A 144,179-nucleotide genomic window follows, 5' to 3' on the forward strand; every position below is an offset into this window, starting at 1 on the left:
GAAAGACAAACTGGACCTTATAGCTCCATTTCAATGTCAGCACTTCATTTTATAGAAATTGTTTACACACTGATGACTTGGTTGTTACCATAAATAATCAATGTAAAAATTAAACAAACTGCCACAGTATTATCAGTGTGAATCATGGATGGTAACACACACAGCATTCATAGAAATAAAATAAAAACATTATGCTCTATGTATTTTTAACAATAAGCATTACACATTATATATACACAACATGATTGTCAGGTTTAGTGAAGACTCAGGCAGGGGAGTAAGATCAACAATGATTTATTGAGAACAGAAGCACAGAACCAGCTGATGTTAAGGTAGGTAATGCAGTACTGAGATGATAAATGAACTGAGCTGAATGAGTAATATGAATGTCTTTGCAGGTAGAGATTAAAACCAGAGCGGAGAACGGACGATGATGTTGATCAGCAGAGATGGCAGATGGTAGACGGGAATAGGAGACTGAAGAGGATGATCACAGGTAGGTAGCTCGGGTAAGTCTTTAGAGTGAGTCTTGTGCATCTATTGGCGCTTTTCCATTACCAGTACCAGCTCGACTCGACTCGACTCAACTCACTTTTCGCTCCGTTTTCCATTGCAGATAGCAGAGATGGGGGACTCGAGTCACATGACTTGACTCGAGTCAGACTCGAGTCGCAAATTTAAGGACTTGAGACTTGCTTGACTAAATTAATAAAATGACTCGACTTGACTTTGACTTGAGATCCAATGACTCGAGACTTGACTTGAAATGTATGACTCGAGAATGACTTAATATACATTTTTATATAAATCATCGCAACATCAATTGCTGAACAAAATGAAAGCAACGGAACCATTGACGCCAGTCATCAGATTCTGCGCGATTGCGTGACGCTGCACAAGCCCAGAAAAAACATAGGCTGAGTCCCAATTCGCCTACTTATACTACAACCTAAAAGTATGTACTTTTTTTGTGAGGAAAAAGTACATACTTTTGAGTGTGTAGCAAAAGAGTATGCATGTTCTGGGACATACTTCGATGACGTCATGCAACGTGAACGAGAACGTGGTTGCCTAGTTACACACACCGCGACTGTTAACAAAACATTTTACGTTTCATTCATTATTATATGTCCAATATAATTGTATTTACTATTCCCATCTTTTTTTTCCACAATACATTTACAATGTGTCCTACCAAATTGAGGAGTGAAGCAGGACGTCGCCGTCGTAGATCAACCAAACGCAGGTCGTTTGTGAGGCGGCTGGTTCTGACGTTCATGTGCAATGTGTGTAACTTAATGAAAGCTACTTATTTTCTGAGTTAAAATATTTAAAATTTATAGTATGACTATTGTTTAACGTATTTTATACTTCTGTATAATACTCAAAAATACCCAGATGAAAATGAACCATGCTTTTACTATAGTAAAAGTGTAGTAACCATGTTTCTTTGGTTGGACTGATAAAGTTAACATTTGTACAGCCACAGTATTACTACAAATAAGTCAGTGTGGTTAAACTATGGTTAGTGTAGTAAAAGGTGTTTATTTTCATAAGAGTTTATAGTAGGCTAAGGTATACATCTAAGACAGAAACAATAAAATAAATACATAAAAAAAGACACTTGCATGACACTGTACTAGAGCCTTTTTATTTACCCTACAAGATAAACACGGTACTTTTTTGGCACAACATAAACCCATTAATATTACGAGACAATAAAATATAACTTTATTTAGGGTTAAACATTTGAATTCTTACACTTAAAAACTGTGGCGCATCTCCGCTCATGCATCCGGTGTGTAAAAAATAGTCATATTTTTAAATTTCGCGGTCTTTCTCCTCTGCTATTGACGCAGCTCGGATTCATCTCTTCAATCGGACACGATTGTTCACCACACCGGCTGCCATGTTTACATCACCACCATCACCACAAAGCTCCTCTCTCCCGCACGCAATGGGTTGTGGGCAATATTAGCCGTTAGAGTGTGCATTGATCTGCACTTTGAATTCTAACCGGAAATAGTAGACCATCCGGGTATCTTGGGAATATTCATTTCAACATTCTACGATTTGGGACGTACTAATTCTAGTTTCGCATACTATTTAGGACGGATAGTATGCAAATTGGGACTCAGCCATACATCGCGGTGAGCGCGCTAAATACAAAAACATCTCCCAGCATCGTTTCTTTTTGGATATAAACACTAGAAATTGACCATATTCATACAAGAAGATTTGCTGTACGCATAATAACTGGCAAGGGATATCGGACGACCATCACAACCTCGAACAGTCGAACTTCATTCACCACGTCTAAAAGTGAGATATGGCTTGTTTAACCTGTTTGTTATAGTTAATTTGACTGGTCATCATGCCTCTTTATACACAATTATGTTTTCAAATGTAGCTTAATGTTGTCAATATCCAAATGATAATTAATGATGGCATATGTTTTGTATAACATTTGCCACATTTCTTTCAAATCATGCTTTAAAGCCAAATATGTCGTTCTTTCCAATGACGAAAAACAACATAGAAAACTGTTAATGTTTTGTCGTGTTTTATGTTTCTCTTAATGCAGGGTCAGATGTTATCAGGGGGTTGGGGACAAAATGCCAGCAGAATTAATATTAAAAATGCCTTAGTATGAGTTATTTTTATAATTATAGCATGTGATATTAACAAAATATTTCCAGAATATTGGCGCGATTGCAAATGTGATAAGGATTTTATAAAACAGTTCAGTAAACAAAGAGTGAATATTTTGATGTGACATTTTAGACATAATATTCCAAATATTCTCTGTTTTTGCTCTATTTCTCCAATGACAATAGTTCCAAACAAGCCACAGAAAGAGTTATGAGCATCTGAACAAATTCGTTTGCTTAGTTCCAGAACGAATCTGCCATTTTAAACAAATCAGTTGTTATGACATTTACTATGAAACCATTAATGCATCACACTTGTGAATTTACCTTCAAATGTTTTATCTTCAAAACATTTTGTATCATTGTTATTATAATAATAATAATTATTCCAAATTTTGATAATCATAAATGCATGCTAATAAATTCTATGAATATTATGATATAAATGTATAAGAAAGGTAATCATTTTTGAGGGAAAAATGAATAAGTTTGAGGCCAATATAAACTACTTTTTTTTGTTTGGTATAGTAACTTGACTTCGACTTGACTTGACCCTTAGCAAGACTCGACTTGACTTGCTTGAAGTGAACCACTGACTTGACTTGACTTGGTTTGTGTGTACTGCGACTTAGACTTGCTTGAGACTTGATGTATAGGGACTTGAGACTTGCTTGTGACTTGAACATGTGTGACTTACTCCCACCTCTGGCAGATAGTACCTCCACAATAGTACCTGGTCATCATAGCGACGCCGCAGGAAACTGCCGTGACTTAATCTTTTACGCGAGACGCGCGAGACACACCCGCTACCCACACACACAGGACAATGGAGGAAATCGAGTGTATGCTGTTTTTGGATGTTTTTGTTTTTGCTGTTTTTTATTCAGGATACTCCGTCTGGCGCGTGCAATGATGACGCAGTGAATAGTGACGATTCTCTCTGACCAATCAGCAGTCTGCCGTGTTTTCACGTCACATTTTAGCCTCGCCTCAGCTCGCCTCAGCTCGCTTAGAACCTCCCCGGAGGTGGTACGAAAAAAAGTACCTGGAAGCAGGTACAGGTACAACTTTTACACAGTGGAAAACCAAACAGAGCCGAGCCGAGGCGAGTCGAGGTGAGCCGAGGCGAGCTGGTACTGTGTAGTGGAAAAGCGCCATATATATGTTGAGACAAGACCAGATAGTGAACTTCTTCTTCTTCTTCTTTTTTTATTGGCGGTTAGCAACTATTTCTTGTGCATTACCGCCACCACTGGACTGGAGTAAGGAACGGGAGTTACTGGCTATTCTGTACTGTTTTAAACAAACAAATAAACAAACAAACAAATAAACAAACAAACAAAAACAAACAGATAGACAGTGAACTGACGGTGCAGTGGGTTTATAAAGGGAGTGGGTGATGAGGTGATGATGAGGTGCAGGTGTGGTGAATCGGTATTCCGGGAGAGAGAACGAGTGGGTGGAGTGTGCAGAGCTGGTGGAACACTGACAATGATATGATTCTATTGCAGTTTCGTTTTATTTCCAGTCTATTAGTAGTATATTCTGGCCCTTACGTGGCCTCACACACTGCAGTACTGTAACCTGTAATGACAACTTTTGGGTAAGTTACTACGTTGTGCAGAAGCGCAATAGAGTTCTGATGTTCCAGCAAACAGTTGTGACAATCGAACTTACACTTCAGAGAATAAGAAGAAAAATGTGCCAAAGCAACTGAGAAAAACGTCTCGGGTCACGACTGTGTAGAATAATGTGACTGACACAGAGCTTCGGTACCGAGCCATACTCACTGTTCTTTTTACTGAGAACTGACGTGCACATACAAAGTAGGAGTCATAACAACAAATACGGAGGCTGAGGCACCCCTTAAAGAAACATTGCCATAATGACAATACATTACAGACTGTAACAGGGAACGAGACGCCGCGTTGAGAGTCGACACATTGGGGAACGCCTTCAGCGTGACGCGTCTGAAGCCTTTATGGAACTAGTCCAATCTCGACTGGTGTTGCGTCATTACGTCACTCGTGACGTCGCATGTGAAGGTGATGCAGAAGCTACAAAGGGATGCTGGAACACAACAGCGTCAGCTTCTGATTGGTCGAAGCAAGTCGTTCTCAGGAGCGCAGGAAGTGTGGCCGAGGGATGCAGCGTCTCGTTCCCTTCTCAGGGAAGAGGCGAAGGCAAGTTGCACGCCTCGTAAGCTGAGGAAATAGCCTCTACTATCCACCTGCTGATAGTTTGCTTGGAAGCAGGGGAACCCTTCTTAGGTGACCCAAAACACACGAGCAGCTGGTCCGACTTCCTCCAGCCCAAAGACCTGTGCACGTAGGCCTCCAGAGCTCTGACCGGGCATAACAGATGTAATCTAGCTTGATCATCCGACACATGCGGTGGAGGATGAAATACCTGTAGAATTATGACTTATTATGATTATGAATTATTTTGACTTTTTGTTCTAGGAACAATCTTCAAGCAAATTCTTAAAAGTTTAAAGAATAAAACTTGATTAATTTACTAACAATATAGAAATACCTTATAGAGTAAATAACATTCACAATGCAACGCTCAAAATATTTCTTTTTTTAAATAATGTTTCAACACAAAGTTCAAAACATTACAACACAGCAAACATTGCCTGAGACAAAGGGGAAAAATTTAATAATAACAAAATCAAGTATGACAACACAATACAAGTAGATATGATGGATGATGATGATAATAATAATAATAATAATAATAATAATACATTTTAGTTATGATGCGCTTTTCTAAAACCCAAAGCGCTACAGACCATGAAAGCAAATAAAATACAGAAGTACAAGAGTAATACAAAAATAATTATTACAGTACAACACAGTAAAATACTAATCATGACAGTCTATATACCGTATTTTCCGGACTATAAGTCGGGTGCTTGGTGAACTTGTTTACTGGTAACTTGCTTGTTGGACTCACTGGCTTATGTTAATTTAGCCTATTCAGCCTCCCAGGTATACGTTCTTTATGCTATTGTGTAGCTGAATAACTGTTAATGTGTTGTGTTAACACACCGGACACCTACTCAGCCTGTTGTTCTGTGTGCTACTGTGTAGTTGAATAACTTGCCTTTCCAGATTAAATGTCTGTTCTTGGTCTTGGATTTTGTGAAATAAATTTCTAAATAAATGCGACTTATAGTCCAGTGCGACTTATATATGTTTTTTTCCCCTTCATGACGCATTTTTTGACTGATGCGACTTATACTCCGGAGCGACTTATAGTCCGGAAAATACGGTAAGCAATTTTATAAAGATGAGTTTTTAACAACTTCCTGAAACTGGCTAATGTGGGAGGATCTCTAACAATAAGAGGAAGTGCATTCATAACCTGTGTTCAGCAACAGATAAAGAGTTGTATTGTGTATACAGATAAACTCCCCCATAGAGTTTAATCTGCAGGGAGGCTGAAGAGCAAGTGAATCAGTAGACCGAAGGGAACGGGAAGGCGCGTGACTAAGTCACAGATATAAGAAAGGGCTTAGCTTTGTATGTTAGTGTGAGAGTTTTAAAAGCAATACACATCTGAACAGAAAGCCAATGCAAGCTATAAAGCATGCCTGTAATGTGCTGACGTGGTGAAGTGTGTGTAAGCACACGTGCTGCTGAATTCTGGATGTACTGCAGCCGTTTTTTATAGATTTAGCAGGTAAACCAAAGAGTGCATTACAGTAATCAATCCTGAAAGTAACAAATGCATGAATAAGCCTTTCAGCGTCAGGCAGAGTAAGATAGGGCCTAATTCTTGCAATGTTTCTGAGATGATGGAATGCAGATTTTGTAATACTCTTAATATGTGAGTCTAGTGTTAGGTGAGCGTCAAAGATCACACCAAGGTTACGAGCATAAGAAGATGGAAACAAAACACTATCATCCATAATCAAATTAAAATGTCTCACTTTGTGAGTAGCCGCAGGTGTGCCAATGAGTAGAATATCTGTCTTGGAAGAATTCAATTTAAAAAAATTATGGTGCATCCACGTTTTTATTTCCTGCACACACTCCGAGGGAGTTTTAGAGGTGACAGTAGGATCAGATTTGAACTGATGTAAATTTGAGTATCGTCAGTATAAAAGTGATGCCCCAAACCATATTTCCTAATTATTTGCCCCAAAGAAAGCATATAAACACTAAACAATATGGGACCCAGGACAGATCCCCGAGGAACACCATGGCGGACTTATCCAATTTCAGATTTGTTGTTTCCTAAGACAACAAACTTGAAACGATCAGTGAGGTAAGATTTGAACCAGTTAAGCACAGTACCAGTGATACCAAGCCAGCTCTCCAGCCTATTTAGCAGGACAGAATGGCACACTGTGTCAAAAGCTGCACTGAGATCTAACAAGACTAAGATGGTAGAGCCTCCAGAGTCAGCTGAGACAAGCAGGTCATTCATAACACGAACCAAGGCTGTCTCTGCACTGTCCCTTTCTAAACCCAGACTGAAAAGGTTTGAAAAGCTTGTTGGATGACAAGTGTGAGTGGAGTTGTGCCACAACAACACACTCCAAAACCTTAGCAAGAAAGTGTCATGAATGCGAGAGGAAGCAAGATGCAGGTAAAAGATGTTTATTAGAAATAAACAGTGATGGTCAGATCCACACAAACACGACACACAGGGCAGGAGAGTGACGCAGGGACCTCGATGGGCAACCGGGCTGATGGTGGACGGCAGATGAATGAGGAGTCTGTGAATCCAGAAGTGCGATGATGACGTCAGGAACCGAAGACACAAAGAGACAAATCCAACTGGAACGAAGACCACAAGAGAGAGCGCCAAACAGGACAGGAACCAACACCGGTAAACACCACAACGATCTGACAACACAAGACACCAGTCACTGAGAATATATAGGAGAGTAGAGTGGAATCAGCTGGTGCTGATGATCAGCGGTAATCTGAGGACACACCCACACTATCCACACACACTACACACAATCACACGAGACGAGGAAGAGACAGCGAATTCATGAACCGTGACAGAAAGGGCATATTTGATGCTGCAACCTTTAGGGCTTTTAGAACAATACCAGTTGTAAGAGAGGTGTTCACAATGCTACAAATGAGGGGACTAATTGAAGAGAGACACCTCTTAAGAACAGATGTTGGGATTGGGTCGAGGGTACTTGTAGTTGTATTCCTTGCCATCACTAATTTTGAAATACAATCAGTAGTGACTATGTTAAAACTGGAGAATGCAGTTTCAGGAAAACTAACTGGATAGGTCTCAAGAATAGCAGAGCAAGGTACCAAACTGATAGACTTATGGATGCTTAAAATTTGATCCATAAAAAAAACTAAGAAAATTGTTACACCCCTGCACATTACAAGTAACATGCATTACCTAATCAGATTACTTTTTGATCTAACAAGTAATCAATTACAAGTAATGTGCATTACTTTTTGATGTTACGAGTGAAGAAACGCATTACAAGTAACATGCATTACGTAATCAGATTTTATGTTACGAGTAAAGTAATGTATTACAAGTAACATGCATTATGTAATCAGATTACTTTTTGATCTAACAAAGTAATGCATTACAAGTCACATACATTTTTGATGTCAATGAAAATTCCATTCTAATAATACAAATATATTTATTTACAGTTCAAAATCACTGCAGATTAAGTATTTTCAAAAACAATATTCACAGTATAAGTATGAACTGTAGCTGAAATATAGCCATTGATGCATGAGGTCCACTATAGTGGACAGATGATTAATCAGATTTTTCTCCCAATCTAAAATCAAAACTTGGAAAATGTAACTGTGATAGGACTCATTAGATATTGCTTGATGCTGCAATATTTTTTTTACCTACAAGAGGATAGTAGGAATGGGTGGATATTCCGGAGCAACTTGGCATTTCTGACTGACCATTGGCCATCTTGGTTTGGAGAAAAAAAAAAAAAAAAAATATCGAAACACAACGGCTTGCCACTTGGTTGCAATGTATAGGATGATGCACCAGGGTCCACTGTAGAGGTTGATGTGCAACTATGCCATCAAAACCCGTGCAAATTCAAGAAAATGCTTTTTTAAGAGCTGTCCACTGTAGTGACCTCTATGCATGAAAGGGTTAAGTTAATTCATGGGAAAGACCCCATTATTTAGATATGTCTAAGTCAAAGTATCATGTAAAATTTAAGACCTCTCATTAGTAAAAATAAGACTTTTTATGACCTTAAATTGAAAACACAAAACTAATTTAATCCTTTTTAAGGATCCGCAGTAATCCTGTGATACCCGTACAATCATTACTGAGGGATTTCTTCATGACAATGTGAAAATAAACTTTAGCCTTGGACTTGGACAGCTTTGCATCTTGCCTGACTTGATCAATTATATTTATATTAGAAGACTTTACATACCCATTGTTACATGATATTTAGGGTTATTAAATTAAAAGATATTTTGCATAAGAAGAAATGCAGTTGAATGAAACAGTGCAGCAAGACCTCAAGTTCAACTCACTGACTCACTATTTCATTATTTCATTAAATCAACAGCAGTATTTGATGTTCTTTAGTGATTATGAGTCATGAATGATCACTTCGAATTGATAGAAGTATACAATTATCTTCTATAATGTAATAAAAGACACTTTACCCAGTTTGAGAATCATGTCTGCATGACTTCAGGTGTATGATCATAATTGTTTTGGCCAGACTGATTTAGATGTGAAAACGTTTGGTACTGCGGTCAAACAAAACATATCTTTTTTTTTGAGATATCAACCTAAAATTTTGAACACAACTTGTTCAGATTTATGGCTTTGATTTTCTCACAGTTTTAGAGTAAAACATGTTTTTGAAAATATATATTCTATACATAAAATTTAAAATAGTATTTTTGCACATTTTTCATGACAATAAACTTAAATTTCTGTAACTTTTTTTAAGTTCACTTTTTAAAAACTTTGTTTCATTTCAGCAATAATTTGAAGTGTCGTCTTTGAAAAGAGATCAAACTTCAGTCTGTGCTCCACAGTGTTCAAGATTTGCCACAGTTTAAGTTGGAAATGTAATTTTCAGGTAAATAAATGGATTATAAATACAGTGTAAACCTAATTTAGTACCATAAAATCCACTAAAAATACAAAAGATTAAATAAAAAACATTAGCAAACTAAAATATAGTATAGTTCATTTCATTGATATAAAAAACATTATTTCAGTCATTTTTGACTGACATGCGAAGAGAAGAGCACCAGAGGTAAAAATCCTTTAAAAACTATTTATTTTATTTACTTTATAGTTTTTTTTTATTATTATTGTGGTTGTTTTAACCAATTGTTTTGCACTGAATTACTGAGTGGAGGATGTTTAAGACACAATTTTGTTTTTATATGGAGCATAAAAATGACAAATAAAGGAATCTATAAGTATTCCTCCTTCTTCATCTTCTGATTCATGATCATGACAAACAAACCTTTAAGAGTCAACCAGAACTCAATTGCGACTAAATTACTCTTTAAAATCATATTCATCTTGAAAATAGCCTCAAATAACCTTCCAGAGATCAGTTCTTAAAATAACTATTTTTTTCTTAGTGTGAAGAAAATTTTAATAATCTAAAGGACCTTTTTCAACCATAAAGAAACGTGCAGTGGGAATGTTGAAGGTTCCTCATGGAAACATTGGTCAACAAAGCAGCTTTATGTTTAGGAGTGTATTATGATTAACCGTTCTGAAGTGAGAGGGAGAAATGATCGAAATTAATGTTTGTGACATCATTTGCGTAATGTTGTCTCCCTCTGCTGGAAACACACACACACACTTGTTCATCCACAGCCTCTTCACTTTCTCTGAAACATCTGTCGCCTTTTCCTACACTTATACTGAGGTTAATAAAATATGTACAAATATTTTGATTAAAGAATGATTTTACTGAACAACTTTATACAACAGCCAAATGCATAACATAATAACATTAATCAACTAATCAATTAATCAAAACTAAAACATCCCCTGCTAATATAATAGTAAATGATCAACAACTCTCTCTTTATCACTTACATAAACAGACACTTAAGACATAAATGTATTCATATTTGCATAGATCATATGATATTTACATCACAATAATATATGATATTTACATCGTACAATTTAACTAATTTTAGTTTCACAAATTCACATCTAATCCTTGAAAGCTGATAATGTTAACAGTATTCAGATCGATAAAGCCCAAAACATTTGGCTTTTTGTAAAAGTGCGAACTGAAGATTAATCTTTCATTTATATTTTGCTGTGCCATAAACCGCAGAATAAAAACCACTACACTATTATTATATATAGGGTTCAACAGGGCTAAAGCCACACCTTAAGAAAATTGTGCTTTTCACTACTAACATAGTGTATGATTGCATAAAAAAAATGTGTTTGTGCTGAACATTGATGGAGTAAATTATTTCTTGTGAAAATAAATCACAAAAGTGTTTTGTTTTGTTTAAAGATCTTATATGTGGCCAGGAGGGCCTTTTACCCCACAGACACACGGGGCAAAACCAGCACGAAGCAAAACACACACATTATTGATATAAATACTTTAGCTTAACCCCCATCCTTCCCTCGCGTCCTTTACTAATCCTTCCCTCGCAGGCCAGAATGACCAGAAGCCCTAAAATTATGCTGCTTTTTTTTTTGGTCCAGAAAGCTTTATTTCATTTTGATATTTTTTTTCTATTTTTTTAGCGCAATTTTTTGGAGATTGTTTTGTTATCTTTTATTTTATTTACCTTTAAATGACTAGATTTAATAAATAAATAGTAATTTACTAATTTAAGCACATTCCTCACATTCTTTCAACTTAAATTCAAAATAACTCACTATTTCATGCATAACCCTTTTAAAGGTAGGGTAGGTAATCCTGTTCAGAAACACTTTTTTTTTATACTGGGTGAAATGGTCCTTCCATCCTGAGAGTAGTCAATACATTATGTGTTCAGAAAAAGGAATGAAAAAAATCTGTAGCAGCTGCAGGACAGTAAAAACTCTGACCAATCACTGCCATTCGGTGCGAATGTAAAGAACCAATCAGATGCCTTCATGTCTCGTGCCCGAGCCCTGCGCGCGCTGCCCTGCGTGCACTCATCACATGTCACCGTTCCCGGAAATATTCAGCTCAAAGCACCAGCATATGCAGTCAGCGAAGGCAAACAAGGCAAAAACTACTTCCTCGGACCCTGCCCGCACTCTTGAACGACCTCCTCTGCTTCGCCCTCAACCCCGGACCTGTCCTCGAACCGACGATGCGGTACTTGTCTCCGGACTCGGAGTGTACGTTAGTCTTCATTAGAGTCAACAATGTTTTCATCATGGAAACTCTTACATGCCAAACACCGTATATGTTATGAATCTTACACGAACTTCACCTTCATCACAGTGTAACTGATGGTAATGGGAAAACGTGTATCAATGCAACCTGCTTTTAGTTTTGCCTTATAAATATAGCTCGTTACCGAATGAAACTTTACCATTATCGATATGCTAGCTTGATAGTGAGTACTAAAAGAAATCTTATTTGTTTATATTCATAGTGATAAAGTTAGGTATTTTATTACATGTGATTCTGACATGATGTCACTGTATGTAAGTAAGTAAGTAAGTAAGTAAATTTTATTTATAGAGCACATTTCAACATAGCAAAGCTATCCAAAGTGCTGAACATAGTGAGAAAAATAGACTAAATAAAAGCACAGTAACATAAAACCAGATAAAACAAATAGAAAAACAAGAATATTAAGTATCAGAATGCCAGAGAGTAGAGGTATGTTTTCAATTTTGATTTAAAAATGTAAATGGAAGGTGCAAGGCGGATGTCCAGAGGCAATTGATTCCATAAACGGGGGGCGGCAACTGAGAAAGCTCTATCTCCTTTAGTTTTTAAACGGGAGCGGGGAACATACAATAGAGCCTTGTCTGCAGATCTTAATCTGGAAGGTGGCAAAGGAGTAAGAAGATCTTTAAGATAAGATGGAGCTTGGTTATTAAGAGCTTTAAAAACAAACAATAAGATTTTAAAATGAATTCTAAAATGAATTGGGAGCCAATGAAGGGATGCTAAAATTGGGGTGACATGATCATATTTCTTAGTCCCATATTTCTATGTACTGCGCTCCTTCCTCTCCACTCGTCTCAGGTAATAAATGCGTCTTCCAGCTGAGCCTGAGCGTTTGGCGTCGCGCGTTCATGTGTTTTGGGGGCGTCGCTTTGGAAGGAGCTCAGAAGGGAGGGGGTGGGTGTGAATGGAAATAATGAGCTGTGTTTATTGCAGATTAAAAGGTCTACAGTCACTCGATTTTTATATTTTCTTTTTCAGAGTACTTACATTTTAATTATGTATTGGTATATAAAGACAGTTTAAACAAATTTGGAATGTTTTTTTTTTTTTTTTTAGAAAAATCCTACCTACCCTGCCTTTAATTCAGCTCAAAATATCTTACATTGGGTGTCTTTGCCGACCTCTTGTGGAAATAAATAATATAACATGACATTTCATGACTTTTTCTCGTAATAACGAGATGTTATGTTGTTAAAACAACATATTTCCTAGGCCTTATAGGGACATGTGTCATCATGTACAAAATATGTCTTTATCCACATAAAAAATGTATAGCCTATCATGCCTTTATTGTACTTCTACATTCAAAAAGCTGGAAAAAAAACAACCAAAAAACTCCTCGAATTCACACACACACACACACACACACACACACACACACACACACACACACACACACACACACACACACACAGAAACACACACACACACTGTACAGGTCAAATAGACTATATTCAGTCTGTCCAATGGTTGATACAACACACACACACACACACACACACACACACACACACACACACACACACACAAACAAACACACACATACACACACGCACGGTGGGATGGACATATACAGTATAAGCTATAAATAGCCGGATCGTTTTATCACTGATCATATCGTCAGTGAGTTGACTCTCAGGTTGTGATGTAATGATTTCGTTAAAAAAAAACGGATATTAGGATGTTGGTAATTTGCCACACACTGCGATACACACTGACACTCAGCAACAGTCTAATGTGGCTCATAATGAATCAAGGTGATTGTTTCAATAAAGTATGCATATTCTTTAGAGACTTAATTCACCATTGCTAAAATAGGACACATGAAAATGAACAAGTGACATTCAGACATTTTTAAGTGTGATTTAAAGTATAGTTCACAAAAACAAAAGACTAAAGTTCAGTTTTTGTAAAAAAACAAACAAACAAACAAACAAACAAAAAAAACACATTAGACCATATTGACTTTCATTGTATGGGCCAAACAAGAAGTTAGCATGTCTGTTATTTGATTTCCTCTTGCCATATCATGATAAACTTTAATCCTTGTTTTTCCTTCTTGACTCAAACAGTGGCCATATCTGATGGAGAAAGAGAGGTGAGTAAATGAAGACTGTAGAATTGCTTTCCTCCAGGTGCAAATAACTGTGCAAATGTGACCAGCCTAATTGCAGGCGCTCATCTAACATATGCACAATGCAATATTCACCCGTGTGTGGATCCAATGGAATAACATACGGCAATGAATGCATGCTGTGTGCTGCCATCAAGTGAGTTTAAAAATGCATGCATTTTAAAATAAAGTACTGTAGGTTTAAAACAGTTTAGAGTCGGTCACTTTCAAACTTTAATCTTCAATTTAATCTCTCTCTCTTTTTAGGGCATCAAACACTAAAATCTTAATCCAGAAGGAAGGCCGATGTAAAATGAACATCTGGAGGAGTAACACAGGATGGCACCATGATTCAGCTTGACAGACCTTTAGTCAGCTACTCATGTCTCATTCATTATGACCTGAATGTGTAATGGTTTAATCCATTAATAAATGTTGCCTATTAAAGCTGTTCTGTTTTCTCCCTCAAATCTTGGAAAGACACAATAAAACAGGTGAATATTGGAAGGAGAGACCCAAACCATATCAAGAGCAGAATATCATAAATGATCTGGGCTTTTTTTTTTTTTTTTTTTGATTATTTGTCAGGTGGACTATCTGCAGCCTCGAAGCTTTCAGTTGGAAACCGAGACCGTGTAATACCATAACAATCAATTTTATTAAAGAAGGGTCATATTTATACACAAGATAAAGCAGATTCATCCACGATGGCCAGGCCATCCAGTCATAGTAAAATCAACCTTTACCTTATATGGCATAATAAGAAATATAACAAGAGTTGTCAGATGTTCAAATGTATGTGTGTTAAGTGTATAAGTGTGTCCAAGGCCTTGTTCTTGTTTTGTTTGAGTCTATGATGTGCAGATAACATAACGGAAAAAAGTTACACAAGAATAGTCAAAAGTGGAGTCTGAGAAATAAGAAAATATTAACACACCCTGTGCAGAAAACACCACGTACTTCAAATACATGTAATTAAAATACTGCAAATCCATCTAAAGTGATGTTTCAATCTGAAGGGAGTGATCAAGACCCGTGTGAAGGCCCTGCAAACAGCTCAGGGAATACGGGAACATCGATAACATCGGCTGTAACATAAATGACAAAACAATACTTCTTAGTTACCCATTTTTCTTTGCTTTGTCTCTGGTTTATTTTCATAGCAATATTCTTTCGATTTTAACAAAACAAATTATTGAAAAAAAAAAAAAAAAAAAAGAAAACTACAAAATATTTCGCAGCAAAATTTTCAGGGGTGAGCTAACGCCAAAACAATAAATCAACAGAAACTAACTTCCCTACAAACCAAATACAAGAAACAACATACAATGACATATCTCCTTTTTTAACCAATAAACAGGAGAAAAAGTGATGGACTTTTGGCCTACAAAAGCTTCTCCCCCCTCGGCTTCTCAAATAATTAAGAAGGAATACAGATATGATCAACGGGACACTGATGTTTTCACATAATGGGCAAACTGTGTCAAAAGTGTGTAACAGCACTCAGTTAAACACAAAGAAGAGCACAGAAATCCCCATCTATCACACAGCACAGCAACAGTCAGTCAAGAGCAATGACAGAGGCAGAGAGCTTCATCCAGAGGAATTTACAGTCCGGGTCTCTTCTCTAGTCCAACAACCAACAGCCTTGCATTACGTCCAGGACCAATCCTAAAGGAGGAAGAGGAGACCGCAGAAACAACAACAGAACCAACACAGCTGCATTCTGTCACGGACGTTACAGAGAAATACTGATTTATGGGAGAAACCATTCAAACTTTAAAGATAAGTTCATCATCAAGTTGAAGATGAGATAAGATGGTATGGGCAGTATTTTAATGACATGTATTTGAAATATGCATTTAATTACTTTTGAGTAATTTGTATTTTCATTAAATAATATATTAATACTATAATTTGTACACTTCACAGGGCACTTATGGTCGAATGAAACGCACTTGAGGATTTCAGTGGAGTTTTCTGCACAGGGAGTGTTATTAACTTTTTTCTGTTATCTGCACATCATAGACTCAAACAAGAACAAAGCCTTATTATACACTTAACACACATTTGAACATCTGACAACTCTTGTTATATTTCTTAATATGCCCTATAAGGCAGAGGTTGATCTTGAGTATATGACTGGATGGCCTGGCCATCGTGGATGAATCTGCTTTATCTTGTGTATAAATATGACCCTTCTTTAATAAAATTGATTGTTATGGTATTACACGGTCTCAGTTTCCAACTGAAAGCTTCGAGGCTGCAGATAGTCTACCTGACAAATAATCTAACAGGAGTAAAAAATAAAAAACAACCATTTATGATATTCTGCTCTTGATATGGTTTGGGGACCTCCTTCCAATATTCACCTGTTTTATCTTGTCTTTACAAGATTTGAGGAAGAAAACAGAACAGCTTTAATATGCAACATTTATTTATGGATTAAACCATTACACATTCAGGTCATAATGAATGAGACATGAGTAGCTGACTAAAGGTCTGTCAAGCTGAATCATTCTTTTTTTTGCCATCCCACACATGGGCCTTGCTTCTGGATTAAGATTTGAGTGCCTGATGCCCTAAAAAGAAAAGAGAGATTAAGTTGAAGATTAAAGTTTGAAAGTGACCGACTCTAAACTGTTTTTAAACCTACAGTACTTTATTTTAAAATGCATGCATTTTTAAACTCACCTGATGGCAACACACAGTTCACATTCATTGCTGTATGTTATTCCATTGGATCCACACACAGGTTCAGATATCTTTGGGCATCCGTCAGACGGGTACTTGCAGCAATCAGGCTTGTTACATTTAATAAAAAAAATAAATAAATAAAGTGTTATTTGCACCTGGAGAAAAGCAATTCTACAGTCTTTATTTACTCACCTCTCTTGCTCCATCAGTTTGTGCATTCTCACACGGGCCTTCATTCTGGATTATGATTTGAGTGCATGAGTGCCTTTAAAAAAAAAAAAAAAAAGATTAAGTTGAAGATTAAAGTTTGAAAGTGACCGACTCTAAACTGTTTTTACACCTACAGTACTTTATTTTAAAATGCATGCATTTTTAAACTCACTTGATGGCAGCACACAGTGCGCATTCATTGTCATATGTTATTCCATTGGATCCACACACGGGTGAAAGTATCTTTGGGCATCCCTCAGACGGGTACTTGCAGCAATCAGGCTTGTCACATTTAAAAAATAAAAATAAAATATAAAATAAGTGTTATTTGCACCTGGAGAAAAGCAATTCTACAGTCTTTATTTACTCACCTCTCTTGCTCCAGCAGATATGGCCACTGTTTTTGCATTCTCACACGGGCCTTCATTCTGGATTAAGATTTGAGTGCATGAGCGCCTTTAAAAAAAAAATAAATAGAAAAATTAAAGTTTGAAAGTGACCCACTCTAAACTCTTTTACACCTACAGTACTTTATTTTAAAATGCATGCATTTATAAACTCACTTGATGGCAACACACAGCATGCATTCATTGCTGTATGTTATTCCATTGGTTCCACACACGGGTTTATACTCCGTTGTGCATACGTCAGGATCGCCCTTGCAATCAGGCTTGTCACATAAAAAGAAAAAAACATTATTATTGTCATTTGCATCTGGAGGAAAGTAATTCTACAGCCTGCATTTACTCACCGCTCTTGCTCCATCAGATATGGTCACTGTTTGTGTCAAGAAGGAAAAACAAGGATTAAAGTTTATCATGATATGGCAAGAGGAAATCAAATAACATACAAGCTAACTTCTTGTTTGGCCCATACAATGAAAGTCAATATGGTCTTTTTTTTTTTTTTTTTTTTTGACAAAAACTGAACTTTAGTCTTGTTTTTGTGAACTATACTTAAATTGAAAAAAAAAAAGTGACATTCAGACATTAAGTGTGATTGTCTTACTTCAGCAATGGTGAATTAAGTCTCTAAAGAATGTGCATACTTTATTAAAACAACCACATTGATTCATTATGAGCCACATTAGACTGTTGCTGAGTGTCAGTGTGTATCGCAGGTCCTCATGTGGCAAATTACCAACATCCTAACATCAGTTGTTTTGTAAATGAAATCATTACATTACTCACCTAGGACGCAGAGAAGGACGATGATTCCTCGTGCAAACATTATTCAAAACCTGAGAGTAAACTCACTGACGATATGATCAGTGATAAAATGATCCGCCTATTTATAGCAATACAATAAGCCTTTGTAGGATTTCCTAATTGCGCAGCCAGGTGTTCCCGATCACCACTCCTGGCGCCAAGCACCGGTGCGAGAGGACAGCTGCCATCCTGATTAGGGCTGGGTATCGTTCAAAATCTTTCGATCCGGTGCCATTTTCGATACCTCAGTTTCGATACCGGTTCCTAACGATACTTTTTTCGATACCAATTTTATAAAATCCATTTTAACAAGATTACATAACACATTACCTCAGGAAATTTTGGTTTTATTTTTTTAGTTTGACTCATGCTCCTTAGCCAGTGCACAAAGGAACAAAAAATGTTTTATAAAGAGCTCATGCTCACCAAAGCTGATTTTTTTTTTTTTTTTTTATAAAAAATACAGTAAAACTTGTAATATTGTTAAATAGTAGCCTATTACAATTTAAAATCTTATTTGAATATATTTCAAAATGTAGTTTATTCCTGTGATGTCAAAGCTGAATTTTCAAAATCATTACTTCAGTGTCACATGATCCTTCAGAAATATGAAAACAGTTTGCTGCTTAATATATTGGAAACTATGATAACATTTTTTCATGATTCTTTGATGAATAAAAATGTCAAAAAAACAGCATTTATTTAAAAACGAAATATTTTGTAACATTACACGTTTTAATGTCACTTTTGATAACTTTAATGCATCCTTACTGAAAAAAAATTCTGACTAACCAACACATTTTTTGAACGGCTGTGTACACTCAGTAGGTCATTATTGCAATATAAACACTGTCAGAGTGATCAACAAGGTATCTCTTCATTCACCAGTCGAAGACGGAGCCACTTTCTGCTCTTATGTTTACTCCGTGGCCGTGCACTGTCAAGGTCTTCATCATATCTGTCGCGGTACCGGTCTTTGCAGCAATTATTTTACCGCAAATACTGCATCGCGCGCTGTTGAGCCTGGAGAAATGTAGCCACACTTTTGATCGACTTTTCCACATCTTTAAGGTATTGTATTGTGTGTGTGTGTGTGTGTGTGTGTGTGTGTGTGTGCTCGCGTCTCATGAATATGTACGCGGAGAGTTTGTGTGTGCTCGCGTCTCATTGAGTATGTGCGCGAGTTTTGTGTGTGTGTAAATTATACGTGTTGTAAGTAATTCATAAGTAAGTAATATATATATATATATATATATATATATATTGTCACGGGTGAGAAATCACACAACAAGGTCGCTCGGTGAAAAGTAGCCCCGGAGGGTGGATTTATTGAAAATACTTCAACAATGGGTGAAAGCGGTGAAATGAGATGAATGCTGCCTTCGTGGCTGGTGCTCCTGTGAAGTCCTCGTGGTCGTGAAGGTGGGTGTCCAGGCGTGCTCGGTCGGGCTGTCGGTCACTCGCTGCCTTCTGTTTAGACGAGAAACAAAGGATTAGTATCAGCATGAGACGGGTTGTCTGTCGAAGTGAGAGAAGTGGCGGCTTTTACACAGTGGCGCAAAAAGTGGGTATGCGCTATATGCGGCGCATAGGGGCGCGCAGCACCAGGGGGGCGCCAAAGCGATGGTAATTTTTTTTTTTTTTTAAATTCATACGTAGCTGCTGTTGTGCGTTTCTAAATAAGTTCTGCATCTCCCCAATGCTATATAATTTTTTAGAGGACTAACAGGATAGAGTAGAATATTCATAAGATTCCATCATATAGCCTAATTTTGACATAGAGGGGGGGGGGGGGGGGGGGGGGTAATATCGCGAGCAGGCGGGGGCGCCGTGAGCGCTGAGCGAGCAGGTTCGAGTCGAAAAAGATGGATAGGCAAGGCAAGGCAAGTTTAAGTTTTATCTTTTTGGATAAAGCAAGCAAAAAAGCTGCTTTTTTTTTACATTTTTCATTACACACGTAGATCAGCGGCCCATTGGTTGTTTTCTTGATTGTCACTGGGCTGGCCTAATCACATCTTTAATGTGAAGTATATAAATTAGCAAAAAACTAATTATGAAACTTTCCTTTAGTTTTCAGTGCATTTGTTTTACAACAATATATGGCTATTACTATCATGGGATTAATAGTTAACTATTATTATGTAGTGTAATGTAGACAGACAGTGTTACTAAAAAAGGTTTGAATTTTTTTTTTTTTTTTTTTTGCACACTGAATATGGGTTGGAGCTTTTAATTTTGAACTCTCAAAGTGCATCAGATTGATGAATTCAACATTAAAAAGCACAAAATTTTCTGACGGGGGAGCATGCCCTCCAACCCCCCTAGAAGGACAGAGGTCATCACTGAGAAGTATACAGTATTTCAATTTTATTAATAAATGACAATTTTATACTTATTTCATCTGTTAGCTATCACTCGTTCCTCACTAGGCTACATGGGCAGTTATTTATTTCTTTGTTGTTGTTTTTTCAAGCCATACAATTGCTGGCCACTTCTTGTCAGCCACAATCCAAAGATCGTCATGTATTGCGTAGGGATCTGGCAAGATCTCATCATTGCTGAGAGTAAGTTTTTTAATATAATCGCCACGGTCGGAGGTACTAATGGCTTCCCACATAATCCATCGTTAAATCTTTGATTTACAGTAAATTAACGTTGTCAACGTGTCATGAAATGTTGCAGGTCGTAAAGCATCACATACATGCATCACAGTACATGCATCACATACATGCATCGCAGTATGTCCGGATTTTGATTCGTAAACAGTTGGACGTTTTACATAATGTTATATTTATATGAAACACAAACAAACAGATCCAACTCTGATTGGATTGCAAATTGCAGTTTATTATTGAGTCAACAAGATATTACAAACAATGTTCTTTTACAGAACTCGGCATAACAGATAGCGGTTTTCTGCCTCCTGGATGCACGCGCATCCGGTATTGTTTGTATACAAGAAACCCGTGTATATAAAACCCAATTGAATATAAAAAAGTCCAGTATTTATCGCGCTTGTCATCGGCAGCTGTCAGTCACAGTTGCCAGGCGACAAGAATGATTCCTCCGTAGGCTAGACCGGTCCGAGCGCTTCAGATGAGCCCTTTGATATGGGACGCAGCTGTAGTTAGCAACAATTTGTTAATATTGTGACAATAGGCCTACATTTTGTTACTTTAATTTTTGGAACTGCATATTTCGTTAAGTATTCACATACAAATGTGAAGTAACCTACTGAAGTACTTTTTTCCCCTCACATATGATTTTACATTAAACTACGCAAAAGTATAAAATGTAACAACCTTGAAAATATTTAGAAGTAAAATGCAGTAGACTTATATAAATACAAAACGATCATAAAAACCCTGAGAAGGAGTTTTTCCCCCCCTGAATACATACCTCTAGTTTTACTCTTGATACTTTAAGTACATTAGAGTATGCAAGATAATTTTACTTAAGGTTTTAGTAGTTCTCTTACGAGAGGTCTCTCGTACTGTGTAAGTATCTTACGCTAGGGGAAAATCTCTTTTCTGGAGATATTGAAGCCAAAAAATTATCCTTTCATTTTGTATTAATGTAAAACACGTTGCAGCAGTATGCAGGCATAGGCGAGACAGCTCGCGCGCCTATTGGCTGCTCTGCGGCAACTGCATCAGCCTATCGAGCGAGGCCTATCGTGACGTCAGATCCAATGAGGGCGCTTCGTGCCCACTGCGCTGAAACGGGCGTGGCTTAGGCCTATAAATAAGGCTCGAAAACAGCTGATATCTGATTTTTCATCTCTTCAGTGAAGCTCACGCATCGCTGGATCCGGAGAGAGAAGCCGCGCCGTCTGAAGAAGCCTTTCAGTGGGACGAGCCATCACTTGAAGCCGCTGGCCACGCCGCCTTCTACTGCCGCTCCTGCTGCGCTATCCGGCGCCTATATCCTTTTTACTCTCTGTTCTGTGCGTGTGTTCGCCGGCGCGACACACACTCTAAAAGAGCTAGCGTCTTTTTTAAGATGCCTTCATGTGGCTCGTGCAGAGCCCCACTCAGCGACGGGGACCGTCATGTCATCTGCGTTTCCTGCCTGGGTGAAGATCACGCAGCGCTTGCGCTCGCTGATGGCGGCTGCCCTCACTGCGAGCTACTGCCTATGGCGACTCTGAGGACTTGTCTGGCAGCTTTCTCCGAGCCTGCACTTCCGCCCGCTGCGTTGCCGCGCCGTAAAAAGCGCCGTGCTCAGCGGGTCCCAGAACCTTCTCCAGCCCGCCATGAGGCACTTCCTACCGAAGCGCTCCAGTTCTGCAGCGGGCCGTGCGAAACCACCTGCTCGGAGCTCACAGCCACAGCCTCCGCCCCCCGCCGCCTCGTCGCAGCACCGACAAGCCCGAAGCTCGAGGCCGCGCTCTCGCTCGACTAGCCACCGCCCCGCTCCGCTTGGGCCACGGCCTAGGATTGCGTTGAAGCCCGAGGCCCCAAAGTCGTCCTAGCACGCCTAGGAAAGCGTTGGTGTTCGAGACCCGCCGTGGCTGGACTTCCACCGAAGCTCATCGCTCGTTCAGTTCCAAGAGATGTGACTGTTTCAGTGTATTCTGCAGTGTACAAGCCGGAAAAGCTGCCCGCTTGCTTGCACACAAATGCCGTTTTTTACGGCTACCCAGATAAATCCCATAAAGAGTGTATTTTCTGGTGTCCCGGCTACGGCCGATGGGGCTATGAGTGTAGAAGGCATGCCCACTGCCCAGTGCCCATCCCTACACACAAGCACAGCCCTTCACACAGGGCCCACGCTCATAAAGTCGATTGCGCATCCACCATAGTAAACTTGCCCACTGCCCAGTGCCCACAAACACTATGTTCTGCATGTTTCACGGTTTCTGTAAAAACGAAACCAGTGCGCATTCACTCTGCTCAGGCAGACAATGCGCTCGACGCAGTAAATGTGCCCGCTCTCCCGCGCCCGCATTCACTCACAGACATGACAAGTCCCACGGGACTCGCCCAGCACTCCCTCACTCGGTTAAACACCGCAGCGGGGTCGAGCGCGGGCAATCTGCCCGCTGTGATCAGCGCGCTCCTCTCCTCAAATGTCACGAACATAACGCTTATGTTACAGCGCACCAAAGCGTCTCTGTCGCCGAGCGACCAGAGCGCTCTTCGCATTCAACCCCTAGCCACCCATGCAGATGCATGGGCAGCGCTTCCCGGGGTTTCGGAATGGGTGCTAGTCATTATAAAAAGAGGCTATTAGTTACAGTTCTGTCGACGCCCTCGCCGTGCGGCGGCGCGGGTCAAAACCACGGTGAATACAGAAGTAGCACACCTACTTCGAGCCGAAATATCGAAACTGTTGAGCAAAGGGGCAATAGAGCCTTTATCTCAAGCTCAAAGTGAAAGGGGGCTGTACAGCAGATACTTCCTGGTACCGAAGAAAGACGGGGGTCTCAGACCCATACTAGATCTAAGACAACTGAACAAAGCATTGGCGAGACGCCGGTTCAAAATGCTCACGACCAGAAAAATCCTCGCACAGGTTCGCCGAGGAGACTGGTTTATGTCAATAGATCTGAAAGATGCGTATTTTCAAATACAGATAGCGTCACGTCACAGGCGATACTTGAGATTCGCCTTCGAGGGCCAGGCATATCAGTACAGAGTCCTACCCTTCGGCTTGTCCCTAGCACCCCGTACACCTACGATGTGCATGGTCACGCCCCTCAGACTCCGGGGCATGCGAGTATTGAACTACTTTGTTACGAACCTCCAGTGGAAAGTCTAGAGGAGGAGGAGGTTGGTGACAATAATTAAACCATTTCGGGTTGAGGGAACAAAGGAGACCAATTCATCAATGAGTCTGGTGTTTATTTACAACATTAAATAAACCAAAAAATACAACAGATACAAGAAAAAAGGTAAATCTCAAAAAAAAAAACAACAACTACAACACAACTACGAAAAGGAAACAAACACATTAGTAGTTACCACCCTCTCTCCACTGAGAGAGTAGCACAAGGGTCAGACTTGATACACTCTACGGCAGAAACTCCACGAAGCCATTTCAGCATCACCCAGCTCCGGTAAGCAGTAGGTACATAGACGTCAGCTCTCCACACACCTCAACAACAGTCTGTCTGTTCTCTTCCCTTTTTACCAAATCCCCGCTCTCCTGCTTATTGCCAACAGGTGTGCATACTAATTGATTGCCAACTGGAGACAGGTGTGCACACAGGACCTGCAAAGGATAGACAAGCAGCAGTACACCTGGCATACATACACACACACACGGCCTAAGGGCCGTAACACTCCCCCCCATAAAATCCAACTAAAGACAAGACAAAACAAAAACATTACCACCTAAACTCACCCCCCCACACACCCCGGATGAATAGTAAATAGGGAAAATCTCTCACCCGCGAGACAATGTGTCCGCTATCACATTGTCAGCTCCCTTCTTATGACGGATCTCCAAGTTGTAACCCTGCACCAACAGAGCCCACCTCATCAGACGTTGGTTGTGATTATACATTTGGGACAAGAAAACCAGAGGGTTATGATCTGTAAATACAACAACTGGAGAAGGGTTACAACCAAAATAAACTTCAAAATGCTGCAAAGCAAGCAGCAATGCGAGGGTCTCTTTCTCTATTGTAGAGTAATTTAGCTGATGTTTCTTAAACTTGACAGAGAAGTAGCTAACCGGATGACACACATCTCCTTCTCCATCTTGCAACAGCACAGCACCAGCGCCGGTGGCACTCGCGTCAACCTCAAGCTTAAAGGGGAGAGAAAAGTTTGGCGCAGCCAGGACAGGGGCACAACAGAGGAGAGATTTCACTGCTTCAAAAACATGTTGACACTCGTCCGTCCACACAAACGGCACAGTGGGACTACACAAACTAGTCAGGGGCGCGACGACTACAGAGAAGTTTTTGCAAAAACACCTGTAATACCCAGCCATACCAAGAAAACGACGGAGCTCACGTCTGGTCGTGGGGGCTGGGTAGGCTAGCACAGCAGTAACCTTGGCGTCAACAGGGCAGACCTGGCCATGGCCCACCTGCTTACCCAAGTACGTCACGATGGCCTTTCCAAACTCGCACTTCGCTAAGTTCAGTGTCAGTGATGCTGCCGCCAACCTCTGGAACACCTCGGTCAAAATTGACATGTGACTAGTCCAGTCGTCTGTGTACACTACCACGTCATCTAGGTAGACATTGCAATTTGGTACAGTCCCTAATACTATCTGCATCAGGCGCTGGAACGTTGCCGGTGCATTTCTGAGCCCGAAGGCCATAACCGTATACTGCATGAAGTGGTCAGGAGTTACAAACGCAGAGATATCAGAGGCCCGAGGGGTTAATGGCACCTGCCAGTACCCCTTCAGCAAATCTAACTTAGTGATATACTCCGCGGGACCAATACTATCAATGCAGTCCTCCATCCTGGGTAAAGGGAACGAGTCTGGGACTGTCACTGCATTTACCTTACGAAAATCTGTACAAAAACGCAGTGTACCGTCAGACTTAGGAGTAAGTAAACATGGAGAACTCCACGGACTACAGCTGGGCCTGGCTAACCCATTTCGTATTAGGTAGTCAACTTCCTTTTTCATCATCTCTCTCTTAGCCAGCGGACAACGATAGGCATGCTGCTTTATTGGGGCCGCTGTACCAATGTTGATATCGTGACACATTACAGTGGTCTGGGATGGCACATCGCTAAACAGAGAGAGATGAGAAGTTATTAACAACATTACATCATCACGCCGATCTGGGGAGAGATATGACAAATGTGTCTCTAGGTCAGACAAGAGCTCCGAATTGGGCAACCTACCACCCTGATGACCTTCACCGAGCCCTGATAACCCATCGTCAGGTTCTGCCCCGTCACAAACCATGGAAGCAATGGTGTCGCCGAAAACAGCAGTCTCCGGAGTTTCTTCGTGCTTCCCCTGAGCCCCTTCTCTGGAATGATAAGACTTTAACATATTAACGTGACACAGGCGTTTCTTTCTTTTTCGGTCAGGTGTGTGAACGATGTAATCAGTTTCCGACACTTTGTTTTCCACCACATAGGGTCCTGAAAAACGAGCAGTAAGGGCAGCGCCGAGCACAGGCAGTAAAACCAACACTTGTTCACCTGGTTTAAATTGCCGTTCAACCGTTTGTCTGTCGAACCGCTGCTTCATGCCTTCTTGTGACAAAGCCAGAGCCTTCTTTGCCAAGGAGGTGGCACAGTGCAACCGCTCCCTGTTCCGGGATACAAAATCCAATACATTAACATTCGGCAAGGATTCAGACACCAACTGCTCCTTCAATACCTTAAGTGGTCCTCGCACACTATGACCAAACACAAGTTCAGTCGGACTGAACCCCAAAGACTCTTGCTTAGCATTGCGAACTGCAAAAAGCACATACGGCACACCTTCATCCCAGTCTCTTTCTGTATCATAACAGAATTTCTTTAACGTGGACTTAAGCGTCTGGTGCCAACGCTCAAGCGCACCTTGTGATTCCGGGTGATAGGCACTAGACACGGAATGTGAAATTCCCAGCTCTTGCAACGTCTGACGGAAAATCTTGGACAGGAAATTAGTACCTTGGTCGGTCTGTACAACCTTTGGCAATCCAAAAGTAGTAAAGAATTTGATTAGAGATTTCGTGATAGTTGGAGCGGTGATGTTCCTTAATGGCACAGCCTCCGGAAAACGGGTGGACACGCACATTACCGTTAACATAAACTGGTTCCCTGACTTAGTCCTAGGCAAGGGACCAATACAATCCACAATAACATGCTCGAAGGGTTCTCCAACAGCAGGAATTGGATGCAGCGGGGCAGGAGGCACGACCTGATTAGGTTTACCAACAATTTGGTATGTACTGCAAGTTTTACAATAATGCGTTACATCTGCCTTAATGCCTGGCCAGAAGAAATGCTCGAGTACACGATGGTAAGTTTTGGTGACACCTAGATGGCCCGACCACAGATGTTCATGCGCTAACCCTAGCACGTACTGACGCCATCCCGCCGGAACTACAACCTGATAAACAGTGTCACAACCCTCAGTCAGATCATCTGCCGTCCCACCCCGAGGAACCCACTTACGCATCAACACCCCATCCTCAATAAAAAAACGCTGCTGACTTGAACACCCATTATCATCACACTCAGCAGTAGCAAAACATTTAGCCAGGGTGAGATCACTCTTTTGAGCCTCGACAAGGACTTCACGGGTTAATGGCAATGTTTTCTTGAAGACAGTGACAGAGGGGGTAACACTTACAGGACCCTTCTCGAGACCGTTCTCTGCCCCTCCACTAGAGGGCAGCTGGTCCTCCCTTAACGCAGAGGAAAATAGTGAATCCGCGAGATCCACCCCTTGGGCCTGCTTACGAACTTGCGCCCTAGTCAACACACTGGCTGAAAACACTTCAGGATGCTTCTGAACCAACTCATCAGGTTCAGTTTCAGAGATAGGAGTATCTACCACCTCTAGGTCTGGATAAACTTTTCCGCCAGCAATGTCATTTCCCATAATAAAATCTACACCATCCACAGGAAAACGAGACCGAACAGCCACGGGAAAGAAACCAGATGCTAGCTTGGACTGCATATGAATGGAATGTAAAGGAGCTGGCACAAAGCTCATTCCGATACCCTGAACTACAGTGCTCACGTCACAAGCAGATTGAGAAGTCAATGGTAGTACGCTAGCCAGAATAAATGAGCGTGAACCACCGGTGTCCCTCAGCACTGTGACTGGACGCTGATCCTCAGGTTTGCCTGTAAGGGATACCAGTCCCTTGGAAATAAATGGCCTGAAGCATTCATCAGGTTCTTTCAAAACCAGCTGCCCACCACAGGGAGATACCATCTTAATCAACCCAACTCCTTCTGGTTTAGCCACTGGAGACTGGGACTTTCGTTTATACAGAGCACAATCTGCAATAAGATGATCAGGTTTTTGACAAAAAAAACAACGTTTGTCCCCCTGTGCCCCTGAGCTAACACGAATGCTCTGAGTGTTACTAGGCTTCTTTACAGTATCATCATAAGAGAACGAGTAATGTCTGACAGACGTGTTCTTGTGTGTCAAAGCAAACTCATCAGCAAGCGTGGCAGCCTGCTGCAGCGTGGTTACTTTCTGTTCATTGAGATAAATGACAATCTTTTCAGACACACAGTTCTTAAATGCTTCCAACAGCATCAACTCGCGAACTGAGGAGAAATCATCGGCTTTACACGCAGCACACCACCTATCAAACAAAATCCCTTGTTCTCTAGCAAAATTAATGAAAGTCTGGCCTACCCCTTTTCTGAGAGCCCTGAAATGTTGCCTGTACGCCTCTGGCACTAGTTCATACACCTGCAAGATGGCGCTCTTAACTTTTTCATAAGAGAGGCTGTCTTGCACGGACAATGATGAGCACGCCTCCTGAGCCTTCCCCGACAGTTTACACTGTAACAGGATGACCCACACATCTTTTGGCCAATTCAGGGCAACAGCAATGCGTTCAAATGCAGTAAAATAGCTCTCAATGTCAGTTTCACGGAAAACAGGGACCAGAGAAATATGTTTACTTACATCAAAATTACCAGTAGCGTTAGATCCTGATGACGCTGTACCGGCAACATTGGCTGGGAACTGTGCTGACCGTAACTCCAACTCACGCATTCTTATGGCTGTTTCCGCCTCTAACTTCTTTAGCTCCAACACCCTGGTCGACTCAGCTTCTATCTTTTTAAGCTCTAACTCCCTCCTGAACTGGTACTCGCGTTCGCGCTCCTCCCTTTCCAAATGGAGCCGAGCCAAACGAACCTTCAACCGCGCGTCCCCTCCAGAAGTAGAAGAGGTCAATGGATTATACCTCGGCAGAGTGAACTGCCTACCCTCGCCCTGCTTTACACCGGGTGTATCGGCCACATCATGTGGCGTGGCCACTTCTTCTACCACCGGACCAGATTGTTTCGCTGCTACCCCAGTGGGCAAATCTAATGAAATTAAAACACCACTCTGCACTAACCCGTCAGTCACAACTGCCCGCAACTCTGCTTTAACCAAGGAACTGGACGCAGAAAAACCATAATGTTTAGCAATAGCAAACAGGTCAGTTTTCTTACATCCACCCAGCTGCTCTAGCGTAGGGTTTGCTACAAACTCTTCTAAACTAAACGCAGCCATCCTCACCACAATAGCTACCTGGCTAACACAAATGGAAACACTAACCAACAATGCAACAAACAATTGTACGCAGACACGCCACAGCAAGATCGCGTAGGTTACACAAAAAAAAACAGTCACACACCAGCTTCCTCAAAGAATAACCACTTCCCCCAGGACCTGCCTACCCAAACCTTAGCCTAAACTGTCTTCTGGGGCTTGCCGGGCTCGAGGCAACTTTAAAGGCAAACTTCGGTGGCCGGAGCCCCGAAAACCTACCCCCGACAGGGATCTCGTCCCCACCCAGGATTTGCCCCGAAAATAATAAAGGAAAAATAACAACCAAGTGCCCGATGGAAAGACTGCAGAACAGCCTAGCTAGACACTTCTAACTAGCTGGGGAAAAGGTCTTCTCTGGAAAGACTGGATAGTGAAAACCCACACAAAACAATTTCAACACCACTAGAAACGATAACTACCTACAACTTTGTTCCATACAACCCAAAGTGTTTGGGAAAACATTAAATCCTGGACGAGCCCCCAAATTGTTACGAACCTCCAGTGGAAAGTCTAGAGGAGGAGGAGGTTGGTGACAATAATTAAACCATTTCGGGTTGAGGGAACAAAGGAGACCAATTCATCAATGAGTCTGGTGTTTATTTACAACATTAAATAAACCAAAAAATACAACAGATACAAGAAAAAAGGTAAATCTCAAAAAAACCAACAACAACTACAACACAACTACGAAAAGGAAACAAACACATTAGTAGTTACCACCCTCTCTCCACTGAGAGAGTAGCACAAGGGTCAGACTTGATACACTCTACGGCAGAAACTCCACGAAGCCATTTCAGCATCACCCAGCTCCGGTAAGCAGTAGGTACATAGACGTCTGCTCTCCGCACACCTCAACAACAGTCTGTCTGTTCTCTTCCCTTTTTACCAAATCCCCGCTCTCCTGCTTATTGCCAACAGGTGTGCATACTAATTGATTGCCAACTGGAGACCTGCAAAGGACAGACAAGCAGCAGTACACCTGGCATACATACACACACACACGGCCTAAGGGCCGTAACGATTGGCTGATTCTAGCTCAATCACACTCAGAGCTTATAGAGCACAGGACCGTTTTACTCGAACACCTCGAGAATCTAGGTGTAAGAGTCAATTGGGTGAAGAGTTCTCTGATCCCCAGTCAGATAATATGCTTTCTGGGCACAGAACTGGACTCGCAGTCTATGATAGCGCGGCTGTCATCACAGCACACGCTGGACATTCAGCGCGCAGCGAGCTCTTTCCGCTGTGGCGCGACCGTCCCGCTCAAGAAATTTCAGAAGATGCTGGGTTTCATGGCCTCAGCATCATCAGTTCTCCGGCTGGGCTTGCTCCGCATGCGCCCTCTGCAGTTCTGGTTAAAAGCGCGAGTACCGCACCGAGAATGGGCGTCCGGTCTGCTTCATCTCAAGGTCGATCAGACATGCATCTAAGCTCTGTAACCTTGGAAAGCGAACGACTGGTACCAATCAGGTGTAAGCCTGGGGACTTCCTCGAGGATGAAAGTGGTGTCAACAGACGCCTCCACCTCGGGATGTGGATCGCTGCTCGAGGGCAGACCGTTCTTCGGCCGATGGTCAGAACGGGAAAAGCTTCAACATATAAACTGCCTGGAAATGCTGGCAGTGGACAACGCGCTGACGCTGTCCAGGAACACCGTTCCGACGGGCGAATGGTCTCTACACCCACATACAGTCGAACTGTGGAAAGTGTCGAAAGTGGACCTGTTCGCGTCTCACGAAAACGCTCACGCTGCCCGCTCTATGCTTTTCCCCCCGTCTCTCTCCTCAGGTGATAGAACGGATCAGGGAAAAGGGATGCTCAGTGCTGCTCGTAGCGCCGCTCTGGAAGAACCAACCGTGGTTCCCAGTTCTGATGCAGCTAGCGAACACTGCCCTGTGGCCAGTGCCAGTGAGAAGGGACCTCCTCTCTCAGGCCAGGGGTTCGATTTGGCATCCTCACCCGGAGCTGTGGTCCCTTCATGTATGGAATATCAACGGGTACCCGCTGACCTCCCAGAGGGAGTGTTAAACACTATCACTCAGGCTAGAGCTCCGTCTACTCGACGGCTCTATTCCTCAAAGTGGTCGATGTTTTCCGGCTGGTGTACAGCTCGGGGCATTTCACCCCTAGACTGTGGGGTGACGGAGGTTCTCTCCTTCCTACAAGAGCTACTGGATAAGGGCAGGACCCCTTCCACGCTCAAAAAAATAATAATTCTCTCTCTCTCTCTCTCTCACACACACACGCACACACAACAAATAACAAACAAAATGTATATGTGTGACTGTGCACCCCAACTCCAGCATTTACTCTCAGGTTGAAGGTGTCTTTGCAAATAATCATGACGGTTTCCATGTCCTGGATGTTTTCAAAAATGAACGTGAAAGGCTCCATGGCATCGCACTTCATCGACTCCATCAGCACCCTCCACACTTTCATTTGGTCATCATGATCCATCAACATGTATGATGGTTTTTGCACCTGGCCAGTGAAAAGCCTAAGACTGTTCCTCACAATGTATTCTGCCTGGTACATATGTTTCAATGTGAGGGGCAGCTCCTCCACTTCTACCTGTTCCTCCTATGATAAAGTAAAATACCATAAATTAAGACTACACTACAACATATGGGGCCCTGTCTTGCACCCAGCGCAATTGACTTTGTACACCGACGCATGTATCATTCCTATTTTGCACCCGCGCAAAGCTGACTTTTTCCTCCACAGACGCACGTCGGTTACAGTTTTTCTCATTTGCTAAGACACACTAAATGAAACTGGGATCCGCTTTATCTTCATCATCACATTATTAGCACAGCAGAAGTCTTCTCTTGCAAATGTTTTAACACTTTTTCATTTGTTTCACACATTTTTCACACCCTTTGTCAAAACAGTTACCACAGATCTCATTGAAAGACCCCAAACTCTATTGGATTCACTGTGTTGAACAAAAGGAAAACATCTATTCACAGCTGATAGAAAGTACTTGCATAATTATAAAACTCTATGCACCTGTGTGAAACTCATTTGCACAACTCTTCAATCAGCAATCAGTCCTCATCCATCTATAAAAGATGCCACGTCTGTGTTGCTATTTGCAAGCATGGATCAAAGAGGCCATAGAGTAAGAGCCCAGAGGAAGAGGAGCCCAGAGGGAGAGGAGCTGCAGCAGCAAGAGGACAAAATCGAGCTCAAGTTTCAAATGAAATTCGGGCAACAATTATGGACCATGTCATCAATCATGGCTTGTCCTTTAGAGAGGCTGGACAAAGGGAGCCTCTGAGTCGGAGCACTGTGGCATCTATTGTCAGGCTTTTTCGGAATGAGAACCGGTAATTCACAGTGTTACTGTAATGTAAACCACTGTGTATTTCAGCTTTACTGTATTGCCCTGTTAGCAGAACAAACTGTGTCTACAGTAATGCAGATGTTTTATCAATCCCATTTATGTGACTGTCATACAGTAATGTCAATTTTGACATGCTTTTTGCTTTTACTTTATAGGATCCACACATTACCACACACTGGTGGCAGAGGAAAGATATTTAGTATTGAACAGGAGTCTGCCATTGAAGATATGGTAGTGGCAAACAATGCAATCAGACTGCGTGAAATCCAGGCAGCAGTAATTGCAGATCAGGGAGCATTTAGAAATATAAACAGTGTGAGTTTGGCAAATATAGATCGAGTCCTTAAACGAAACCATGTCAGAATGAAGCTGCTGTACAGAGTTCCATTTCAAAGAAACTCTGACATCGTAAAGGAGGCACGATTCCAGTATGTGCAGGTACAGATTTTTTTATTGTAATGCCTTGTTTACCATAGTTACATGCGGCTGGAATACTGTAATTTGCTTTATGAATTTTCTCTTTTTCTTAAAGAATAATGGAGCTTGAAGCTGAAGGGGCACATCACAAATTCATTTTTGTGGAGGAAGCCGGCTTCAACCTCTGTAAAGTGAGGAGACGCGGGAGGAACATCATTGGGCAGAGGGCCACTGTCACAGTGCCAGGTCAGAGGGGTGCCAATATCACCATGTGTGCTGCCATCTCCAATGATGGGGTCCTTTGCCACATACCAACCATTGGCCCATACAATACAGAACAATCACATTTCTTGATGCATTGAAAGAAATACTGATTCCACCTGAAGAGAGAGGGCTGTTGAGGCCTGGCATGACTCTGTATGTCATAATTTGGGACAATGTGGTTTTCCATCACTCTCGCCTTGTGAACGAATGGTTTGCAGCACAGCCTCATATTATGATGCAATTCCTTCCTGCATACTCCCCTTTTCTGAACCTAATCAAGGAGTTCTTCTCTGCTTGGAGGTGGAAGGTGTATGATCACCGGACATATGAGCAGATGCCCCTCCTGGAGGCAATGAATGCTGGTTGCCCGGCAATAGGTGCAGAGGACTGCCAGGGATGGATACGCCATGCAAGGAGGTATTTCCCTCGGTGCATTGCAAGGGAAAACATTCAATGCGATGTTGATGAGACCCTGTGGCATAATCGTCAAGAACGAATGGACTAAATGTGAAAGATAAAATATATTTTAAAGGTATTTTCTCACATAAGTTTCCTTTGGTAGTTTTTTTTTTTTTTTTCAGTATCCATTTGAGTTTGTAAAGTATTTCATATTGATGGCTGTATTTTGTTTTTTGTTGTCCATTGTGTAATTATTGATTGAAAGAATAGAATAAATTCATTTGACCACAAGTTGTGGTGTTTGATGGAAATATTTGCTTATGTTGCATTCGCTCAAAACACTTCTGTTTAGCTATGCATTTACTGAATGAGCACTGTGCCACTGTTCATCCGAATGTTTGTACTGTATTTTATTATATTTTTCTAAACTGTTTTAATTATTCTTATTTCTTTTATTATTTTAATTTTTTCTATGTAAAGCACTTTGAATTGCCATTGTGTAAATGTGCTATATAAATAAACTTGCCTTGCCTTGCCTTGCCTTTTACAGTTTTTCTCGATTGTTTACACACATTTTCTGGTACTTGAGACACAATGACCACAACATGTAACTCATTCACCAACCCCCTGAACCAATTCTGCTAAACTACAAGCACAATTCCTGCTTTACACTCAAATTGCAGTTCTAAATCACACTTTTTTCAAAACACTACACACAATTCTCTGCTTTTGGCACAATTTTCATGCAGAAAATCTCTTGTTTTCACAAGGAACACACTGCCATTCAGATATGCACACTGACTCATCACATGGGCAAACACAGTTTTACAATTAGCAATCAGAGCTTTAGCATAAAAGGGCAACAGGTGAGCTCTTCAATGGAGCAATGGATGCCAACATTGGATTTTTTTTTTTTTTACTGTAACTGTATACAGTAAATTCTTCTGTTGTTTTGTATGTAGACCACTGTATGAACAACTTTGTGTTGGTTGGGATGTACACTGTGTACATTGTTTTTGTGGGAAAAATAAAATATATTTGTTACCATGTATTTGTGTGTTCTGACTATAAAAACAATATTCTCAAATATTTTACAACACACTTATGTATGTACTGTCTGTAGTAAGTGTAACACTGAACAAAAAAAGGCCTAAGTCATTATGATGAATGGAGAAGAAGTGTTTTCCATTCATCATAGTGTTTTACATTGAGCACATCAGTGTTCAACTGGTTCTTATAAATGTCTATTCATATGATGGTTTGTGTGTGTCATTTGAAAACAAAATACCATTTTGAGAAGAAATAACATTGTTTTGAATGTAAAGTTTCCTTTTGCAGGAGAATTGAGGGGTTTTGCCCATTGTGTGTGTTTTTTTGGATTTGTGTGTAGAGTTCTGAGAATATGAGGCATGCTTTCAGAAAATGTGTGTAAACAATCGAGAAAAACTGTAATGTTTTGTGAGTGTTAGAGCATTTTGCAAAAATGAGTCATTTTGGCCATTGAGCTTCAGTTTTATCCTGTGTGTTAACTGTTTTGAAAATGTGATGTCAGAGTGGGCAAATGTGTCTAAGCAATTGAGAAAAACTGTAAAGGAAAACTCCGGTCAATTTTAACATTGTTTTGTAAATTTGGAGTGCTGTCAGTACAGAGAACAACGATTGTCGAGTTCACGCGCGCGATCATAGGTAACTAAGCAACAGTGGAGAACTCGACAATCGACTACTGTGGACTTCGACCGAAAACAGGAAATAAATACAGGTATGTGCGCTGGCCGAATTAACTTCATTTTTATTCATACACTGTAACAAATTGCTGTAGATTCTACAGCAAAATTCTACAGAAATTTTGTAGTTTTGTATTTTTCAGAAATGTTTTATCATTTTACAAGTTATTACTGTAATTCGCAATGCATTATGGGTCAAAAAGAGTATTACAGTTGTTATCAGTATATTTCCCTGTAAACTGTAAATTAATTTACAGGTAGAGGTGTTTTCACTGTAGTTCATACGGTTTTACAACCATTTACTGTGATGTGGCATTATGGGATTGCGCCGGCTGAATACAGATTTGAATGAAAACTGGTGGACTGGAGCAGGGCAAGAAGAGCTGAAGATAAAAGGCACTATTTACTCAATTTTTGGTAAGTTAACTTAAATTTATGTCCATAAATATTACAATCTCATTGTTACGTCCAAGGACGTATTCATTGCGTGTTTGTAACATATCAAGAGTGTTACGTGCATATGTGTTTTCTCTCTCTTTCTCTCTCTGTGTCTTTCCTTAATAGGATTAAGTGCTACCACCTGTGCTCATTTACTCGTCAGCGCTGTCCGCACACTGATTGGGGCATGTCTGCAGAAATACAAAATAAAGCAGCAGAGAAAGAGAAAGGCGTTTTCTTTTCAGAAGCTGAGCTGGGCTGGGCTGGGCTGAGCTGAGCTGGGCTGGGCTGGGCTGGGCTGGGTTGGGCTGGGTTGGGCTGGGTTGGGCTGGGTTGGGCTGGGCTGGGATTGTGACTGGAGCGCTGATGGAAGGAAGTAGCGTAGATTCCGAAAGTGATCCGAAAATGGAGGATGTGGATAGTGGAGGCGGCGAGAATGAAAGTAGTAAGTGGAGTGTAGTAGAAAATCGGAAAAGAAAGAAACAATCTTCAGAATCGGGCAGTGAGAAAGGAAATCTCCAGACTAGAAGAAGGAAAGAGGAGTATAAGGTATTGTTGAAGTTTGTTGATTCGGTAAATGCGATCCATTGAAGCTGACGAAAACATTGAAAGAAATGATAAGGACAGTTGAAAGCATTACGACTTTGAGGGATGGCAATCTGATGTTGTTTTGTAAAGACAGTAGGCAGCAAAAATCAGCTCTGGGTGTAAAATCGATGATTGGACATAAGGTGATATGCTCGATACAAGAAGAAAAGAATTGGGTTAGAGGTGTTGTAACAGGGATTCCGACAGATGTCACGGAGGAGAAGATTAAAAGAAATATCACGGGAGCAGCAGTAAAGTTTGTCAAACGGCTCAAGTGTGTTAGAAATAACGAGAAGACGGACAGCCTCTCAGTAATGATAAACTTTGATGAAAATAAAATGCCAGAGAAAGTTTATTTAGGATTTGTAAGATATGCAGTAAGACCATACATTCCTCCGCCGTGGCAGTATGCAGAGGTAAGCAGAGATGTGCGCGGTGTGGAGGTGAACATGAGTACGGCAAATGTGGGCAAGATGTAAATCCTAAATGCTGCAACTGTGGTGGGGATCATAGTGCAGGATACGGTGGTTGTCAGGTACGGAAAAAGGCAGTCAAGGTTCAAAATGTTAGAACGACAGAAGGGACAACCCGTTCTCATCTCAGGGCGTCATATAAGGCCGTTTTGTCACGTCCTTCGGCGTTTTCTGCCCACGCATATAGCACCCTTTTGCGTATAGATGACACGCACATGGCTTTCAACCAACTTCAATGTAAAACCATCCGCGATGTAATTACACGCTCAGGGCTTCGCCAGTCGTCAATTCACCTCAACATTGACCGACTGCACAGACTAAAGACGTTTTCAGCAACGACTAATGTTTGCTCTATGATTAGGATTGCCTACACCTAATATAGGAGGTCATTGTTTTCCATTATTTATCTTTCAAGAGGAGTCTATTTGCCATTTTCAACACCCTTATCGTCTGGGAGAGACGCTCGCAGCTTAACCTCCAATGCAACCCACCCGCGTTTTACAGGACGCAGTTGGACTAGCCAATCCAAGTGCGTGATATCAGACGCTTTCAGCAACAGTAGCATGCGTAGGCTACAATTTCGTTTAGTTTTAAATTAGCCTGTGGTAGCCTACTCAATTTAAACGTGAATGTGTGCTAGGTATCCTAACCAAAAACACGACAATATAGGTTCCATCATTCCTTAATTGCCCGCTGGAGTATATTGGCCGAATTCAACACACACCCTTTATCGTGTGTGAGAGACGCTCATGGCTTTCAACCATCAATGCAACCCACGGGCGTTTTACAGGACGCAGTTGGACTCGTCACATATGGACGCTTGGCTAGGACCCCTTGGCGTCACTTTTTAACGCACTGGGTATACCTTTGGCGTCATTTTTCAACGTGCAGAGTAGTCCGATTGACTTCTATAGAAATCTGAACCGGAGCCTGCAGCGTTGAAATTTGACGTCTTGGGTAACACCGCAACCCGTCTGCTGTGTATGGGTCGAGGCTACAATAAATAAAAATAAAAAGGAATAGACTACAATAAATGATCTATGCCAGGGCTAGTCAAATGGCAGCCCCCAGATAATATTTATCTGGCCCTCCAACTGTTTTTTTATGTTTAAAAACCCTCGCAATCTGATTCAAAGTGCAAAATCAAAGTGCCCTCTCTGCGCAAATGTTTAGCGCGTTCATAGGCAACCGCATTCAGCGGTGAGTTTAACAACGCTCAACTGCAGGTAAAACGGCATTCAGAGGTGAGTTTAACAACACTCCACGGCGTGCAAGTAAGCAGTTTAACCGTTTTCTTGTCATGGGTACTGGTACACTGCTTTAACTAGAGCATGCTGGGTTACGTATTTTTATCGGAGGTTTGTTGATGTTAATACATATATATAATATGGTAAGATGTTCAATTAATCTTTTTTTTTATTATTATTATTATTATTTTTTTTATTGATTAAATCCTCTAAATTAATGATGACGTCATTAATGTATGGGGCGATCCCAAGGTCCATTGCGATTAATTAATAGTTGATTAATAGAGATGGATACTATTCTTAAATTTACACATCTAAAAACTGTTGAATCAGGACAAGAAGTTGTTTAGAACCTTTAGATGTGTAAGGCAATTTCGTATGGCAATTTCGTGGCAATTTCTTATGACGGTAAATAATAGAAGGCATTATAAAAATATAGCTTGCTGCACCAAATGTGCAGGCTAGCAAAGTTAGCTAATTGAATTCAAGTTCATTTTTGTCGCATATAATCATGTATCATAGGGGAATGTAATATTTTCAGTATTACATTAGCCCACAACTATTATCCAATATTAGAAATGTTCAGATGAAGAACAGTTGCCAGATTGTTTTGTTTTACAGCCTAATTGTTTAAAATCCACGCAAAATCATATAATTAACACCCAAATAAATCTATAATAAATAATACAAATGAATTCATAACTACAACATTATTGTGGCTCATCACAATATGAAATGATAAATAATTTGTGTGTTCTTTCAGAGGCTATTTAAGGCTACAGTGAACAGTGCAACTGTACAATTATTTTCCATTTCTGTCCTTTGCCTTAAAATAAAAAAATTCCACTTGCCCAAGCCTTTTTTATCACGCATAGATCAACCCAAAACCAACCAAATGGCTGGGAAACTATCCAATCTGGCAACATGAAGAATACTGGTGTAAAATAGGTGTTCGATTCTGAATTGCTTTTTTCTCCCTCATCAGGTCCTTCAATTTTGCCTGCTCTTTATTCTAATCCCCCACCACACATACACATACACACACAGAAACACACACAATAAAGGCACTTTTAAGAGCCATGTCTGTCTTGTGTTTTTCTGTCAAGTATTACTGTAAGTCAGTCATGATGGCAATGGCAGAAACTGCAGAGTACCTCTGGCCTTATCTGAAACTGGCCATTGATTGCATACAGTTCAAGAGGAATGTCCAACTCCATTAAATGTCCTTAAAATAAAATTGCTTTATATATTACTGATGTTTCTAATAATTCAGTGGATTTAACTAATGTCTGATAACTGCTTTTGTTCATTTCAGGTGAGTAAACTTGAAGCTGCAGGATACAAGCCAATTTTATTTATTGGCAAGCCAGATAAAAGGGCTTCGAATAAATGGGTTGCAGATATAATAACCCATCTGCACCCCACTCCTGTCACTAAAATTCTTTTGGAGAAGATGCGGAGGGCCTATGAATTTATCTTGACAAAATGTAAGTAATGTTTTGATTTAGAAATTATGAATGTTTAAAATGTATATTTCTTTGTTAATATGTACAGATTTTAAATGAAAGTAAACTTGTATTATAGCAACCTCCACAGCACAGCAACCGGAGAGTCAAATGGTGCAGCAGGCGGAGAGTCAAACCAAGGAGTCTGAGACTGTATTTGTTCTTAACCTTGTTCCTCTGTCTTCTCCACTCTCTCCAACCTCTCTCTCTCCTACTTCTTCTTCTACTTGTACAACTATTCTTCCTTTACTTTCTTCCAAACTTCCACTGCCATGCTCTAAGTCTTTGCAACAAATGAAAAGGACAAACATCTCTGCCTCGTCACACTATTCTCCCTCTGTCTCTCTTCCATCTCCGTCTGCCTTTTACATTTCCACGTCTTTGTGTCAGGAAGGGCCACGTGTGAAGAACAGAAGAAAAGGTAACTTTTTGCATGGTACATCTTACTCCACACTGTTAATAAATTTGCTCCCAGTCAGAGTTGACTTCATGTAAATTTGATTCGTTTGGCTAACCGGGTCATTGGTAGCCAGTTCACAGTATTTAGTTATTTAGCTGTGGCCAATGTCCAAGGCCTGTGGTTAATGTCAGTCCCTGACTTAAGGTCCTTCCACACTGAGTCTGAAATTTTTGTATGCGTTTTTCCGTATTCATTGTCAAAACACCATTCAAAATTCTTGCTACTGATCCGAAAAATGCAGAAAATCGAACCCGATCCGATTTTTTTTTTATGACGGCAGTGTGTAAACGTGATTGACAAAACATATTTATTCGTCGTATTTCAGAGTCGGTGTGCAAGGACCATTAAGCTAAGAGGACTTTGGGAAAGCCAATCCTGTACATTTTGCTTTCAAAAACAGGGACAAATTTACTTTGACATGAATGGAAAGGACTGCATATCACCTCATGTGAAATGATAAATTTGGACTGATTCAGCTACAAAGCATGGCATCAAGGCTTAATAAACTTTCCGTGTCTTTTCATCATTTCAGGTTGCCGAAAATGTAGTAGGCAGAAGGTTTTCCTCTTTGATCGAATAACTGGGGAACGGATAAATGAGGTAAAATGTGTTCTGTTAGGCTGCTTTCTTGTCTAAATGACTGATTCTGACCTTTCAAAGATAATAAAACAATATGTTATGCCCTAATCAGTGATTGCTAAAACAGTTAAAATAATTATTATTCGTGTTTGTGTGTGTAGGGGAAAGCCGAATTGAAAGTCCACTGGTTGCCATGCACTTGTGTGGTTATTTAATTCTCAGTACTCAGAAGCAAATAGCGATGAGGTGGAGGCATTTGGAAGAGCTAGATCCGGCAGGTAGGCCCTTGTAACCTTTAGGACTAGGCCTGTCACGATAACAAATTTTGCTGGACGATAAAATGTCCAAGAAATTATCGCGATAAACGATAATATTGTCGTTCTGAGACCATTTTCATTTAATATAATTATAATGGCATAATAATGCAGGTACACCTTTTCAACGATCTATAAACTTTTATTTCTAAAGAATATTAAACATTGAAAACGGAAAACATTTTAAATATCCAAAAAAATGAACAAAACAACCAAAAACAATAAAAGCAATGGACTCTTAGTGTCTGTTAACAAAATAAATGTCTGTTAATAAATAAAATGGATGTAAACAAAATTGCACTTCAAAAAAAATTAAACATTAGGCTTTAGACATTAGGCATAAATAGTGATACATTCCATAACAGGCAAAACTGACAGTTAGGACCTTTGTAAACAAATAAAAAAAAAGCCTCAACAAGCCATATCGCACAATTTTGCACTGTTACTCCTGTTACTTTGTCCTCCTGTTACTTTGTCAAGTGATTGTGTACTGTCGGGAAGACGGAGACGCACTTTATTACGCGTGTATGCTACGCACTGAAAATACTTGGTTAGGATTAGGGGTGAGGATTGCGTGCGTATTACACGCCATAAAGAGCGTATCATATGCACGCAAAAACTGTTTTTGGCGTATAAATGGCACGAGAAATAACATTCGTGGTACAGATACGCATTTTCATGTGATCGGGCTCGCTGTCGCAACTCACAACTAGCGTCTTCTCTCTCTCCCGGCAGTCGCCGCAAACAGTCCCGCCAGGGACAAGCGCCGCGGCGCCGCCTCCCCACACAAAGACCATGCAACGCACAAGAGAGTTCACTCCTCCTATACGCTAAAGAACCGAGAGTGGTCATCCAGTCTCTTTGGTAGAGAGAGAGAGACGAGGAAAACAAACAAGCATGCAAATGGAATTATCGCGGCCGGAAAAATTATCGAGCTCATTTTTTTTTATCGTGCAATTAATTGACTTATCGACTATCGCGACAGGCCTATTTAGGACATGCATTCCGATGATGAAAAATTATGGAATAGTCTTCCGAGCATTCCAAAATCGGACACACTCTCTCAGTCCAGACTAAAGACAAATATCTGGACTGTCTTTAGTCTGGACTGAGAGAGTGTGTCTGCATTTTGAATGCTCGGAAGACTATTCCATAATTTTAAAGACAAATGGGCGAATGATCTACCTCCTTGTCTTTATTTAGAATATTCTATTTGTAAGATCCTGGAATTTTGTGATTAACACAATGGATTGTAGGTAATGAGGAGCTGGACCATTCAGTGCTTGCCGAGTAATTAATAGAACTCTAAAATTAGCTGACAGACAGCCAATGTATGGACAATAAAATGGTCCTGATGTGATCAGGTTTTACTGTTTCTAGTAAGTTCTCTAGTGGCTAGCTCTAGCTCTGAACTATCATCCCTCAGTTTATCAGAAACATTTTGAAATCAGTCAATTTTGAGATACATAAAGAAAAGAAAAACTAGTTTGGCATATCAGTACATTTTGGGAAATTAGTACAAAGTGTGAGTGCAATCATCTTTAAATGTTACAGACGCATTTTATTTGATTAAGAGATTAACTTACATCTGTTTAAAACAAATACTGCATGCTAGAATAACTATCAAGAGTAATTTTCTTTTTGTAAGATTAGGGTTACATAGCATAGGTTACATAGCCTATCTTCAGTCAGAACTCGGAGGAGTCTGTTTTTTATTTTTTTATTTTTATTGCAGAACTTATACATACATGATCATGGAAATTAAGCGTTGTTGTATATCTTTCAATGAAAAATAACAACAAAATAAATAAATATCCTGGATTTGCGTACATCAAAAGTCGGAAGAGCCTGTAAATACCATATATGGACAAGTGTGACGTGGCTTTGACGTTTCCATGGCCCCAGAAGGACAAGCTGTGGTTGGACTAAAGTTTAGGTCAGAATAAAAAGTGCTCCATATCGCAAACTATGTTTTGCTGGCGTTATGTTGTCAGTAATACTGTCAGTTAACAATGAGGTATTGTTATATTTAAAGAAATTACACGTTTACCAAGATCCTAACCCTAACCCTATAGTGTAACTACACACTTCAATGAACTACAATTTACAGCGCCTGTCACATGGACACAATGATAGAGGCTTATGGGTAATGTAGTTTAAAAACGTTTAGTAATGAAATAAAATAAATACAATCTTTAATGAACAAAGGGACATCTAAATATGTTCATTATACAAACCTCTTTGACATATTTGAGAGCCAGACTGAAATTTGTTATTTTACTGTGAGCACTTTTTAAAATGCTTTTTTAACACCTTTCCATGTATGCCAGACATCTCTGCCCAACAATATATATTAAAGGCAGGGTAGGTAGGAATGGTCTAAAAAACTTCTTTTTCAAATTTGTTTAAAATTTATGTACATATCAATACATAATTAAAATGTAAGTACTCTGAAAAAGAAAGTATAAAAATCGAGTGTCTGTAGACCTCTCAGGACTGTTTTAAAGACAGTTCATTATTTCCATTCACTCCCACCCCCTCCCTTCTGGGCTCCTTCCAAAGCCACGCCCCCAAAACACATGAACGCGCGACTCCAACCGCTGAGCTGAAGACGCATTATTTACCTGAGACAAGCAGAGAGGAAGGAGCACAGTGCATGTAGTGACATCATGTCAGAATCACATGTAATAAAAAAATCTAACGCTAATTGCTTATGAATATAAACAAATAAGATGTATTTTAGTACTCACTATCAAGCTAGCATATTGATATTGGTAAATTTAAAATATATATTTTTTGATTCGCTAACGAGCTAGTTATATAAGCTAAAAACAGGTTGCATTGATACACTTTTTTACATTACCATCAGTTATATTGTGATGAAGATGAATTTCGTGTAAGATTCATAACATATATGGTGTTCTGCATGTAGGGGTGGGAGATATTGACAAAAATGAATATCTCGATATTTTTTTCCAATATCTAGATATAGATATTCAGGCGATATTTTTGCCATCCTTCAAAGAAATGTGAGCAAACTGGCAAAGAAGGTCCAGTTGGTCTTTTGACTTGCTGCATTTGACCTATATTATTCTAGGCTATAGAAAAAACAATAAAGGAGCTAACTAAACAGAATCTGTGGCACCCCCTACTTTTTCCACTTACAAAAAAAAAAAAAAAAAAAAAAAACTTAACTAGGCACTTCTTGCAACAGTGATTATTAAATCAAACAACAATATTGTTGATGATCAATTCAAAGTAAAAAAAAATTAACATTTTCAAAACGGTATAAATCCATTCATTTTTCCCCCAAAACGCTATAAATCCATCTTTTTTTTTTTTTTTTCTAAATTTATGGTTTGTCTTTTAAAAAAAGTTTTTGTCTTTTATTTTTCGTGTTTGCATTTATGAGGAAAAAACAATATTACTTGACAGTTCTCCATTATGGACGCGAGCGCTCTGAAAGCTGCACTGAGACTTTCAAACTTTAACAGAGACCTCAAAACAGAAAGCACAAAGCCTTTCTTTAAAACGAATTTCGTTTTGTATTAATTGTATCTTAATTTTAATATATTTTTTTTTCATTAATTCATTAATATTTTCATTCCTGCATTAAATACATAAAGTAAATATAGGCTATCAATCACAACATAAGGTGCTTGAACTGGAGATTATATCATCGTGAACCGAACCGTAGCCTCGCCTCACAGGCCTAAAAAATGTGGAATATATTTACAGAAATCTGGTTCTAAACAAAACCATCCAAAACAAAATAAAACTATGTAGCCTAAATGTGCATTTCTCCGGTGCATGCGTTCACTAGCCTACTGCGAAGATCGCGAGTCAAATATCGTCAACTTCATCTTTGCAGCCGACACAGAAATTAATAAACAATTAAAATGTCTTATTGCAATATTTTACACATTCATAATCATTACTTTTGCTGGTTCTTTGAGGCAGCTTTTTAGGTTTATGGCGTTTTGGAAAAGAGCTCTTCACGTACAAACACCGTTTCACCAAGGCACAGCAGCCCTTCAGCACATAAGAACAAAAAGAGAAAAAGCACGGACTTACTAATTACGAAACTTTGATGTGGTTGAACAGCTGAAACAGTCACAAATTCCTCTGCAACTCAAACATTCGAAGGAAGAGAACAGCATTACAGTTTTCAGCGCGTCCTCCTTTGATTGCTGTGTTGTGACTGGAAAAGTGCATGCAGGAGCACATGCGCAAAATGTAGGTTTGTAAAATGTCCTTTTGTAAAATAAAAATAATTTTAGGGCGAAGCAGAGGAGGTCGTGCAAGAGGCCGTGGCGTGCAACTAGGGTCCGAGGAAGTAGAGGCTGAGGACGGGGTGGTCGCTGGAAAGCTACGCCGATATTGACACGCGTTTTATTTCTTTGTTTATCCAAAGACTTTTTGTTCATTACCTTTTCTTGTACTGTCTTCTTTTTTTTGCCTTGTTTGCCTTCACTAACTGCATGCCGGTAATGTGAATTTTGATTGCTCTTTCTCTGCCATTGTTTTGCTATTCCTAGGTTCAGTGCCTCTCGAATTCCTCAAATCAAACGTGCGCGCGTCCGCGCGCAAGTGGGCAGATCCCGTGGCAAAAGGGTTGTTGCCATGGTTGCGAGAGAGAGTGACAGTCGCCTAAGCCAATCCTTTGATTCGTCCCGAATCGAAATAATGAGCTGTGTTTAATACAGATTAAACGGTCTAGAGTCACTTGATTTTTATACTCTTTTTTTCAGAGTACTTACATTTTAATTATGTATTGATATATATAGAAAGTTTTAACAAATTTGGATCTTTTTTTTTTTTTATAGTCCTACCTACCCTGCCTTTAAACATAGCATAAATAATTGTCCTACCAGTTTTCACTTTTATACACTTATCAGACTTTGCATTTGCAGACTTTGCAGAAAGTGCATTTTTTTGCTCTTCCAGGGGTTGCTATGGGACCCCTGGGGGAGGAAGGGCAGTAAAACCTACACACAGGGGCGTAGTTTGTGGGGGGGATGGGGGGAGATAACCCCCCCCAATATTTAAATCTATGCATTACAACCCCCCCCCCCCCCCCCCCCCCCCCCAATATTTATACCATGATCACAATATCAGGAGGCATACCCAAACTTCAACCCCTCCAATGTTCAAACCATGTACTCTCTTCATCATGGACAACAAACTGTACTGAGTCACATTTATATCTGAACATTCTTTTTCTTTCCCGCCTTTTCTATATTTACATCATGCTTGTGTTAGGTTTTGATTATATTGCAAGACTCTGAACTCGGAATACAAAAATACAGTAATACAGGTTCTCTGAATGTGGTTTGAAAATTTGGTTTTGTGTTTAAGGTTTTGAGAATGTGAGTGATGGTTTCAAGAAATGTGTTTTAGCAATCCAGAAAACTGTAACATTATACTGTTAATCAGGTCACAGCTGATAAATCATTAAAATAAAACACAATAAACATTGAGTGGTGAAATGTTTTGAGTACAACAGAATCACATCAGTTGACTATGAAACCTGTACTAGATTACACAGAAAGCACATTGAATATTATGTTGGGAAAAAAATGATGGTGTTCTTCCTTATAATCTGCTTCTTCCATGTCTCTTAACAGGTTTCAATTGGTATACAGCACCCTACAGTTCAACTAATGAAAGTTACTGTACCACACAGTACAGTACTTTAATTAATCATTAAAGATTCAACCTTCAAAGAATCTCTGAAATAGTATGGGGTTACAGAATGACATTTGAAGCATTGTGGGTTATGTGTCATTATGTATCAGAATTGTCAGAAGCAGTCAACAAAAAGTGACAATTACAATTATTTGTGACTAAATGTATTACAAGTAATCATTTCCTCACCGTCAGCCCAATCCTTTACATCATTCATCCAGTCTTACAATTGGCTCGCTGTCACTGTCAATTGCGCTTTCATGGACTCTAGGTTTTGTAACTGGCTTTGCAGAGCTTTTGTGGTCTACAATAACAAACAGTGGTAAGAAACAAAAAACAAATGCTCAATGCACAGCTTCATACACTGCTAACATGCAATACTGAACATCTAAAATTAATTCTACTGATGTCATTACCTTTTGATATCGGCGGGTCAGTGAGATAGCCAAATTGTTGAACTTTTGCTGATTCCAGCGCATGGCCATGAGAGTCACCATGTCTGTGCATCCTGAAAAACAAAGAAAATATGATGTTACCATATTCCTCCTACATATTATGTAAGGATGTAACTAATGCAGTATGTGGTAATCTTACCTGCTTTTGACATATGCTTTCTGGTTACTGCAACCCTAGATAGGAAGGCATTGCACTGTTCCACCTCCTCCCCTAGAGTTAAACCAGCACCGTCCTGATATGCCCCACTCCATTTTACCTGGTTAAGAATAAATAAATAAAAACCATAAAAAAAAACAGATGTTTGCAGATGTTAACAGTTCAGATAATAAGATTCTATCGCATAGCAACACTTCCTTACCTCGCATTTAAAATCATGGGCTTTGGCATGAAATACCGAAAGGAATGGCTTCATGTAGGACTCCGTGCCGACACACCGCAAGCTCCAATCCCTCCTCGTCTACCTTGCTGGCAGATCTTTATGAGGTATCCCTGGCTGCTGACCACTCCCCTCCACAAACACTTCTTCCACTGACCTACAATATGGAAAATTGTTGATGAAAATAAGACTATCCTAAACAAACTCTTCAGAAAGAGGTTATTATAGTGCTGTAGTCTAATTATAATCTAGAATTTTACATGTTTGGTTGTGTTGTGAATGTGGTCTACAAATCGTTTCACGTCTTCGTCCTTGGCTATGAAGACGCCTTCAAAGATGGCCTGTTGCTCAGATCTAAAAAAAAAACAAAAAAACAACAATTGGTGATGGACAACAATTTATGATAACTTAAAATCTGAGATTTCTTAGTTCACATTAAAGAGCTATGTTTTCTTATTAATACAAACACTGTGATACACAGTTTGGAGTAGCTAGCAGCATTCTTGAAACGGTAATGCTTGCGGTTTCCATCAACTGAAACTGCAAGCATATCTAGGGTGCATGCAGGACAGTTGAAGGGCTCTTCCTTGCATATGTTGTCCACCTCAAATCGCACAGCCTCCCACTCAGACAAACTTTTCAGAAAACTGTCTGCTGAGATCTTGCTTATCAACCAACAACTCAAAGATATCAACAACACTGCAGGATAGATAAACTCAATACTCACACGACCAAAGCGGACAGTTGGCTGATTCTGTATTCTTAAAAATGCTTGGCAGGACGGTCCTGGTGCCGCCATCTTCATTTCTTCAAATGAAAAAAAGACATCTGTGGCATAAAGTGTGGCAAATTGAAGGGTTGCAGGCCAGTAGTCACTTCTGTTTAGGTCATTGACAGTCCAAGTGGCTTGGCATGCCTCACAAATTAACTCGGGCATGGTTAGATCATGTCGTCCTGGAAATATCAAAAACACATCCACTGTAATGTAAACCAGGGTTTGGGTTCTTTGTACTATTTATATATTACTTTGTATACTTCATGTATTTTTAGTTTTATATCTATGTCAAATTTGTAGGGAGTCGCGTATGGATAGATATTTATTTTAAAGATGCTTCTCAAACAGGACAAAATAAAGTTCTTCACATTCTTACCATTCATTGTGACCACAGCAACAATCTTTCCTGGACTAACCCTCAATAACTCTGGTGAACAACCACAGATTTTGTCAGGCATCTCCACAGGTACAAGCCGGACTGAAAAAGATCATACAGTACACTTGAATTATGTTAATTTGTATTGACTGAGAAATATAAGATTGTAATAGATCAATGGCAATGAAGCATATTGCAGAAAAAGTACTCAAGATGTGCTCAAAAATCTGACTGACACAGAGTATCCACATACATTCAAGATAAAACAATAAAAGACAAAAAGTCATCATTTAAATAGTAAAGCTTATGAGCTTAACTATTCTGAGATATATGTTGTACACACACAAACCAGAACTTACCACAATGGGAAAGAGCCGTTGACCACAAAAGTTGTTGGAGGCAATGGCTGGAAGAATCCAGCAGTCATGGCATCTCAGTTGTGAAGTACATGTCTGGTGTGCATGCTGACGTCACAATCAGCACAGAGGAAGGGATGTGGTTGGCAGTCACAACACCAGTCACTCACAGCCGCTGGATTTCTCCCACACTGTTGGCAGATGTGTGTTGCCACATTTTCTTGTGCCGCAGCCGTGTTCACCAGACGGGGTCTCTCTGCCCTCCACCTCTCCGAAAAGAGACTTTTTGTCGTTTGCTCCAGTTCGAGGAAGCCAGAAGAGGATCTCTTGGGGTTTCAAGAGGTGATGTGTACTCCATTTGTGTACAGTGTACTCCAAGTGTACTCCATTTGTCTGTGAAAGGAAATTTTAAATTTTAAAATAGAAACATTTATTTACATTCTAACCCACTGTCATACAAGGGCTAATGGAAACACAATGAAGTACACACCAACAGTCTCTGGAATAAATGTTTTCTGTGTTGACAAATCTTGCGCGATATCCTAAATTGCCGAATGCATTGTTTTTTTTTCTGTTTACATTTCATGGTGTGACACTTCTCTTCTCCCATGATCGAACACAGAATGCTGCTACGTCAGAGCGGCCAAAGCGTCAACAAGCTTCCTCTCGCATTCGAGACGGATTTGAATCCGATCGCTCAAACCACTTCAGGAGGAGGTCTGAGACGCACTCCAGACGAAACTGGACAAGTGTAAATGCATCTGGTTGTTGAAACCACATATGTTAATTGTACTCCTCCCAAAAATGGTAAAAAAAATAAACGTGTGAGAGCGTGTAATAGGCTATATGTAATGTTATAGCCAGATATGACGACGCTACTGCAACACGCATCACCGTGACCGCAGATGAGAAGCTGAGCATCTATTCATTAAGCCAACGTGCAAACTATAATCAAAGTGAAAGTGAGAAGCTTAACACACAATCTTTATCATTAAAAGTAAAGCAACGAAATGATCTTACCAGGGCTGTTGCTGCTCTCTCTTATTGCGGTCTTTGATTTTCAAATTTTAGCTGATGATCAATAAAATGCAGCTCCTGTTGCTTTCGGTGACGTGCACTCCATTAAATCTGCATATAGCGCGGGAATTGAAGATCGGATTTAAATCCGTATCGCAAAAACACATTTATGTGACCAGGTGTAAATGGAATCGTTTTGATAAAGCAGATATCAGATCTGAGAAAACGCATGAAGTGGCCAGGTGTAAACAACCCCTATAACATGTAGCCTATAAGATGTGAAAGTGTGTGTCTTTGTGTGCATGCACCTGCATTTATTTACTCCCTCTATGAGTTTTGTTGGTTTACAAACAGGAAAAATGTCCACATCCAGGATACAAAATGTTATCTTTATTGTTTTGAGTTACTATGAGTATGCAATGGAACAGATTGTTGTCATGTAGGCTATTTAATATATTGATTAATTAATTTATTCATCTATCCATCCATTCATTCATGTTTGCTTCCAAGATTAATGCGTTTGGATGTGAAACATTTTGCCTCACTTTCACCAGCAGAGGTCCTCGTCAAGCTCTGGTTTGAAAAGCTTTGTGTAATGAACTTTTTTCTGATACAATTGTGTTGAAAGCTTCGCTGGTTCATAATGCTTCACTTCACCTTCACTACAGAAAACACAGGCAAAAAGGGAATCCAGAAAACAGGCAGAGAATAATAAAAAAAAACAAGACACATGAAACCAGGATAACACTTAGAAATGCAGAGTAACAGAAAAACTTTTGCAAGGAATGACAGCACATACAGGGGTTATATAGGCAATATTAACAAGGTTGCGAGACAGCAGAATGTAAGCAAGCATAATGGGTCCAGGCAGTGGGTTATGGGAAATGTAGTCCATGATAAGATGGCGAGAGTCGGGAGGTGTTTCCCCCTAGTGGAGATCATGGGCACTCCAGCTGGTGGATGTGACAGTCTTATATGACCCACTAGAAGGGACAATCAATCTTATTTTTTTTGGAATCAAATTTTTATATAACTGACTTTAAAAAATGATGAATCGTTTTAAAGAAAAAAAAAAAAAAAAAGACTAACTTACTAGTTTCAGTGATTTATGCAACCAGTCCCAGAAGCTCCAAAAGGTCGTCAGAAACTCCACCCTCTTACAAAACCTTCCAGGAAGTGACTAGTCATTATTTCTGCCTTTCACTTTTACTGAAAGCTAAAACGAGTCGTGAAGAACAGAGGACACATTATATTAGGGCTTTTGTGTATTTCTAAATGAACCTAGATTAGATTTTGATTGTAATAGTTGTTTACTCTTTAAACCAAAGTTCAGAAAGTGAAAGTAAATTGTAGATTATTGGATCTTTTACAAGACGAGGAAATGGATTCAAAATCTGTGGAAGAGCTTTCTTGTCCTGTTTGCTATGAAATCTTCAAGACTCCTGTTCTTCTGTCCTGTAGTCACAGTATTTGTAAAGAGTGTCTACAACAGTTCTGGAAAACTAAGGAAACTCAGGAGTGTCCTGTCTGCAGGAGAAGATCATCTAGAGATGAACCTCCATGTAATCTAGCGTTAAAAAACTTGTGTGATTCATTGATAAAGGAGGGAAAGGAGAAGCGTTCATCAGGATCTGAGGAGATCTGCAGTTTACACAGTGAGAAACTCAAACTCTTCTGTCTGGAGGACAAACAGCCTGTGTGTTTAGTGTGCAGAGACTCAGAGAAACACACCAATCACACATTCAGACCCATCAGTGAAGTGCTTTCATCTTACAAGGTAAGACAAATGTCTCTCATTTCAAATGTTAAATACAGTGATATACATAGAAACATTATTATCCCCTTATAGGGCTGTAGTACTCGAGTCCGGTCTTGGACTCGAGTCCGGACTCGAGACCGCTTTTCTATGGTCTCGGACTTGTCTCGGACTCGCTGGTATTCGGACTCGGACTTGTCTCGGTCTCGGCCACTGGTCTTGCCAAATATGGCTTTTGGTCTCGACCGAGTCCAGGTTTCTTTATGATGTTCCCAGTAATCACACATACGTCGCCGCGATATTAAAACAATATATTATTGGAGGGAAAGTGAAACACTGGCCACCTAATAACTATGGGCATTTCGGCTCTTTTTCGTGAGCCGGCTCGTTTCACTCAGCTCACTGAAAGAGCCGGCTCTTTTGACTCACAAACGGCTCTTTAAAAAATAAATGTTTAAATAAACTCGCTGAAAGTCCACCGCTAGTGCAACGTGAATTCATATTTTTAATTGTCCATAACACCCCGAAAACTAGCCTGCTTGCCTTGCACATCTAATTAATGGGCAAAGTTTTCCGACTTTATTTCTTACCTTTCTTTCTTTGCCTCCACGAGTGGTAGGCTCCAATGATTGGCTGTTTTAAAATATAGCTATATCGAAACAAAATAACCCAGCTCATAACTTGCAGGTTTGCTTATTGGCTAACTTTTTTCATTTGATTGCTTCAGCCGCCACCCGCCCGAATTTAATTAAAATATTATTTTTCGTCACGTCATCCGCCCGATCCGCCGTTTATCCGCATCTCTTCCCAGCAAACATTTGGACGTTTAATGTCCGTTGAAAAGGCGTCCGTCCGAGACGTCCCGTCATGGTTGAAAAATAGTTCCAAAATGAAAGTTGAACCGACGTCTTTGACGTCGTCTGGCCGTGAATTCCACGTCTTTTCTGGCCGTGAATTCCACGTCTTTTCTGGCCGTGATTTCCACGTCTTTTCTGCGCGTCCCTGGAAGTCTAAATAGGTTTATTTATTTTTTTAGTTCTTCTGGATGTTTATAAGATGTGTTGCTGCCAAATGTATGTGTATATATAATCCTGCATATAAAATAATCACACCCATATTGTGTAACATCGTGAAAGGCAGTCATTTAGGCTATTTTTACACATCTTAACTTGACAAAGGTTCTAAAAAGGTCCAAAATCGGTCCGGTCAGACCTGGACGTCTATAAAACCGTTTAATCACGTGTACATCAACACATTATTTGTGGACAAAAGCAAAAAATAGTGCTATAATTTAGCATAACATTTTATTGTGAATATTACATTTGAAATGTCTTCCAGTTGTTAAACAGCTATTATTCAAAAAAGATAATAGAAATAGTACAATGTGGTAAATTCTGTGGTAATGGCATTTTCTCTAACAGTTTCACATTAAGGTTAAGCAGACATTAATCAAACCAGAATATAACAAAAGTACAGGAACAGTCAACGCATTCTATTTTTAGAGTCTTATAATATGCCATCATTGATGAATAGAAGTCAGAGCTGTGGCAGTACTAAGTTTCAGTTACTAACAGTCTTGCATTACTGTTAAACAGCCATAAATAAAAGTTTTTAGAGTCTATTAAGTTTGTTTATGGCTTTATGTTTTTTGTTTTGTTTATGGCTCATTTTTTAAATCCACCACCCTCAGCTGTTCCTGGAGCGTTCTTCAGGTGTTCCTCCACTGCTGCATCTATGTCTGAGTCTGTAGCATTTGGGCTCTACCTCATCACAGCATCTGAGGAAAGAGAATATGGTTTAAAAAAAAAAAAAAAGGCTAATTTCTAGGTAAATTACGTACTTTTTTTTTGAAAATGTCGGAAAATAACCATGTTATTTTACTGAATAAACGGTCCGTGGAGCACAAACGAGTTGCGCAGTTTCGTTCCGCTTTCATTTTTAATTTTTTATTTTTTGCGATGTTTTAACAATGTTTTAACAATGTTGCGGTCGCGCCAGCGCGACCTATAACAAAATTTGGTCTCGTCCGGCAGAAAAAATTAGCCTGGTTCTACCAGACTCTCGTACATAAATGTAAAATTAAATTAAATAAAATTTGTACAGAGAGTCTGGCCCATGCAAGCGTTAACTTCATTGAAGGCGGGTACTCTGTTGAAACAGAGAATGTCTAATGTTACATTTATAATACAAAATGTACTTACCCAACAGCAGATTTTTAGTAATTCGGCAACACACCAATGCACCCTCAAATCCTGCTCGCCTCGTGGTTGTAGAAAAACGGGAAAATGGCTACTTTATCGCTTTATCGCGAGATAATATATCATATCGCGGGATTTTGCAATATCGCGAGATTTGCTACAACATCCCGGTGGCACAGTTTTGACGTGTAAAGCAGTGTACGTCTTTTCAAAACCTCTTAAAACTACTTGGGGCACTTAAATTAATTATTGCAGTGTCAACCAAGGTATAAGCATAATACTTTTGCATATTTCATAAGGATTTCATAGAGGGTCATGATGGACTATTCATGCACGTGTAAAGGACGTCACCTACTGGACGTCCACTTAAAACGACTTTAAATGCAGTGGCTTTGCAATCAATTAACCACACTGGGCACTTTGTGATTATAATTTATTTTAAACAAGATAAAGTAAATATATTTACTTTGTATACAAATCGTGTATTTCATAAAGATAATTCCTGTTTTTTTTTTTTTTCTGTCTTGCTTGACAACCTCTTAAAAACTACTTGGGCAATTAAATTAATTATTGCAGTATTAACCATGCAAGGATTAAGCACAGCTTTTGCATATTTCACAAGGATTTCATAGAGGGTCATGAATGCACGTGTAAAAGACGTCACCAGGTGACGTCCTCTCACCCGATACACTATATATTGAACTACACGTAGCTAAAAGTCAAAATAACAATTATACATGCAACCCCAGAGAACTGTAGACATGTACAAATGTATCTGAATGCATTTTTAGGAAATGTTCTGTGTTACATATTTTTACCGATTTATGCCGTCCTACCGCGACTATTTTTGGCCAGGGACACGACGTTGCCGTCGGACCAATGTTTGCTGGGTTGTGTGTGTGTGTGTGTCTGTGAGTTGTCTCGGTCCTCCCTCATGCAGTTTAATTGGTTGACATCGCGTGTATGATTGACAGGAACAGAATGTAAGGCTGATCAGACAGTCGAAACGAATGTGTAGTGCTCCTTTAGGCCTGTATAATTATAATTTTTTTTGTTGTTCTTTGAATTAGTCAATTATTTTAAGTAAAATTAAAATTATTCATTATTACATAATGATTTAATTTCTATAGGCTAGCCTATATTTTTTAGCAGACTTTTTTTCCCTGTCCTGGACTCGGTCTTGACTCGGACTCTAACCTTTTTGGACTCGGTCTTGACTCGGACTCGACTTGTCTTGGACTCGACAAAGGTGGTCTTGACTACAGCCCTATCCCCTTAACGCCCACTGTCGCGAATTCGCAACAAACCCCTTCCATTCAGACTGCAGGCGAGATAGCGTGTGTTTTCCCAATGCCTGTTTGTGCACATTTGATACATACCTAGAAACCTTTTGCACGCACTGGTTTCTCGTAGGAGCGGTCGGAGTGGGAACTACATCCGGTTCACGGAAGCTAATGTTTTGGTTTGCAAAATCCGCATATCAAGGGCGCAAATGTGGAGAAATTGCCCAAAATGAGTTAAGTTGTGCTAAGATAAAAATATGTACCAGCTTATTGATTGCTTCTATAGGTATGTTATTCATATAGACTTAATGTGACGAATATTTTTTACGTACTTTGTAGATTTCTGTTTGTAGCAAATTCGTGACATTGGTAGCCTGGGAAAACCCAGACTACTTCCGGCGAATTTTAATTCTCTCTCCAGGATAGTCTGGAGAAGAGCCCATTCAAACTCATTACTGTGCCGCTGAAATCGCGGCACCAATCAGAAATGTTGGGGGAGGGATTTACATGATGACGATAGCGCAGCGACGCTGAAGGAGATTTCATTACAAAGATGGATGCCGCCGTGGAACATCTCTTGTTCGAATCTATTATCGCGTCTGTTTTGAGTGATTTAAACTTACCGTTTTTGTTAAAACCGGAGCAAAGAACAACAGATGTTTCTCCGTCGCTCTGCATATGTCATCTCCTTCATCGATCTGATTGGTTTTAAGACTATCCAATTGCGCCCAGAGGAATTTGAGCTACGTCGTTTGGTGACGCCCCTTTGGAAATGATTTGTCTACATAACTTCCCCAGACCCTACACTCAGTTTCAACTGAGAAGGGTCTGGTTTTAACCAGGCTATGACATTGGTCCATAACGGCTGGATTGTGCTATAATCAGGGGCGGCTGGCCAATAGAGGGCGCTAGGGCGCCGCCCGCACTCATTAATGAGCCACACTCATTAAATAACAGGGCTGCCAACTTTTGAGTTTAGCTTGGAGTGGAGTTTTTTTTAAAAAACAAATATTGCATCACAATAAGTGTATTTGTGATTGTCAAAACATTTGGTAAACTAAATAGAATTTTATGAAGTTTAGTGACAACATGTTACAATGTTTACATTGTACAATGACTGTAGGATACAGTTTTTATTATTGCTTGACAAAAATTTCAAGATTTCAATTCCATTCTTGTGATTTGATTCCGATTTTGATTCAATATTGACTAATTTGGATACATGTTTATTTTAAATTTGATAAAAATAAAAAAATCTCACCTAATGCTGTAAACATAGAGGGCCCAATCTGCTGGTATTATTAAAGGTTAAAAATAACAAATTAAATTAAATATAATGCAGTTTTTGTTATAATAACAATTATTTAATGTAATAATCAAAATATAATAAATGTGTAATATAGTGCTCAGCAAAATCTCCTCTCTAGCTATTTTTTCTATTCAATTAACATGCTATGGTCATTAAATGGCTTTCCTGAGGTAAATGTAACGTTATGTGACATAATTGTTCTCCTGCTGTTATACTGACCTCTTTCTGTGGTTGAAAAACACTAATTGGTCGATATTATGTATACTTTCGGTAAGTTGTACTGCATCTTTAAATAAAAAAGTAACAGATGATCGGTTCACGCGATCTGTCACGTCACATTTACAAGCGCCAAATCAGTATTTTTGTCTGAATTTCGTAATAAAATTGACGGAATCTAAGAGCTGAGAATTAGTTTAATATTAAAAGTACCTCTTTGCTCCACAATTTTTCTGTGCGTGAGAAAATGGATGTGTGGCGTGAGAGCGTGTGAAAAGTGTCAATTGCGTGAGTCTCACGCTCAATGCGTGAGAGTTGGCAGCCCTGAAATAAATAAGTAAATACATACATAAATCATACATACAAATTGTCAGTATTTGTGTGTTTAAGATATTAAATGCACCCAGTATATGTGAAAAATATGACAGAAATTAAAAATGTCTGCTTTTTCAACACATCTCCTCCACCTGCGTGCACGTCTCATCAGCTCTGGGGCGCTGGAGAAATCGCCCCAGAGAGGCGGGTCTGTGGAGCAGCTTAGCCAATTGCTGATTTAAGATATACATGTTTGACATAAACTCTAGCCAATCAGCGAGCTCAAATCTAGTCAGCTATGAGTGCTTCTGTTAGCGCCCCAAGCTGCGCGCGCCCGAGCCGAGGCGCGCCCATCTCCATCAGACAGCGGCCTATCGGCTTGGGGTGCGTTTCCCGAAAGCATCGTTGGCCAACTATGGTCGCAAGTTCATCGCAATGTCCATTGAACTCTATTGGTAACGACGGAACTTGCGACCATAGTTGGCTAACGATGCTTTCGGGAAATGCACCCCTGGCTACTAGCTGGATGCGGTCATGCTAATGCCTTGTTTTGCTTTCCATGATTACTTTTTAAAACAACAGGGACAGATCCAGCATGGACAGTTACCGGAGTGAGGGACCTGTCTGAGAAAGTAACTAAACTTTTTGAGATAAATTTCAAATGCAAATAGAAGGTTTGTGCAATTTGTTTGTTTTTGTGTAAGAATGCTTCAGTCTTGTAATATTGCATTAAATAATTACTGACTTTTTTTACAGAGCACTGGTATCATGCAGTTTGTGTTAAATTGTGTTTGGGTGGTTAATACTAATAATTATTTGTAATATTATTATTTTTCGCTTTACAACGATATGTAAAGGCAGTGATTCTCAAACTGGGTTTGTGGTGGTTCTCAAACCGTGAGGTGACAGAAGGGGGTGCGGGAACAAAATGCTGAATTTTGCCGTTCCTTAATACTACCTCACCCTAAAATAAGATTTAAACTGAGCATGCATTTCTCTCAGGTTAAATGCTGTAAATACACGACATCCGATCAAATTACCTCATCAGTTTTTACCAAAACTGTCTGCATTTAGTAGTAGGCTATATATGACAGGTCTCGTGCAGATTTCTGCCTCGGCAAATCGCGCTATACTGCCGCTCTCGACAATGTACGTTACCTTTGTAAAAGTAGGGATTTAGCACTTACTAGCATGAAGAACAAATATAGACACAGGCTGAGCATGGAGATCGATATAAGAATCAAACTCTCTTCGATACAAACACATACCCTGTGTGAGTTCCTGTGTTTAATGTTGATCACATTATATGAAGATCCACACGATTACAAATGTGACATTGATTTTATACAACAGTTCAACAAACGAAATATTAATATTAAGTGATGTTCATTTTCAACACAGTTGTCAGTATTTTTACAGTAAATTAATAGCTCCAATAAAAGCCACAGCAGAACTGCAGCACACAGCAATGATTGTGAACGAATCTTTAGAGTAAATGATTCAATGATCAATTCATAAATACAGCCACTTGCTTTATTACTGAATGAATGACTCGATGACTCTCCACCTACTGGCGGTTTTAATTTAATATTTAAACATCACTTCGTTTTTACCATCATTGCATATTTATCTATTTAACTTTTTTTTTTAATTCAAAGAATTATTTATTTTATAAAGGTATTTGTAAAGGTAAAAATGCACTTGAAAAAATCGATTTAAGGGGGCAAATATTGTCCCTTACTGAAAAAGGTGTGACTGAAGAGTGGGGGTGCGCAGAAGGATATTAAGCCCCTTGGGGTACAACTCTAAAAAGTTTGAGAACCACTGGGACTGGGTTAAGAAATAGAACAAAATAAACATCAAAGCACAATACACATACCAAGGGCAGAAAGTAGGCCTAATACTCCCATAATGCTGTATTTAGATGGTTTCAGGCAAAAAAAAAAAAAAAAAACAATTCACAAAAAATAGCATGTTATGATATAACACTATAAGAATATATAATGTATGCACTGGAGAAACAAGGAAAGAGTTAAACAGAGTGTAACATGGAATGTATAAAAACTACTGTCAATGTTAGGGAGTAGGAGAGTGTTTTGTTTCTTGCTGTTGTCAAGATTCATTAATTTGTCAATTAAAGTTTATAAGTTCTAACAACTTTGTGCCATGAATAAAATCTACATACCTGAGATGGGAAAATGTGTTATATTAATTTTACCATTTTGTAAAAAAAATTACCCTAAATGCCTGTTGTCGCTAATTTGCAACATACCTAAATTTATATCTATTCTATATGGTATAGACAAATTAACAATCTCAACTTAATCTAGCATCAGTTTGGAGCCAGAAACACACATAATACATTTTTTTTTTTAATTGTAAATAAATTCAGGCGTTTATTTGTGTATACAATAGACCAGTATTTATTTTTACTCAAACTAAATCTCATAATATTCAGACACAAATGCTTCCATGAGAATGACCCATTCAACATATAAATAATATAACAATAAAAACATTCAAACATACAATGTTTAAACCTCTTAGAGCTGCACAAGTTTCACAGATTTTCATCTTAACCTGTAGGAGGAATTTAATACAGCACTGACGTCCTTACAAGACAAGCTCAAACATGGAGAAGAAATGAAGAAAAAGTGTGATGAAACAATTCAACACATCAAGGTGAGGATATAAAGAGTTAAATAATCAACATTCACACACAGAGTTTATCATTGACATTAGTGGAGTGTGTGTTCATACAGCGCTGACTGAAGTGAATGTGATTTGATTTCAGTCTCAAGCTGAGCACACAGAGCGTCAGATTAAAGAAGAGTTTGAGAAGCTTCATCAGTTTCTCAGAGACGAAGAAGAAGCTACAATCACTGCACTGAGAGAGGAAGAGGAGCAGAAGAAGCAGAGGATGAAGGAGAAGCTGGAGGAGATGAACACACACATCTCAGCTCTTTCACACACAATCAGAGACATGGAGGAGATGATGAAAGACAATGACGTCTCGTTTCTAAAGGTGACAAATCAATCTGGCTTCATTCTTTGTGTATGAAACAACTTGTATAGAGAGACTCATTGACAGTGAGAGTGTTTGATAAGATATTAAAATGTTTTCAAACTCTATATTTTCCAGAACTTTAAGGCCTCAATGGAAAGGTGAGTGAGCTGCTCGTATCTCTTCTCTCAGTGGATCTGAACTCAAATTCACTGCAGTTCTGACTCCTGAATGTTCCTCAGAGTCCAGATCTCACAGCCGGATCCACGGATGAGTTCTGGAGCTTTGATTCATGTGTCGCGTTATCTGGGTAACCTGCCGTTCAGAGTCTGGAAGAAGATGCTGGAAACTGTCCAACACAGTGAGTCTCAGCAGATTTGACACCAGTGCAGAAGATAGTTCACATATAAACACACACAACATCAACATTTGATAGAAATATATTTAATAATCACTACAAAGTGAATCTGAACTGTATTTCAGAAAATCATCAGATCATACAGCGAACTCATAATGAAAAGTCTGTTCCTCATGGTTTATGTTTATGTATTAGGAGACAATAGTGTTTATTGAATACTGATATTAAACCTGAAGCCTCAATCCATTCTGACAGTAACTGAGAGACCATTGTTATGATTTATGATCTCTTTCAACAAAAGAAAAATGTTTAACCTTTACATTTCTAATACATCATATCTCATCCTGTAATCTGATGTTATTCTCTTTGCAGCTCCGTTGACTCTGGATCCAAACACAGCACATCCTCGTCTCACACTCTCTGCTGATCTGACCAGTGTGTCGTACAGTGGTGTATATAAAACACTTCCTGATAATCCAGAGAGGTTTGACAGTTATCCATGTGTCCTGGGATCTGAGGGCTTTAACTCAGGAACACACTGCTGGGATGTGGAGGTTGGAGACAATACAGACTGGGTTCTTGGAATAACCACAGCATCAAACCAAAGGAAGGGAGAGGATTTCTTTGAGTCTAATGTCTGGTATGTGTGGTACACAGACAGCGAATACATCTCAAGATCCCCAGAGCAACCTGACACTGTCTTCACTGTTAAACAGAAGCTTCAGCGTGTGAGAGTTCAGCTGGACTATGACAGAGGAACAGTGTCATTCTCTGATCCTGTAACTAAAGACTGTCTGCGCAGATTCAGGACATCCTTCACAGAGACTGTCTTTCCATTCTTATTTAATCTCTGCACAACTTCTCCTCTGAGGATCTTACCAGTTAAACTGTTTATTACAGCAGAAAATCACAGTTAAATCTGATTCTGCTTCTAGATTAATACAGTTTTGCAAATTATGTTTCAATAATAACTCTGTAATCAAAGGGTCTCATTGATCAATCACAATTAAATGCTAAATTTAAAGTCAACCTTTAACCCTTGTGTTTCCTTAAGGACATGTTTGTCTCTTTCAGGTTTCAATTTTTTTTTAATCATTCATTGTTAATGCCAACTGCATCAAATTTGGTACAAGTGTGTATTTTTATTGGATTTTTCTTATTTCACCTTCATTTCCTTTCATAAATCACTGGGTACACAAAATATTTACACTCAGGACCTTAAGGACAAAAATGTCCCCATTGAAACCCATTAAAACTGTCCATTTCTTTTTATCTCAGGGCCATTTAACTATAAAATGATGCAGTCTTTGTTAATAGACTTTTGTTCTGCTGGCAAGGCTTACATGTACTTTTTTTTACTAATTTTTTATTTATTTTTTACAAGATAGCGTTTTTTTTTTTTTTTTTACAGGTTTGGTCTATAAAGCTAATACTCGCTTTTTTCGTGTTTTCTGCTTGTGCATATTAGAGACGATATTAAAAAAAAAACTAAAAATAATAGTAAAAAAACTAGTAATGCAGATGTGCAGTTGCTCACTGGTTATGATGATACGCTTCTCATATCAAGAGTCAACTGTAAATCAACAGCCCTGAGTCAAAGGAAAACTGATAAGGAACTTGATATGAGCACATTTAAGTGTTAAAAGTGATTTTGTCAAACCCATGATTCAACACACAGTCTAATAATAATCAGGGTTGTTCAACTCCTGAAGAACTAACTTTCTGCAGAGTTCAGCTCAAACACACTGTAAGGGGTTTTACAGTCAAAGAACAGAACCAGATATGATGAATAAAGACCCCGAGTCAGAATTATAATAAATTAAAGAAAAGTTTTACTGAAGATGGTTTGTAGTTTCATCAGGCAGAAGTCAGCTTCAAGACTCAAGTTCGTAGGCCAATCCGCTTACAGTTACAAAGATCATACCACACACACACACACACAAAACACACACACACTGCAGTTTTACCCTTCACCAAGGTCTAAGTTATGTCCTTGCTTCAGGTTGAATGATTCTCATTGGCTAAGAAAAAGATAAACATAGTAATTTTAGGCACGTCATGACCATCCAGGGGGCTGTTCCATAAACCAAGATTAGAGTATAAGCCAGGCTTATTTCGGTTAGTCAGGCTTATTTTTGGTAGATTCGGTTTCATAAATCAAACTTAAAAAAGTTCAAACTCAGTTACCCTGGCAACTTATGCTGGGAAACTAGCCTGGTCCAGGGCAGGCTAACTGTCAGGCTAAGCCTCAGTTGTTACACAGATCCTCTAACACTGACTGACAAGAACACAATGATATTACCACTGACACTCTCTCATACCATTATTGGACTTTATTAACCATTATTAGTCCAAACATAAATACACAGTATACAGAAACTTAAATAACTTAAATATCAACTTAAATAAGGCTACAATGATACATTAGACAATATAGACTTATGAATACATTTCTCTCTGGTTTGTTTGACAGCTGTAGTACATGTTTATGATTATTAGAAGAACATTAGAACACAATCTAAAAAAAAAGAATCACAAAAATCACAAAATTAAAAATAAATAATTACAAAAGCACAGTATGAATTTGAACTGGTAAGATGAATCTGAGCTTAGTAATTGACAGTATATTAGCCTACATTTGAATATATCATAAAAATACACTTGTAGGTTTAAAACTCTAAATAAGGCACATCTAATGTCCAAATAACAAATATTTTAGCACACACACACACACACACATACATATATATATATATATATATATTATGTACTTTATTATGTCTTTCAATTCAAACACATTTAACACAATTATACAAATTGACAGTTCCTTTAAAGACATATTTCCCCCAATAAATATTCCTTATTTTTCCTTCTACTTTTTTCTTTTGTGATAATACCCACCAACACACATGATTAGAACAATAACCAAGAAGAACATAGTTAGACACTTTTACATATGATTTAAGAGGGAAAAGACAAAAAACAATAAATAAATATTAATAAAAATTTAACATTCACATATTTATATCAAACTCTTATAATGACACATAATTCCTAATAGTTATTCAAGTAATATTATTTGAATATCAAATATTCAATATAAAATAAGCAAATAAATAAAATAACAAATAACTAGCCTAGAAATAAAAGGGAGGGTTATATAAAAATGTAGTTAATGTAGACTAATAATATATATTCCTTTCTTTTATGGAATATTCTTTGATTTTAGAGTTGCACATATCTTTTCAAAATGTATACATTTGCTCTTAATTTCATGTTATCCTCTCCATAATGTAAAGTACATTAAGAATATATTATATTATATGTATAATATATAAAAAATAATTCTAGAAACTAAATCTAACCACTCATTTAAAACTGGGGATTCTTGCTTTATCCAAAAAATTATTGCATTAAAAGCTGTAATTCTCAGCATTCTAAATAAGTATATGTCATCTTTATAAAGTAGCATAGGTCCTATACCCAAAACTATATTTTGTATCTTTATATATTTAGTTTCTTAAAAAAAAAATCTTCCCTGAATTAGGCTACTTCTGTTCACTGAAGTACTTCTGTTCACTAGAAGTTCACTGCAACTTATCCAACATCCTAAAGATAAATTATTATAATTAGAAGATATTTCTAGTGTTATAAAGTATCGCATATTAATTTTCCAAGCAAAATGTATATTTTAGTCAGAATTATTGCGCTGCTATTTGGCGCGCATGCGCGCAGCAGCGCTCGTTCAATGTGAAGATTAGCAGTAAAATGGATACATTTGCTCAACTTTCTAACATTTACAGATGGAGAATATAACTGTTAAATGTAAGTTTTGCACTGGGGGGGGGGGGGGGGAGACATGTCACAAACGCATAAAACAGCACAAAATATACGCTGTTTGATGGTGGATCGATTTGATCCACGATCGACCTCTAGAGCTGCTTCAGAAACGCGTGCACACGCAATTATCTAGACTAGATCAACCTGGATCAAATTAGTGAGATTGCGTGAACTTCAATTACCTTTTATGGAACCACTTTAGCCCCAACTTATTTGTTAGGCTCATTCAAGTCCGGTTTTGGAGTTTAATCCCCGCTTTTCTAAGCGGCTATTATGGAACAGCCCCCAGGTCGCAGATTTGGGTTTCTGTGCGTCAACATGTCCCGAACAACAACTCAGTCAATCTCCAATAATGCCAGTGGTTTCTTAACCTGTAACCAAAAGACTAACACACACACCGACACACAGCTTTTCCAAGGTTGGATTTGGCCAGGCTCTAACTATAAACAGGAGAGTCATCTCAAGACATCAAGATAATGCGTTCTTTCTCTCAAGGAGAGCTACACTTTAATATAACGCAGTTTAGTAAAGCTTTAACAAAGAAATGGTCCCTTAAACCCTAGACTTCAATGACCCTGTGACTTATAGTCGTCAGGGTACCCTAGAAAAGCAGATGGATGTATTGACACATGTTAAAGAAGTCCATACTTCTTTTTGGGAAGCTGGGCTAAATGAGCAAGCACTGTTCCTGCATTCCTGACATCAGCTTCAGTCACCACTCAGATATTTAAAGGTGCTCTAGGTAACTTTTTAACCTTAACTGAACAGCTTCGGAGTCAGTGGAATGGTTATATTACTTATTTCGAGTTGAATGGTGGTGGTTTCGCACCCCCCTGGTGCCCGAGAGCGGAAAAAACTCACTTGCAACTTTGGGCCGGCGGGTCGGCGTCAGGAAGTATCGCGTTATATCAGATCTCGCGATGTAACGAATTGCTTGACGGCACTGCACACGTACACGCCCCCATTCAAGCACCGGCTAGCTATAAGCAAAGGGCAACGATAGATTGAGTTATGGCTGAGGCTGTAAAAAAGATGCAGAAAGCTAGGAAATCTTTGTCGGAGGACCAATGAATGAGGAAACGGGAGACTGACCGAGCAAGTCAGACTCGAGTAAATATCGGACCGGCTTTTTCAGAATGGGGAGAACTGAGAGAAACAGAAGCCTGCAAAACAGATGCTGATCCTGCTGTTGCACTTGTAAGTATCTTTGGAATAAACTGTGTTTAATATTTAAATTTCAAGTAATTGCGACCTCAGGATGTTTGCTATTGTCTGTAAAGGTTTTTATTATGATCGCTGTCTGTTACGGGCTTACTAGTACGCTAGATACTATAACTTTGATGTTAGCATTGTCATTAGCAAACACGTTTGATTTCTGTAGTTGTTTGGCCGTTCCTCTGTCGGTTTTATTTGTGTAACTTACACTTTTATTTTATGTCACTAAGTCAACGCGTCTGATAATAGGCAATAAACATGTTGCACATATCATGATCGAGCTAGAAAAAACGTTCTGATGTTTTCTTAGACAAGCAAAGGTAAACCGTCATTCTACAGTACCAGATTAACTTATAGACCTTACTAATATAACTTTAGACAAATATTAGCCTCCGAGATATATATATATATTTATGCTCATGCCCATTCTCCCAAAAACAAACAAACACCAAAGCAGTAGTTCGCCTCGTTCATATCGTTCGTTCCCGGTAAAAATAATAGTATGCATGACAACACAATAAAAAAATACAAATAAAAATCGCCATCAGTTGGAAAGAAAATATTGCTTTACTTGCGTCGGTAGACATAACTGGTTTTGAAATAGCCGGTTCCTCTGCTCAGCTGGGTTGCTCGTGGCGAGGGACAACAGTTCGTTTTTATGACAGAGTGTTTGAAAGCATTTACTACCAGACACTAGGGGGAGCTTCGTAGAGAAAAAACACTCAGACTTGCCTGGTGTCCCTTTAATACAGACTTTAGAGAATACATGAAAAGATCATTTCAGTAATCACACTGGTAACTTCTATAACAAAGTACAATCTCATAAGCTTAGAGAAGTCATTCAACTCATGTGATATTTAGAAGGAAAAATATTGATTAATACCTTGATTATAATCACTCATTACATAAGAAGCAGTTTATTTCAAAATCCACACATTCATTCCTGTAGTTTACAAGTAACCCTGAACATCTCGGTTAGGTGTGTTTGATTAGCATGAGGAGCAAAACTCTTCACTACAACACAAAAAAGGATAACAAAATAAACAAATCTGCTGTATACTCTTACAGATGGGCCACAAATCAACTTAATTAAATAATTAATTTAAGTTAAAAATGTATTCATCTGTAATATTATTGTAATGGCGATCTAAGACGTTTTTCGTTCTTCACCATTTCCACAAGGGTGTAGCACAAAGGATTTGACGCGTGAATCCATCATTTGTCTTGTAAACTTTACTTTTTCTTTGTCAGGTTACATTTTAAGAGAAATAAAACACACACACACACAAAAAAAAAACGATTATAAACTTTTTCACGTCCAATAACATGAATTCGATCCTTTTCACGGTCAAAAGACTGTCTAGCACCAACCCTTCCTTCTTCCTTATTCGGTAACACTTTATAATAACGTTCAGTTGTAAGTCATTTATAAGTGGTAATGATGAACTAATCATTTACAAAACATTCATAAATGATTAGCAAGTGATATACTAACATTTTATGTGTTTTGTAAATTCTGTTACAAGTCATTTACAATTGATTAGTAAATGATTAACTAATCATTTACAAAACATGAATATGCGTTTCATAAATGTTTAATAAATGTTTTTTTTTGTTGTTGTATGTATGTAGCAATTAGAGGGTGCAAAAAGTGTTGTAAATGCCTTAAATACATGTACAGATCATTTACAGGTAAGTGTAACACATTTACAAGTGATGAATAGTTTACACTTTAGATTAGGGGATGCAGAAAGTGTTGTAAATGATTTATTCATGCGTTTACTCATCTATAACAGGTGTTGAACACCGTAGTGTGTACTGCAGTGTAAGTGCTGACTGGTGAGGGTATAGACAGCTGTCTTCTCTGAAACACATGGAGTCTTTAACCACTGTGCACCTGATGTGAGCAAAACAATTTATTAAAGGGGTCATATAATGGTACATGCACTTTTACAAGTTGATTATACTGAAATGTGTGTTGGCAGTGCCTGTACACAACCATCATAAAATGATAAAAATCCTTCCCGTGTTTTTTTATAATCTTCTTATATGTTTTCCCATCTCCTAAATCAAGCCGTTGGTTGGACGCCCCTCCCACGATTGTTGATTGACAGCAGCATTTCAACACAGACCCGCCCTCGCTCCTGAGCGAGCTGTCAATCAAAGTCAGCACGGACCGGCGCGGTCATTGTTGATATGCTGGAGCACTGTCTGATGGTGTCTAAGCGATTGTGGTGATCTGTTCTTGGGTGTAATGAGGAACACAGCATCATTTTGATGTTCCTAAATCCGAACCGCTGAAGACGCAGTGGCTGAGTTTGTTTTCGAAGGGAATATTCCCCACGATCAACAGCAATGCTTTCATGTTTGCGCGAATCATTTCACCAGACTGCTTTACAAACGAGGGTCAGTAACGTTATAAAGCTGGTTTTGCTAAGAAGCTGCTCCTGAAAAAAGGATCGGTACCAACTATTCGTGTTCCTGCTGCACCTCCAGAAGAAGAAGTGAGTGTAACGTTTTATTAACCTTTATATTAATCTTTGCAAATCACTAGCACGCTTCACGATGAATGCGGCTGTTTACACTCAGGGTACATTACGGCATGTTTTCTATGTACAACGTTCTCAATATAATTCATAATCCCACGTTAATAATGAACACCGCGTTATGGTTATTGTGTTATGGTTATAACAAACGGTGTACGCACAGAACAGAGGGGCGGGGTGAGCAAAGCTCATTATCATTTAAAGACACATGCATTTAAACGGCATGCTGAAAACAGAGCTGTTTTTGACCAGGTAAAATAAGTGTTTTGGACAGCGTATTTACGACTACTTACCAACATATGGCACACGTGAACTGATGCCAAATATCGTGATGTGTTCAATATGAGACTTCTTCAGCGCAATTTCCTACTGATAAAATTTGTGTCTGTTGTTAACGCCACAGGTTTCCCATTGAATGGGAAATGGAGTTCCCAATGGAGTTCCCAAATCGTCCATAGAGTGATGCAGAGGGGCAAACAGACGCAGAGGGTCTTCACTGTGACTCTGGGGGCGCTTGACCATGCTTCAGTTTTTGACGCCTTGGGAGCGAGAATTGGTTGCAACGTGATAAGAAGCTTTGACGTTAGTTGGGCTGATTTTTTTATTTTGACGCAGATAGAGTCCCATATGATAAGACTTTAATTGGCGTTTTTGTTAAACAAACTTTTCCCATTATAAGTAATGAAATGCTCTTATCAATCTAAACAATAATATTATTAATATTTACAATAAAAAATTTTTACAAGAAAATCCAAAGCATTGGTTCTCAAACTTTCGAGACAATAAATGTCCCACATCTGATCATCACCATCTTAAGAGGACCAATAGGTTTGACTTGGAAAATGGATTTCAAATTTTTCACTTTATTTTAAAGGGTAACTCAACCCCTGGTCAGAGCCTGACTCCACCCACTGGCAATATTTGAAAAATGCTGGAAAAGTGGGCAGAGCCCAGTGGAGATAAGAGGGGACGAACCGAGGGGGGCGAGCACCTGACACCCGCGTTTCAATAGCGCATGCTCTCTGTAGGCGTATTCACATTAGCAGATAATGAGTTGCCATGAGAACGACTGACATCTCTATCTTTTCATACAGATTACATAAACAGAGAATATTTGTTTTCGTTTTGAATGAGATAATTTAATAGCAGAGACTTAAATGTTTAGACAGATATATTGCTTATGCCTGTGTGACTAGTATTCGCTGAGTTTTGTTTAAGTTTAGAGACGTGCTTCAGAAAAAAAGTTCACTGAGACGGAGAGGCAGAAAGCACACCCTGTTTATTTTCTTTATTATACAAAAGCACAATGTTTTGTTTCGATTGTAAGTGGACACATACAAAAGTAGACATTTTACAGTTTCTTTTTTCATATTTCTTAAAGGAACACGCCGACTTTTTGGGACTTTAGCTTATTCACCGTATCCCCCAGAGTTAGATAAGTCCATACATACCCTTTTCATCTCCGTGCGTGCCGTAACTCTGTCTGACGCACCCAGAAATTGAAAATGCACCCATGTACAAAATTCAACTGCAGTAGCCACCGTTCAACCTGAAGAGGGCAGCACTCAGACGTTTTTACACCATATATTCTAGAATTAAAACACTTTATACCCAAATGTCAAAAAATTTACTTAAATCAATGAACAGCACTAAAGAAGCCCCAGTCTTACAGATCATTAACTAAAAAAGTTGTTTTAGGGTTTAGTTACCCTTTAAAAAGCAGCTTTTTTCTTTTACTATTTTTGACAATTTGGGATAGAGAAATATTTATGTTCAGTTATTTCAGCAATATTTTTAGTAAAGTGAAGTGAATTGGTGTTGTTCATAAACTGACACAGACACTGGAGGGTTTGGATATTGAGTTTAATATTGATGAATGAAACAGTTTTCAATAGTTCCTCTGTACAGTATGGCAGCTCATTGTGTGTCTGTTGTTAGATCAGACAGACTATATTCTGCATGCTGTTACTTTTTAAATTCAAAAGGGATCAGAGGATCACTGGCGGTTTTAGGGCACTGGACTCCAGACACACTCTTTGGCATATCTATGTAGATAATTACAGATAAAATTGCATGAACGCACTTATTTACTCCGACGTACACCTGAGAGAGAGAGAGAGAGAGAGAGAGAGAGAGAGATGAATTTATATGATCTCTTCCATGTAAACTCTGTTCACATTGATAGCGACCTGAACACATTTATTTTCCATGACAGCAAGCACATCTCTGCGGGTTCTGCGACAGTGACAGAGATCTCTTGCAGAGGTTTGAGTGTCCATCAACGCTACAACGGTGAGAGAAGTTTTCTCTTATAGGCTCCAAATGCAGTGAAACTTTATACAGTGACTTGATGCATTTTGACTTTCAGAGAGGACGGAAAAATTACTGGACACTTCGCACCCGTTTAGGACACACTGCCACAGTTGGCGTGATGATAATAGAAACATACAAATTGTGCCTTGGAGTTTCAGTGATGAAATCATAAGCTCAAAATCCATAAAAAATAAAACACAGACTTACCTTGACCAGAGTGTGTGTTCCTCCCATCAGACTCAGACGCCTACAGGTTAAAGGAGTGAAAAAATCTAAGTTGGCTCCAACCTCCTTCTCTATTTCTGGCTTCATCTGAATAAAAATTTTAAAAATCACATTTTATATTCATCTATATTATTATCATTTTTTCAAAAAGATTAATTTAATTAGTCTCTATGGAGTTATGTGACGCCTATCCTTCGGATACCAGAAAAATCATGTAAAAAATCATGTGACTTTGAGTGAAAAGTAAAACAGTTCTTTTAAATATGACAACAAATAAGTTTCCCCACACATTTTATAGCACCAAAATAGATCATTTTACTAGACTGTGTTTTAACAAAAACTGCATGAGTGATTTTCTGTGTCCTACCTCAAAGCAGAACTTCTTCACGTCTTCAGTGACGAGCTCCTCTGTGCTCCATTCTCCATGTTCTGGCATTGCTGTAGTCATTGTGCTGGGGATCAAAGCCCGGATGAAATAAACTGTATTATCAGGCAGTTTGTCTCACAGATTGATTCTGGTCCACTATTTATGCTGCCAAAATCACGTGACATCAGTCGTCATTGTAATTCCATGTAATCACATCAAAGGGAGTTTTACTAGGGAGATGTTGTAATATTTAGTTCCTGTGAAAAAACTGATTTATTACAGATAAATAAGGACACAACAGAGCAGACAATGAGTGAATAACATATGCCAGTGTAAGAATTGATTTTCCTGCTAAGACAAAAGCTGAGATAAAACTCACCCTGGAATAAAGCAATAAAACGCACCCTGGACAGAAGATCGCAGAGAAAGAGCACAGGACATTTTCTTGTCCAAACTTTTCTCCTTCCTTATCTCTGCATCGCCCTCTCCCTCCTCCCTTCCTCTCCCCCTGATTCAAGTCACTAAAAGTTCACTGAGTATGTCTATATATCACATATGATGTATCTTGTGAATCTATTTGTTTTTCCTTTTCATGTTTGGTATCATTTTAAATGTCTCAGTGCGATTGGTAAAATGGTCTTAATTTCATTGCAGTCATTGGTATTATGAGAAAGATTGAAAACTTCTGTTCTCCTCTTTGAGTGATGTCTCTTCAAGATATCTGTTGATTCTCTCCTCTCCCCCGAAACCAGGTGTCACCCCCTGGGGTGCATGAATTGACCCAAAACAACTCTAAAAAATATTGTACAAGCCTTTTGTTCTGGTCTGGGTATATAATGGCAAGTGGCAGAGCAGTCTGTGTGAACCTGTACTGTGTCAGTGTTTTCCCGAGTCTTACACACTCACACACCACTGTAAGAAGATTAATGTGTAGTCTGGTGTTTCCACAAATCTCTTCCAGGATAGATCAAACCGAAGGCACTAATGAATGGAGCATGGAGCACATCATTAAGGAGACCTTCCGATTTCTGACTATCACTGACTTAGCACGCTGCATTTTGCGACTATTAAAAAAATGACACCTTTTGTTATGAGTCAGCAGAGAGCGGCCGCTTAAGGGTAAAATAGTTCGCACTGCATCCTCTGACTATTTCAGAACTGGCTAAGTTTGTGATCGTGAGCGCACATTCACGACGTGACGTCTCAAAGCAATACCGGGTCCTAATGAATAAATATTTGAAAATAGGGATATTCAGAATAATCAAAGATCTAAATGACAATCAAAATGTATGATTATTTTCTAATAAGAAACACGATCTAAATTTGATTATCATTTGAGATTGGAGTCAGATTAAGCGTAGAGCTAAAGTAATATTGAAACTAAATTCTAATAAATAAAGTGAACTTCACCGGAGCACTGAACAGACATACACGCATTATACCTTCGCCCAATGGCTGGTCTTTACACCAGTTTAGGCTAATACAGTTTTTTACTCTTTGATGACTATCACTTTAAAATGGACCCACAAAACCATAACGTTTTTCCTTATTGTATTTAGTTGGCAAAATACAGAGCAATGTTTAACAGTTTAGAGAATCTGAGATAAAGAACTACTGCTTACTTAAATGAATACGTGTGTGTGTGTGTGTGCGTGTGTGTCCAAAATACAATTTATATTATCTGTTTTCTATGTGAATAAAGTAAAAAGTAATTTATTCCTGTGATTCAAAGCTGAATTTTCAGCATCATTACTCCAGTCTTCAGGGTCACATGATCCTTCAGAAATCACTCTAATATGATGATTTGATGCTCAAGAAACATTATCAATGTTGAAAACAGTTAAACAGGGAAAAGTAAGTTTTTACTGTAAAACAGTGTTTTAAAAGCAGAGCTCTTCTCAAATCTGTAAGTGTTTGAGTCTCACCGTCATAATGATGTGCGGGAAAGACAAACTGGACCTTATAGCTCCATTTCAATGTCAGCACTTCATTTTATAGAAATTGTTTACACACTGATGACTTGGTTGTTACCATAAATAATCAATGTAAAAATTAAACAAACTGCCACAGTATTATCAGTGTGAATCATGGATGGTAACACACACAGCATTCATAGAAATAAAATAAAAACATTATGCTCTATGTATTTTTAACAATAAGCATTACACATTATATATACACAACATGATTGTCAGGTTTAGTGAAGACTCAGGCAGGGGAGTAAGATCAACAATGATTTATTGAGAACAGAAGCACAGAACCAGCTGATGTTAAGGTAGGTAATGCAGTACTGAGATGATAAATGAACTGAGCTGAATGAGTAATATGAATGTCTTTGCAGGTAGAGATTAAAACCAGAGCGGAGAACGGACGATGATGTTGATCAGCAGAGATGGCAGATGGTAGACGGGAATAGGAGACTGAAGAGGATGATCACAGGTAGGTAGCTCGGGTAAGTCTTTAGAGTGAGTCTTGTGCATCTATTGGCGCTTTTCCATTACCAGTACCAGCTCGACTCGACTCGACTCAACTCACTTTTCGCTCCGTTTTCCATTGCAGATAGCAGAGATGGGGGACTCGAGTCACATGACTTGACTCGAGTCAGACTCGAGTCGCAAATTTAAGTACTTGAGACTTGCTTGACTAAATTAATAAAATGACTCGACTTGACTTTGACTTGAGATCCAATGACTCGAGACTTGACTTGAAATGTATGACTCGAGAATGACTTAATATACATTTTTATATAAATCATCGCAACATCAATTGCTGAACAAAATGAAAGCAACGGAACCATTGACGCCAGTCATCAGATTCTGCGCGATTGCGTGACGCTGCACAAGCCCAGAAAAAACATAGGCTGAGTCCCAATTCGCCTACTTATACTACGACCTAAAAGTATGTACTTTTTTTGTGAGGAAAAAGTACATACTTTTGAGTGTGTAGCAAAAGAGTATGCATGTTCTGGGACATACTTCGATGACGTCATGCAACGTGAACGAGAACGTGGTTGCCTAGTTACACACACCGCGACTGTTAACAAAACATTTTACGTTTCATTCATTATTATATGTCCAATATAATTGTATTTACTATTCCCATCTTTTTTTTCCACAATACATTTACAATGTGTTCTAGCAAATTGAGGAGTGAAGCAGGACGTCGTCGTCGTAGATCAACCAAACGCAGGTCGTTTGTGAGGCGGCTGGTTCTGACGTTCATGTGCAATGTGTGTAACTTAATGAAAGCTACTTATTTTCTGAGTTAAAATATTTAAAATTTATAGTATAACTATTGTTTAACGTATTTTATACTTCTGTATAATACTCAAAAATACCCAGATGAAAATGAACCATGCTTTTACTATAGTAAAAGTGTAGTAACCATGTTTCTTTGGTTGGACTGATAAAGTTAACATTTGTACAGCCACAGTATTACTACAAATAAGTCAGTGTGGTTAAACTATGGTTAGTGTAGTAAAAGGTGTTTATTTTCATAAGAGTTTATAGTAGGCTAAGGTATACATCTAAGACAGAAACAATAAAATAAATACATAAAAAAAGACACTTGCATGACACTGTACTAGAGCCTTTTTATTTACCCTACAAGATAAACACGGTACTTTTTTTGGCACAACATAAACCCATTAATATTACGAGTCAATAAAATATAACTTTATTTAGGGTTAAACATTTGAATTCTTACACTTAAAAACTGTGGCGCATCTCCGCTCATGCATCCGGTGTGTAAAAAATAGTCATATTTTTAAATTTCGCAGTCTTTCTCCTCTGCTATTGACGCAGCTCGGATTCATCTCTTCAATCGGACACGATTGTTCACCACACCGGCTGCCATGTTTACATCACCACCATCACCACAAAGCTCCTCTCTCCCGCACGCAATGGGTTGTGGGCAATATTAGCCGTTAGAGTGTGCATTGATCTGCACTTCGAATTCTAACCGGAAATAGTAGACCATCCGGGTATCTTTGGAATACTCATTTCAACATTCTACGATTTGGGACGTACTAATTCTAGTTTCGCATACTATTTAGGACGGATAGTATGCGAATTGGGACTCAGCCATACATCGCGGTGAGCGCGCTAAATACAAAAACATCTCCCAGCATCGTTTCTTTTTGGATATAAACACTAGAAATTGACCATATTCATACAAGAAGATTTGCTGTACGCATAATAACTGGCAAGGGATATCGGACGACCATCACAACCTCGAACAGTCGAACTTCATTCACCACGTCTAAAAGTGAGATATGGCTTGTTTAACCTGTTTGTTATAGTTAATTTGACTGGTCATCATGCCTCTTTATACACAATTATGTTTTCAAATGTAGCTTAATGTTGTCAATATCCAAATGATAATTAATGATGGCATATGTTTTGTATAACATTTGCCACATTTCTTTCAAATCATGCTTTAAAGCCAAATATGTCGTTCTTTCCAATGACGAAAAACAACATAGAAAACTGTTAATGTTTTGTCGTGTTTTATGTTTCTCTTAATGCAGGGTCAGATGTTATCAGGGGGTTGGGGACAAAATGCCAGCAGAATTAATATAAAAAATGCCCTAGTATGAGTTATTTTTATAATTATAGCATGTGATATTAACAAAATATTTCCAGAATATTGGCGCGATTGCAAATGTGATAAGGATTTTATAAAACAGTTCAGTAAACAAAGAGTGAATATTTTGATGTGACATTTTAGACATAATATTCCAAATATTCTCTGTTTTTGCTCTATTTCTCCAATGACAATAGTTCCAAACAAGCCACAGAAAGAGTTATGAGCATCTGAACAAATTCGTTTGCTTAGTTCCAGAACGAATCTGCCATTTTAAACAAATCAGTTGTTATGACATTTACTATGAAACCAATATAATTAATGCAGCACACTTGTGAATTTACCTTCAAATGTTTTATCTTCAAAACATTTTGTATCATTGTTATTATAATAATAATAATTATTCCAAATTTTGATAATCATAAATGCATGCTAATAAATTCTATGAATATTACGATATAAATGTATAAGAAAGGTAATCATTTTTGAGGGAAAAATGAATAAGTTTGAGGCCAATATAAACTACTTTTTTTGTTTGGTATAGTAACTTGACTTCGACTTGACTTGACCCTTAGCAAGACTCGATTTGACTTGCTTGAAGTGAACCACTGACTTGACTTGATTTGGTTTGTGTGTACTGCGACTTAGACTTGCTTGAGACTTGATGTATAGGGACTTGAGACTTGCTTGTGACTTGAACATGTGTGACTTACTCCCACCTCTGGCAGATAGTACCTCCACAATAGTACCTGGTCATCATAGCGACGCCGCAGGAAACTGCCGTGACTTAATCTTTTACGCGAGACGCGCGAGACACACCCGCTACCCACACACACAGGACAATGGAGGAAATCGAGTGTATGCTGTTTTTGGATGTTTTTGTTTTTGCTGTTTTTTATTCAGGATACTCCGTCTGGCGCGTGCAATGATGACGCAGTGAATAGTGACGATTCTCTCTGACCAATCAGCAGTCTGCCGTGTTTTCACGTCACATTTTAGCCTCGCCTCAGCTCGCCTCAGCTCGCTTAGAACCTCGCCGGAGGTGGTATGAAAAAAAGTACCTGGAAGCAGGAACAGGTACAACTTTTACACAGTGGAAAACCAAACAGAGCCGAGCCGAGGCGAGTCGAGGTGAGCCGAGGCGAGCTGGTACTGTGTAGTGGAAAAGCGCCATATATATGTTGAGACAAGACCAGATAGTGAACTTCTTCTTCTTCTTCTTTTTTTATTGGCGGTTAGCAACTATTTCTTGTGCATTACCGCCACCACTGGACTGGAGTAAGGAACGGGAGTTACTGGCTATTCTGTACTGTTTTAAACAAACAAACAAATAAACAAACAAACAAATAAACAAACAAACAAAAACAAACAGATAGACAGTGAACTGACGGTGCAGTGGGTTTATAAAGGGAGTGGGTGATGAGGTGATGATGAGGTGCAGGTGTGGTGAATCGGTATTCCGGGAGAGAGAACGAGTGGGTGGAGTGTGCAGAGCTGGTGGAACACTGACAATGATATGATTCTATTGCAGTTTCGTTTTATTTCCAGTCTATTAGTAGTATATTCTGGCCCTTACGTGGCCTCACACACTGCAGTACTGTAACCTGTAATGACAACTTTTGGGTAAGTTACTACGTTGTGCAGAAGCGCAATAGAGTTCTGATGTTCCAGCAAACAGTTGTGACAATCGAACTTACAGTTCAGAGAATAAGAAGAAAAATGTGCCAAAGCAACTGAGAAAAAAACGTATCGGGTTACGACTGTGTAGAATAATGTGACTGACACAGAGCTTCGGTACCGAGCCATACTCGCTGTTCTTTTTACTGAGAACTGACGTGCACATACAAAGTAGGAGTCATAACAACAAATACGGAGGCTGAGGCACCCCTTAAAGAAACATTTCCATAATGACAATACATTACAGACTGTAACAGGGAACGAGACGCCGCGTTGAGAGTCGACACATTGGGGAACGCCTTCAGCGTGACGCGTCTGAAGCCTTTATGGAACTAGTCCAATCTCGACTGGTGTTGCGTCATTACGTCACTCGTGACGTCGCATGTGAAGGTGATGCAGAAGCTACAAAGGGACGCTGGAACACAACAGCGTCAGCTTCTGATTGGTCGAAGCAAGTCATTCTCAGGAGCGCAGGAAGTGTGGCCGAGGGACGCAGCGTCTCGTTCCCTTCTCAGGGAAGAGGCGAAGGCAAGTTGCACGCCTCGTAAGCTGAGGAAATAGCCTCTACTATCCACCTGCTGATAGTTTGCTTGGAAGCAGGGGAACCCTTCTTAGGTGACCCAAAACACACGAGCAGCTGGTCCGACTTCCTCCAGCCCAAAGACCTGTGCACGTAGGCCTCCAGAGCTAGGACCGGGCATAACAGATGTAATCTAGCTTGATCATCCGACACATGCGGTGGAGGATGAAATGCCTGTAGAATTATAGACCGTGCCACATTTATCGACACCTTAGGCACAAAGCCGGGTCTAGGATGGAGAATAGCTCTCACTCTGCCAGGAGTGAACTCGAGGCAAGAGGGCCCAGCGGATAGCGCCTGCAGGTCCCCGACTCTTTTTAGGGACGTAATAGCCAGCAGAAAAGCTACTTTTTTTTACTAAAAGCCACCAATGGGGAGAGCCCATCAGAGAAGCGACTCTGGAGGAACTCCAGCACCGAAGCCACTGGGCAGTAAACTGGGTCCAACTGATGTTCTCTGCACCATAAGTTGAATACATTCCCTTTTAATGCATACAGTTTCCTCGTGGAGGGGGCTCTAGAGTTTAGGATGGTCTCAACAACCTCACTTGAGAGACCAGCATTTATGAGTTGGTCCCTTCAGGGGACCAGACCCACAGCTTCCACAGCTCTGGCCGAGGTTGATGTATTGTGCCCCTGGCCTGAGAAAGAAGGTCCCTCCTGATCGGGATTTGCCACGGAGGGCCCGCTAGAAGAGCTATAATGTCCGAAAACCATACTCGGGCCTCACTCAAAAAGCGCGGGCAAGGGGACACACACTGCCTGAATAGTTTCTCCTTACTCGCCATTATTTGTCTTTTAAATATGTGCTTGAGTGAGTATGTTAGAAAACAGTCACACAGAACGCTTGCTTAAGACCAGAAAGCTGATGCTGTTGTGATCCGGCGTCCCTTTATAGCTTCCGCATCACCGTCACATGCAACATCACGAGTGACGTAATGACGGAACACCAGTCGAGATTGGACTAGTTCCATACAGGCTTCAGACGCGTTATGCTGAAGGTGTTCCCCAATTTTTTGATTCTCGACAGCGCGAGTTCCCTCGAAAGGGAATTGTAATAGTCTGGAAAAAAAAAAGATCCCTTGAGATTAGGACCAAGGATTTTGATAATTTACCATTTAGTAATACCATAATATTACTAAATAATTCACCATTTAGTAATAGATATACAAATATACATTAAATTATATAAATACTAGGTCATGAAGTTCATCCACAGGTTTTCTCATTTTTCCAGGAAAACAAAACAAAGACGCGTTGACACATATATTTCACGTTTGCAATTTGTGTGTGCTGGGCTTCAGTGAAGTTTCACCAGAAACAGTTAGAAATCCACCAGGCGTGAGCCGTGGTGTGCCGACTTTTTATTATTTCCCTTGTTGAGCACCAAATTTGTGCAAATTTTTTTTTGCAACCAGCAAATGCAACTCCCTAGAAAAATATACTGATAAAAAGATACTGAGATACTTAAAACAGCCACCATGAAGTCTCATGAGCAGTTTTGAATCCATATAATCACAGGTTTTACAGGGTTTTTTATACAATTTGGGACTTTTTGTTCTAGGAACATTATGTCCCAATCTTCAAGCAAATTCTTAAAGAATAAAACGATTAATTTACTAACAATATAGAAATACCTTATAGAGTAAATAACATTCACAATGCAATGCTCAAAATATTTCTTTTTTTAAATAATGTTTCAACACAAAGTTCAAAACATTACAACACAGCAAACATTGCCTGAGACAAAGGGGAAAAATTTTATAATAACAAAATCAAGTATGACAACACAATACAAGTAGATATGATGGATGATGATAATAATAATAATAATACATTTTATTTATGATGCGCTTTTCTAAAACCCAAAGCGCTACAGACCATGAAAGCAAATAAAATACAGAAGTACAAGAGTAATACAAAAATAATTATTACAGTACAACACAGTAAAATACTAATCATGACAGTCTATATACCGTATTTTCCGGACTATAAGTCACACTTTTTTTCATAGTTTGGCTGGTCCTGCGACTTATAGTCAGGTGCGACTTATATATCAAAATTAATTCAGACTGAGATGAAAACATTACCGTCTACAGCCACGAGAGGGCGCTCTATGGCGGAGTTGTTCAGAAGCGACACCAAGGATGAAGAAAATTCAATGGATTCAGTGATGTGGAATGAGATCGCGGGTGCTTGGTGAACTTGTTTACTGGTAACTTGCTTGTTGGACTCACTGGCTTATGTTAATTTAGCCTATTCAGCCTCCCAGGTATACGTTCTTTATGCTATTGTGTAGCTGAATAACTGTTAATGTGTTGTGTTAACACACCGGATACCTACTCAGCCTGTTGTTCTGTGTGCTACTGTGTAGTTGAATAACTTGCCTTTCCAGATTAAATGTCTGTTCTTGGTCTTGGATTTTGTGAAATAAATTTCTAAATAAATGCGACTTATAGTCCAGTGCGACTTATATATGTTTTTTTCCCCTTCATGACGCATTTTTTGACTGATGCGACTTATACTCCGGAGCGACTTATAGTCCGGAAAATATGGTAAGCAATTTTATAAAGATGAGTTTTTAACAACTTCCTGAAACTGGCTAATGTGGGAGCCTCTCTAACAATAAGAGGAAGTGCATTCATAACCTGTGTTCAGCAACAGAGAAAGAGTTGTATTGTGTATACAGATAAACTCCCCCATAGAGTTTAATCTGCAGGGAGGCTGAAGAGCAAGTGAATCAGTAGACCGAAGGGAACGGGAAGGCGCGTGACTAAGTCACAGATATAAGAAAGGGCTTAGCTTTGTATGTTAGTGTGAGAGTTTTAAAAGCAATACACAACTGAACAGAAAGCCAATGCAAGCTATAAAGCATACCTGTAATGTGCTGACGTGGTGAAGTGTGTGTAAGCACACGTGCTGCTGAATTCTGGATGTACTGCAGCCGTTTTATAGATTTAGCAGGTAAACCAAAGAGTGCATTACAGTAATCAATCCTGAAAGTAACCAATGCATGAATAAGCCTTTCAGCGTCAGGCAGAGTAAGATAGGGCCTAATTCTTGCAATGTTTCTGAGATGATGGAATGCAGATTTTGTAATACTCTTAATATGTGAGTCTAGTGTTAGGTGAGCGTCAAAGATCACACCAAGGTTACGAGCATAAGAAGATGGAAACAAAACACTATCATCCATAATCAAATTAAAATGTCTCACTTTGTGAGTAGCCGCAGGTGTGCCAATGAGTAGAATATCTGTCTTGGAAGAATTCAATTTAAAAACATATGGTGCATCCACGTTTTTATTTCCTGCACACACTCCGAGGGAGTTTTAGAGGTGACAGTAGGATCAGATTTGAACTGATGTAAATTTGAGTATCATCAGCATAAAAGTGATACCCCAAACCATATTTCCTATACTTTTTCCCCAAAGAAAGCATATAAACACTAAACAATATGGGACCCAGGACAGATCCCCGAGGAACACCATGCTTTGACAGCCCAATCCAGTGTTGACAGGTTTAAAACCTGGCGGCTGTATTTCTTATAAAAGTGAAGCCAAACCATGGCAACACCGTGGGTTGTTGTAGTACTGTAGTCGGTGTCGCTAAAGCTGGTGAAATTGTTTTAAAAAAAAGAGAAATCGCCTTTCACCAAAGACTGTGGAGAAAATAATATTTCTGAATAAAAACTGTACCATTTAATGATCACTTTGTCTAAGCCTTCTGCATGTGCCCAAAAGCACACCCTCTGCCACATTTTTTTTATTTTTTATTATTAATTAGAGAACATATGAACATTGTTACATAAAAACATGCATCAGACAGAAACTTCAAAAACCCTCATTATACAAGTACAACCAGTTACACAAGCACATCCTTTTCAACATACAAAAATATCAGTCCCACCAGTTAACAAGTTATAGAGTTCTGCTTCCCACAGCTAAACAAGATAAAGCTTTCACACCTGATACTGCCCTGCTAAAAAAACACTATAGAAACCATTACAGAAATTCTATTGGATTTAATGGTTTTCATGGGAATTTTATTGGTTGTAATGGGAATTATAGTGGTCTCTGTGGGTCTCTACTGATATGTGTTGGGTTCTATTGGTGGGGCATTAAATCCTAATGGAATATGTCCCAAACACACTACAAAAAAGAATTCTGTAGTGGTTTAAATGGTAAAAGCCAATGGTTCCTACTGGTATTTTAATAGAAACCATTAGAATTTCTGTGATGGTTTCCAACTTTTTTTAAGCTGGTCTGATCTTCTGTCCTTGTCTAAAGAAATAATTACACACACACACATCATGCTTAATGTTTTATTATCAAGGTGAACACATGAAATTCATCAGTATCTGTAAAATTCACCTACATAAATGAGTTTCACAGCACTAACACTGTTTCAGCTTTGATCGCCTCGGTAAACACGTAATAAAAGGGGCGTTAACATATAAGCCTACTTGCATTTTATGGTTGTCAGCTTTGTTGCATTACATTTACTTCACCAGGAGATGGTGCTGCAATTTCTATCTGAATGAAGCTTCGAGTAATGAACCATTTTCGACACAATTGTATCAGAAAGCAATAATGCTTCGAAACGCTTCATTTGGCCATCACTAATGGTGGACGGCAGATGAATGAGGAGTCTGTGAATCCAGAAGTGCGATGATGACGTCAGGAACAGTGTTGCCAGATCTCGCGAGACAAATAAGCAACCAGGCCAGTGAAAACAAGCCCAAAACAAGCGACTTTTTCTATGGAACCCAATGTCCGGAAGCCTCAGTGAGGAGAACGGTGCTGCATTTTTAAAAAACTGTTTTTCTGTGCTAGCATGTTGTACGAGGTCCGCTACATAGCACAGTGCTTTTGAGTCATCCCCCACGACAGGTTGAATCCATTCTTTTACTCCTTTTTCTTTCTCCCAGTCTGTGTTATATTTATTCCCCTATTTCGCTCACTTTGTCCCGGGCATTTGTTCCTCCAAAAACTCCTACAGTCCATTCACCATCAGTCGCAACTCGCGCGTATTTTCATTTAAACGTCACTGACGTTTTCCTAACCATAAAAACAGACTGCCCTGCTCTGCCTCTGATTGGCTAGTACTCGTTGACATCTGGGTCAGCGCCAATTAGAAGCAGGATGTGGGTGGGAAAAACTCTGCTTTCTCCTGTGTGTATGGGAAAGGGGAGGGACAGAGGGAACAGGCAAGACAAACTCCTACGTTTAACATAGACAATGTCTGCTTGACAACTTATTATAGAACTGGGAACAAGCCCAAAATAAGCAACTACACTTAAGAAAAAAGCCCAAAAAACCACAACCCACGACTACCAATATTTGTAAGCAACTTTACAGAAAAACAAGCCCAAAGTCGCTTATAATAAGCGGACTTGGCAACAAGACACAAAGAGACAAATCCAACTGGAACGAAGACCACAAGAGAGAGCGCCAAACAGGACAGGAACCAACACCGGTAAACACCACAACAATCTGACAACACAAGACACCAGTCACTGAGAATATATAGGAGAGTAGAGTGGAATCAGCTGGTGCTGATGATCAGCGGTAATCTGAGGACACACCCACACTATCCACACACACTACACACAATCACACGAGACGAGGAAGAGACAGCGAATTCATGAACCGTGACAGAAAGGGCATATTTGATGCTGCAACCTTTAGGGCTTTTAGAACAATACCAGTTGTAAGAGAGGTGTTCACAATGCTACAAATGAGGGGACTAATTGAAGAGAGACACCTCTTAAGAACAGATGTTGGGATTGGGTCGAGGGATTTTGAAATACAATCAGTAGTGACTACGTTAAAACTGGAGAATGCAGTTTCAGGAAAACTAACTGGATAGGTCTCAAGAATTGCAGAGCAAGGTACCAAACTGATAGACTTATGGATGCTTAAAATTTTATCCATAAAAAAACTAAGAAATTTGTTACACCCCTGCACATTACAAGTAACATGCATTACCTAATCAGATTTTTTTAATGTTACGGGTAATGTATTACAAGTAACATGCATTACATAATCAGATTACTTTTTGATCTCACAAGTAAAGTAATGCATTACAAGTCACATTATGTAATCACATAACTTTTTTGATGTCAATGAAAGTAACATTCTAATAATACAAATACATTTATTTACAGTAAAATATCACTGCAGATTAAGTATTTTCAAAAACAATATTCACAGTATAAGTATGAACTGTAGCTGAAATATAGCCATTGATGCATGAGGTCCACTATAGTGGACAGATGATTAATCAGATTTTTCTCCCAATCTAAAATCAAAACTTGGAAAATGTAACTGTGATAGGACTCATTAGATATTGCTTGATGCTGTAATATTTTTTTTACCTACAAGAGGATAGTAGGAATGGGTGGATATTCCGGAGCAACTTGGCATTTCTGACTGACCATTATCTTGGTTTGGAGAAAAAAAAAAAAAAAAAAAAATCGAAACACAACGGCTTGCCACTTGGTTGCAATGTATAGGATGATGCACCAGGGTCCACTGTAGAGGTTGATGTGCAACTATGCCATCAAAACCCGTGCAAATTCAAGAAAATGCTTTTTTAAGAGCTGTCCACTGTAGTGACCTCTATGCATGAAAGGGTTAAGTTAATTCATGGGAAAGACCCCATTATTTAGATATGTCTAAGTCAAAGTATCATGTAAAATTTAAGACCTCTCATTAGTAAACATAAGACTTTGTAAGACTTTTTATTACCTTAAATTAAAAACAAAATAAAAACTAATTGAATCCTTTTTAAGGATCCGCAGTAATCCTGTGATACCCGTACAATCATTACTGAGGGATTTCTTCATAACAATGTGAGTTTAAGTGCTGTCCATGGTAGATGTTTCTATCACTTTCTACAGTATGTATTTTTGCATTTTAATAATTTCATATTTACTTTGTTCTTTTATGTCAGAGCCACCACGGGAACCAGAACATGGGGACAAGTAAAAGTGAAGTACAAGAATATTCTACAAAATGGTAGCCTTTAATTCTTATACTGTCTTTATTTTAAAAGCCACTTTTTTCCTCTTTTTAAAAGCCACTGTTAAATAATGTGTTTGTCTGTTTATAACAGCCACCAAGAAAAACAGGTGGTGGACCTGCACCCCCACAATATACCCCAGCAGAGGAGCTGGCCCTTGGGTTGAATGAAAACCAAACCATTGTGGAGGCATCCCTGGGGGCAGCTCTTCCTCAGACCCAAAGCCAGGGACCAGTAGCAGCAACACCTTCATTACTGGTAGGCTAAATGAGCTTTCAATTCTCTTAGTAGCCTACACTGTAAAATTATTTGTTGCTGCATTAAATGAATAAAATATATATAATATAAATATAAATATGAAATATAAAATGTTGCCATGAGTTATTGATCACATTATATTTTTTTACAGTGTAGTTAATTGTAATGACAAGTTTTTTTCCCCTCTTTTGTGCAGTTTTACATAATACACCAACACTTTTACCTGTTCCCAAGCAAGTGGTGGCTGAAGCATATGCAGTAAGTTGTGTACTTTTTCTAACTCGCATAAAGGGAAGAAAGTGCAACACTTTGTAATACCCATTTATTTCCATTGCAGGACAGTGAAGAAACCCTCTCAGATGACTGTCCTTTGGAGGAAGAACCTGTAAGTGCATAAATAACTTTACACTAATTTGTATACACTTGTGTACCTATTCTTTCTGTCTGCAATATGAGTTGCAGGAGTCAACACCTAGAGAAAGGCCTACAGAAAGGCTTGCAGAAGAGTCTGCACAAAGAACTGATACAGAGGTGGACAGTGTTGTACTTTTACTTTTTACTTTTGTTGCATGAGGCATGTTTTGACCCTTTTTTTTTTCTTTCACAAAATGACACAGGGTGACATCCGTTCCCTATATAAACGGCATCTTCAACAAAAAAATGAGTATTTTGACCTGAAAAAACACAAATTAAGAGGAGAAATTGAACTCGACAACCTGAAAAAGAGAAAAATTGCACTAGAGATAGTTACTTCAACTTTTTTTTATCAGCGTGAAGAGGTCAATAACATAGCTGGAGAACAATTATGTCACATTTACCTCAGGAAAGTCATTTAATGAACATAATATAGGCTATAGCACGTAGTTGGCAAGAAAAAAAAGAGCTAGCCTATAGAGAGTATTTTGCTAAATATGTGTTCTATATTTATTATATTTTTACTTATATCATTAAATAAAGTTGTTGTTATTATAATAAAAAAAACACATATTATTTTTAATTTGAGTTACTTTTAACCTGAAATAATACTACCAGCTGATAGGGCTGTCTGTTTACAGCATTAGGTGAGTTGTTTTTTTATTGAGAAAAAAATCTTGAGTACCTAATATTTATCCAAATGAGTCAATATTAAATGAAATTAGGCTACAATAACTGAATTGAATTGAAATAATAAAAAAGCGTAGCTTACCAGAAATTGTACCATGCACCATAACATTTACATATAATTTTACACTTATGCTATAAAGCCTGAAATGGGCACTTTTTGTGACAGCAACCCTATAATTTTTAATCAAAGATGTGGCTTAACTTCAGAATTTGAACTAAAATCAGTATTCTTATGATTGCTCTGAACAGTTCTGACTAAGTTCAACAAACATTAAATTACTTATTCATAAACTTAAAAAAATAATTAATAAAAATGTAAGTGTGACAGGGTTGATACTAGGGTAACAGGGTTGAAGATGGTAACGGGGTTGAAGAGACAAATACAGCTTAACATATACATAGTTGTTTTTTACTCAAATTCACTGTAAGATTTTCTATAAACGCAAATTACTAATACCCTGGGGGCTAAGCCCCCCCGTCTTCCAATCCTAGTGACGTCCCTGGCCTACACTATACTACACTATACTACTGAATCCCTTTCCTTGCGATGCGGATTCTTAATGGCCTCATCTGTATGGGGGCTGTTTACACCTGGCCACTTCATGCGTTTTCTCAGATGGGATAGCTATCCGATCGTGAAGAGACCAGGTGTAAATGCCCTCCGAAACGCATTCAAGACGGATTTGAATCCGATCGCTCAAACCACTTCAGGAGGAGGTCTGAGACGCACTCCAGACGAAACTGGACAAGTGTAAATGCATCTGGTTGTTGAAACCACATGTAAATTGTACTCCTCCCAAAAATGGCACAAAAAAAAATAAACGTGTGAGAGCGTGTTATAGGCTATATGTAATGTTATAGCCAGATATGATGACGCTACTGCAACACGCATCACCGTGACCGCAGATGAGAAGCTGAGCATCTATTCATTAAGCCAACGTGCAAACTATAATCAAAGTGAAAGTGAGAAGCTTAACACACAATCATCATCATTAAAAGTAAAGAAACGAAATGATCTTACCAGGGCTGTTGCTGCTGCTCTCTCTTATTGCGATCTTTGATTAAAATGCAGCTCATATCTGTTGCTTTCGGTGACGTGCACTCCATTAAATCTGCATATAGCGCGGGGATTGAAGATCGGATTTAAATCCGTTTCGCAAAAACACATTTATGTGATGTGTAAATGGAATCGTTTTGATAAATCAGATAGCTATCCGATCTGAGAAAACGCATGAAGTGGCCAGGTGTAAACAACCCCTATAAGATGTATAAGATGTGAAAGTGTGTGTCTTTGTGTGCATGCACCTGCATTTATTTACTCCCTCTATTCATGAGTTTTGTTGGTTTACAAACAGGAAAAATGTCCACATCCAGGATACAAAATGTTATCTTTATTGTTTTGAGTTACTATGAGTATGCAATGGAACAGATTGTTGTCATGTAGGCTATTTAATATATTGATTAATTAATTTATTCATCTATCCATCCATTCATTCATGTTTGCTTCGAAGATTAATGCGTTTGGATGTGAAACATTTTGCCTCACTTTCACCAGCAGAGGTCCTCGTCAAGCTCTGGTTTGAAAAGCTTTGTGTAATGAACTTTTTTCTGATACAATTGTGTTGAAAGCTTCGCTGGTTCATAATGCTTCACTTCACCTTCACTACAGAAAACACAGGCAAAAAGGGAATCCCGAAAACAGGCAGAGAATAAAAAAAAACAAAAAAACAAGACACATGAAACCAGGATAACACTTAGAAATGCAGAGTAACAACATCCAAAACTTTTGCAAGGAATGACAGCACATACAGGGCTTATATAGGCAATATTAACAAGGTATTGTGAGACAGCAGAATGTAAGCAAGCATAATGGGTCCAGGCAGTGGGTTATGGGAAATGTAGTCCATGATAAGATGGCGAGAGTCGGGAGGTGTTTCCCCCTAGTGGAGATCATGGGCACTCCAGCTGGTGGATGTGACAGTCTTATATGACCCACTAGAAGGGACAATCAGTCTTATTTTTTTTGGAATCAAATTTTTATATAACTGACTTAAAAAAGTTATGAATCGTTTTAAAGAAAAAAAAAAAGACTAACTTACTAGTTTCAGTGGTTTATGCAACCAGTCCCAGAAGCTCCAAAAGGTCGTCAGAAACTCCACCCTCTTACAAAACCTTCCAGGAAGTGACTAGTCATTATTTCTGCCTTTCACTTTTACTGAAAGCTAAAACGAGTCGTGAAGAACAGAGGAGGACACATTATATTAGGGCTTTTGTGTATTTCTGAATGAATCTAGATTAGATTTTGATTGTAATAGTTGTTTACTCTTTAAACCAAAGTTCAGAAAGTGAAAGTAAATTGTAGATTATTGGATCTTTTACAAGACGAGGAAATGGATCCAAAATCTGTGGAAGAGCTTTCTTGTCCTGTTTGCTATGAAATCTTCAAGACTCCTGTTTTTCTGTCCTGTAGTCACAGTTTTTGTAAAGAGTGTCTACAACAGTTCTGGAAAACTAAGGAAACTCAGGAGTGTCCTGTCTGCAGGAGAAGATCATCTAAAGGTGAACCTCCATGTAATCTAGCGTTAAAAAACTTGTGTGATTCATTGATAAAGGAGGGAAATGAGAAACGTTCATCAGGATCTGAGGAGATCTGCAGTTTACACAGTGAGAAACTCAAACTCTTCTGTCTGGAGGACAAACAGCCTGTGTGTATAGTGTGCAGAGACTCAGAGAAACACACCAATCACACATTCAGACCCATCAGTGAAGTGCTTTCATCTTACAAGGTAAGACTAATGTCTCTCATTTCAAATGTTAAATACAGTGATATACATAGAAACAGTATTATCCCCTTACTGTCGCGAATTTGCAACAAACCGCTTCCATTCAGACTGCAGGCGAGATAGTGTGTGTTTCCCCCCAATGCCTGTTTGTGATGTTAGTGATGTTACGTTCGTGAACGAATCGTTCTTTTTGAACGAATCTTTTAGGTGAACGAATCGTTCTCGTTCACGTAATCATTGACTCATATTCTCGTTCACTGAAATTCCTCCCTCCACTATGGAACGCCGTTGGGGACAATACTTATTATATGCAACGCGTGAAATTTGGACGCATTAACACGCACAGTTTGTACGCGTAAATACGAAGTATATGTTCGGGTGTCGCGTCAGACCGCACAACAGCCAATAGCGTTGCTCTATTTAGGATTTCATTTGCATTTGTGATGCGATGGCACGTTGCTGTATACATATATAAACATCAGACGACATTTCTTTCCGTGAGGGATGATGTGCTGTTAGGTAAGCAAATACCTATGCAAACGTCACACGTAACATTTGTTCGTGAATGAGATCGTAATTTTACGTTGGCATGTACATAGGCAAGCGTAAAACTTTAGAGTCAATGATGCATTTATACGTTGGCTGTGATGTCAGTGCTGTGTCATGCTGTGGCATCTCATCCCGTTTGTACTCATGCAGGTTTTTTGTCTCCGGTAACGTGGAAAAGTGGATTGCTCTCTACGAAGGCTCTTAGAAATTTTTTATTAAACTGTCAAAGAACTTTTACAGACTGCATTCAGTTTGCATCCTCTTATAACAGGCTATATACACATGTACAGTGCTTAATTTGTAACGGAACAAAAAAAAAAAAATTACACTGCCTACTAGCTTCTCTGCAGGGACAGCGCCAGAGAATTTTTAACGCATGTGCTGAGTGGGTGCTAGATTTGACGGAGAGCCGCGCAAAACTTGGCCACTAAATATTTAATATTCAGTTATGTTAATGATCACAATTAAAGTTTTAATTTTATTAAATTGAACAAGGGCAACTTTCAGCATTCAATCAAATAGGCCTATTCTAAAAGATGTAGGCTATTATTAATAATAATGTTATTTCAACACAATATCTCGTTATTTCGAAATAATATGTGTGCGTGCATCTGTAAATCCGGTGATGCGTGTATTGATTTTTATTAATAAACAAGTGTTTTCTCTAAAAGTGTCGACTCGGCTGCAAAGATGAAGTTGACGATCGCCATCTCCGTGTGAACGCGCTTATAGAGAGAAATGCACATAAATAAGACTAATGGATTACATAATCAGAGAGTAGCCTTTTTCTTTTTTCGTTTTGAATGATTTCGTTTAAAGACATTTCAAGCTTTGTGTATTTGATGTATTTGTAATGTCTGTGTGAGGCATACACTGAGTTTCGTTAAGTTAGGGTGTGCTCTAGTTCACGTGCAATGGAAGTGAGCGCGCGGGCGCCTCCGTTATATTTGTTTCGTAGGCCTATTTATTAAATACAGGCAATTGGTTGATGAAAAATTTATTAAAATTAAGATACAATTTATACAAAACGAAATTCACTTTAAAGAAAGGCTTTCTACAAAACAACTTCAACTTCAACGGTCAAAATCATGTCTGACCCGCTCCATGTCTCATATTGCGCGGTCGTGCTGTTCACTTTTCATAAATCAACATAAATGAAAAAAAAATAACATTATAATATTTTAACAAATATGAAACTAAATGCGCTTTTTTTAATGGCTAAAACAGTATAGTAGGCCTACATACTTTCTATTTGTACAAATTTCTGCACATTAATTTAATTCTGAATTTTGCACACACAAGTTGAAAGGCATTTGTTCAAATCAAGTTCACGGATAATTGTGCGTGCATTTATTAATCATTATGATACTAAAATCCTTACAAATAGGCTATGCTATGTACAAAAATCAGAAAAGCCCAAATCAGAAAAACAAATCAAATGAGCCCAGAATATGAACGCAATTACACGTTAAGCATTTTCCTCCCATAGAAACCCATTATAAAAACGCTTAATGTGGCTTAATGCAGATTAGAATGTCCCCTTATTATGTCGAAATAACGAGATATTATGTCGATACTAGGCTACTGTGTCCACCGTGGTCTCCTTTTTGATCAGCGGAAACAATTTTTGCTTGTTTGGGATCTGACTGTCCAGCGTATTTGAAAAAGTTAAGCAAACTTTCCTGTCTTTTTGACATTTTTTCCCTGCGTGAAACGATCGAGGCTAACAGCAATCTCAACTCGTACAACAAGCACGCAAGTCATGTGTCACAAACATTGAACACTACACAAACAGTATTTATTTATTTATTTATTTTTCATTTAGGCAATTAATTTTAGTGACACAGTAGGTGCCGGATCCAATAAAAAAGGTGCCGGATCCAATGTCGGAGGTGACGGAACATGTTCCGGCGTGTTCAGGCTCAAATTAAGCCCTGTGTATAACATATGTTAACTAGTGATGGGAAGTTCGGCTCTTTTCGAAAGAGCCGGCTCTTCTTTGGGAGCTGAGCCAAAAGAGCCGGCTCTTTCGACTCCCGAAAGGCTCTTAATTTAGGATTTTTTGTAGGCCTTTATTTTACCATAACTTTGCAAAAATTAATGGTTTGTGTGTTGAAAACCCTTTCATGTACAGTGTTTTTATGCATTTATTGCACAAATTAACAACAAAACAGCAAATAAACAGCTCTGTTGTCATTGAATGCAAGTTTTTTAAACCTAGGGATCCTATATAAAGCGACGAGAATACTTTTTGTGCGCAAAAACAAACAAAAATAACGACTTTATTCCACTATTAATTTCCTTCTCTCTGGGCCTCGAGTCTTTTCACGTAGTGTTTTTGCGCAGCGTGTCAGTGTTGTACGACACACGCATCACACACATGACCAGCGTCGGCCAATAGTGAGCCTACGTGGTGACGTGTAACACAGACACGCTGCGCAAAAACACTACGTGAACTAACTCGAGGCCCAGAGAGAAGGAAATGAATAGTGGAATAAAGTCGTTATTTTTGTTAGTTTTTGCGCACAAAAAGTATTCTCGTCGCTTGATATACTTAACATTGAGCCACTGTAGTCACTTAGACTATATTAACGATCTCTTTAATAACTTTTCTGGGCCAGCAAGTTTCAATCCCTTATAAGCCTATGGAGAAGTGATCCAGCTCTCAAATTTAATCAAAAATATCGTCATTTGTGTTCCGAAGATGAACGTAGGTCTTACGGGGTTGAAACAACATGAGGGTGAGTAATTACTGACAGAATTTTCATTTTTGGGTGAACTAACCCTTTAACGTTGTTACGACTCGTTAACTTGCAGTGGAGTGCTGCTTCGCTTCACCCACCTCTCTGTTTTTACATAATGGTATGATCCCATATCCTCACATCTGATTGGCCGCGATGCGATTGCTGACCAATCAAAACAAAGTTCTGCCTTGAGGAAAGCAGAGAAAGGAAAAAAACTGGGAGCCGGCTCTCACTCGATGCGAGCCGGCTCTTCTGATTCACTACAAAGCATCGGCTCTCAGAGCCGCATCTTTTGCGCATGACACATCACTAATGTTAACATATGTATACAACATACAACACTGGATACGGCCATAGCCAGAGTTTAATAATTAGTGAGGTCCAGGGTGGGGTGTCAATAATTATACATAATAGTGCCAATAAATGCCATAAATCATTCAACTTTAATAAATACAATGAATAATAAAGTTAGCAAAGGCTAAATACTAAATACTATTGTTTTTTCAAAATGACTGGAGTAATCTCCGAGTGGGCCAGCATCAATCTGGTATGAGAGACTCTGGAATGCTCCTTGAAGTCGGGATGTCAGTTTGACACGAAATAATTAATACACATATACTGTATACTGTATATGTCAGATAAAAATAATCTAATAACAACAATATATTGTAACAATCACAAATTTAACAATTATATTATAACAATAAGGCAAATACAAAAGCAGAAAACAAAGCACCAGTAGCCTATGACAATTTACAAATCTTTATTCAACATTTAAACACAGACACAATCATACGACACATAAACATTACAGAATCACTACAGCAGGCGGACCACGTAAACTGTGGGGCAGCCAGTCCAAGTCCAAGTGTAAATAGCAACAGTTGTGGATTCAGTAGACATTTAGATGCTATTTACTTATAAATAGTGACAGATAACGTTACTATTTGCTCATCAGTATTGTTGTGCATTAAACATCCTGCAATATAACTGACAGTAGATTATTAGATTTATAAAACAATATTAAAATCATGGCAACTTATTGAGATATTAAAGACTAGAGCTACCCCTAACCTTACCCTAAATGTAACTTTTATGAATTAAAATGAATTTTAAGTCAAATCATTTTTATTGAAAACAATTTTGCGTTTAATAACTGTAAAGTTATTAAAAAAAAGCGCTGTCAGTGGGAATAGAACCCCGGTCTCCCTTTACACGTTACGCCACAGAAACCGCTGACTAACTTTTTCCACATATAGGGTAGACTGGCCTAGTGTAATTAGTTCTGCCAACAAGTAGGCTATTTGCAGTGGTCCAAATAGACACCTCGAATGCATTAACCAGAGGGGAAATAGGCTATGGTCGTTGGATCACAGAGACCACTCACTTTTCCTACAGGACAAATTCCTTTAACGTTACAAAATAATATAATGTTAATTCATGCAGTCATTGAATGTATTTAATCATTGACTCTAAATTATCACCAGTTTAACTAAAACAGAAAAATTTGTATGTCGCACATCAAATAACACTCAGAAATATTACACGTTCAAAAATGTCATGTTTACACGACGAAAACGTTCGTATAGAAACACGTAACAAAAAATACACGGCCAAAAATGTTGCTTTAAGGCGATACAAACGATCGTGTCTTTAAATAACATGACACAAAACTTCGCGTTTAGACGTACAAAACGTTCGCGTTTACACGGACCAAAAAGACGCGTACAAACTGTGCGTGTTAATGCGTCCAAATTTCACGCGTTGCATATAATAGGTATTGTCCCCAACGGCGTTCCATACTCCACAGCCGCGCAGCGCATGCGCAGCTCAGTGAACCGGGTAGCTCTGTGTTTTCAACCTGTCAAGAATGACTAAACCTCAAGCCAATAGCCTTCGAGTATGAGATGTGACGAAGCATGTGATTTGTTGGATGTAGTGAACGAATACGCCTTCACTGACTGTGACCGAGTTGCTTTTGAGTCTGAACGAGAGAGAGAGATCTTCTCGTGAACGAACTGGTAGGCTACATGTAAACACGTGACGTAACGGCGACCAAAAGTGACGTCAGTATTGGTCGTGGGTTCGTCACGTCACCAAGAACGCAGAGAACGGACTTGTGTTCTTGTGGAGACCGGTCTTGCCAAGCTTCCTTGGAAGAACGAACTCGGAACCGGCCGCAATGACTTCTGGGACACCAGGCGAGTACTAGCTCAAGTCTGCATTCGATGCATCCTCGGTATAAAGAACACATCCGGGTTCTTTCATGCGTCCTCTGTACTTGCGTTCTTGAGAATTGGGTCTGAACTTCGACGGTTAATGATGACGTAAAACGAGAACACAAGGACGCAAGATCGCTGAAGAACGCATATTGAGAAACACCCTATGCCACGACGTTGTGGCAACGTCATCACAAGGTAGTCTCGTGACCACAGCTCTTGGTCGCTTCCTTACCTTCCCACAACGTTGTCTAAAGACCAGCTGATGACCAATTATTTTGGTCATTTTCTAACCTCCTCACCACGTCTTAGCCACGTCATTTCTTGACTTTAAGCAGATGTACATTTTAATAGAAGAATTTGTTTTCAGATGTTTTATATGTACAGGTGCTGGTCATATAATTAGAATATCATCAAAAAGTTGATTTATATCAGTAATTTCATTCAAAAAGTGAAACTATAATTTAATTATATATATATATATATATATATATATATATATATATACATTTATAATTATTATTATTTAAAAATGTTACCCTATTCACCTGTAGTGTCTCACTTAAGACTCATTCAAGTCATACAGATTTCAACAATTTCACTTCGGTACAGTAGGGGGCAGTATATGCAACTCTCAAACGCTTGCAGCCTCCCCATATCCACAAAAGAAGAGCTTCCGCTGCTGGTTGTGTTGAATCGAAGAAAGAAGAAATACACCATTCCTTCACGACAAAACACAGGTAAGTGTAAATACAACCCGCCATAAGGGTCCCACACATTCTCTAAAGTATTTTCCGAATTTTACATTTTAACCAAGATCTCTGTTTCAAATGTAGGTTAAAATGGTCGGCAAACGCGCCCGCGCGTTTTGCTGGATTTTCTTCACATTGTAGCACAATAAACTTAAATTTCTCCGTCATTTATGGTCATACAGAAAAAAGAAATATAAAAAAAGAATCTGTGATATTTCTACTTTTGTATGTGTCCACTTACAATCAAATCAAAACATTGTGCTTTTGTAAAATAAAGAAAATAAACAGGGTGTGCGTTCTGCCTCTCCGTCGCGGTGAACTTTTTTTTTCTTGAGCACGTCTATAAACTGAAACAAAACTCAGCGAATACTTGTCACACATTTATGAGCCATACACCTTTATAATCATTTAAGTGTGTACTTTTAAATGATCGGATTCAAACTGAAAACAAATATTCTCTGTTTAAGTAATTTGTATAAAACCAACAAGATGTCCAGCTTCTCAAACGCTTGCTCATTTTTAATTTGACCACGCCCACGCGCGCAAATGAGATTCACATGCAAATCGTAAATTTTTTCGCAAATTTACTGCTGTAGTCTCTTACTGTGGTAATTTATTTCATTATCCTGGTAAATAGAATAGCTTATTTCAGCTTTATTATTTAATTGTTGTTTTGTATTATTATATATTGTTTTTCTGCCTTCCCAATTCCTAGAAACCCTGTTTTTGTCAGGAAATGTTGTATTCACACAATAGTGGTGTGGGAAACTATTAAACTCACATCTATTTTCTTCCATTGCCGCTTTCGGTAATTGCAGATTTCCGTGATTTCCGATTTCAGTGAAGATTGACAGTGTTTTTCAGGTAAGCATGTTTTAAAAGTGATAGTATTAAATGCACTATACAAATATTGTTATTGGGGGACTGTAAACTATTCTGTTTTTAGAACTTGACAATCCCCTAACTTACACCTTTTCAGAAACATATCAATTGGCTATCATATCCTTACACAACACATGGTCTCAAGTGGATAATTGCTTTTGCTTATTTTATTCACAAACCATACTTTTTCACAATGTTAGGGTGTTGTAGTTACATGGAGTTTTAGGTTCTCTAGCTAAACTGGCATCATAAAATTTGATTGTATTTTAGGATGAAGCCAAGTCGGAGAATCTATTTACAGTCCTGGAGAGCTACCAGACGCACTCTCCAAAAACTCCATGCAAGCCAGGCAGAAAATGCCCGTGCGACCCAGACAGGGAATATCTGAATGTCATGAAGAGGGGAACAACCTGATCCTGATACTTGGATTTCCAGGAAAGTCAAGGTGTTTAGTGGTGTTACAGGTACAGTTGTATTAATTTCTTGTCCTGTTTTTGTTGTGCATGCTTAAGTAAATTTTTTTGAAAGCTGCTAAGAAAGCAAAATACATTGCATCATGTAGAATACTTGTGAAATGTTTCAACTAATCCTATATTGTTTGTACTTTCCCTAATGTTCACATTTCTTTGTAGCTGACTTTAACCAGGCACTTCGGTGGTTGAGAAAGGCCGAAACAATGTCAAACGTGGAAAGTGCCGAGGATGGGGCTGTGCTCTCAAAAAGGACATCAAAATGTGCTTACAGCAGCGATGAGGGTATTTACATTTTCATGTAGTTATTTATTACATGCTGTATCCCTGACTGGTTTGTTGACTGGAGTTTATTGTATGCTTTTTAGATGAAGGCTCTGCGGAACAGGTCCTCCATACTAATAAGAAATCCAGAGGTATGATATTAAATAATTGTTCAATATTTCTCAAGCATGCCATGCTTCACAAGAAAATATAAGAAATTTTATAAGAAAATTTATAAGAAAATCGCTAGCATTACATTTTTGGAAATCATTAGACAGGGTCCTGTAAATGAATGATTAACCAAAGTATCTTGGTAATATGTATCATCTAGATTTGTCCCATGGACCACCAGAGGTGCCACTTACACGGAAATCTTCTGCAGGACCAACACACCCTCCACCTCCCATCTGCATCTTTCCGCAGACAAACACTATGAACAGTAAGTTAACAATTGTTGCATAAGCTTTGTCAAGTTGCGCGGATCTATATTAAAATATACCTTATGTTGACATTTTTTTTATTTATTTACACAGACCTTGATCCAGTTAGTCCTATTCAGCCTGAGATGTCTGATGGTATGATTATATTTTTAGTGTTGGTTTAATGACTTTGAAAATCTTGTTTATTTGTAAGTGTTACAGTTATCAACATGGTGACACACAAGAAATGTAGCCTGGTGATTTGAACTTTGGTAGTTCTTGTTTTATAACATGCTGAACCTAAGTGTTGAGTTTAATCGCTTGCATTTTGTATTGCATATGTGCACACAGAAACTGCCAGCTGCTCCTCAAGTGTGTCAGACTCTATCTCCGCCTTAACCCAAACGGTTACAGTAATGCAAGGTATGTTCATTTTTATTGTGGGTAAATTTCAGTCATGTAATAACTGCAATGTGTTATCTTTGCACTTTGTACATTTCTGACCTTCATTTTAATGTCTTTGAAACATTTTGCATTTCTGAAACAGAGACACTTAAGGCAATGTTGACCCGCCAGGATTTGACAGCAAAAAACATCCAGGAGATCCTCCTCCGGTTAAACCAGACTGGAGGAGCCAGCCAGGGTCCGGAGACTCCAACAGAAATCGATGTGGCCCAGTCTTTGGAAGAACTTGCTGTCTTGGAGGCAAAACTGAAAGAGCTTCTGGACTACAAGATTTATTTAAGATTTATTTAAATTGTTTGTCTAGGTGCAGTCAGTCTCAGAAGTGGCGGTCCCACAAGAGATCAATAACCAGCAATTCAGTGACACAGATTAAGATTCAGATGAAGACCTTTTTAAAGTGTTGTACATAGTGACGTTTATTTTTTTCATTTTTTGCTTTAATGTATAGTTGTTCATTTTTTCCCCATTTGTTATTATAGTGTCTGTTAAATTCTGTTAAATAAAATCTGCAAAAACACTTCAGTTCTTTCAATTATTCTACAATGTTTTTTAACATGTGTTTACATTAGTGAATGTTTAAACATGTTTTTACCAATTGTTTGAGTAAAATGTCAAGATTTGAACAGTAATGCTAGTTGAAACAACAAACTTAAGTTCTGAACAAGAACCACAATTATCGATGTTGCTGTGACAGTAGTGGCAGGTAAATGCTAGTATAAATGGATGTCAATAAATCCACTGCAGAATGAATATATATATATGAATATATGAAAAAGTGTCAAAAGTCATCAAATGACCAATCGGCGACCTTAATTAAATAACGTTGTCGCAACGTACTGGAGATGTTGTCACGACGTCGGTTGGCGACGTCGTAGCGACCTCTTTTGGTGTTTCACTTTGACGGTTGTGGCGACGTCATATGCTAACGTAACTAAAAATGCGTGACTAAAAATGACCAGCACGTGACGTCATCACAACGTCATATTGTTTGCTGGGTATGTCGTTCGTGAACGAAAAGAACCAGTTGTTTGAACGATAATGATGGCGAACCGATAGAGCTAGGTTTGTGTAGTCAGCATATTTGCATCAAAGAAGGAAATTTACACTTTACCATTGTAATGAAAACAGTTTAATAACGCAAGCTGATGGTTAAATATAACAAAGACAAATTAACATCGTCATTTTGTACTTGTTTTGAGCTAAGGGGGGTGCACTTGACTGTTTACTTGATTTAAATTTACTCTTCTCTTTACCTGCTTTTCTTTTATTTTGTTTGTGTTTTTTTAGACTTAGTTTTGTGGTATTTTGCACTTTGAAAAATTTACTTTACTAATTGTGTTCATTTTGTATTATCAAAAATTAATTAATTACGTTTTATTCATGTCATATGCACTTCTCTAAAAACTAAAACAAACCAAAAAATATGACAGTATTGGTTAGGTCTCATTTGCGTAACGTCAGCAAATAACATTTCAGTTCGGGCTGTGAAGGGGCATGTAATTGGTTGGATCTACTGAACGAATACGCCCATCACTGACCGAGATCGCTCTGTTTCGAGTCTGAACGAGAGAGAGATCTCGTTTGTGAACGAATTGATCAAACTGGTACATTTCGTTCGTGAATGAGAGTACTGGGTAGATCGGTCATTTAGCATGTGATTCAATCTCATTCAAAGCGCAGTTATAGGTGTGCATATAATTGTTTATCATATTTAACATACAGAACATAACTCAACGTTTAATATAATCCCAGATTTATGAATGTGTATGTCTGACCAAACAATTAAAATGTTAATTATGCAAGAAAACCTTGGTTTGGTCATTTGAACCTCTTATTTAGACTTATTTTATTAATTTAGTAAATAAGGCACAAATTTTAACAAAGCCAAATCAGGTTTTTTTTGTAACAAGTAAATACGTTCGTTAAAACATAGCATAAAATACACTCTTTTTCGCCACCTGCTGCAGTATTTATGTAATAGGAAGAAATTGTCACTGAACGAATCAGTGAACGAATCATTCTGGTGAACGAACTGAAAATGAACGAGTCTCTGGAAAGAATCAAAATTTCAACCACTAGCACATTTGATACATACCTAGGAACCTTTTGCACGCACTGGTTTCTCGTAGGAGCGGTCGGAGTGGGAACTACATCCGGTTCACGGAAGCTAATATTTTGGTTTGCAAAATCCGCATATCAAGGGCGCAAATGTGGAGAAATTGCCCAAAATGAGTTAAGTTGTGCTAAGATAAAAATATGCACCAGCTTATTGATTGCTTCTATAGCTATGTTATTCATATAGACTTCATGTGACGAATATTTTTTACGTACTTTGTAGATTTCTGTTTGTAGCAAATTCGCGACATTGGTCCATAACGGCTGGATTGGGCTATAATCAGGGGCGGCTGGCCAATAGAGGGCGCTAGGGCTCCGCCCGCACTCATTAATGAGCCACACTCATTAAATAAATAAGTAAATACATACATAAATCATACATACAAATTGTCAGTATTTGTGTGTTTAAGATATTAAATGCACCCAGTATATGTGAAAAAATGACAGAAATTAAAAATGTCTGCTTTTTCAACACGTCTCCTCCACCTGCGTGCACGTCTCATCAGCTCTGGGGCGCTGGAGAGAGGCGCCCCAGAGAGGCGGGTCTGTGGAGCAGCTTAGCCAATTGCTGATTTAAGATATACATGTTTGACATAAACTGTAGCCAATCAGCGAGCTCAAATCTAGTCAGCTATGGGCGATTCTGTTAGCGCCCCAAGCTGCGCGCGCCCGAGCCGAGGCGCGCCCATCTCTATCACACAGCGGTCTATCGGCCTGGCTAGCTGGATGCGTCATGCTAATGCCTTGTTTTGCTTTCCGTGATTACTTTTTAAAACAACAGGGACAGATCCAGCATGGACAGTTACCGGAGTGAGGGACCTGTCTGAGAGAGTAACTAAACTTTTTGAGATAAATTTCAAATGCAAATGGAAAGTTTGTGCAATTTGTTTGTTTTTGTGTAAGAATGCTTCAGTCTTGTAATATGGCATTAAACAATTACTGACTTTTTCACAGAGCACTGGTATCATGCAGTTTGTGTTAAATTGTGTTTGGGTGGTTAATACTAATAATTATTTGTAATATTATTATTTTTCGCTTTACAAAGATATGTAAAGGCAGTGGTTCTCAAACTGGGTTTGTGGTGGTTCTGAAACCGTGAGGTGACAGAAGGGGGTGCGGGAACAAAATGCTGAATTTTGCCGTTCCTTTAACGTTAATACTTCCTCATCTTAAAATAAGATTTAAACTGAGCATGCATTTCTCTCAGGTTAAATGCTGTAAATACACGACATCCGATCAAATTACCTCATCTTTTGCGGTCAAAACTGTCTGCATTTAAGCAGCGTGTATAGGCTATATGACAGCTGCCGTTCTCGACAATGTACGTTACCTTTGTAAAAGTAGGGATTTAGCACTTACTAGCATGAAGAACAAATATAGACACAGGCTGTGCATGGAGATCGATATAAGAATCAAACTCTCTTCGATACAAACACTGGGACTGGGTTAAGGAATAGAACAAAATAAACATCAAAGCACAATACACATACCAAGGGCAGAAAGTAGGCCAAATACTCCCATAATGCTGTATTTAGATGGTTTCAGGCAAAAGGTTTCAGGTTTTTTCACAAAAAATAGCATGTTAGGATATAACACTATAAGAATATATAATGTATGCACTGGAGAAACAAGGAAAGAGTTAAACGGAGTGTAACATGGAATGTATAAAAACTACTGTCAATGTTAGGGAGTAGGAGAGTGTTTTGTTTCTTGCTGTTGTCAAGATTCATTAATTTGTCAATTAAAGTTTATAAGTTCTAACAACTTTGTGCCATGAATAAAATCTACATACCTGAGATGGGAAAATGTGTTTTATTAATTTTACCATTTTGTAAAAAAAAATTACCCTAAATGCCTGTTGTCGCTAATTTGCAACATACCTAAATTTATATCTATTCTATATGGTATAGACAAATTAACAATCTCAACTTAATTTAGCATCAGTTTGGAGCCAGAAACACACATAATACATTTTTTTATTTAATTGTAAATAAATTCAGGCGTTTATTTGTGTATACAATAGACCAGTATTTATTTTTACTCAAACTAAATCTCATAATATTCAGACACAAATGCTTCCATGAGAATGACCCATTCAACATATAAATAATATAACAATAAAAACATTCAAACATACAATGTTTAAACCTCTTAGAGCTGCACAAGTTTCACAGATTTTCATCTTAACCTGTAGGAGGAATTTAATACAGCACTGACGTCCTTACAAGACAAGCTCAAACATGGAGAAGAAATGAAGAAAAAGTGTGATGAAACAATTGAACACATCAAGGTGAGGATATAAAGAGTTAAATACTCAACATTCACACACAGAGTTTATCATTGACATTAGTGGAGTGTGTGTTCATACAGCGCTGACTGAAGTGAATGTGATTTGATTTCAGTCTCAAGCTGAGCACACAGAGCGTCAGATTAAAGAAGAGTTTGAGAAGCTTCATCAGTTTCTCAGAGACGAAGAAGAAGCTACAATCACTGCACTGAGAGAGGAAGAGGAGCAGAAGAAGCAGAGGATGAAGGAGAAGCTGGAGGAGATGAACACACACATCTCAGCTCTTTCACACACAATCAGAGACATGGAGGAGATGATGAAAGACAATGACGTCTCGTTTCTAAAGGTGACAAATCAATCTGGCTTCATTCTTTGTGTATGAAACAACTTGTATAGAGAGACTCATTGACAGTGAGAGTGTTTGATAAGATATTAAAATGTTTTCAAACTCTATATTTTCCAGAACTTTAAGGCCTCAATGGAAAGGTGAGTGAGCTGCTCGTATCTCTTCTCTCAGTGGATCTGAACTCAAATTCACTGCAGTTCTGACTCCTGAATGTTCCTCAGAGTCCAGATCTCACAGCCGGATCCACGGATGAGTTCTGGAGCTTTGATTCATGTGTCGCGTTATCTGGGTAACCTGCCGTTCAGAGTCTGGAAGAAGATGCTGGAAACTGTCCAACACAGTGAGTCTCAGCAGATTTGACACCAGTGCAGAAGATAGTTCACATATAAACACACACAACATCAACATTTGATAGAAATATATTTAATAATCACTTGAATTACCAAGTGAATCTGAACTGTATTTCAGAAAATCATCAGATCATACAGCAAACTCATAATGAAAAGTCTATTCCTCATGGTTTATGTTTATGTATTAAGAGACAATAGTGTTTATTGAATACTGATATTAAACCTGAATCCTCAATCCATTCTGACAGTAACTGAGAGACCATTGTTATGATTTATGATCTCTTTCAGAAAAAGAAAAATGTTTAACCTTTACATTTCTAATACATCATATTTCATCCTGTAATCTGATGTTATTCTCTTTGCAGCTCCGTTGACTCTGGATCCAAACACAGCAGGTCCTCTTCTCACACTCTCTGCTGATCTGACCAGTGTGTCGTTCAGTGATGGAGATAAAACACTTCCTGATAATCCAGAGAGGTTTGACTGGTATCCATGTGTCCTGGGATCTGAGGGCTTTAACTCAGGAACACACTGCTGGGATGTGGAGGTTGGAGACAATACAAGCTGGAGTCTTGGAATAACAACAGCATCATCACACCAAAGGAAGGGAGAAGATTTCTCTAAGTCTAATGTCTGGTATGTAGGGTGCATGTACAGCAAATACAGCTCACAATCCCCAGAGCAACCCGAGACTTACTTCACTGTTAAACAGAAGCTTCAGCGTGTGAGAGTTCAGCTGGACTATGACAGAGGAACAGTGTCATTCTCTGATCCTGTAACTAAAGACTGTCTGTGCAGATTCAGGACATCCTTCACAGAGACTGTCTTTCCATTCTTATTTAATGTCTGCACAACTTCTCCTCTGAGGATCTTACCAGTTAAACTGTTTATTACAGCAGAAAATCACAGTTAAATCTGATTCTGCTTCTAGATTAATACAGTTTTGCAAATTATGTTTCAATAATAACTCTGTAATCAAAGGGTCTCATTGATCAATCACAATTAAATGCTAAATTTAAAGTCAACCTTTAACCCGTGTGTTTCCTTAAGGACATGTTTGTCTCTTTCAGGTTTCAATTTTTTTTTAATCATTCATTGTTAATGCCAACTGCATCAAATTTGGTACAAGTGTGTATTTTTATTGGATTTTTCTTATTTCACCTTCATTTCCTTTCATAAATCACTGGGTACACAAAATATTTACACTCAGGACCTTAAGGACAAAAATGTCCCCATTGAAACCCATTAAAACTGTCCATTTCTTTTTATCTCAGGGCCATTTAACTATAAAATGATGCAGTCTTTGTTAATAGACTTTTGTTCTGCTGGCAAGGCTTACATGTACTTTTTTTTACTAATTTTTTATTTATTTTTTACAAGATAGCGTTTTTTTTTTTTTTTTTACAGGTTTGGTCTATAAAGCTAATACTCGCTTTTTTCGTGTTTTCTGCTTGTGCATATTAGAGACGATATTAAAAAAAAAACTAAAAATAATAGTAAAAAAACTAGTAATGCAGATGTGCAGTTGCTCACTGGTTATGATGATACGCTTCTCATATCAAGAGTCAACTGTAAATCAACAGCCCTGAGTCAAAGGAAAACTGATAAGGAACTTGATATGAGGACATTTAAGTGTTAAAAGTGATTTTGTCAAACACATGATTCAACACACAGTCTAATAATAATCAGGGTTGTTCAACTCCTGAAGAACTAACTTTCTGCAGAGTTCAGCTCAAACACACTGTAAGGGGTTTTACAGTCAAAGAACAGAACCAGATATGATGAATAAAGACCCCGAGTCAGAATTATAATAAATTAAAGAAAAGTTTTACTGAAGATGGTTTGTAGTTTCATCAGGCAGAAGTCAGCTTCAAGACTCAAGTTCGTAGGCCAATCCGCTTACAGTTACAAAGATCATACCACACACACACACACACAAAACACACACACACTGCAGTTTTACCCTTCACCAAGGTCTAAGTTATGTCCTTGCTTCAGGTTGAATGATTCTCATTGGCTAAGAAAAAGATAAACATAGTAATTTTAGGCACGTCATGACCATCCAGGGGGCTGTTCCATAAACCAAGATTAGAGTATAAGCCAGGCTTATTTCGGTTAGTCAGGCTTATTTTTGGTAGATTCGGTTTCATAAATCAAACTTAAAAAAGTTCAAACTCAGTTACCCTGGCAACTTATGCTGGGAAACTAGCCTGGTCCAGGGCAGGCTAACTGTCAGGCTAAGCCTCAGTTGTTACACAGATCCTCTAACTCTGACTGACAAGAACACAATGATATTACCACTGACACTCTCTCATACCATTATTGGACTTTATTAACCATTATTAGTCCAAACATAAATACACAGTATACAGAAACTTAAATAACTTAAATATCAACTTAAATAAGGCTACAATGATACATTAGACAATATAGACTTATGAATACATTTCTCTCTGGTTTGTTTGACAGCTGTAGTACATGTTTATGATTATTAGAAGAACATTAGAACACAATCTAAAAAAAAAGAATCACAAAAATCACAAAATTAAAAATAAATAATTACAAAAGCACAGTATGAATTTGAACTGGTAAGATGAATCTGAGCTTAGTAATTGACAGTATATTAGCCTACATTTGAATATATCATAAAAATACACTTGTAGGTTTAAAACTCTAAATAAGGCACATCTAATGTCCAAATAACAAATATTTTAGCACACACACACACACACACACACACACACACACACATACATATATATATATATATATATATATATATATATTATGTACTTTATTATGTCTTTCAATTCAAACACATTTAACACAATTATACAAATTGACAGTTCCTTTAAAGACATATTTCCCCCAATAAATATTCCTTATTTTTCCTTCTACTTTTTTCTTTTGTGATAATACCCACCAACACACATGATTAGAACAATAACCAAGAAGAACATAGTTAGACACTTTTACATATGATTTAAGAGGGAAAAGACAAAAAACAATAAATAAATATTAATAAAAATTTAACATTCACATATTTATATCAAACTCTTATAATGACACATAATTCCTAATAGTTATTCAAGTAATATTATTTGAATATCAAATATTCAATATAAAATAAGCAAATAAATAAAATAACAAATAACTAGCCTAGAAATAAAAGGGAGGGTTATATAAAAATGTAGTTAATGTAGACTAATAATATATATTCCTTTCTTTTATGGAATATTCTTTGATTTTAGAGTTGCACATATCTTTTCAAAATGTATACATTTGCTCTTAATTTCATGTTATCCTCTCCATAATGTAAAGTACATTAAGAATATATTATATTATATGTATAATATATAAAAAATAATTCTAGAAACTAAATCTAACCACTCATTTAAAACTGGGGATTCTTGCTTTATCCAAAAAATTATTGCATTAAAAGCTGTAATTCTCAGCATTCTAAATAAGTATATGTCATCTTTATAAAGTAGCATAGGTCCTATACCCAAAACTATATTTTGTATCTTTATATATTTAGTTTCTTAAAAAAAAAATCTTCCCTGAATTAGGCTACTTCTGTTCACTGAAGTACTTCTGTTCGCTAGAAGTTCACTGCAACTTATCCAACATCCTAAAGATAAATTATTATAATTAGAAGATATTTCTAGTGTTATAAAGTATCGCATATTAATTTTCCAAGCAAAATGTATATTTTAGTCAGAATTATTGCGCTCCTATTTGGCGCGCAGCGGCGCTCGTTCAATGTGAAGATTAGCAGCAAAATGGATACATTTGCTCAACTTTCTAACATTTACAGATGGAGAATATAACTGTTAAATGTAAGTTTTGCACTGGGGGGGGGGGGGGGGAGACATGTCACAAACGCATAAAACAGCACAAAATATACGCTGTTTGATGGTGGATCGATTTGATCCACGATCGACCTCTAGAGCTGCTTCAGAAACGCGTGCACACGCAATTATCTAGACTAGATAAACCTGGATCAAATTAGTAAGATTGCGTGAACTTCAATTACCTTTTATGGAACCACTTTAGCCCCAACTTATTTGTTAGGCTCATTCAAGTCCGGTTTTGGAGTTTAATCCCCGCTTTTCTAAGCGGCTTTTATGGAACAGCCCCCAGATCGCAGATTTGGGTTTCTGTGCGTCAACATGTCCCGAACAACAACTCAGTCAATCTCCAATAATGCCAGTGGTTTCTTAACCTGTAACCAAAAGACTAACACACACACCGACACACAGCTTTTCCAAGGTTGGATTTGGCCAGGCTCTAACTATAAACAGGAGAGTCATCTCAAGACATCAAGATAATGCGTTCTTTCTCTCAAGGAGAGCTACACTTTAATATAACGCAGTTTAGTAAAGCTTTAACAAAGAAATGGTCCCTTAAACCCTAGACTTCAATGACCCTGTGACTTATAGTCGTCAGGGTACCCTAGAAAAGCAGATGGATGTATTGACACATGTTAAAGAAGTCCATACTTCTTTTTGGGAAGCTGGGCTAAATGAGCAAGCACTGTTCCTGCATTCCTGACATCAGCTTCAGTCACCACTCAGATATTTAAAGGTGCTCTAGGTAACTTTTTAACCTTAACTGAACAGCTTCGGAGTCAGTGGAATGGTTATATTACTTATTTCGAGTTGAATGGTGGTGGTTTCGCACCCCCCTGGTGCCCGAGAGCGGAAAAAACTCACTTGCAACTTTGGGCCGGCGGGTCGGCGTCAGGAAGTATCGCGTTATATCAGATCTCGCGATGTAACGAATTGCTTGACGGCACTGCACACGTACACGCCCCCATTCAAGCACCGGCTAGCTATAAGCAAAGGGCAACGATAGATTGAGTTATGGCTGAGGCTGTAAAAAAGATGCAGAAAGCTAGGAAATCTTTGTCGGAGGACCAATGAAAGAGGAAACGGGAGACTGACCGAGCAAGTCAGACTCGAGTAAATATCGGACCGGCTTTTTCAGAATGGGGAGAACTGAGAGAAACAGAAGCCTGCAAAACAGATGCTGATCCTGCTGTTGCACTTGTAAGTATCTTTGGAATAAACTGTGTTTAATATTTAAATTTCAAGTAATTGCGACCTCAGGATGTTTGCTATTGTCTGTAAAGGTTTTTATTATGATCGCTGTCTGTTACGGGCTTACTAGTACGCTAGATACTATAACTTTGATGTTAGCATTGTCATTAGCAAACACGTTTGATTTCTGTAGTTGTTTGGCCGTTCCTCTGTCGGTTTTATTTGTGTAACTTACACTTTTATTTTATGTCACTAAGTCAACGCGTCTGATAATAGGCAATAAACATGTTGCACATATCATGATCGAGCTAGAAAAAACGTTCTGATGTTTTCTTAGACAAGCAAAGGTAAACCGTCATTCTACAGTACCAGATTAACTTATAGACCTTACTAATATAACTTTAGACAAATATTAGCCTCCGAGATATATATATATATTTATGCTCATGCCCATTCTCCCAAAAACAAACAAACACCAAAGCAGTAGTTCGCCTCGTTCATATCGTTCGTTCCCGGTAAAAATAATAGTATGCATGACAACACAATAAAAAAATACAAATAAAAATCGCCATCAGTTGGAAAGAAAATATTGCTTTACTTGCGTCGGTAGACATAACTGGTTTTGAAATAGCCGGTTCCTCTGATCAGCTGGGTTGCTCGTGGCGAGGGACAACAGTTCGTTTTTATGACAGAGTGTTTGAAAGCATTTACTACCAGACACTAGGGGGAGCTTCGTAGAGAAAAAACACTCAGACTTGCCTGGTGTCCCTTTAATACAGACTTTAGAGAATACATGAAAAGATCATTTCAGTAATCACACTGGTAACTTCTATAACAAAGTACAATCTCATAAGCTTAGAGAAGTCATTCAACTCATGTGATATTTAGAAGGAAAAATATTGATTAATACCTTGATTATAATCACTCATAAGAAGCAGTTTATTTCAAAATCCACACATTCATTCCTGTAGTTTACAAGTAACCCTGAACATCTCGGTTAGGTGTGTTTGATTAGCATGAGGAGCAAAACTCTTCACTACAACACAAAAAAGGATAACAAAATAAACAAATCTGCTGTATAATCTTACAGATGGGCCACAAATCAACTTAATTAAATAATTAATTTAAGTTAAAAATGTATTCATCTGTAATATTATTGTAATGGCGATCTAAGACGTTTTTCGTTCTTCACCATTTCCACAAGGGTGTAGCACAAAGGATTTGACGCGTGAATCCATCATTTGTCTTGTAAACTTTACTTTTTCTTTGTCAGGTTACATTTTAAGAGAAATAAAACACACACACAAAAAAAAAAAACGATTATAAACTTTTTCACGTCCAATAACATGAATTCGATCCTTTTCACGGTCAAAAGACTGTCTAGCACCAACCCTTCCTTCTTCCTTATTCGGTAACACTTTATAATAACGTTCAGTTGTAAGTCATTTATAAGTGGTAATGATGAACTAATCATTTACAAAACATTCATAAATGATTAGCAAGTGATATACTAACATTTTATGTGTTTTGTAAATTCTGTTACAAGTCATTTACAATTGATTAGTAAATGATTAACTAATCATTTACAAAACATGAATATGCGTTTCATAAATGTTTAATAAATGTTTTTTTTTGTTGTTGTATGTATGTAGCAATTAGAGGGTGCAAAAAGTGTTGTAAATGCCTTAAATACATGTACAGATCATTTACAGGTAAGTGTAACACATTTACAAGTGATGAATAGTTTACACTTTAGATTAGGGGATGCAGAAAGTGTTGTAAATGATTTATTCATGCGTTTACTCATCTATAACAGGTGTTGAACACCGTAGTGTGTACTGCAGTGTAAGTGCTGACTGGTGAGGGTATAGACAGCTGTCTTCTCTGAAACACATGGAGTCTTTAACCACTGTGCACCTGATGTGAGCAAAACAATTTATTAAAGGGGTCATATAATGGTACATGCACTTTTACAAGTTGATTATACTGAAATGTGTGTTGGCAGTGCCTGTACACAACCATCATAAAATGATAAAAATCCTTCCCGTGTTTTTTTATAATCTTCTTATATGTTTTCCCATCTCCTAAATCAAGCCGTTGGTTGGACGCCCCTCCCACGATTGTTGATTGACAGCAGCATTTCAACACAGACCCGCCCTCGCTCCTGAGCGAGCTGTCAATCAAAGTCAGCACGGACCGGCGCGGTCATTGTTGATATGCTGGAGCACTGTCTGATGGCGTCTAAGCGATTGTGGTGATCTGTTCTTGGGTGTAATAAGGAACACAGCATCATTTTGATGTTCCTAAATCCGAACCGCTGAAGACGCAGTGGCTGAGTTTGTTTTCGAAGGGAATATTCCCCACGATCAACAGCAATGCTTTCATGTTTGCGCGAATCATTTCACCAGACTGCTTTACAAACGAGGGTCAGTAACGTTATAAAGCTGGTTTTGCTAAGAAGCTGCTCCTGAAAAAAGGATCGGTACCAACTATTCGTGTTCCTGCTGCACCTCCAGAAGAAGAAGTGAGTGTAACGTTTTATTAACCTTTATATTAATCTTTGCAAATCGCTAGCACGCTTCACGATGAATGCGGCTGTTTACACTCAGGGTACATTACGGCATGTTTTCTATGTACAACGTTCTCAATATAATTCATAATCCCACGTTAATAATGAACACCGCGTTATGGTTATTGTGTTATGGTTATAACAAACGGTGTACGCACAGAACAGAGGGGCGGGGTGAGCAAAGCTCATTATCATTTAAAGACACATGCACTTAAACGGCATGCTGAAAACAGAGCTGTTTTTGACCAGGTAAAATAAGTGTTTTGGACAGCGTATTTACGACTACTTACCAACATATGGCACACGTGAACTGATGCCAAATATCGTGATGTGTTCAATATGAGACTTCTTCAGCGCAATTTCCTACTGATAAAATTTGTGTCTGTTGTTAACGCCACAGGTTTCCCATTGAATGGGAAATGGAGTTCCCAATGGAGTTCCCAAATCGTCCATAGAGTGATGCAGAGGGGCAAACAGACGCAGAGGGTCTTCACTGTGACTCTGGGGGCGCTTGACCATGCTTCAGTTTTTGACGCCTTGGGAGTGAGAATTGGTTGCAACGTGATAAGAAGCTTTGACGTTAGTTGGGCTGATTTTTTTATTTTGACGCAGATAGAGTCCCATATGATAAGACTTTAATTGGCGTTTTTGTTAAACAAACTTTTCCCATTATAAGTAATGAAATGCTCTTATCAATCTAAACAATAATATTATTAATATTTACAATAAAAAAAATTTACAAGAAAATCCAAAGCATTGGTTCTCAAACTTTCGAGACAATAAATGTCCCACATCTGATCATCACCATCTTAAGAGGACCAATAGGTTTGACTTGGAAAATGGATTTCAAATTTTTCACTTTATTTTAAAGGGTAACTCAACCCCTGGTCAGAGCCTGACTCCACCCACTGGCAATATTTGAAAAATGCTGGAAAAGTGGGCAGAGCCCAGTGGAGATAAGAGGGGACGAACCGAGGGGGGCGAGCACCTGACACCCGCGTTTCAATAGCGCATGCTCTCTGTAGGCGTATTCACATTAGCAGATAATGAGTTGCCATGAGAACGACTGACATCTCTATCTTTTCATACAGATTACATAAACAGAGAATATTTGTTTTCGTTTTGAATGAGATAATTTAATAGCAGAGACTTAAATGTTTAGACAGATATATTGCTTATGCCTGTGTGACTAGTATTCGCTGAGTTTTGTTTAAGTTTAGAGACGTGCTTCAGAAAAAAAGTTCACTGAGACGGAGAGGCAGAAAGCACACCCTGTTTATTTTCTTTATTATACAAAAGCACAATGTTTTGTTTCGATTGTAAGTGGACACATACAAAAGTAGACATTTTACAGTTTCTTTTTTCATATTTCTTAAAGGAACACGCCGACTTTTTGGGACTTTAGCTTATTCACCGTATCCCCCAGAGTTAGATAAGTCCATACATACCCTTTTCATCTCCGTGCGTGCCGTAACTCTGTCTGACGCACCCAGAAATTGAAAATGCACCCATGTACAAAATTCAACTGCAGTAGCCACCGTTCAACCTGAAGAGGGCAGCACTCAGACGTTTTTACACCATATATTCTAGAATTAAAACACTTTATACCCAAATGTCAAAAAATTTACTTAAATCAATGAACAGCACTAAAGAAGCCCCAGTCTTACAGATCATTAACTAAAAAAGTTGTTTTAGGGTTTAGTTACCCTTTAAAAAGCAGCTTTTTTCTTTTACTATTTTTGACAATTTGGGATAGAGAAATATTTATGTTCAGTTATTTCAGCAATATTTTTAGTAAAGTGAAGTGAATTGGTGTTCTTCATAAACTGACACAGACACTGGAGGGTTTGAATATTGAGTTTAATATTGATGAATGAAACAGTTTTCAATAGTTCCTCTGTACAGTATGGCAGCTCATTGTGTGTCTGTTGTTAGATCAGACAGACTATATTCTGCATGCTGTTACTTTTTAAATTCAAAAGGGATCAGAGGTTCACTGGCGGTTTTAGGGTACTGGACTCCAGACACACTCTTTGGCATATCTATGTAGATAATTACAGATAAAATCGCATGAACACACTTATTTACTCCGACGTACACCTGAGAGAGAGAGAGAGAGAGAGAGAGAGAGATGAATTTATATGATCTCTTCCATGTAAACTCTGTTCACATTGATAGCGACCTGAACACATTTATTTTCCATGACAGCAAGCACATCTCTGCGGGTTCTGCTACAGTGACAGAGATCTCTTGCAGAGGTTTGAGTGTCCATCAACGCTACAACGGTGAGAGAAGTTTTCTCTTATAGGCTCCAAATGCAGTGAAACTTTATACAGTGACTTGATGCATTTTGACTTTCAGAGAGGACGGAAAAATGATTGGACACTTCGCACCCGTTTAGGACACACTGCCACAGTTGGCGTGATGATAATAGAAACATACAAATTGTGCCTTGGAGTTTCAGTGATGAAATCATAAGCTCAAAATCCATAAAAAATAAAACACAGACTTACCTTGACCAGAGTGTGTGTTCCTCCCATCAGACTCAGACGCCTACAGGTTAAAGGAGTGAAAAAATCTAAGTTGGTTCCAACCTCCTTCTCTATTGCTGGCTTCATCTGAATAAAATAAAAAAATCACATTTTATATTCATCTATATTATTATCATTTTTTCAAAAAGATTGATTTAATTAGTCTCTATGGAGTTATGTGACGCCTATCCTTCGGATACCAGAAAAATCATGTAAAAAATATTGTGACTTTGAGTGAAAAGTAAAACAGTTCTTTTAAATATGACAACAAATAAGTTTCCCCACACATTTTATAGCACCAAAATAGATCATTTTACTAGACTGTGTTTTAACAAAAACTGCATGAGTGATTTTCTGTCTCCAACCTCAAAGCAGAACTTCTTCACGTCTTCAGTGACGAGCTCCTCTGTGCTCCATTCTCCATGTTCTGGCATTGCTGTAGTCATTGTGCTGGGGATCAAAGCCCGGATGAAATAAACTGTATTATCAGGCAGTTTGTCTCACAGATTGATTCTGTTCCACTATTTATGCTGCCAAAATCACGTGACATCAGTCGTCATTGTAATTCCATGTAATCACATCAAAGGGAGTTTTACTAGGGAGATGTTGTAATATTTAGTTCCTGTGAAAAAACTGATTTATTACAGATAAATAAGGACACAACAGAGCAGACAATGAGTGAATAACATATGCCAGTGTAAGAATTCATTTTCCTGCTAAGACAAAAGCTGAGATAAAACTCACCCTGCAATAAAGCAATAAAACACACCCTGGACAGAAGATCGCAGAGAAAGAGCACAGGACATTTTCTTGTCCAAACTTTTCTCCTTCCTTATCTCTGCATCTCCCTCTCCCTCCTCCCTTCCTCTCCCCCTGATTCAAGTCACTAAAAGTTCACTGAGTATGTCTATATATCACATATGATGTATCTGTTGTTTTTCCTTTTCATGTTTGGTATCATTTTAAATGTCTCAGTGCGATTGGTAAAATGGTCTTAATTTCATTGCAGTCATTGGTATTATGAGAAAGATTGAAAACTTCTGTTCTCCTCTTTGAGTGATGTCTCTTCAAGATATCTGTTGATTCTCTCCTCTCCCCCGAAACCAGGTGTCACCCCCTGGGGTGCATGAATTGACCCAAAACAACTCTAAAAAATATTGTACAAGCCTTTTGTTCTGGTCTGGGTATATAATGGCAAGTGGCAGAGCAGTCTGTGTGAACCTGTACTGTGTCAGTGTTTTCCCGAGTCTTACACACTCACACACCACTGTAAGAAGATTAATGTGTAGTCTGGTGTTCCCGCAAATCTCTTCCAGGATAGATCAAACCGAAGGCACTAATGAATGGAGCATGGAGCACATCATTAAGGAGACCTTCCGATTTCTGACTATCACTGACTTAGCACGCTGCATTTTGCGACTATTAAAAAAATGACACCTTTTGTTATGAGTCAGCAGAGAGCGGCCGCTTAAGGGTAAAATAGTTCGCACTGCATCCTCTGACTATTTCAGAACTGGCTAAGTTTGTGATCGTGAGCGCACATTCACGACGTGACGTCTCAAAGCAATACCGGGTCCTAATGAATAAATATTTGAAAATAGGGATATTCAGAATAATCAAAGATCTAAATGACAATCAAAATGTATGATTATTTTCTAATAAGAAACACGATCTAAATTTGATTATCATTTGAGATTGGAGTCAGATTAAGCGTAGAGCTAAAGTAATATTGAAACTAAATTCTAATAAATAAAGTGAACTTCACCGGAGCACTGAACAGACATACACGCATTATACCTTCGCCCAATGGCTGGTCTTTACACCAGTTTAGGCTAATACAGTTTTTTACTCTTTGATGACTATCACTTTAAAATGGACCCACAAAACCATAACGTTTTTCCTTATTGTATTTAGTTGGCAAAATACAGAGCAATGTTTAACAGTTTAGAGAATCTGAGATAAAGAACTACTGCTTACTTAAATGAATACGTGTGTGTGTGTGTGTGCGTGTGTGTCCAAAATACAATTTATATTATCTGTTTTCTATGTGAATAAAGTAAAAAGTAATTTATTCCTGTGATTCAAAGCTGAATTTTCAGCATCATTACTCCAGTCTTCAGGGTCACATGATCCTTCAGAAATCACTCTAATATGATGATTTGATGCTCAAGAAACATTATCAATGTTGAAAACAGTTAAACAGGGAAAAGTAAGTTTTTACTGTAAAACAGTGTTTTAAAAGCAGAGCTCTTCTCAAATCTGTAAGTGTTTGAGTCTCACCGTCATAATGATGTGCGGGAAAGACAAACTGGACCTTATAGCTCCATTTCAATGTCAGCACTTCATTTTATAGAAATTGTTTACACACAGATGACTTGGTTGTTACCATAAATAATCAATGTAAAAATTAAACAAACTGCCACAGTATTATCAGTGTGAATCATGGATGGTAACACACACAGCATTCATAGAAATAAAAACATTATGCTCTATGTATTTTTAACAATAAGCATTACACATTATATATACACAACATGATTGTCAGGTTTAGTGAAGACTCAGGCAGGGGAGTAAGATCAACAATGATTTATTGAGAACAGAAGCACAGAACCAGCTGATGTTAAGGTAGGTAATGCAGTACTGAGATGATAAATGAACTGAGCTGAATGAGTAATATGAATGTCTTTGCAGGTAGAGATTAAAACCAGAGCGGAGAACGGACGATGATGTTGATCAGCAGAGATGGCAGATGGTAGACGGGAATAGGAGACTGAAGAGGATGATCACAGGTAGGTAGCTCGGGTAAGTCTTTAGAGTGAGTCTTGTGCATCTATTGGCGCTTTTCCATTACCAGTACCAGCTCGACTCGACTCGACTCGACTCACTTTTCGCTCCGTTTTCCATTGCAGATAGCAGAGATGGGGGACTCGAGTCACATGACTTGACTCGAGTCAGACTCGAGTCGCAAATTTAAGGACTTGAGACTTGCTTGACTAAATTAATAAAATGACTCGACTTGACTTTGACTTGAGATCCAATGACTCGAGACTTGACTTGAAATGTATGACTCGAGAATGACTTAATATACATTTTTATATAAATCATCGCAACATCAATTGCTGAACAAAATGAAAGCAACGGAACCATTGACGCCAGTCATCAGATTCTGCGCGATTGCGTGACGCTGCACAAGCCCAGAAAAAACATAGGCTGAGTCCCAATTCGCCTACTTATACTACGACCTAAAAGTATGTACTTTTTTTGTGAGGAAAAAGTACATACTTTTGAGTGTGTAGCAAAAGAGTATGCATGTTCTGGGACATACTTCGATGACGTCATGCAACGTGAACGAGAACGTGGTTGCCTAGTTACACACACCGCGACTGTTAACAAAACATTTTACGTTTCATTCATTATTATATGTCCAATATAATTGTATTTACTATTCCCATCTTTTTTTTCCACAATACATTTACAATGTGTTCTAGCAAATTGAGGAGTGAAGCAGGACGTCGTCGTCGTAGATCAACCAAACGCAGGTCGTTTGTGAGGCGGCTGGTTCTGACGTTCATGTGCAATGTGTGTAACTTAACGAAAGCTACTTATTTTCTGAGTTAAAATATTTAAAATTTATAGTATAACTATTGTTTAACGTATTTTATACTTCTGTATAATACTCAAAAATACCCAGATGAAAATGAACCATGCTTTTACTATAGTAAAAGTGTAGTAACCATGTTTCTTTGGTTGGACTGATAAAGTTAACATTTGTACAGCCACAGTATTACTACAAATAAGTCAGTGTGGTTAAACTATGGTTAGTGTAGTAAAAGGTGTTTATTTTCATAAGAGTTTATAGTAGGCTAAGGTATACATCTAAGACAGAAACAATAAAATAAATACATAAAAAAAGACACTTGCATGACACTGTACTAGAGCCTTTTTATTTACCCTACAAGATAAACACGGTACTTTTTTTGGCACAACATAAACCCATTAATATTACGAGACAATAAAATATAACTTTATTTAGGGTTAAACATTTGAATTCTTACACTTAAAAACTGTGGCGCATCTCCGCTCATGCATCCGGTGTGTAAAAAATAGTCATATTTTTAAATTTCGCGGTCTTTCTCCTCTGCTATTGACGCAGCTCGGATTCATCTCTTCAATCGGACACGATTGTTCACCACACCGGCTGCCATGTTTACATCACCACCATCACCACAAAGCTCCTCTCTCCCGCACGCAATGGGTTGTGGGCAATATTAGCCGTTAGAGTGTGCATTGATCTGCACTTTGAATTCTAACCGGAAATAGTAGACCATCCGGGTATCTTTGGAATACTCATTTCAACATTCTACGATTTGGGACGTACTAATTCTAGTTTCGCATACTATTTAGGACGGATAGTATGCAAATTGGGACTCAGCCATACATCGCGGTGAGCGCGCTAAATACAAAAACATCTCCCAGCATCGTTTCTTTTTGGATATAAACACTAGAAATTGACCATATTCATACAAGAAGATTTGCTGTACGCATAATAACTGGCAAGGGATATCGGACGACCATCACAACCTCGAACAGTCGAACTTCATTCACCACGTCTAAAAGTGAGATATGGCTTGTTTAACCTGTTTGTTATAGTTAATTTGACTGGTCATCATGCCTCTTTATACACAATTATGTTTTCAAATGTAGCTTAATGTTGTCAATATCCAAATGATAATTAATGATGGCATATGTTTTGTATAACATTTGCCACATTTCTTTCAAATCATGCTTTAAAGCCAAATATGTCGTTCTTTCCAATGACGAAAAACAACATAGAAAACTGTTAATGTTTTGTCGTGTTTTATGTTTCTCTTAATGCAGGGTCAGATGTTATCAGGGGGTTGGGGACAAAATGCCTGCAGAATTAATATTAAAAATGCCCTAGTATGAGTTATTTTTATAATTATAGCATGTGATATTAACAAAATATTTCCAGAATATTGGCGCGATTGCAAATGTGATAAGGATTTTATAAAACAGTTCAGTAAACAAAGAGTGAATATTTTGATGTGTCATTTTAGACATAATATTCCAAATATTCTCTGTTTTTGCTCTATTTCTCCAATGACAATAGTTCCAAACAAGCCACAGAAAGAGTTATGAGCATCTGAACAAATTTGTTTGCTTAGTTCCAGAACGAATCTGCCATTTTAAACAAATCAGTTGTTATGACATTTACTATGAAACCAGTAAGGAATAATTGACGACAGGCCGTTGAATTATTAGAAAAATAATGCACACCCGAGGTGGTAATGCGGTCACGACGCGAAGCGGAGTGGCCGTTCACCTCGGCTGTGCATTATTTTTCTAATAATTCAACGGCCTGAAGTCAATTATTCCGCTTATACTACAGTTACCACACCTCGAAACATTGTTCAGATTATGTATTTCAAGACGTTTGTAAAGTTTTTGTCATTAAAACGCTCTTGTATGTAGGACTAATTTCTTACGCATCTAATCCCATGCCTCCGTTGCTAATTCCAAAACGTCATTTTAAAGTTAGTAACGGAGGTTTGAGCCACTGATAGCAGACTAATGCTGGACACACGACTAGCTGACACATTCTCTGACTGTTTTCATCGCAGCATATTTTAAACACCGACTTTGAACACAGACTGAATGCGCTGAACACGCGTTTGGACATGATCAGTCATAAGAATCAAATAACATTCATAACCGGCCTTAAAGTGTGTCCCCGGCTTTATGCAGTTATTAATGCAGTTATTAGAGAGAGATGTGCAATAATGAGACAGAAAAGCATGTGCGTCAATATTATTATTTATTTATTAATTCAATTCGTTTTAATTAATTCGTTCATTCTTTTGTTTCTATTATTGACAGATGACAGTAGACTAGCCAAATAAATGAAACACAAAGCCCTTTTAACAAGTAGGCCAATCAATAATTATTTATTTGTTAAATTATCTGCAATAAAAATCCGTGCTGCAGGACTATCCATTTATTTAGCCTATATTCAGTTTAATTTTCTATTGATTATATAGGACTATATACTTTATTTATTAAAATTAAACTGCATGTTTCCATTGATTGTGAAGCTAGACATTGAAAATTGCAGATCAAGCGCATGGGGCTAAATGTTTTTTCTTGTTATGAATTGTATCCTATTTTCCGTTATTACAGTTGACTACGCGAAGTGATATGGAACTGTAATGCGGTCAAGACCTGCCTGGAACTACTTTAGCTGTGCGTTTCCCTGAAAATAATGCACACCTTAGAACGTTCGTCAACCAATCAGATTCAAGCATTCAACGGCCCTGTAGTATAAATATAATTAATGCATCACACTTGTGAATTTACCTTCAAATGTTTTATCTTCAAAACATTTTGTATCATTGTTATTATAATAATAATAATAATTATTCCAAATTTTGATAATCATAAATGCATGCTAATAAATTCTATGAATATTACGATATAAATGTATAAGAAAGGTAATCATTTTTGAGGGAAAAATGAATAAGTTTGAGGCCAATATAAACTACTTTTTTTTGTTTGGTATAGTAACTTGACTTCGACTTGACTTGACCCTTAGCAAGACTCGACTTGACTTGCTTTGAAGTGAACCACTGACTTGACTTGACTTGACTTGGTTTGTGTGTACTGCGACTTAGACTTGCTTGAGACTTGATGTATAGGGACTTGAGACTTGCTTGTGACTTGAACATGTGTGACTTACTCCCACCTCTGGCAGATAGTACCTCCACAATAGTACCTGGTCATCATAGCGACGCCGCAGGAAACTGCCGTGACTTAATCTTTTACGCGAGACGCGCGAGACACACCCGCTACCCACACACACAGGACAATGGAGGAAATCGAGTGTATGCTGTTTTTGGATGTTTTTGCTGTTTTTTATTCAGGATACTCCGTCTGGCGCGTGCAATGATGACGCAGTGAATAGTGACGATTCTCTCTGACCAATCAGCAGTCTGCCGTGTTTTCCGATTCCCAACCCTACTCGTGACGTCGCATGTGAAGGTGATGCAGAAGCTACAAAGGGACGCTGGAACACAACAGCGTCAGCTTCTGATTGGTCGAAGCAAGTCATTCTCAGGAGCGCAGGAAGTGAGGCCGAGGGACGCAGAGTCTCGTTCCCTTCTCAGGGAAGAGGCGAAGGCAAGTTGCACGCCTCGTAACCTGAGGAAATAGCCTCTACTATCCACCTGCTGATAGTTTCCAGCCCAAAGACCTGTGCACGTAGGCCTCCAGAGCTCGGACCAGGCATAACAGATGTAATCTAGCTTGATCATCCGACACATGCGGTGGAGGATGAAGTGCCTGTAGAATTATAGACCATGCCACATTTATCGACACCTTAGGCACAAAGCCGGGTCTGGGATGGAGAATAGCTCTCACTCTGCCAGGAGTGAACTCGAGGCAAGAGGGCCCAGCGGATAGCGCCTGCAGGTCCCCGACTCTTTTTAGGGACGTAATAGCCAGCAGAAAAGCTACTTTTTTTACTAAAAGCTACCACCAAGTGTGGATGGGGAGAGCCCATCAGAGAAGCGACTCTGGAGGAACTCCAGCACCGAAGCCACTGGGCAGTAAACTGGGTCCAACTGATGTTCTCTGCACCATAAGTTGAATACATTCCATTTTAATGCATAGAGTTTCCTCGTGGAGGGGGCTCTAGAGTTTAGGATGGTCTTAACAACCTCACTTGAGAGACCAGCATTTATGAGTTGGTCCCTTCAGGGGACCAGACCCACAGCTTCCACAGCTCTGGCCGAGGTTGATGTATTGTGCCCCTGGCCTGAGAAAGAAGGTCCCTCCTGATCGGGATTTGCCACGGAGGGCCCGCTAGAAGAGCTATAATGTCCGAAAACCATACTCGGGCCTCACTCAAAAAGCGCGGGCAAGGGGACACACACTGCCTGAATTGTTTCTCCTTACTCGCCATTATTTGTCTTTTAAATATGTGCTTGAGTGAGTATGTTAGAAAACAGTCACACAGAACGCTTGCTTAAGACCAGAAAGCGGATGCTGTTGTGATCCGGCGTCCCTTTATAGCTTCCGCATCACCGTCACATGCAACATCACGAGTGACGTAATGACGGAACACCAATCGAGATTGGACTAGTTCCATACAGGCTTCAGACGCGTTATGCTGAAGGTGTTCCCCAATTTTCTGATTCTCGACAGCGCGAGTTCCCTCGAAAGGGAATTGTAATAGTCTGGAAAAAAAAAGATCCCTTGAGATTAGGACTAAGGATTTTGATAATTTACCATTTAGTAATACCATAATATTACTAAATAATTCACCATTTAGTAATAGATATACAAATATACATTAAATTATATAAATACTAGGTCATGAAGTTCATCCACAGGTTTTCTCATTTTTCCAGGAAAACAAAACAAAGACGCGTTGACGCATATATTTCACGTTTGCAATTTGTGTGTGCTGGGCTTCAGTGAAGTTTCACCAGAAACAGTTAGAAATCCACCAGGCGTGACACTATACAACCAGTCTATAGCCGTTTTTTTCTGCTTTTTATTATTTCCCTTGTTGAGCACCAAATTTGTGCAAAAATTTTTTTGCAACCAGCAAATGCAACTCCCTAGAAAAATATACTGATAAAAAGATACTGAGATACTTAAAACAGCCACCATGAAGTCTCATGAGCAGTTTTGAATCCATATAATCACATGTTTTACAGGATTTTTTATACAATTTGGGACTTTTTGTTCTAGGAACATTATGTCCCAATCTTCAAGCAAATTCTTAAAGAATAAAACGATTAATTTACTAACAATATAGAAATACCTTATAGAGTAAATAACATTCACAATGCAATGCTCAAAATATTTATTTTTTTAAATAATGTTTCAACACAAAGTTCAAAACATTACAACACAGCAAACATTGCCTGAGACAAAGGGGAAAAATTTAATAATAACAAAATCAAGTATGACAACACAATACAAGTAGATATGATGGATGATGATGATAATAATAATAATAATACATTTTATTTATGATGCACTTTTCTAAAACCCAAAGCGCTACAGACCATGAAAGCAAATAAAATACAGAAGTACAAGAGTAATACAAAAATAATTATTACAGTACAACACAGTAAAATACTAATCATGACAGTCTATATAAGCAATTTTATAAAGATGAGTTTTTAACAACTTCCTGAAACTGGCTAATGTGGGAGCCTCTCTAACAATAAGAGGAAGTGCATTCCATAACCTGTGTTCAGCAACAGATAAAGAGTTGTATTGTGTATACAGATAAACTCCCCCATAGAGTTTAATCTGCAGGGAGGCTGCTGAAGAGCAAGTGAATCAGTAGACCGAAGGGAACGGGAAGGCGCGTGACTAAGTCACAGATATAAGAAAGGGCTTAGCTTTGTATGTTAGTGTGAGAGTTTTAAAAGCAATACACGACTGAACAGAAAGCCAATGCAAGCTATAAAGCATGCCTGTAATGTGCTGACGTGGTGAAGTGTGTGTAAGCACACGTGCTGCTGAATTCTGGATGTACTGCAGCCGTTTTATAGATTTAGCAGGTAAACCAAAGAGTGCATTACAGTAATCAATCCTGAAAGTAACCAATGCATGAATAAGCCTTTCAGCGTCAGGCAGAGTAAGATAGGGCCTAATTCTTGTAATGTTTCTGAGATGATGGAATGCAGATTTTGTAATACTCTTAATATGTGAGTCTAGTGTTAGGGGAGCGTCAAAGATCACACCAAGGTTACGAGCATAAGAAGATGGAAACAAAACACTATCATCCATAATCAAATTAAAATGTCTCACTTTGTGAGTAGCCGCAGGTGTGCCAATGAGTAGAATATCTGTCTTGGAAGAATTCAATTTAAAAAAATTATGGTGCATCCACGTTTTTATTTCCTGCACACACTCCGAGGGAGTTTTAGAGGTGACAGTAGGATCAGATTTGAACTGATGTAAATTTGAGTATCATCAGCATAAAAGTGATACCCCAAACCATATTTCCTATACTTTTTCCCCAAAGAAAGCATATAAACACTAAACAATATGGGACCCAGGACAGATCCCCGAGGAACACCATGGCGGACTTATCCAATTTCAGATTTATTGTTTCCCCAAGACAACAAACTGGAAACGATCAGTGAGGTAAGATTTGAACCAGTTAAGCACAGTACCAGTGATACCAAGCCAGCTCTCCAGTCTATTTAGCAGGACAGAATGGCACACTCTGTCAAAAGCTGCACTGAGATCTAACAAGACTAAGATGGTAGAGCCTCCAGAGTCAGCTGAGACAAGCAGGTCATTCATAACACGAACCAAGGCCGTCTCTGCACGGTGTCCCTTTCTAAACCCAGACTGAAAAGGTTTGAAAAGCTTGTTGGATGACAAGTGTGAGTGGAGTTGTGCCACAACAACACACTCCAAAACCTTAGCAAGAAAGTGTCATGAATGCGAGAGGAAGCAAGATGCAGGTAAAAGATGTTGATTATAAATAAACAGTGACAGTCAGGTCCACACAAACACGACACACAGGGCAGGAGAGTGACGCAGGGACCTCGATGGGCAACCGGGCTGATGGTGGACGGCAGATGAATGAGGAGTCCATGAATCCAGAAGTGCGATGATGACGTCAGGAACCGAAGACACAAAGAGACAAATCCAACTGGAACGAAGACCAAGAGAGAGAGCGCCAAACAGGACAGGAACCAACACCGGTAAACACCACAACAATCTGACAACACAAGACACCAGTCACTGAGAATATATAGGAGAGTAGAGTGGAATCAGCTGGTGCTGATGATCAGCGGTAATCTGAGGACACACCCACACTATCCACACACACTACACACAATCACACGAGACGAGGAAGAGACAGCGAATTCATGAACCGTGACAGAAAGGGCATATTTGATGCTGCAACCTTTAGGGCTTTTAGAACAATACCAGTTGTAAGAGAGGTGTTCACAATGCTACAAATGAGGGGACTAATTGAAGAGAGACACCTCTTAAGAACAGATGTTGGGATTGGGTCGAGGGATTTTGAAATACAATCAGTAGTGACTATGTTAAAACTGGAGAATGCAGTTTCAGGAAAACTAACTGGATAGGTCTCAAGAATTGCAGAGCAAGATACCAAACTGATAGACTTATGGATGCTTAAAATTGTATCCATAAAAAAACTAAGAAATTTGTTACACCCCTGCACATTACAAGTAACATGCATTACCTAATCAGATTTTTTTAATGTTACGGGTTGTAACAGTCACCGCCTGTCACAGGGTTTCTTTTAGTCCAGTTGTGGGTGCTATTTTTTTTCCTAGCCACTAGGGGGATACAAGAGGGCACATGGTGTGAGATAAAACAGGAGGCAGTAGAGTAAGTGCTAAGGCCTGTTTGATGCTGCCTCATGGTTGTTTGATTAATGGTTCCCAATCCTGTTTGAGAAACTGTTTGTTTCCAGCTCAAACGTAAGTTGAATTGTTTGTATGAAATGTTTGGGTGAACTAATGTAGAATCTATATAGTTTAATTGATGTATTTGATGTTTTCTTGTAGAGGATTTGTGTGGGATGTAACTATTGCTCATCAGCTGTGGATACTGCTAAGTGTTTATGACCAAACACCCTGCTTATACTACTGAAGCACTCTTCTGATTTGCTTGCTGGGAAAACGTACGACTCACCAAACAACTAAGCGTTGAACAACCTTCTAATTCACTATCCACCTTTGCACCTATGTTTAAACTACAGATAAGACTTCATTTTCTGAACTGTTGGGGTTTGTGAGCTTCAGAGGACTGTGTTGGACATTTCGATATACCTATATGTATACTAGCTCATGAATGAATTGTATCTCTGTCTACAGGTGTATGTTTTGTGATATCTTGGGTTTTTGAATAATGAATGAGTAAAGCTTTAAATATATGAAGAAAGAAACACTACACTTGTTTGTATAAGAGTTTATTTAGATCTTTTTCAACTGAGACAAATTGAGCATTACACACAAGGTGACTCCCCTTTTGAAAAGTAGCTTGACCAGTGCAAAGAAACTGGGACTGTTATAGATTGGTGGCCCGTACGGGCACCCTTGTGTTGTATATTAATGTAAAAGTGTGGAGTTGGTGTATTGTGTGAGGCTTGCATTGGGTAATAGAAATGTCAATATCATCACGTGGTGCAGAGGATGAGTATGAACCCCCTGCCGATTTCACAGCTGGTCCATTTGTGACTAGAAGAGACCCACCTCCCCTAAGAGATCTTATAAACACGTTTAGTGAACTGTACCTTGACTCAGACAATGAAAATGACTGTAATGATCAACCTGACCTTCCCTTTCCTCCTCCTCCAGATGATATAATTTCTGATGTACATCTCACCGAACAGTTTAGTCATGGACTAACTGAGCGAGTTAAAAATCTGGAGGGTGAAGTACAAACTTGCCTACAAACGTTAAGTCAATGCTGCTCACAAACTAAGGTGAGAAATCAGTGTAAGCATCTAGAAGAAAAATTGAATTACAAAATTGAAAGGGAATGTGGAAGAGTTAAGCAGAGCCTTGAGTTGAACATTCAAGATTTGGGAAAGTCAATGGTTGACTGTCTGAAGAGAAGAGACGCCCAAATCGATGCCAAACTTAAAAGTTATGCACATGTTGTGTCTACACCAGTTTCTCATCCAGTGTCCAGATCAACTTACCACCTGAGACCTCACCAAAGTACCAACTTACCCGACAATTTTAATGATGTGTTTTATCGTCCACCTGTAAAAGCTGAATTTCCTCAATTTGATTCTGATGATCCTGTCTCTTTCGTAGAACGTTGTGAGGAGTATTTTGCAATTAGACCCCTCACAGATTCTGAAATCCTCGCATCCCTTACTTCTGTACTAAAGGGTACAGCTAAAGACTGGTGGTTGGCCGAGAAAAGACATGTTTTAAGACAATTTAAGCAAGAATTTTTGCATGCTTTCCTTACAGATGACTATGAAGCTGAGGCCACAAAACGTCTTTTAGAAAGGAAACAAGGATCAGGAGAATCCATTCGTGACTTTGCTTACCACTACCGAGCCCTTTGTCTAAGATGGAAGAAAGAGATGACGGAGAGAGAGATTGTTCAGGCTATTTTAAGAAACTGTAACCCCAGACTTGCAAGTTTATTGAGAGGAACTGTGAAGGAAGTGAGTGAGTTGGTACGAACTGGAACACAAATTGAGAGGGATTTTGAAGAAGGGAAACGGTATTGGAGCCAGGTTAATGCTGAAACCCAGAAAAGAAAATCCCCATTTGAACGAGATTCTCTGCCTAAATCAAGTCCTTCTTCGACCCGCATGCTACAACCTTTGAAAAGTGAATCTCACTTAAAGACTCTGACTTTACCCCTGTTGATCCGAGGAAGATACTTTCAAGCTCTGGTCGATACTGGAAGCTCCCTAACTCTGATACAGTAGTCATGTTGGAGACAGCTGGGACATAAAGAACAGCTAAAATCAAGCCGTGGGCAAACTTTCAGTCAAGCCAATGGTCAAGTATTGCCTGCAATGGGAGTATGGAGTTGTGAATGCGAACTACACGGAAGAAGGTATGAAGTTGAACTGTTTGTAATGAAAGATGAGGATCTCACTATACCTATGGTGCTAGGTCTGGACTTCCTGGTAGCCACTAGAATTAATTTGGATATTGGTAATGTTCTGTACACTTTACCTGCTACCAATGATTATCAAGAAGAAACTTTTTCATTCTTGACTCCTGCTACCGATACATTGCTGTCTCTTTTAATTGCCTTACCCATTCCAGAAGAAACGACAGAAACCAGGCAATATATTCAACAATTGGTCACCAACGCTGATACAAATCCCTTATACCAGTCACAACTTCATAATCTACTCCAAGAATGGCCTACTGTCTGCACAAGTGAAATAGGACACACCAAGGTAGTTAAACATCACATTATCACTACCAACGAGGTACCTGTTCGTAAGAGGGCTTACCGTGTGTCACAAGAAAAACAAGTCTTCATTGAGCAGGAGATTAAGTCGATGGTGGATAAGAAGATCATACGTCCTTCATTTTCTCCTTGGGCTGCTCCTGTTGTATTAGTCCCAAAGAAAGATGGTGGACAACGATTTTGTATTGATTTCAGAGGGCTCAACGCCAAGACGTATTTAGATGGGTATCCAATGCCTCAGATCCATGATATCCTTGAGTCAGTGCATGGAGCTGCATGTTTCAGTACCCTCGATCTTAAAAGTGGATCTTGGCAAGTGGAGATGGATCTTGAAAGCATTCATAAAACTGCTTTTGTGACACAATCAGGATTATATGAATTTTTACGATTACCTTTTGGCCTTAAAAACTCGGCAGCCTCGTTCCAACGTCTTATGGAGTTTGTATTGAAGGATCAGAAAGGAAAAAACTGTTTTGTGTACATTGATGATATTGTAGTGTACTCAAAATCTGAGCAAGAGCATCTTACCCATCTGAGAGAAGTGTTGCAGTGCTTACACAAGGCAGGTTTAACTTTGAATCTTCAAAAGTGCAACTTGATGCAGAAGTCATTGAAATTTCTTGGACACATGATTTCCGTTGAAGGAATAAAGACAGATCAAGACAAGGTCAATGCTGTTAACCATTTCCCTGTACCAAAATCTCTGAAGGAAGTGCAGCGATTTCTGGGTATGGCAGGCTGGTACCACAGATTTGTTCCAAATTTCTCAGAGAAGGTTGCACCATTGCATGCACTGAAAAAGAAAGGAGCTACTTGGATGTGGACAGAAGAATGTCAGAATTCCTTTGAGTTGATTAAGGGTGAGTTGATTAGCGCACCAATCCTCATTGCACCTGACCTGAGTAAACCATTCAAAGTCCAGACAGATGCAAGTGATCTTGGAGTCGGAGCTGTCCTGACCCAGGACATTGAGGGAGTGGAACATGTAGTGGCCTATGCTTCACGTCTTTTAAGAGGAGCTGAAAAGTCTTACTCTGTTTCGGAAAAGGAGTGTTGCGCTGTGGTATGGGCAGTAGAAAAATGGAGGCCTTACTTAGAGGGACGACCATTTGAAGTGATCACTGATCATGCTGCTCTTACCTGGGTCTTCAACCATCCAAAACCTTCATCTCGGTTGATACGCTGGGGCATTCGTCTGCAAGAGTTTGAATTCACTGTCAAGTACAGAAAAGGACAATGTAATATTGTGGCAGATACCCTTTCCCATGGTTTCGCTGAATCTTCATCACTCTGTCTACTCACTCCGTTTAAATCTAAGGATTCTTCAAATGCCTTTGCAACTTTTCCCATAGAATGGTCAGATATTGACAAAGCCCAACAAGAGGATGCAGAAATTCAAGAACTTATGGCAGAAGTACAATCAACCTCTGTTACAGACCCTAATCGTATACACTATGTTACGAAAAATGGTTTTCTTTTCAGAAGCCTATCTCAAGGGCCGGATGGAGAAAAACTTCAACTTGTCATTCCTACTTCTTTGAGAGCTGAGTTTCTGAAATATGCTCACGACAATCCATTAAGTGGACATCTCGGCAGACTCAAGACGTTGCTAAGACTAGTGGACGTATGCTACTGGCCAACGATACGTTCTGATGTATGGAAGCATTGCAAGGAATGCCAGGTATGTCAAAAGTACAAACCAACCGTTTCGAAATTAGCTGGCCATATGCAGTCGACACCGGTAGTGGAACCTGGGCATATGCTGGGGATTGACCTCATGGGGCCATTCCCTAGAAGTCAGAAGCAGAACGAACATCTCCTCGTAGTAGTGGATTACTGCTCAAAATGGGTGGAATTGTTCCCATTGCGAGTGGCTAAAGCTCCGCAAATTTCACGTATTCTGGTGGAAGAAATTTTCACCAGATGGGGCACTCCCAGATACTTAGTGTCTGACCGTGGAACACAATTCACTTCTCAACTCATCAGTTTAATCTGCAAACAGTGGAATGTCATCCAGAAACTCACCACTACTGCTCACCCACAGACCAATTTGACTGAACGAGTAAATCGAACACTCAAAACTATGATTGCCTCATATGTGCAAGACCATCATCGCCATTGGGACAAGTGGTTAGCCGAATTCCGATTTGCCATCAATACAGCGTGGCAAGAAAGTACTGGCTTCACCCCAGCCGAAGTCATGCTTGGTCGCAAATTGAAAGGACCTATGGAGAGAGCTATTCTGAGACCACCTGACCCAAATAGTCCAGCCTACCCTATCCTGGAAAAGTCAGAAGAACTGATTCGAACTGTGCAAAAGAATGTTGAGAGGGCCCAGAGCAAACAACGCAAGTACTATAATCTTCGAAGGAGACAAGCTCACTTTCAAGTGGGAGATTTAGTATGGGTTCGTACACATCCTCTGTCGCGTGCTGATGACGGGTTTATGGCTAAACTGGCTGCCAAATGGAAGGGTCCTGCGAAAGTGGTTAAATGTCTTGGACCTGTTAACTACTCAATATCATTCATTGAACAGCCAGAGCAGGTAGATTCTTTCCATGTGCAGAATTTGAAACCTTATTTTGGCAATATAGGAACAGTGCTAACATGAGGGGACGGATATGTAACAGTCACCGCCTGTCACAGGGTTTCTTTTAGTCCAGTTGTGGGTGCTATTTTTTTTCCTAGCCACTAGGGGGATACAAGAGGGCACATGGTGTGAGATAAAACAGGAGGCAGTAGAGTAAGTGCTAAGGCCTGTTTGATGCTGCCTCATGGTTGTTTGATTAATGGTTCCCAATCCTGTTTGAGAAACTGTTTGTTTCCAGCTCAAACGTAAGTTGAATTGTTTGTATGAAATGTTTGGGTGAACTAATGTAGAATCTATATAGTTTAATTGATGTATTTGATGTTTTCTTGTAGAGGATTTGTGTGGGATGTAACTATTGCTCATCAGCTGTGGATACTGCTAAGTGTTTATGACCAAACACCCTGCTTATACTACTGAAGCACTCTTCTGATTTGCTTGCTGGGAAAACTTACGACTAGGGATGTCCCGATCCGATCACGTGATCGGAAATCGGGCCCGATCACGTGTTTTCAGACTCGATCGGAATCGGACGTTACCTCCCGATCAGGACTCGGATATATATGTATATATATTCTCATTATTTTTTTAACACATCTATAGTTATGCAGTGGCACAGAGTTACGCCGGTTTCACTGCACGCGTTAGCAGAGCGTAAGCAGCGCAGGAGCAGTGCGTATGGTGAGCAGGAGCAGGACACGCGCGTTTTGCTTTCACACTGGCAGCGTTTGTCACGCGCGGCTGAACCGCGGGTTGTGTTGTGTAGGCTACAGACAGAGTAGCCTACTCTATAATGGATAAGTTGGCATTGCTTTTTTTCGTTTTCAAATACATTTAAGAAAAAAGACTTGTCAAGAAGCTTATTTTATTAATAATTTCATATAACTTTTGGTTCATCTTTGTTTTTATTGTTCTGGCAACAAGTTTGTTTTTGGACATTTGTTTTCTTTTTAAATTGCTGTTGGTCATTTGATTGACTGTTTAAAACACAATAGATATCATCAATGCACTTTTTGGATAAAACTGCGGTGTATTATGGCCATGATCAATGTATTGTCACTTTAATTCAGCAAAAGCGGCGCAGCAAAAATAGACTCGGCGCCGAAACGATCGCGGCACTTCTGCTCTGCTACGCACTGCCGCGCCACCTCTGCGTGTGGTGTGAATGCTCTAAAGCCTGGTTTAATCTGTTAACATGGGCGGCGAAAAAAATACGCACTGCACGCTCTGCTAACAGTGCAGTGTGAAACCGGCGTAAGAGTTAGGAGTGCAGTTCCTAAAAGCACATTACTGGCTTTGCAAACACTGTAGCACTTTTATTTTTTATTTGTTTACATGCCTGCCGGGTATTTTAAGTTGAGGTGCTATTTGTTTATATATTAGACTTTTTTTTATATTTACTGTTGCACTAAAGTCCAAAAGTGAAGAATTTATGTATTACTTGATTGTTCAAGCTACCTCACAGAAGTGCTCTGTTTGTTAACAGAGTTGTTGAATGTTAAAATAAGGTGAATTAAATAAAAAATAAGGAACATCCTGGATCTGTTTTTTCGCTCTTCTTTATTCTTTTTTTATGTATTAAGTATCGGATCGGGACTCGGTATCGGCAGATACTCAATCAAATGACTCGGACTCGGACTCGAGGGCAAAAAAACCTGATCGGGACATCCCTACTTACGACTCACCAAACAACTAAGCGTTGAACAACCTTCTAATTCACTATCCACCTTTGCACCTATGTTCAAACTACAGATAAGACTTCATTTTCTGAACTGTTGGGGTTTGTGAGCTTCAGAGGACTGTGTTGGACATTTCGATATACCTATATGTATATACTAGCTCATGAATTAATTGTATCTCTGTCTACAGGTGTATGTTTTGTGATATCTTGGGTTTTTGAATAATGAATGAGTAAAGCTTTAAATATATGAAGAAAGAAACACTACACTTGTTTGTATAAGAGTTTATTTAGATCTTTTTCAACTGAGACAAATTGAGCATTACACACAAGGTGACTCCCCTTTTGAAAAGTAGCTTGACCAGTGCAAAGAAACTGGGACTGTTATAGGGTAAAGTAATGTATTACAAGTAACATGCATTACATAATCAGATTACTTTTTGATCTCACAAGTAAAGTAATGCATTACAAGTCACATTATGTAATCATACAACTTTTTTGATGTCAATGAAAGTAACATTCTAATAATACAAATACATTTATTTACAGTAAAAAATCACTGCAGATTAAGTATTTTCAAAAACAATATTCACAGTATAAGTATGAACTGTAGCTGAAATATAGCCATTGATGCATGAGGTCCACTACAGTGGACAGATGATTAATCAGATTTCTCCCAATCTAAAATCAAAACTAGGAAAATTTAACTGTGATATGACTCATTAGATATTGCTTGATGCTGTAATATTTTTTTTTACCTACAAGAGGATAGTAGGAATGGGTGGATATTCCGGAGCAACTTGGCATTTCTGACTGACCATTATCTTGGTTTGGAGAAAAAAATATATATATATATATCGAAACACAAAGGCTTGCCACTTGGTTGCAATGTATAGTATGATGCACCAGGGTCCACTGTAGAGGTTGATGTGCAACTATGCCATCAAAACCCGTGCAAATTCAAGAAAATGCTTTTTTAAGAGCTGTCCACTGTAGTGACCTCTATGCATGAAAGGGTTAAGTTAATTCATCCATGGGAAAGACCCCATTATTTAGATATGTCTAAGTCAAAGTATCATGTAAAATTTAAGACCTCTCATTAGTAAACATAAGACTTTGTAAGACTTTTTATTACCTTAAATTAAAAACAAAATAAAAACTAATTTAATCCTTTTTAAGGATCCGCAGTAATCCTGTGATACCCGTACAATCATTACTGAGGGATTTCTTCATAACAATGTGAAAATAAACTTTAGCCTTGGACAGTAGTTTTGCATCTTGCAACTTGATCAATTAGTATTTATATTAGAAGACTTTACATACCCATTGTTACATGATATTTAGGCAAGCGCAGTTTTAAATTAAATGATATTTTGCATAAGAAGAAATGCAGTTGAATGAAACAGTGCAGCAAGACCTCAAGTTCAACTCACTGACTCACTATTTCATTTCATTAAATCAACAGCAGTTTTTGATGTTCTTTAGTGATTATGAGTCATGAATGATGAATTGATAGAGGTATACAATTCTCTTCTATAATGTAATAAAAGACACTTTACCCAGTTTGAGAATCATGTCTGCATGACTCCAGGGGCTCGTTCTTCGTACGTTGCTTAAAACATGTTTTTGAAAATATATATTCTATACATAAAATTTTGAATAGTATTTTTGCACATTTTTCATGACAATAAACTTAAATTTCTGTAACTTTTTTTAAGTTCACTTTTTAAAAACTTTGTTTCACTTCAGCAATAATTTTTCAAGTGTCGTCTTTGAAAAGAGATCAAACTTCAGTCTGTGCTCTACAGTGTTCAAGATTTACCACAGTTTAAGTTGGAAATTTAATGTTCAGGTGAATAAATGGATTATAAATACAGTGTAAATATAATTTAGTACCATAAAATCCACAAAAAATTACAAAAGATGAAATAAAAAAAGCATTAGCAAACTAAAATATAGTATAGTTAATTTCATTGATATAAAAAAAATAATTTCTGCCATTTTTGACTGACACGCGAAGAGTGTATAAATCCTTTAAAAATTATGACTATTTATTTTATTTACTTTATAGTTTTTTATTGTTGTTGTTTTAACCAATTGTTTTGCACTGAATTACTGAGTGGAGGATGTTTAAGACACAATTTTGTTTTTCTGTGGAGCATAAAAATGACCAATAAAGGAACCTAGAAATATTCCTCCTTCATCTTCTGATTCATGATCATGACAAACAAACCTTTAAGAGTCAACCAGAACTCAATTGCGACTAAATTACTCTTTAAAATCATATTCATCTTGAAAATAGCCTCAAAGAACCTTCCAGAGATCAGTTCTTAAAATAACTTTTTTTTTTCTTAGTGTGAAGAACATTTTAATAATCTAAAGAACCTTTTTCAACCATAAAGAAACGTGCAGTGGGAATGTTGAAGGTTCCTCATGGAAACATTGATGCAAACAAAGAAGCTTTATTTTTACGAGGTGGGAGCATAGACTGTAAAAAATATGGACAAAGCGTCTGTGACGTCACCCATAGACTTTCTGAAGAACGGGTTTGAATCCGTTTATGGGGGGTATTGGCGGCGCCATCTTGGAAAATCTTGGGAAATCCTAACCCCGCCCACCTTCTGACGCAGCGCGCGTCACTCAGCTCGCTCTGCTACTCCGGTTATCTCTGTGTATATTTTAGGCAACGAAATATGTTATAAAACACCATACTAACTCTTTTCGTTTTCATTTAAATAAATCTTAAACATTATAGCCACACAAATGTGGTTCAGGCAACGCATATTGATTATATTCACTGCACATAACATTTGCCTATTTATAACAAAACGAAATATAAAACACAAACCTGCCTCTTTTCATTTTAAATATAATATAAAAATATTAAACATTTTATGGTCCAGGCAATATGTGCATTTGTACTAAACAACAGATTTTGCAGTAAACAACATTAGGCTACAGATCATCTTCGTTGTATTAAAATTTAAAATGACAAAACTCAACCCAGTCTCTTTTTGTTAAATTTCAGTTTTATCAATATTAGCCATTATAAAAGTATAAGTAAAAGGTATAAGAAGCTATACAAATAAAGCAAACAATTCAGTCAAACATACCAAGTCAGCGCTCTAGTCTAACCATACAACGGTAAAGTTAAATAGCTTATAAAGTTATGAAACTTCCCCTCAGCCAAAACGATTGCCCAGGAAAAAAATTATAGATTCACGAGACCAAAAATCGCCCATTAGATATAGACAAGACGAATTATATCTCATGTTTAACCACTACAGAGACGCCAGAGTCAGCGGCAAACCTCAGAACGTCTAGCCGAGGAAAGGCTGCTCCAGGCGGGGTACATGAGCGCCGAGCGCCCGGTCATCGCTGGATCAACTGGATACAATTTTCATAAATCTTTAAATAAACCACAGATCTGAGCTTTAAACAACTACATTCTCGCCTGAAAAACTCTTAAAACTACATTTCATGATACAGAAACAGTAGTATTATATGTCAACTGTATTAAAAAATGGCGCTACTTATGTTGTCATTCTCCGTGGCGCTGCCTTGTCAGCTGTCAATCAAGCTGTCAATCAAAGTTAACCACGCCCTTATTGTCATACATTTTATATCTAAATACGATCTAAACTAACGAGTTAGAAAAAAATTCACCCCCCTCACAGTTGTCAGGCACTCGGAAGCTATCGAAAAATACAATAAAAGTCCATGGGACCAACCTGTAAAAACATGAATTTATGCTGTGAAAACGGACATTTTAACATGGGGTCTATGGACATTTGCTCCCTTTTGGGACCTGCCTCTAGCAGATTTTCGATGTACTGCAGTTTTTCGCACTTCCGGGTAGGCTTCATTTTTCAGATCAGAATGTTGCCGCTTGGGTGGGAGGGAGAAATTAATGTTTGTGACATCAGTTGTGTAATGTTGTCTCCCTCTGCTGGAAACACACACACACTTGTTCATCCACAGCCTCTTCACTTTCTCTGAAACATCTGTTGCCTTTTCCTAAACTTATACTGAGGTTAATAAAATATGTACAAATATTTTGATTAAATAATGATTTTACTGAACAACTTTATGCAACAGCCAAATGCATAACATAAAAACATTAATCAATAAATTAAAACTAAAATTAAACTATAATAGTAAATGATCAACAACTCTCTTTATCTTACATAAACAGACACTTAAGACATAAATGTATTCATATTTTCATAGATCATATGATATTTACATCACAATAATATATGATATTTACATTGTACAATTTAACTTATTTTAAACAGTTTCACAGATTCACATCTAATCCTTGAAAGCTGATAATGTTAACAGTAATCAGATCGATAAAGCCAAAAACATTTGGCTTTTTGTAAAAGTTGAAGATTAATCTTTCATTTATATTTTGCTGTGCCATAAACCGCAGAATAAAAACCACTACACTACTATTCTATATAGGGTTCAACGGGCCTAAAGCCACACCTTAAGAAAAATGTGCTTTTCACTACTAACATAGTGTATGATTGCATAAAAAAATGTGTTTGTGCTGAACATTGATGGAGCAAAATATTTTGTGTGAAAATAAATTTGTTTAAAGATCTTATATATATGATGTGGCCAGGAGGGCCTTTTACTTTTACCCCACAGACACACGGGGCAAAACCAGCACGGGGCAAAATGCAAATTTATTTATTTTTTGGTCCAGAAAGCTTATTTTATTTCATTTTGATAATATTTTTTCTTTTTTTTTAATGTTTTTTTTTTTTTTTTTTGGAGATTGTTTTGTTATATTTTATTTTATTCACCTTTAAATTACTAGATTTAATAAATAAATAGTAATTTACTAATTTAAGCACATTCCTCACATTCTTTCAACTTACATTCAAAATAACTCACTATTTCATGCATAACCCTTTTAATTCAGCTCAAAATATCTTACAATGGGTGTCTTTGCCGACCTCTTGTGGAAATAAATAATATAACATGATATTTCATGACTCTTGCCACTAGATGGCCTTATAGCTCTATATGGAGCAAATGAGCTGTTCCTCTGGGTCCTAAAGTATGCATTCAGATATTTCAGATATATTGTTGCCACATACACATACATTATTTTTTCCACTCAATTATGTCGTAATAACGAGATGTCATGTCGTTTTTTTTTATTTTTATTATTATTTTTATGTAAAAATGAGATATGTCGTTAAAACGTCATATTTTTCTCATAGTAACGAGATGTTATGTTGTTAAAACAACATATTTTCTAGGCCTTATAAGGACATGTGTCGTCATGTACAAAATATGTCTTTATCCACATAAAATTTGTATAGCCTATCATGCCTTTATCGTACCTCTATGTAGGCCTGTCGCGATAATTAAATAACCGTCTGATCGCGATTATTTGATCTAACCGCGATTGTTTCAGACAACCGCAATTATTGCGCTCTTTTATAGGCCTACGGCACAAGGGGGAGTCATGGACCAAAATAAATAGACAAGCACTAATTACGTTTTCCAGAAATATTTAAAGTCATCTGAAGCCATTCCATAGCTTAATGTGAGGGACAGTAGTATATTTACATTGTTAAATTAAAGTTCACAAACTCGTCTGCAGCTGTCAATCATTCCGTTCAGCATTCAAACAGCGCGCGTCATCCGGTTACGACAGGATACACGGTAAAGCTTTCTCCAATGTGACATTGACGTTATAATGTTTGATCTGTAGATAAAGGGCTGTGGATTTGCATAAAATTACTTTATTTTGCTGGAGTTTTTTGCTATTTCTAAATGACTCGCTCGCTACCGTGTGCCTACACAGCACAAGGACTATGAATTGGCATCAGACGCACAATAACTGGAGTTTAAAACTGTGAAGAAACAAATGATCAATAAACTGTTGGACTGATATACACTAGGATTTGTGCCCTCGACATTTCTTCGCTTTGTGCCGTGAACTTTTAAATGCGCACTTGTGCAGCGCTGCGCACTGTGACTCCATGTTGCATTAAGCACATCATTCTGCACCCGCGATGCGCATACGCGCTTTGTTCCGCTCTGTTTTGAAGCATATCATATTATCATGGTTTGTGCACATTTGTTTTTATTAACATGTTTAGATTTTATTAAATTACTGTGCAGATGTTTTCAAAAATTACTTTTTGCTGCTGATTTATACACTCACTAAGTTTAATAAACAAATTGTCATAGCTATTGAATATATTTATTTAATATTTGAAGGTGTTAACTGTAATCTTACACTGCAAAATGATAACTTACAAATGATTAAATTCATCACAATTATTTAATGAATGAAGCACAAAGCCCTAAAACAGACAATTAATCGGCATAATTACCAAAGCCCTAACACAGACAATTAATCGTCAGCCAAATTTCATAATCGTGACAGGCCTACCTCTATGTTCAAAAAGCTTAAAAAAGAATAAATAAAAAAACCTCCTCGAATACACACACACACACACACACACACATATATATATATATATATATATATATATACAAAAAAACCCTCGAATACACACACACACACACACACACACACACATATATATATATATATATATATATATATATATATATATATATACAAAAAACTCCTCGAATCCACACACACACACACACACACACACACACACATATGTATTCATCTTTGTTCAATAAATATACTGTCATTAATAATGTTAATATAGAAATATATATATATATATATATATATATAAAAAAAAATACAGAAACAAAATTATTTTGAAAAGTAAAGATTCTGGAATCATATGTGATCCCATAATAATATAATATAGATTTACAGTAGCAACAATAAAATATATTTTATTATATGATAAAATTAATATCATATTTTTAAATATGATGGTTTCATAATAAATATAGTAATCTCTAGGGTGGACACCAAGCTTAATATATATTTATTTACCATCTGAGTCTAACCATATCATGTCAACAAATGGAAAAGTCAGGCAGCTGTTTAATATCATGTTAACCCTCTACAGCACAGCGTTTTATTAAGCCCTATGTTCGGTACATGTTTCTTTAAATGATGTTTTATTAACAAAGTTCGGGAGGAGCACGTTCAAATAATTGATCCAATTATCACATCATTCCAACCAGCTGTCAACAATCAGTAATCAACATGTCTATCCAATCAGCATGAGTGGAGACCCATATACTCATTTGACTCACCAATGTTCCTCGACAGTTTTTCAGCATCCCTCCACCACCCCGTCTCCTCACACTCGCCTGGTTACTTCCTAACCAGCAACACGGGGGGAGTACTCTGGGTTCGGGCCCAATATCCGAGCTCGGAGCCCTCTCCCCGGACAGCACGCCATACCATTTATTCTATCTAACTTATTTGTAAGTGTGAACTCGTGAAATGATTGCAACCAGTTTGAATGTTTGAAAAAGTATCAAAGAACAGTCCAATAAAGTTTGGGAGTCACTATCAAGTACCACTTGAAGGTGGGATGTCCTTTTCTGACAAATGGTCACAGGAGCACATGGTGTGAGAAGAAGGCAAGATTATTTGCTTTAGTAATCTTATATAAAATTTCATGAACTTTTCATGAAGGTTTTTTTATTTTATTTTGTATGTTCACAAAATTAGTTTTTCTTTTTGAAAAAGTAAACTTATTGGTGGAGAAGAGACAGAGTGATAGATGGCTCACAGTCTCCGCTCTAATTCATCCCAAAGGTGTTCTATGGGATTGAGGTCAGGACTGGTGCACAGTCATGTTAGAACAGGAAGAGGCCAAACCCAAACTGTTCCCACAAAGTTGGGAGCATGAAATTGTCCAAAATGTCTTGGTATGCTAAAGCATTGGGAATTCCTTTCACTGGAACTAAGGGGCCAAGCCCAACCCCTGAAAAACAACGCCACACCATAATCCCCCCTCCACCTAATTTTACACTTGGCACAATGTAGTCAGGCAAGTACAGTTCATCTGGCAACCGCCAAACCCAGACTCGTCCATCAGATTGCCAGAAAGAGAAGTGTGGTTCGTCACTCCACAGAACATGTCTCCACTGCTCTAGAGTCCAGTGACGACATGCTTTACACCACTGCATCCCACGCTTTACACCATTGCATTCCACGCTTTACACCACTGCATCCCACGCTTTACACCACTGCATCCCATGCTTTACACCACTGCATCCCACGCTTTACACCATTGCATTCCACGCTTTACACCACTGCATCCCACGCTTTACACCACTGCATCCCACGCTTTACACCACTGCATCCCAAGCTTTACACTACTGCATCCCACGCTTTACACCACTGCATCCCACGCGTTAAACCACTGCATCCCACGCTTCACACCACTGCATCCCACGCTTTACACCACTGCATCCCACGCTTTACAACACTGCATCTGACACTTTACACCTCTGCAATCCCACGCTTTACACCACTGCATCCCGTGCTTTACAACACTGCATCCCACGCTTTACACCACTGCATCCCACGCTTTACACCGCTGCATCTGACACTTTACACCACTGCATCCCACGTTTTACGCCACTGCATCCCACGCTTTATGCCACTGCATCCCACGCTTTACACAACTGCATCTGACACTTTACACCACTGCATCCCATGCTTTACACCACTGCATCCCATGCTTTACACCACTGCATCCCACGCTTTACACCACTGCATCTGACACTTTACACCACTGCATCCCATGCTTTACACCACTGCATCCCACACTTTACACCACTGCATCCCACGCTTTACACCACTGCATCCCACGCTGCATCCCACGCTTTACACCACTGCATCCCACGCTTTACACCACTGCATCCTATGCTTTACACCACTGCATCTGACACTTTACACCTCTGCAATCCCACGCTTTACACCACTGCATCCCACACTTTACACCACTGCATCCCACGCTTTACACCACTGCATCCCACGCTTTACACCACTGCATCCTACGCTTTACACCACTGCATCTGACACTTTACACCTCTGCAATCCCACGCTTTACAACACTGCATCCCACACTTTACACCATTGCATCCCACGCTTTATACCGCTGCATCCGACACTTTACACCACTGCATCCCACGCTTTACACCGCTGCATCCGACACTTTACACCACTGCATCCCACGCTTTACACCACTCGCTTTGCATTGCACTTGGAGATGTAAGGCTTGGATGCAGATGCTCAACCATGGAAACCCATTCCATGAAGCTCTCGCACTGTTCTTGAGCTAATCTGAAGGCCACACAAAGTTTGGATGTCTGTAGCTATTGACTCAGCAGAAAGTTGGCGACTTCTGCGCACTGTGAGCCTCAGCATGCATTGAACCGCTCAGGGATTTTACGTGGCCTAACACTTCGTGGCTGAGTTGCTGTTGTTCCCAATTGCTTGCATTTTGTTATAATACTACTAACAGGTGACCGTGGAATATGTAGTCATGAGAAAATTTCACGAATGGACTTATTGCACAGGTGTCAACCTATCATGGTACCACGCTTGAATTCACTGAGCTCCTGACCCATTCTTTCACAAATGTTTGTAGAAGCGTCTACATGCCTAGTGCTTGATTTTATATAACTGTGGCCATGGAAGTGATTGGAACACCAGGATTCAATGATTTGGATGGGTGTCCCAATACTTTTGGCAATATAATGTATCTCATATACTCTAGTCTAGTGCTCTAAACATGAACCAGCACTGTGTACGCGCACAAAATGAATCACGTCTTCAAATGAAAATGTGCAAATAAGAACACTGATACAGCTGTACTGATCATGAACGCAATGACACAATGGATTATTCTGATACACAGAAGACGATGTAGACAGAGCTTAGTTTAGTGCTCTTAAATTTAATAAATGTTCTTCTGCGTTTCTGCCTCGTTTTGGGAGTTTGTTGTTATGAAGGGTTAGATTTTTTAAATGGTTCATTGTTTTATTTTATTTTTCTCTGCGGTCATATTTCAATATCCATGTGTCTGTATAATGAGTGTGTTGCAGGTCTGTGTTTTATTGGTTGTTGTCTCCCCTTTTCCCACCTTCCACACTCCCAATTTTCCATAGCTTTACACTCCCATTTCTTGAGACTTTTTGCAACTCTGAGGTGTAAACGACCTGACTAATGTGTTTCATGACACTTTAAAAACACCACATAGACATATAAACAACATTAAAAACTTGATTTTTTTACCACATGGGGACTTTAAAAACAACACATTACAGCGTATTTAAGACAAATTATGGTATTTGTGATACCTTTATAATATTCTGCTCTCTAGATATGGTTTGGGTGCCTCTTTCAAAGTAAACCTTCACCTATTTCCCCCTATTTTATCATCTTGTCTTTCAAATTTGACTTGAGGGAGAAAACAGAACCAAACAGAACAGCTTCAATATGCAACATTTATTTACGGATTAAACCATTACACATTCAGGTCATAATGAATGAGACATGAGTAGCTGACTAAAGGTCTGTCAAGCTGAATCATGGTGCCATCCTCTGTCACTCCTCCAGATGTTCATTTAACATGGGCCTTGCTTCTGGATCAAGATTTTAGTGTTTGATGCCCTAAAAAGAGAGAGATTAAATTGAAGATTATAGTTTGAAAGTTACAGACTCCAAACTATTTTTAAACCTACAGTACTTTATTTTAAAATACATGTATTTTTAAACTCACTTGATGGCACCACACAGCATGCATTCATTGCCGTATGTTATTCCATTGGATCCACACACAGGTGAATACTCCTTTGTGCATATGTTAGACGAGTGCCTGCAATTAGGCTGGTCACATAAAAAGAAAAAAAAAGTTAATTTATTGAGTTATTTTCATGTGGAAAGAAGCAATTCTACAGCCTTTATTTACTCACCTCTCTTGCTCCATCAGATATGGCCACTGTTTGAGTCAAGAAGGAAAAACAAGGATTAAAGTTAATCATGATATGACAAGAGGAAATAACATACATGCTAACTTCTAGTTTTGCCCATTGAACAAAAACAGAACTTTAGACTTTTTGTTTTGTGAACTATCCCTTAAATAACACTTAAAAATGTCTGAATGTGACTTATCTTAAGCATTTTTCATTTGTCCTACTTGGCATAGATGAATTAAGACTCTAAAGAACGTGCATACTTTATTTAAACAATCAAACTCTTCATTATTAACTAAATTAACTAATTATTTTTAAATGAACTCTTTAATATTAACTAAGACTGTTGCTGAGTGTCAGTGTGTATCGCAGGTCCTCATGTGGCAAATTACCAACATCCTAACATCAGTTGTTTTGTAAATGAAATCATTATATTACTCACCTAGGCCGCAGAGAAGGACGATGATTCCTCGTGCAAACATTATTCACAATCTGAGAGTCAACTCACTAAAATGATATGATCAGAGATATAATGATCCGCCTATTTATATCAATACTGTATCCGCCTCTTAACGTGGGAGCGGACGTCCATCCCACCGATTCATCACATCACACACACTAAGCACCTTTAGTTTAATAGTTTATTTACTTTGGCTGGTGGATGTGTGTAATGTCAAATGAATAATCACTTGATACAAAGTCAATCATGGATAACAAATACAGTTTAATCTCTCTGATTCCACCAAATCATTCAGTTCCAGTAAAACTACTCAACTGGGGAACTATTTTCTGAGTTTGGAGATTCTTCAAAAAAGGTGTTCTGTACAAAGTACAAAAATGTTACACATATTATCAAACTTTTGTTTTGTCTTGCACAAAATGCACAAAGGCCGAATGTCCTTTTTAGTACAATTAATGTATTTTTAAATCCCCATTAGAGATCTCCACTGATTTGTGTCTCATTTGACACAGTAGATCATGACATCCTTTTGCAAAGACTTGATCATGTAGCTGGGTTTCAGGGATCTGTGCTGAATTTGGTTTGCATCTTACTTTAAGGACAGAACTTTTTCTGTTAATTTTGGGGAAATGTTTCTCACCTCATTCTCAAATCTCCAATGGTGTCCCACAAGTCTCTATTCTGGGTCCTCTTCTTTTTGCCTTATACAGTGAGGAAAATAAGTATTTGAACACCCTGCTATTTTGCAAGTTCTCCCACTTGGAAATCATGGAGGGGTCTGAAATTGTCATCGTAGGTGCATGTCCACTGTGAGAGACATAATCTAAAAAAAAAAATCCAGAAATCACAATGTATGATTTTTTAACTATTTATTTGTATGATACAGCTGCAAATAAGTATTTGAACACCTGAGAAAATCAATGTTAGTATTTGGTACAGTAGCCTTTGTTTGCAATTACAGAGGTCAAACGTTTCCTGTAGTTTTTCACCAGGTTTGCACACACTGCAGGAGGGATTTTGGCCCACTCCTCCACACAGATCTTCTCTAGATCAGTCAGGTTTCTGGGCTGTCACTGAGAAACACGGAGTTTGAGCTCCCTCCAAAGATTCTCTATTGGGTTTAGGTCTGGAGACTGGCTAGGCCATGCCAGAACCTTGATATGCTTCTTACAGAGCCACTCCTTGGGTATCCTGGCTGTGTGCTTCGGGTCATTGTCATGTTGGAAGACCCAGCCTCGACCCATCTTCAATGCTCTAACTGAGGGAAGGAGGTTGTTCCCCAAAATCTCGCAATACATGACCCCGGTCATCCTCTCCTTAATACAGTGCAGTCGCCCTGTCCCATG

The 144,179-nt window shown here is 38.6% G+C and overlaps 6 protein-coding genes and 1 long non-coding RNA gene across 7 annotated transcripts; 3 read left to right on the forward strand and 4 right to left on the reverse strand.

Moving 5' to 3' along the window:
- Positions 1-16,567: 16,567 nt before the first annotated feature.
- LOC311094426 (ovomucoid-like) lies at positions 16,568-18,341 on the reverse strand. The gene is made up of 6 exons (XM_084132386.1): positions 18,250-18,341; positions 17,811-17,836; positions 17,623-17,729; positions 17,431-17,515; positions 17,232-17,341; positions 16,568-16,734 (listed from the first exon to the last, which is right to left on the reverse strand). Exons 1-6 carry the CDS (start codon positions 18,287-18,289, stop codon positions 16,668-16,670), a joined length of 435 nt encoding a protein of 144 aa, XP_083988512.1. The 5' UTR covers positions 18,290-18,341; the 3' UTR covers positions 16,568-16,667.
- A 1,308-nt stretch (positions 18,342-19,649) lies between these two features.
- Positions 19,650-47,862, reverse strand: LOC311094427 (uncharacterized protein). Its single transcript, XM_084132387.1, has 5 exons — positions 47,729-47,862; positions 47,509-47,626; positions 47,331-47,422; positions 47,104-47,218; positions 19,650-19,737 (listed from the first exon to the last, which is right to left on the reverse strand). The coding sequence occupies exons 1-4, from the start codon at positions 47,780-47,782 to the stop codon at positions 47,138-47,140; spliced, it is 345 nt and encodes a 114-aa protein (XP_083988513.1). The 5' UTR covers positions 47,783-47,862; the 3' UTR covers positions 19,650-19,737; positions 47,104-47,137.
- A 3,564-nt stretch (positions 47,863-51,426) lies between these two features.
- Positions 51,427-61,738, forward strand: LOC311094424 (zinc-binding protein A33-like). Its single transcript, XM_084132384.1, has 6 exons — positions 51,427-52,047; positions 59,934-60,029; positions 60,142-60,372; positions 60,490-60,512; positions 60,594-60,712; positions 61,082-61,738. Exons 1-6 carry the CDS (start codon positions 51,652-51,654, stop codon positions 61,624-61,626), a joined length of 1,410 nt encoding a protein of 469 aa, XP_083988510.1. The 5' UTR covers positions 51,427-51,651; the 3' UTR covers positions 61,627-61,738.
- An 8,418-nt stretch (positions 61,739-70,156) lies between these two features.
- On the reverse strand, positions 70,157-71,344 carry LOC311095294 (uncharacterized protein). The gene is made up of 3 exons (XM_084133764.1): positions 71,216-71,344; positions 70,831-70,935; positions 70,157-70,413 (listed from the first exon to the last, which is right to left on the reverse strand). The coding sequence occupies exons 1-3, from the start codon at positions 71,294-71,296 to the stop codon at positions 70,276-70,278; spliced, it is 324 nt and encodes a 107-aa protein (XP_083989890.1). The 5' UTR covers positions 71,297-71,344; the 3' UTR covers positions 70,157-70,275.
- Positions 71,345-85,029: 13,685 nt separating this feature from the next.
- Positions 85,030-104,116, forward strand: LOC311095391 (E3 ubiquitin-protein ligase TRIM35-like; the record flags this gene model as incomplete). The annotated part of the gene is made up of 10 exons (XM_084133875.1): positions 85,030-85,050; positions 85,171-85,335; positions 85,532-85,593; positions 85,673-85,720; positions 88,910-89,225; positions 102,296-102,391; positions 102,504-102,734; positions 102,852-102,874; positions 102,956-103,074; positions 103,450-104,116. The coding sequence occupies 10 exons, from the start codon at positions 85,030-85,032 to the stop codon at positions 103,995-103,997; spliced, it is 1,629 nt and encodes a 542-aa protein (XP_083990001.1). The 3' UTR covers positions 103,998-104,116.
- Positions 94,751-98,503, forward strand: LOC311094437 (uncharacterized protein). The gene is made up of 9 exons (XM_084132399.1): positions 94,751-95,474; positions 96,305-96,350; positions 96,639-96,832; positions 97,001-97,123; positions 97,207-97,254; positions 97,434-97,541; positions 97,636-97,677; positions 97,873-97,944; positions 98,069-98,503. The coding sequence occupies exons 4-9, from the start codon at positions 97,045-97,047 to the stop codon at positions 98,275-98,277; spliced, it is 558 nt and encodes a 185-aa protein (XP_083988525.1). The 5' UTR covers positions 94,751-95,474; positions 96,305-96,350; positions 96,639-96,832; positions 97,001-97,044; the 3' UTR covers positions 98,278-98,503.
- A 37,775-nt stretch (positions 104,117-141,891) lies between the features above and the next one.
- On the reverse strand, positions 141,892-142,289 carry LOC311094446. The gene is made up of 2 exons (XR_014608661.1): positions 142,181-142,289; positions 141,892-142,071 (listed from the first exon to the last, which is right to left on the reverse strand). It is a non-coding gene; the product is annotated as an uncharacterized lncRNA (long non-coding RNA).
- Between the last annotated feature and the right edge of the window lie 1,890 nt (positions 142,290-144,179).

This window comes from Abramis brama (assembly GCF_963993115.1).
Source record: "Abramis brama genome assembly, chromosome: 13".
Lineage (NCBI taxonomy): Eukaryota > Metazoa > Chordata > Actinopteri > Cypriniformes > Leuciscidae > Abramis > Abramis brama.

Coding starts and splice junctions, on each gene's coding strand:
- LOC311094426 (XM_084132386.1), bottom strand. CDS start 18,289: ATGTTTGCACGAGGAATCATCGTCCTTCTCTGCGTCCTAG. Junction 17,730..17,810: donor TATCTGATGGAGCAAGAGCG/GTGAGTAAATGC, acceptor TTATGTGACAAG/CCTGATTGCAAGGGCGATCC. Junction 16,735..17,231: donor GCACTGTGTGCTGCCATCAA/GTGAGTTTAAAA, acceptor TTTTCTTTTTAG/GGCATCAGGCACTCAAATCT.
- LOC311094427 (XM_084132387.1), bottom strand. CDS start 47,782: ATGAAGCCATTCCTTTCGGTATTTCATGCCAAAGCCCATGATTTTAAA. Junction 47,627..47,728: donor CCCATGATTTTAAATGCGAG/GTAAGGAAGTGT, acceptor ATTCTTAACCAG/GTAAAATGGAGTGGGGCATA. Junction 47,423..47,508: donor AAAGCATATGTCAAAAGCAG/GTAAGATTACCA, acceptor TTTGTTTTTCAG/GATGCACAGACATGGTGACT.
- LOC311094424 (XM_084132384.1), top strand. CDS start 51,652: ATGGATTCAAAATCTGTGGAAGAGCTTTCTTGTCCTGTTTGCTATGAA. Junction 60,030..60,141: donor AAACAATTCAACACATCAAG/GTGAGGATATAA, acceptor ATTTGATTTCAG/TCTCAAGCTGAGCACACAGA. Junction 60,513..60,593: donor TTTAAGGCCTCAATGGAAAG/GTGAGTGAGCTG, acceptor AATGTTCCTCAG/AGTCCAGATCTCACAGCCGG.
- LOC311095294 (XM_084133764.1), bottom strand. CDS start 71,296: ATGACTACAGCAATGCCAGAACATGGAGAATGGAGCACAGAGGAGCTC. Junction 70,936..71,215: donor TGAAGAAGTTCTGCTTTGAG/GTAGGACACAGA, acceptor ATTTTTATTCAG/ATGAAGCCAGAAATAGAGAA. Junction 70,414..70,830: donor GAACACACACTCTGGTCAAG/GTAAGTCTGTGT, acceptor TCTCTCTCTCAG/GTGTACGTCGGAGTAAATAA.
- LOC311094437 (XM_084132399.1), top strand. CDS start 97,045: ATGTCAAACGTGGAAAGTGCCGAGGATGGGGCTGTGCTCTCAAAAAGG. Junction 97,124..97,206: donor TGCTTACAGCAGCGATGAGG/GTATTTACATTT, acceptor TATGCTTTTTAG/ATGAAGGCTCTGCGGAACAG. Junction 97,542..97,635: donor GCAGACAAACACTATGAACA/GTAAGTTAACAA, acceptor TTATTTACACAG/ACCTTGATCCAGTTAGTCCT.